Raw genomic sequence first — 144,179 nt, 5'->3', positions numbered from 1 at the left:
TCAGTGATAACAAAACGTGCTTATTTTCATCCAGCGAAGTGAGTTGGCTGAGTTGTGAGCGTAATTTAGCGGCTAATAGAATACCTGGCAGAAATACCAGCGGGCATCTAAGATGGATAGAGCCTATCTCTGTTAGAACGCTGTCCTAAAACAAGTGCATGAAGCTACCAAAATTACCCTTAAAAGATCAAGAACTTTGGCATTCCTCATTACCCAGAAGACCCTGAACGAATAGCCATCCTGAATATAGTATTGTGCTGGCATGCATGAACTACTCTCAGCACCAGGACCGTCTTTACTCATTTCTAGTGAAGTTAAAATACCACACAGCAAACTTCTACTGCATCGTCTTATGAAACTTAATTTCAGAGTTACAGCAGGCCTAAATGTTATCACTCAATATTGATCATACTCTAATATTGCTGTAAAAACGACAGTTTAAACCACAATCTCTTACTAGTGTGTAGTGTTCAACATATTGTGTATTTTCAGTTTCATGGAAATAAGATTTTAGATCGTCATTGTCAACGAATCTTTTCATCGCACAATAATATTAACTACGGCGATTATATCTGCACGCATGGTTTTCTGATGCTGAAACGCTATATGAAAAATACATCTTAAAAATTTTATTTTATTTTTTTTATTCAATTATTCATTTCCATGTCCTAATCAACTAACATTTTGCTAGTAAGTAGCAAAATTTATGTCTTTAGTATTAGCAGACCTAAGGTAATTTAAAAAATATTTTTCCTTCATCAAGGTGGAGACCAGCAAGTGAGGAACCGCAGTCGCAGAGCTAATTGTTGTTGTAGTTGAGCATGTTACACTTTTTCCGGTTGGTCCTGCAGCATGAAACTCTCGTCCTCATCCTGTTCAACTTTTTTCAAATTCCATATGGCAAGCTGTGACCTGGTGCCTTTTTCTCTGAGTGAGGGGTGATTGAGCCCTTAACTTCTGTCTTCCATATCTTCACACGGGCAGCACTTTGTGAACCGTTCAGGGCTACCACTCACCTCAAAAAGCTGTTTTAGAACTGAAGTCTCTCTCTGGCTCGTTGATGGCGAAGAAGTGGATGTCTTGAATCGTTTCCAGCCGTTTCTTCTCAGATTCCGCAGCTGCCATTCTTCATATATGAGGTGAAGAAATTCCAGTTCTTCTCAATCAGAGCTATGTCCAAATATTCGGAATGCGAAGAAGAAAAACTGGTGCTACATATTCACTAGCTGAGAAGCACAGTCCAAGGGCTGAAATTCTGACTGTCATGGGGTGAGCCGCTTCCGCTTCCACCCCAATGTCCTTCCTATTAGACATTATTGCGGGATGATATTTTGCTCTTGGTGTTCAGGCAATGCCACTTGAAAGTCAGAGTCCAGTGGAGGGTGACACCGAGATATGAAGGAGTGTTTCATCTTGCCACTTAATGTTCAGTGACTTCTTGGCGTCCTTATTACGCAGGTGGCAAGCAAAAGCTTGTGTATTGGTTCGATTTGGATACTAATGATTATAACCCCCTCCAGTGGTAGAGTGGCGCCCTTCAAATACCAAGAACTCTTGAGAAATTGCCTGCTTCACTCTCGATATTGCATGATGTCGATACCTTTGGTGTTTTTCATGACAAACGAGTTCTGAATTTTGTACCCTCTGGTAGAACAAAATCGTCGAAACTGCCACTCACTCAGTCTGAAGGATGTTAAATCAAAATATAACTGTACATGGTAACTGAGACCATATTATTATTATTATTATTATTATTATTATTATTATTATTATTATTATTATTATTATTATTATTATTTCAAAGCAATACAAATTGAAATACTAGGTGATATGTTGTTCTTTCATGATTGCAAAGGCAGGATGATGGTGTTAACTCCTAACGTTGTGGAGAAAGAATATCCGCAGCAGGATGAGTCCACCCAATCTCGCAGCTCCTTTGTTGCTTGTGTTGATCGGTGAAGTAGCGTACAAGATAGAATAGCAGAACGTAGCCTACGGCCGTATTTGACAAAGATGGGCAAGCAAATACTGTAGTAGACAGCGCGCTTCCTTGCCGATAAGACAGGCCAGGGTAGTAGAAGCTCGTACTTTACACATACAACCAGAACTCATAGGGTTACCATTTTTGCAAGTATTAGCAACAGATTACCGTTGATAGAAAAACACTAATATGACATCAGGACGGTCGTCTCTCATTACGCAATCTATTCCTGATAAATACAGAGCACAAACGCAGTTTTTCTAATAAAACAATACTTCCGTTCGATGATAAATAATCACATCTTTAATAATGCGTTATACTACCGGTAATGAAGGTCGACGAAATTAGCTTAATTAGATTACCGGTAGAAGTATTGCACGTATTACTAGAATATTTTAATATCGTTAGTGTTACTACGGTACTAAATATTTACAGTTACCAGTCCCTTGGCTGAATGGTCAGCGGCGAGGCCTTCGGTTTAGAGGGCCCCCGGTTCGACTCTCGGCAGGAACGGGGATTTTAATCGCGTCTGATTAATTCTTCTGGCTCGGGGACTGGTTTTCCCTGTTTCTACACCCCCTTCATATTCAGACAACACGCCACACTACCAACCACCTCAGAAAGACGCAATAGTGACTGCATGCCCCCTTATAGGGTTGATATTAGGAAGGGCATCAGGCCGTAAAACAATGCCAAGTCCCCCACATTGCGCAACCGCGACCCCACAGGTGTGAGAAAGTTGGTAGGAGAAGAAGAATGTTACTATATTTAAAGTCAGCAAGACTAGCGGACCTACACATCCTGGTTTGATTGCCGGCAAATCCTGAGATTCTCGTAATAATTATCCGACTAGGTGCCAGAATATCATCCCGCAGGAGTTCTTTTAGGTTCCGGTCAATCTACAAACACGAAGCTGGCGAATTAATTTGAGCACTTTCACCCGTCAATTTGGGCTCAGAAGGTCACCACTTTACCAACTGAGTTACTCAGCAAGGCTCAAAGGATTTTATTCCTCGACAGTGGATTCAAGCCTCGTGGATTGAATTGAGATGGCTAATATGAGAGGCAATGAACGTGATCAATAAGCCAAGAAATACGACTAAGAATGTCATCATGCTGACCACGTGATGCTTCAATGATTCCCCTTTTTGGGACGGGGGTGGATGTTACAGTACAACCACTGTATCCCTGCCAGTCGTATCAAAAGGTAGACCAAAGGCTCTTAACTAGGGAGAGTATGTTGGTGACCGCGGTTCCCTTACCTGAGTCTGGCATTACTTCTTCCTACTTCTGGCAGCCTTTTCTCCTTTGATCAACTCTCTTCTTCTGTTCCGACGTCGACGTATTAATTTACGAGGCTTAGGGAGTCTTTCATTTTCACGCCCCTCGTGGCCCTTCCCTATCTTTTACAGATATCTTCATTCTTCAGATAGTCCTCTTCCATTTTTTCCTCTGATTAGTGCTAATAGAGGATAGTTGACTAATTGTACTTCCTCGTAAAATAGTACCCACCACCACCACCATTAACATGTGACGGCTATCTGGCTACGCAACAGTCGTCATATACCCAGGCTCCTTAGTGGCCTCTGTGTCCCAAAGGCTGTGATTTTCAATATGTTAAACCTCGCTTTGACCATTTAAAATCTTAACGAACTTACACCGGCAATTAAAATAGCAACTACGTTGGGATTCGCTCCTCCGACCTTAAGCATAAGCAGACCGAGTGCCTAACCAACTATTATACGGAGCATATGAAAAACAAGGTATTTATGGTTTCTTAGAATTGTGAAAAGCGTCAATTATCGTTCGATTCTTCTCATTTTTTCTGCTTATAAGTTATGGTTATACATGTTTGTGCGAATACCCGCATCATCTTTTCAGGTTATTGTAAACGTGACTAAATAACAAAATATAGGATAAAAATGGGTTGATAAACTGAGTGTCGTATTGTGAGAATACTGAATATTGCTATTGGTATGCAAGGCTCGATGAATTAAGAAGTGAGGTAGTGAGAGGGAAGCTGAAAGTGACGTGCCTGAAAAGATCAACATATCTGGGCTCAGATAGTATGAGAATGTGAAAAGAAGCGACCAAGAATATGTAGGAAGGAACGGGTAGGAATTTAGGGCGTCTCAGAAAACGGTACGTGGACAGCATGAATATGCGCGTGTTTAAAGTCCAGATAGCACACGTCAGACCCTTACGGAAGAATGAAATCCTCATCAGTGACCCCATCCAGTGGGACGAACGAATAAGAATACATAACGAACGGAATTAATATTCAATCTTCGACTTGATATAACGTCAGCAGCTTGTTGGGTCGTATTAAAGTGCCGCAGCAATGTGAATCATTACAATGCTTCCCACTCATGGAATGGAACTACCATTTCCACAAACGACTGCATTCTACGAGTACTTTACTGATAAGGCTCCCTCCAGTTCCTTTCAATTCCGATATTTTCAGGTCTTTTGCCACATGATCGTCTTGTTTCTTTTTGAAAGCTGTTTATGAGACTGCTGTATAACTAAGGTTCCCTACATCTCTCTCCTACTGGTAATTGTTTACAAAGTCAACAAGGGGAGAGAATATAGGGTGGATGCTCTCTGTCGCCTTTCTTTGTGACATAAGAGGTCGTTCATTCATCGTTCAGTCTGCAAACAATTGGAAATCATTTCGAAGGAAAACAATTCAGATACACGTAGCCTACCTGAATTAATCAATGTAAGTTTTCTTTAAAATACACTCATTGTCATAATAAACAGAACACCTTGATAGACTAGGTAAGGTAAGGGTTATTCTGCCCGAAGGCAGGTCCGAACCTCAGCAGAGGTGTTCCTGAGCCGGAGTTTATGTGCGGTCGGGTGGCCAGTTCCTTTCCGCTCCTCCATTCCCTTAACCCCCACCAACAGCGCGTGGCAACCCATCCAACTCCTGACCACGCCCAGTGTTGCTTAACTTCGGAGATCTCACGGGATCCGGTGCTTCAACACGGCTACGGCCGTTGGCCTTGATAGACTAGAGGTAGGAAGTTAATATTTGCAGGACGTGTTCATTAATATGTTCTGCAAAAACGAATAGCATATCAATCACCTAGGATCAGCATGTGTCCTGTTGCTTAGTACGCACTAGGTGCTCCTTGGGCACTGTTAATTTGTTACGTGCGTGATGGTATCGACACGTAGAAGACGCAAATGGCGTCCTGGGGTATGTCCATCCATGCTGCATTCACCTGGTTCCACAGTTCATCTTTGGTGGTTGGCCTTGGGTCACAGAGCCGCACCAGTCGTTTCACCATATCCCACACATTTTCGATTGGCGACAAGTCCAGTGATCGGGCGGGCCAGGACAACAGTCTGACATCGACAAGTCCAGTGATCAGGCGGGCCAGGACAACAGTCTGACATCGACAAGTCCAGTGATCGGGCGGGCCAGGACAACAGTCTGACATCGACAAGTCCAGTGATCGGGCGGGCCAGGACAACAGTCTGACATCCTGTGACAACAGGAAAACACGTGCTCGTGCAGAAAAATGTGGTCGCGCATTGTTCTGCTGAAATATGGCGTCTGGGGTGTCGTGCAGAAAGGGTATAGCTACGGGTTGCAGGATGTCATTCACTTGGGTCAAACTGGTCACAGTTCCCTGGACATGCACCAACTATGATGTCTGCCTGTTCCCAATAGCACCCCACACCATAAGGCATTGATTTGACGCTGTATATCTTGTGCAGTCAAGATGCCTCTTTCCCTTTCTGCGACGAACCAAAATGCGGCCATCATTTTCAAACAAACAGAACGTGGATTCGTCCGAAAACACTATCTGCTGCCATTCCTGTCCCCAGTGAAGTCGTTCCATACACCACTGCAGTCTAACACGTTTATGCACATTAGTCAAAGGTGGACGGATAAGTGGACGACGCGCCAGCAACCCAGACCATAATAAACGGCGCGGACTGTCACTCCTGATAGTGTACCATGTGTTGCACTGTTCCACTGTTGCGCCAGAGTCGAGGAGGACGCAGATCGGCCCTGCAATGCCATTCGGATGAGGTGCGGATCTTCTCGGGGTGGGGAGGGGGAGGTGGGGTGTCTGGGTGGTGTGACAAGACCCACCTTGTCGTGTTCTATGGCCTTCTATGAACCATTCTGTACACACCCGTTTCACTGCCGACACAGCAATTTCTCAGACGGATGTATCACGTTCTCTCATGCCAATAATGTGACCGCTTTCAAAGTCACTCACTTGTTGGTACGGTTCTCGCATACATCTGCGAGGCATCCTACACGTCTGCTCATGTCACCTTGATCCCTTATCTTCGGTTTATAGCGACAACGAGAGCCGCAGGCACATTTTACCAGTCGGTGGTGGTGCGCCGAGGTATCGATGTGGACCTTGAACCCGAGGGTTGACGTGGTTCAAACACTAATCATTGCTTCAGAACATATTATTGCTTATGTCCTGTGAATATGCACTTCTTATGTATAGTCTTTCAAGTTGTTCTGTTTTTTTATGAACATGGGTGTAATAATATGAGATAATGTGAGCCGAATGCAGCAACGGTACGTAGGCGATGTTTACGGTTAGACAATGTCTATGTATAGATGTCACATTGCAAGGACGTTATTTATCCCTTAGACACTGTCTAAGAAACCAATGTTCAACCGGCCATGTTTAAACACCGCCGAGAACACTGTTTAAACTCAAATTTTAGGATTGAATCACAATGAGAGGTTATGTATCATGAAACGTATGCCACTAGAGAGAGTCCGGTAACTATCAACTTGACTACAATTTCTAGCAACCGATATATTATATATGGGATAATTTTCCTGGAATTATTGGTCACTTCGACTACATCCACATCCGTATAACTTGTGCCGATCGGCATAGGGCTGTCACATACATCACCTGGGAGGGATTCATTTATTAGATTTACTGTCAAGTAAGCACACATAATAGTGACAATAAAAAGTAAGTTGTGTGTGTGGGTTTTTTTTTGCGGATAATCGTCGCGCTAATTCAGGTTAAGTTTTCGGCCACTATGAGATAGGAAAAGTAATAATAATAATGTTGTTTGATTTACGTCCCACTAACTACTTTTACGGTTTTCGGAGACGCCGAGTTGCCGGAATTTAGTCCCCCAGGAGTTCTTTTACGTGCCAGTAAATCTACCGACGCGAGGCTGACGTATTTGAGCACCTTCATATATCACCGGACTGAGCCAGGATCGAACCTCCAAGTTGGGGTCAGAAGGCCAGCGCCTCAACCGCCTGAGCCACTCATCCGGGCAGATAGGAAAAGACAAGGACTGCGAATGAAGAACCGTGGCCATAATAACAGCCCCAGTATTTGCTCGATGTAAAAAGTATAGAAACAATCTTCAGGGCCGCCAATGGTGCGTTTCAGACGTATGAACCATAGAATACAAGCTACGTCTACTGTATATGGCCCGTAAAACGCATTCGGTTGCATAGTAATATATTTTCATCTTCACTTCGCAGAAGCTATTCAGATTACACTCACTGTAAGAACGCTATAATCAAAGCTACACTTCCTCGTACGGTGGCGTGTCACTTTAGTATTGATAATATTATGAGATTTTATTTCCACTGAAAGCGATATTCTTGTGGGCAAGTCTTGCTCATGCTTATCTATATTTGAGTAATGTGTAGGAAGACGACAACTGACTAACTTATGGTGCTCTCGCCGACGAATGCCATTGGCTGCGACAAGCAAAGTATTGCATGGAAGATACTTCTATTTCCATTTCCGAACCAATATTGAAAATTTAAACGACATCTAGCTAAGCACCGGCTGAATATTATTTATGCAATGGAAGATCGTTTAGGTAGACGTTGTTTTGGTAGACCTTATTTAAGGCTTCTGCAATCCACCCTCTTTATTTTATCCATAAAATATGCATAAAAATAACATAATACTGTTATCAGCCAATTTAGAATGAGCTATTTTTTAATGAAATAAGAATCTCAGCCACAGCTTTAACATGAAATCAGAAAATGATTGTTGTAATGATGTTCGCTAATCTATAAAATTTGCATAGGTATTTAGAAGTATCCAGTATCCTTAACTCTGTTCGCTGTTTGTCTTAGACATTCACAAAGTTGAAGATTTTTCTTGATGTTGAGTTTATTTCATTCGTTTTTGCATTATGAAAAATATCCCTGTTGACATGATGATAAGCTTCGGGCCGTGGAAGCATCAATCTAAATATCCCTGTGAATCCTCGCTCCTAGCCACTACATCAGAAGTGTTAGCGAATATGTCTGATGCCCAATCCTTTAGCACTACAAATATTGCTGGGAGTGTACACATCACCTAAGGAAGCTACAGTACATCCATTTAATAGGAATTCTCTAATGTATATATCTACAGCTCGACGCATCGTGATGTTGTCACATACTTAAATTTAAGCTGCGACTTACAGAAGTTGAGACAACAGTGTCAGAATGTTTACTGATGACGAAGGTGTATTCAAATGGCTGGAGACATAAGAACAAGGTAAGTAATCTTCCCTTCTCCAAAATATCCGACTCGTTGGCTGAACGGTCAGCGTACTGGCCTTCGGTTCAGAGGGTCCCGGGTTCGATTCTCGGCCGGGTCGGGGATTTTAACCTTAAGTGGTTAACTGCAATGGCACGGGGCTGGGTGTATGTGTTGTCTTCATCATCACTTGATCCTCATTACGACGCGCAGGTCGCCTACAAGCGTCAAATAGAAAGACCTGCACCTCGCGAGCCGAACCCGTCTTGGGATATCCCGGCACTAAAAGCCATACGATATTTCATTTCATTTCATATTCAAAATCGCCTTCTATGCAGGACAAATCACCTAAAACTTACATCCAGTCCATACACAGATTTAGTGAATTAGAAAGTGTAATATTTTAGAATTACTTTTTTCAAATAGAACAATGCATATTGGCATTAACATAATAAAACTGGCATAAATTAAAATGAAAATATTTCTTCAGCATTCTAGTAAAAATCGTTTAAGAGCTATCATAGTTTGGAATAATTATAAATACCGATAGTTGTCTGCTCCATTCAACTGCTTAGTTACGAGGCTATTTTAATTTACGTATGACTTTCGGTCTGGGAATTTCCATACAGCCAGCTCAGATACATTTTCTAAAACACAGTAAAGTACACTGAAAATGAACGTAAGAAATGATAATATATAAAATGTATACAGGGAGCCTCCGTGGCTCAGACGGCAGCGCGTCGGCCTCTCACCGCTGGATACCGTGGTTCAAATTCCGGTCACTCCATGTGAGATGTGTGCTGGGCAAAGCGGAGGCGGGGCAAGTTTTTCTCCGGGTACTCCGGTTTTCCCTGTCATCTTTCATTCCACCAACACTCTCCATTCTCATTTCATACCATCTATTAGTCATTAATATATCACTTTGGGTGTGGCGACCCCATCGTACTAACACCCTATATACGCTTCATTCATTACATCCCTGACCCGGTCAATGACCGGAAAACAGGTTGTAGGTTTTCATTTTCTTAAAATGTATACAATAAGTTTTAGTTGTGGACGAGGTAATGTGAGAAACGTTCATGGAGTGTGTTATAAACAGAGACCAGTATTCTTCAAACATTTATGTTTAGCGGGGTACACTACCCACTATTTATTATTATTATTATTATTATTATTATTATTATTATTATTATTATTATTATTATTATTCTAGTTGCTTTACGTCGCACCGACACGGATAGGTCTTATGGCGACGATGGGATAGGAAAGGTCTAGGAGTAGGAAGGAAGCGAAGGTGGCCTTAATTAAGGCACAGACCCAGGTGGCCTGGTGTGAAAATGGGAAAGCACGGAAAACCATCTTCAGGGCTGCCGGCAGTTGGATTCGAAGCCACTATCTCCCGGATGCAAGCTCACAACTGCGTGCCCTTGGCCGCACGGCCAACTCGCCCGATACACTACTATTTTGTAGCGAGCAAATTTGAAATTCTGGTTGGTAGCGGTTCGTCTTTAGAAGTGTTTGGAGAAGTAAAATGGTTGCACTGAAAAAAATATATGTTCTGGATTCTCCAACGACTCTCTGTCACATGTGGGGTGACGACAACATGTATACGAAATTGATGAGTGCGGAAGCTACCATGATTGAATATAATCCTGATGATGGTTGTGATGTATCGCCTGTTCGAATTCCATTTAGAGAACCATTGCTTCGATGCTAGATGAGGTTGTATGTGGGAATAATAACGTCCACGATGTTGTTTGTATATGTTCCACTCTTCATTCCACATGTCATATCGTCGCTGCCCGGACAAAACCTACTATGTGAAAAAATTTAGCTTAGAACTTTGGCCGGTAAGGTTCTGTGAATATGGTCAAGGCATTCTCGCTCTTCATAATGTATGTGCTGCGGGTCAGTACATCTCCAAAAATATTATCACGTTGGGGGTTTTGTCCCGGCAACGACGATATGCTTGTCGTTTAGCCCTAGAAATGAAGTCCAGTGGATGCAAGGTACATCTCAATGATTGGCCTGATTTTGCCACTTGTTTGGCGAGGTTGTCCACATATTCGTCATGGGTGATTCAGTTGAGTGATTTTCTTGGTATGCTGATAATATGAACGTGGGTTATTGACACACCATTGGAGTTGATAGATCAGTTTTTGCTGTTTGCTTTACGTCGCACCGACACAGATATGTCTTATGGCGACGATGGGATAGGAAATGCCTAGGAAGTGGAAGGAAGCGGCCGTGGCCTTAATTAAGGCACAGCCCCGGCATTTGCCTGGTGTGAAAATGAGAAACCACGGAAAACCATCTTCAGGGCTGCCGACAGTGGGGCTCGAACCCAGTATCTCACAATTACTGAATACTGGCCGCACTTAAGCGACTGCAGCTATCGAGCTCGGTAAATAGATCAGTTAATACACTCACTGAATAAGGAAGGATCATGAATTCTGATGGTCGAAGATTCCAATATACGTAAAGGCTTCGAAGATAGCTATTGCCTCCGCGGAGAACATAGAATTTTCAGGCGGAAATGAGAACTGACGAGTTTCTTGAGTACTGGGGCAGTAGAACGCACATCCCACGGCGGTTGCGGACGGAGTCTTAGATCCGTCAGTATAAATTTGCTATGCTAGAGACCAATGTATTAATATGCATTCTTGGAGCATTTGAGGAGCTGCGTGTCTCTTGCAGAAAATACGTTTCTATCGGGTATGCAGTAAAGCCGTCCACATATAAGTAAAAGGAAAGATCATGCAGTGTTGGTTGATTACTTGGTAGCAGTGGTTGAAAAAATTCGAAAGAATACTGGAAACTATTGATCAGAGAAAGAATGTTTCTACTGTGGTCGTCCTCGATTTCCAACTAACTGGAGAAGTTGACGAAGATCATTAACTAGAGGCAATTTGGAAGAGGTAATTCGTTTCAGTAAGTATGAGGCTTATACACTGATTGCATAGCAACTTCCTTGCCAGTTATATTGTGATTGTTCAAAAATTAGGATGTGGTGGAAGATTGTATTTACCAGTGGTGAAAATGCCGACATGTTAATTACTGTGTATGGAGAATGTAGGGAGAATGCTGTTCGTTCTCGTTGTCTGTACTCGGAACGATGTCCCAATGGACGTCACCCACCTCCACAATTATTTGTGAAACTCTTCAACCAATTACGTGAAACTGGAAGTGTAACTAACATCTGGAAAACGGAACACAAATAAACGTGGAATGTGTCAGGCAAGTGTACCACGCGTTCACCGTCGTAATTTCCATCCGTATCATGTGTCTCTCCATCAAGAGATGCCTGGAAACGATGTTGAGGATCATTTTATGACAAGATATACCAAATTTATCATGTGTCTTATTTAGTGATGAAGCAATATTCATAAAGCATGGCTAAGTGTACCTCCGAAAGATGCCCTGTTGGTCTATAAGTAATCCGCATTGGCTTCGTCAGCTGGGACGTCAGCCTCCATGAAGTAAGACCTTCCACAGATGTTCCACAGCAGACTAGGAGGAGCATGTGATATCAGTGTGATGGTTGTCCAGCGCATAATGCACGACGTACGACAGCTTGCCTTTACCGACTGTTTCCAAATCATTGGACGAGGAGGACCTGTACCAGATTTGACCACTCTGAATTTTTTTCTCTGGTAAGAGCTAAAAGGCCCTGTTTACAAGGACATACCGACTACACCAGATGATATGAAACGACGTATTACTGCTGTCTGCGCTGACATTCCTGATGAAATGTTAGAACGTGTGAGTCAATCTTTACATGGCTGACTGGAAGCTTGTAGGCCCTATTGAAGCTGGCGGTCGTCATTTCGAACACAAACTTTGAAGGCCAAAGAATGTATTTATTCACTTATTTTTTCTTGTTAGTGATGACACATGGAGAAGACATCTGCTGGTATTTACAATTTTCAAAATACGATAGCTCGTAAACTATGTGTACTAGAATCGTGGAAAAGAAAGCCCAATAACACTCTAATTTACTCTCCTTCTATTTTGCTAATAACAAGATGCATTGTTCCATTTGAAATGGTAACTGTATAAACTTAACACACACACACTAATAATGTTTACATTCTGAGTATCGGCTATAATTATGAGCCCTTGGTCACATTTCATTTCTCTGAAAATAGCACGTCAGTAGCACTTTCCATTTCAGAAATACTTGGTGTGCAGCTTTTAGTTGATTCACCCTGTATTAGGTCATCAGTTTCACTCGGAATCCGAACTTATCTTTAATAATTTCATATGATTTTGAAAGGCAATGAAGCCTAAGAAGTAAGTCACTGAATTAGTTTATTAATAGTAATTATTTATGTTTCAACATTTAAATATTATTGTTCTTGATTATCATTTAAATTAATTTACTTCCTTCTTAATTAATAAGCCCAAGTCAATAGCATATCAATTATTTTATTGCAAGTAGAAATTCCCCTTCTTATCCCATCGACTACCATAAGATATGACTAAGAAGAACAGAAGACATCTTCTGAGATAATGGAAAGTCGGTATGCCTTTGCTCCCGCATCTACAGTATCCAGAGAAGATAGAAATACGAGCAGAGTATGGACTATTATAACAGCAAAGAAATACAAATAACCATCATGGTTTGCTGCATAGTGAAGTTCGCTACATGTTCGCCTCCTGTGTTCAAGATTACCGAATCAAATACTAGTACAGACGAATGACATATTGCACATGTTAAATTAAATAATTTGGTGGAATAGCTAGCGCGTTATACGACCTCTGTATAAGATAATAGTTTGGTTTCCGGCATCTCTCAATATCTACAGAATTTGAAGAGACTTTCACTATTATTATTATTATTATTATTAGCCGCCTCTGTGGTGTAGTGGTTAGCGTGATTAGCTGCCACCCCCGGAGGTCCGGGTTCGATTCCCGGCTCTGCCACGAAATTTGAAAAGTGGTACGAGGGCTGGAACGGGGTCCACTCAGCCTCGGGAGGTCAACTGAGTAGAGGTGGGTTCGAGCACCTGTCCACAAAGTTTGTTCGGACGTTATCACCCTGTTATAAACTTGCACTTATAACGGGAGCCACCCTGTCCGGCATGCTCTCGATGATAGTGGGCAGAACACCCACCGGTTCTTCATCACGATTTCTCGTGCAACCATTCTAAGAAGTGGACAATGGATTTTGGTCCCTCCTCCCAAGATCTCACCCGGTGGTCCAAATGATCCCAAAGGTGTTCTAGTGGATTGAGATCGGGACTCGCGGCGAACATTCTTGCCGGCGTACTATTCCACAGTAGCCTCCAAAACATGGCATACAGTATTTACATCCTGAAGTAACAAGGGTCCACTCAGTGTTAAACGCCACAATGTTTGGAGTATTTCATGATCCACAATTTTACAATATACCACTCGGTTCCTGCTGCCACGGTCAAACACCAGCGGTCCCACGCCAAAATATGAGAAATAGCCCCACACCGTCACTCCACCGCAGCCGAACTTCCTGATTTGCAACATACATAACGGCAGAAGCCACACCCGGGTAGACACCACACCCATACACGTCCAATGGATCAAAATAATGTGGGCCGACTACAGAAACAATGACTAGTTTTAAGCCTTAGACAACGTTTATCTAAACAACGTCTAAATCGAGCACGATCTTCCATTGCATAAACAATATTCGGCCTGTGTTTAACTAGACACCGTTTAAAGTTTCAATATTGGTTTTAAAATGGAGATAAAAGTAACTTTCATGCAACTCTTCGCTTGTCGCAACCAATGAAATTCGTCGGTGCGCGCGCGGAACGCCAGTCAGCTGTTTTGTCTTCTTATACATTACTCAAATTTGGCAAGTATGAGCATGACTTGCCCTCAGATAAGAATATAACTTTCGTTGGAAATTAAATCTCATAATATCATCGACACTAAACCGACACGCCATCGTACGGGGAAGTGTAGCTTTGATTATAGCGTTGTTACGGTGAGTGTAATACACTCGTAAATAGCTTCGACGAATGGAAGATAAAACAATAGTAATGTGTAACCGAATGTGTTGTACGGGCCATATAGATGTAGCTTGCATTCTGGAGATCTTAGGTTGGAGATGCATCATCGGCAGCCCTGCAGATTGTTTTCTGTAGTTTCCCTATTTTTACACCAGGCAAATACTAGGGCTGTTATTATAGCCACGGCTTTTTCACCAGTCCTCTTCTTTAAACAATAATCACCACCATCACCACCATTTTACTTTTCCTATCTCATAGTTGCCGGAAACTTATCTGAATTAGCACGACGATTATACTGTATACACAGGGTGAAGGGAAAATCGCGCACTCGGGTGTCGCAGCGCGACTCCTCACATGCCAGCAATAAAAAAATGTCTCTCACAAAAGTTCGTCCTGCGAGTATATCCGGGAGAAAAAGGTCGTTGAAGAGTGGCAATCTGGCAACACTGTAACCACTTGTAGGGTAACTACCTCTGTCAGCTTATATTAGTTGTGATATACAGTTGGGGCAGTGGATAGAGTTTTGGGTTAACATGCAGGAGGGCGAGGGGTCGAATCTGGGTTGAGGCGTATGTTTTTTATTTCGTAAAAGTAGTCCAGGTGGTATAGTATCTGGCATCCTAATCGTCAACAGCGATTGCAGCGGGTCCTCTAGAAACCATTTGCACTTACATACTACGATCCTAGAAATGGACGAACATTCGTTTTCATTGGTCAGCTTTGAAAGACGTCCTTTCCACGTTCTGGGTGTGAATTTATTCGCACCACTTCATCTACTAGATGCGTTACAACGTGTCCAGCGTTACTAAATTTTGTAAATGTGGGATACATCTGACCTAAGAAACGGCGTCTTACTGTGTTACAGTACGTAATATCCGATGTAAATTAGCAAATAAAATTGCGCCTCAACCCAGGATCGAACCCTCGACCTCCTGCATACTAACCCAAAACGCTATCCACTGCACCAACTGTACAGCACGACTAACTCCTACTCACAGAGGTAGTTACCCTACATGTGGTTACAGTGTTGCCAGATTGCCACTCTTCAACGACCTTTTTCTCCCGGATATACTCGCAGGACGAACTTTTGTGAGAGACTTTTTTTATTGCTGGAATGTGAGGAGTCGCGCTGCGACGCCCGAGTGCGCGAAATTCGCTTCATCCTGTATACAAAAGCACATACAACCTTCCTTTTTAGTTTTTACTATTATGTGTGCTTACTTTCAGTACAGTAAATATAACTGAATGCCTCCCGTTTCATGTATGTGACAGCCTTCTGACGATTGGGACAAGTAATTCTGGCATGTATACAGTCGAAGTGACCTGTAATTCCATGTATAATAAAATATATCAGTTGCCAAGAATTGTATTCAAGTTGACAGTTACCGGACCGTCCCTTTGTTAGTCTCAAGAAACAAGTCTTTTAAAAAGCGAAACATTATTTTAAGCTCTACCTCCCCGTACATTTCAAATGAATTCCTGCGATTTCGCAGCGGGCGACCCACAGAGAGGCCGTCGGACTAACCTTTCTTCCCGGAATTGTCTCAACATGATAATACAAACTACATGTTTCATGGTACATAACCTCTGATTGTGATTCACTCCTCTCATATGACGTTAAACAATGTTCTCAGCAGTGTTTAAACATGACCGGTTGAACATCGGATTTAGACAGTTGCTAAGTGATAAATAACGTCTCTGCAAAGCGGCAGGCATATTTCAGCATTGTTCAACCGTAGACATCGTCTAAACACCGTTTCTGCAACCGGCCCTGTGAATCTACCACGCGAGTTGGCCATGCAGTTAGGGTTACGCAGCTGGTGAGCTTGCATTCGGGAGATAGTGGGTTCGAATCCTGGAGAAGATTTTCCGTGGTTTCCTATTTTCGCACCAGGCAAACGCTGGGGCTGTACCTTAATCAAGACTACGGATGCTTCCTTCCTACATCTAGCCCCTTTTCTATCCCAGCGTCGTCATAAGACCCATTTGCGTCGATGCGACTTAAAGCAAATTGTACAAAATAATGGGAATCTTGACACATCACTTCACACAACCAATTTCTATCGCTCCAATATCCAGTAGCGATGATCCAGCCACCATATGAGTCGCCTAACTTTACTGTCTTCCGTGATATGGGGCTTAGTTGCCGTTGTTCTTCAAGAATATCCGAGTTGGTACGCAATGTTCTATGGGAGACAGATACTCCTGTTAGTGCATGAAAACTCCTGTCGGATAGTAGTCATCGATTGTGACCTTTGACCTGTTTTAAATAATTTTGTGATTTCTGTCGGTCAAACTTTTAGGTCTTGGAACGTGCACCATTGACACGATGCCCCTCCTCCTTCCACTCACGCAGGACGAATTATACTTTTGATGTAGGTTTGTTTAAATACACTGGAATCGCCCTGCTAGGAAGCCCACAGTTATGCCCTGATAGCTCTGAACTTCGTTCCATCTCCTTGTCAACTGGCTCTCGTACGTCTTGAACTATACGTCAGCCACGTAAGTCAACTGACGTACTAAATTAGCAACCACCAAGGGCGCTCAGTTACTTTTTGGTAGATAGTGTTACTTGTGAAGCCTCCGTGGCTCAGGCGATGGGGCGTCGGCCTCTCACCGGCGGGTTCCGTGGTTCAAAACCCGGTCACTCCATGTGAAATTTATGCCGGACAAAGCTGAGGGGGGACAGGTTTTTCTCCGGGTACTCCGGTTTTCCCTGTCATCTTTCATTCCAGCAACACTCTTCAATATCATTTCATTCATCATTACCTCAGAGGAGTGCGACAGGCCTCGGCAGCCGGTACAATTCCCATCCTCGCCACTAGAAGGGCCATTCCTGCCTTGATCAAATGACTGGAAACAGGCTGTGAATTTTCATTTTCATTTTTTCAGTGTTACTTAAGTGATGGCAGGTACTAGAATTTTGTTCCGCAGGAGTTCTTTTACTTGACGATATCTTCAAATACCACCGAAGGGAGTCAAACACGAGCCTGCCAACGTGGACAACCTGGCTCTACCAACTGAGACACTTATTATTATTATTATTATTATTATTATTATTATTATTATTATTATTATTATTATTATTATTATTATTATTAACTAATCGTCCGACTTCTTGGCTGAATGGTCAGCGTTGGGGTTTTCGGTTCATACGGTCCCTGCCTCGATTCCCGGCCGAGATGGGTATTTTAATTTTAACAGCGTCTGAATATTTTTTGCGGCTCGAGGACTGCGTGTTTGTGTTTGTTCCAACACTCTCCTCTTCATATGGAGACAACAAACCACACTACTATCCACCAAAGAAACACACAATTTTAATTACCATACATCCTCCAGGATGTGAGGAAGAGAATTTAGCTATAAAACAGGGCGAAATTATCATGTGCGACACAGTACGCACCAGCGACCCCACAGGTGTGGGAAATGTGATGGCATAAAATAATAAGATTAGCTAATCATACGATGCTCATATATTTAACGTGTATTTTTGAAACCTCTCTAATGAATAAGAAGAAAAAGTTTCTGTAAGTTAAATACAATTAAGGAATTCTAGCTCATACTTAAATGGAAAATACAGGTAAAGGGAAACAGAGCTGTCACATTTAATATGTTCTATTTACCCACTCACAACCTGTATCCAAGCTAATGGAATGCCATTGAGAAACTGTCAGTCGACACTTGAACGTATTTAGGAAAATGTCATCTGTGATAGCCTACAAAAGTAAAATCAGGAATCACATCAAAAGAAAAATCTGGTTACGTTTAATACTCGTAATATCATTAGTATAACTTAATGCATCACTTACCGAAATAAACAAACTAAAGCGCTCAGGGAGACACTTTTCTATAGAGATACCTAGCACACACCAAGATTCCATCGAAAGCTAATACGGTAAGTTACGATATTTTTTCGCTTTTATAAATTCACAGGCCTCGACAGAATCTCTTCATGGCCCACGACGAAGTAATCTGACTCGTAATCATCGGATATTAGTACTGCGTATCATTATTATTACTATTAGTGAAATTCTAAACGTGGAAGATTCATGGCCCTGTATTTGATCACCATGTCAGTTCAAGGTTAAGGCTGTAAGAATCAAGGACTGTCTTAAGGAAGCCATGAAGCCGTCGCCCTTGGTTTGGTTACGGCCGTGACTATAATCACCATTAGAGAACAGTAGCCAGTTCAGTTTTTATACGAAAGCACATTTTCAAATTAATAGGACATTGTATGTGAATATTTTCAAGCTTTTAAAAATATTGTATCTCCTGCAATAATCGAAACTTACCCCGAATAGCGTTATTCCAATAGTTAAGAGAAATTAGATTCCAGATCAATACTGCAATGCAAACATGGCGCACGAATTGCACCATTTAATTTTCTTAGTATCGAATAACTGCTAGGTAGGCAGTTAGTCAGCGGTTTTACTGAAATAATTCGCGTATGAAATAGCTTTAAACATTTCCAGAGGTATTTTACGTTATTTATTTTTTATTTATTGAACATATGGCTTTTAGTGTCGGGAGTGTCCGAGGACATCTTCGGTTCACCTGTGATAGGTCTTTGCATTTGACGCATATGGGAGACTGCGCGTCTCGGTATGAGTTTGAGATGATGATTATGATAATGATGATGTAGGGAGAGGGAGTAAACCTGAGTCGGTACATAGCCTACTCTTATCAAACTGTCAGTCTGATCAAGGCTTAACTTCTCCATTATAAGGATGAACCACCATTAACAGCGCCACTTGCCCTCACTCCATTGAAAACTGCTGAGATGTTTGGAATTGAATCCCGGCTTTTGGCACGCAGTCTGGTGATTAGAAATTGTATACAACTACCTCTCGTACCCTGCAGGCCAACACTGTCTACCAACGGGAGTCGAACCAGCTAATCACGGTGTCATCACCATGAAGACCTTAACGATTATGACCACCAGGTGGGTTCCAAAGGTACTAGGAAAACCATTACTAAGGTAGCAATAAAATATCAAGTCGAATACCTAACAAACGTCCGCATTCGTAGTGTAACGGTTAGCGCTATAGCTACCGTCCTAGGGGCTCGGGTTCAATTCAATACAGCCGCACCACCCAGGAACGGAAACACGAATGTTTTACTAAAAATGTTTCCCCTCTGTAGATTAGTAGTAGAGTATTGGCCCCGCTATTCCAAGATCGTGGAATCAAACACGGCAGTCAGATTTTTGCAGGATAGGAAAAAGACCATGAGAAGATATTTTGTGACCATACGGTGTTCATTAAAAAATAGTACGGTAATTAAAACTCATCCCGTAAAGTAAAGTAAACTCGTGTCCTCATCCCGAGGTGGTGCAGCTCTTTTCAGGCACACCTCCATTGGAGGTGAGCTGCGTGTACCATTTGAACCACATACCAGCCCTCCTGCCAGTCTTAAATTTCTGGCAGTACCGGGAATCGAACCCGGACCCCCGAGGACGGCAGCTAATAATACTAACCGTTACGCTACGGAGGCGGACATCCCGTAATAGTTTTGGTTTCATTGTCATCTGGTACGGAAAAATGGAACCTCTAAACTGACACGCAAGTAGTCCAATGGCGTCAGATCAAAATAGCTGCACAGGTAGCTGAGGTCATGAGATTATTAACATTACTATCAAATAATCAAAATTGATTAAAATACACATCAAAATTTAAACAGCCTACCTCAGGTAGTATTAGAATACATCTACAACCCTCCTGGGCTCTTTCATCATTTTAAAGTGGCTGGTTTGAACAGTTCCGAGTAACCATTCTAGGCAATTCTTAAAAATTTGACTATCATCTCCCAATAGTTCCCTGCTTCGATGTAGAATACGTATATAAATTCTTTTCGAGGTTCCCCCGGTAGAAATACTCCGTAGCCGAAAATGTTTGTTCCAGACTTTCTTAAAAGCTCGTATTGTCAAAAATATAAAAGTTGCCAAAACAAAGTGACATGAAAATAGGAAGCTTCAAAGATTTTACCTTATTAATATTTCCCAAGGTCAGATTGGCGCAATAGTGCACGGTGTGGTAAAATTAATACTACTCTGTCGGTTAACGAGCCTGTCTATTAGTCACAGAGAAAGACTGGAAGACCGAGTTGCACGGTAAGGATGGCGTAGCTGTGAGCTTGCATTCGGGAGAAAATTGATGCCAATTGCACCGTCGAAAACTCTGAAGATTGTTTTCCGTGATTTCCCAATTAAGGACACGGGCGCTACTTTCTCAATCCTCGCCCTTTCTCATCCTTGCATGCATCCCTGATAATCTTCGATGTGTTAACGCGACATTAAACCACAAACATGAAAATGGAAGGATGGAACATGTTCATGACTCTTGGTCATGATTTCTCTTTCTAATTTTAATTTTTTAATCCCCATAGATCAATATAAAAGGTTCCTTCATCAATTACAGGGTGGTGTAGAGGAAGCGTGCTTGTACCTTACCCAGAAGGGACAGATTCGATTCCTGGCAAGGCAGAGGATTATAATTCAGAGCCGATTGCTGGAACATGGTTCACTAAGCCTCGTGAGACCAACTGAGGTGCTGTCTGACATGAAAGGAAGCGAACTACAGTCACTCCCATAAATATTCGGCCACTGATAAAATCCGCGGAAAAGTGATGACAATAACGTAACCATGAGCAGAATGTGAAACCAAATGTGTCCAAGTAATGGAACTACATGTGGTTGCTTATGCAGAAGAGGAATCACGGTGCATTGATGTACAGTATGCTGTAAAAGAAAGAACATTGTGCACATGGGTGAAATGACACGCCTCAAACATATTTGGTCACCCGGAAAGGCCGGAATTGCCGCTTTGTTCGTTGACAGCGACAGGGCACATATTGTTGCAAAACGTTCAGTTCAGGAGTGCGGTGGCGCAAGACACGTCGTGCCGAAGTCATATGCTACAGTGTTGCGGCCTGGTATCAAATGGGTGCAAAAGACAACACAATACCACGTTTGAAGAACGCCAGCTCGTGATATTCCATCATGCTCGAGGTAAATCGCATAGAAAATTATCGGAGATGCTTAAAATAAGCAGAACAACAGTTGGAGATACACTAAGACGATTCAAATATGAAGAGAGAATGATTCAGTTCCCCAAACTGGCAGACCGAGAAGGCGGACAGAACGAGAGGAGCGGTTTGTGCTTCGGAATGTGGAATGAAATCCGAAAATTAGTGCCCCGAAACTGGCAGCAGCTGTTTTAGAGGAGTGTGGAAAGAATGTGAGTACTGAAACCGCGCGAAGAACACTGTGAAGCAATGAGTTCTTTCAGAGAAGAACTAGGAGGAAACCATACATTAGTGCGGTAAATAAAAAGAAGCGGCTAGAGTTCGCATAAACCTGCGTACGCAAATCCAGTGCTTGGTGGGAGGATGTGTTATTTGTTGATGAGTCAAAGTTCAGCTTCTCCGGATCTGATGGAAAGCAATTGGTGTGGCGGAAACGTCACGAGGAACTAAAAACAAGCAATTAGCAAGCAACGGTAAAATATGGTGAAGAAAGTGCAATGGTGTGGGGATATGTTGCATCGAACGTGCTTTGTGCACTGAGTTTCACTGAACATACTTTGATAAAAGAGGGCTATTTGGCTATCCTCAAAACAATTTGCACCGAGCTCGATAGCTGCAGTCGCTTAAGTGCGGCCAGTATCCAGTATTCGGGAGATAGTAGGTTCGAACCCCACTGTCGGCAGCCCTGAAAATGGTGTTCCGTGGTTTCCCATTTTCACACTAGGCAAATGCTGGGGCTGTACCTTAATTAAGGCCACGGCCGCTTCCTTCCCACTCCTAGCCCTTTCCTGTCCCATCGTCGCCATAAGACCTATCTGTGTCGGTGCGACGTAAAGCAACTAGCAAAAAAACAATTTGCGACAATCTGGGAACAACTTGGTATAGAGCGTAATTTCAAGTTCTACCAAGATAACGACCCCAAGCACAAGTAGTAACTTGTCAGGGAGTGGCTGCTGTACAACTGCCCGACCTGAACCCCATCGAGAATGTGTGGAGTCGAATGAAGGCAGCCTTTTTGTCATGCCAAACCAGGTATAATTGACAGAATAGGGCGCATTCTTAAGAAGTACAATATAATTCCAGTTTTCACCGCAGACCGGAAGCTCAAATCCCTGTTTCGACCAGTCAAAGAAAAGCCACATCTTGAAACATCGGGCGTACATGAAATTCCATGTGGTAGTGGTTGTTCATATGTTGTCAGGACAAAAAGGCTTGTTAGCACCAGGGTGAAAGAGCACATCAGGTCGGTAAAGAATGTCACTCTTTCATCCTCCACGGAGAACGCTATAACCCAGTCTGCCATAGCAGAACATTTCTACAGTACAGACCATGAAATCCTCTTTGACCACGCGACGGTCATCGCGCCTGTAAAAGACTTCTATGCTCGTCTTGTGAGGAAAGCCATAGAGATAGAGCTGCGCCCAAATAACATCAACAGGGAAGACGGCTTCAAGTTAACAAATACATGGAGATCTGTACTGCAGAAATACATGCATAACACTACCATGGCACAGCGGAACGCACTCAAACTGTCGACAGAAGGCGGTGAATCAGTAACTTCCCTCCCAACCACCACAGCACAGCGCCACGATCCTTGAGTCCAGTTAGTGGGGCAGGCCGTGGATAGTACGGGCATGACTTCCACGTTCCTTCGGAGAATTTCTTTGCTCACTGAAGGAGGCAAAACTTCACATGCCCTGATAAATGCCAATGTAATTTGGCTGAAAGCTTGGCCTTATTATTATTATTATATATATAGTGGCTTTAATCCAGTACATTTATTTTTTTATGTTAATAAAGGGAAATTATTGACTTTTAGCAGGCTCTTGTCCCATTACGTTTCCCACAACTCCGATAGTTTGCGGCAGAAATCCTCTCAATCTTTGGAAGTAATTACAGTTCTTTTCCCGCATGAAGATCAACAAATCTCCATTCCGATCTCGGCTAACAGACATACATCTCAATGCAGTAATGAAAATAGTGTCTGCCAGACCGAATTATTGCCAGTAAGCGACAGAAGGACTGAGGTAATCAGAGCACATAAATGAGTCGCTTTTAATCAACTTATATTTTTATTTCCAGAGGAAGCGAAACCACGTTGCCCAGGATGTAGACAAGTGCCCACCGGAATGCTATTCAATATTGTTGTACCACACATTTGTTTTGTTAACGAGAACATTCTTAATTTATTAATTGAATGTATCTTCAACATGTCACAATTTGATTATTCGTTTAATATAATGTGTGTAATATTTATGTAACCTACAATCCAGTTTTCTTTGTTTATGTCAATAATGTGTTAATTATTTCATCTAAATTAACAACTTACGGTGCCTTATTAATTATATTGGTGAAGGACAGTTCTCATTTAGAGGTAGCGAAATTATTCGCAATGAAGAGGTGATCAAAAAGTGGTGGATTCATAGCATTGCAAGATACTGTAGCAGTAATGAAAGAGGGATCAAGCCCAGCACAACAAACAGGAATCAAACACGACAGCAGCAATGCAATTTTTGTGAAACGCTTACTGAGCAACCATACAAGAACCTCAAGTATATTACGACGTCTGAAAATTGTATCAAAATCTGTAACCTGCCTCGGTCTATAAATATTTAAAATGAGAGCAAACCTTCGTGGCTGACAAATGCGTGGAAATATCCGTCAAGAAACTGAAATCATTTATCACTGGTGAGAGCGAAATGTATTTTAATTCATGTCGAACAGATTGAAATAGGCAAAAAGAAGACCACTTCTCGGTGAATATTAATAATGTTATACAATTTCGAGTCAGTTATCCAGGAAAGTACAAATATTCAATGACAGAATGAGCAGTAAACTACTTTCCAACATACCGTATGCTGTTCAGTATAGTATCTGTGCAGGTATCACTGATCTGTGAACAAATAATTTCAAGGCAATAAAATAAATCTATTTATGTGTTCGGCGTTCCACGAACATCCAAAAATTGGTGCAAATATTCACAGTGAGTTGGAAGATTATTTGAAATGCCTATATGCATTATTCATCAACGTATTCAGATATTTCCATTTGTAACAGACGAAAATAATATTGTTAAGGCCATCAGCATATACAGACATCTTTCACACATAAGTCCTGTAGCATGTTTAGAGGAAACTTTCCTTTGAAAGAAGACGTTCCTGAATAAATCTGTACCGAGCTCGATAGCTGCAGTCGCTTAAGTGGGGCCAGTATCCAGTATTCGGGAGATAGTAGGTTCGAACCCCACTGTCGGCAGCCCTGAAGATGGTTTTTCGAGGTTTCCCATTTTCACACCAGGCAAATGCTGGGGCTGTACCTTAATTAAGGCCACGGTCGCTTCCTTCCCAGTCCTAGCTCTTTCCTGTCCCATCGTCGTCATAAGACATATCTGTGTCGGTGCGACGTAAAGCCAATAGCAAATTCAAATATCTGTCACCACTGATATGAATTTGAGGCTGTTGCCCAGGTGGCAGACTCCCTATCAGTTGTTAATCTAGTATTTTCTTAAATAATTTCAAAGAATTTTTTTTAAATTTATCTATCTCCCTAATTTTGCTTCCTGTAAACAAATATGTTCCCTACTGGTCCTCTTGAATTCCAACTTTATCTTCATATTATCAACTTTCCTAATTTTAAAACCTCCGTTCAAGCTTATTCGTCTACTAATGTCATTCCAAGCCATCCCTCTGCTGACAGTTCGTCTCCTTACTCCCTTCCCAACATGAAGTTCTCAACATTTTCTTGACACTATACTTTTGCCGGAAATCGCCCGGAATAAATCGCGCTTGTTTCCATTGGATCCATTCCATTTCTCGAATCAAGTAGTCCTGATGAGGGCCTTATATACGGGAAATTTACTCTAATTGTGGTTCTTTCTAATGAATTCTAAACCCTCTTATTTACACCATTACCAAACCAAACCCCATGGCACTACAGCCCTTGAAGGGCCATGGCCTACCAAGCGACCGCTGCTCAGCCCGAAGGCCTGCAGATTACGAGGTGTCGTGGGGTCAGCACGACGAATCCTCTCGGCCGTTATTCTTGGTTTTCTAGACCGGGGCCGCTATCTCACCGTCAGATAGCTCCTCAATTCTAATCACGTAGGCTGAGTGGACCTCGAACCAGCCCTCAGGTCCAGGTAAAAATCCCTGACCTGGCCGGGAATCGAACCCGGGGCCTCCGGGTGAGAGGCAGGCACGCTACCCCTACACCACGGGGCCGGCATTTACACCATTACATCCCCTAAATACCGTCATATAAGCCTACAAAAGACAAGATCTCAAATCTTTTTTTGTTTTGCTAGGGGCTTTACGTCGCACCGACACAGATAGGTCTTATGGCGACGATGGGATAGGAAAGGCCTAGGAGTTGGAAGGAAGCGGCTGTGGCCTTAATTAAGGTACAGCCCCAGCATTTGCCTGGTGTGAAAATGGGAAACCACGGAAAAGCATCTTCAGGGCTGCCGATAGTGGAATTCGAACCTACTATCTCCCGGATGCAAGCTCACAGCCGCGCGCCTCTACGCGCACGGCCAACTCGCCCGGTGATCCCAAATCTTGATTTGGAATCCCATTTATATCACTGCCCCATTGAACATCATTACTTATATATCCTGTGACAATAAAACTCGGTGAATAGTCCTGTACTGTCAACATAGTTGAACAATGCACGACAGTGGCCTTACTGTCCTTCGAAATAGTCCCTTCCCATAACTATGCACTGTCGAGTTCGGTGATACATGTCCTGGAAACTTTGCAAGAAGGCTTCCTTTGGGATGGTGTTTAAAAGCCTCATCACGTTTCGTTGGATGTCAGGAATATAGTCAAATCTCTCTCCTTTCAATGCGAGTTTGATGCGTGACTTTTTGGCTCTGACCTTTTTCCAACGAGGGGATCCCGAAGAACGCCATTCCATGCTTTGCCGTTTCGTTTCAGAATTGTACCTGAGACACTGGGTTTCATCTTCAGTGACAATACAGTTCCAGAAATTTGGTGTCGCATCCTCCATTCCGACAAAATCCTGTGAAGCCCCTAAAAGTGCCTGCTTCTGATCGTCGGTCAAGTGATGTGGCACAAGACGAGAACACGTTTTTCTCTTCCCCAACTTCTGGGTAACGATTTGTCGCACGGATTCACGGTTAATCTGCAGTTCATCCGCTATCATGCGCACAGTTAATCGCCGATCGTTCGTGATTAATGTCCTCACCTTCTCAATGTTTTCGTCACTGACGGCGGTCGCGGTTTTCCGCTACGGGGGTTGTCAGAAACACTTTCCCGGCCTCCTTGAAAACGGGCGAATCACTCGTACACACACTTCAAGGACAGTGCTTGATCTTCATAAACACGTACCAGCATCGCATGCGTTTCTTTCGGTATTTTCCCAAGCTTAAAATAAAACTGTACATTGATCGTTTGGTTGTTCATGTTCCTGTTCACAGTTCAGAACCAATGCACTAAACACGCACTGTGTCAAACAGGTCTTACACAGCACACATACGATGCTCAACTGAACAACGTTGGGAGCAGGTGGTCAAAACCTCCTGCTACACAGATGCAGCGTTGTGTGTCGCCAATGTTGCCCAATCGACCGTTCTGACTTCATTCACCAAACTGTATTGTCACAGGTTGTATTAACACCTACTGTAGGTACGTACAGTGATCGCCAGGACGTACACTCATCCCGTCACCGTAGTAAAAACAACTCAGAGGACATCTCATCTTGGTGAAACTTATAACATGACTGTTAACCCCGTTTACCATCATACTGTTTTCTGCCATCCATGTCTTTGCAGTGCTCACAATCTTGTCAGTTATTCACTGTATTACACTATGCAGTATAATGTCATCCTCAAAAAGCCTTATCTGTGATTCTACTTCTTCACTCATATAATTTATACATGTAAGTAAACAGATGTCCGATAATACTGCCTTTCGGGTACTCTCGTCCGCCCACCACCCCCCACTTCTTAATCATTATAGGTTCAGATAATACTTCACCTTCTGTAATTCTCTCAGTTCTATTTTCTACAAATTTAGCCATCCATTCAGCCACTCTTTGTCTAGTACAATAGCCCTCATTTTTGTCAACAGTCTTCCATGATCTACCACAGGGCCTCTCAAGCCCAAAATCTCACGCGTGCATACTGAGGCGCAGAGAGCCTGTGCACAGTGCATCGGTTCCACTCGGCTCGGCTCGGACCAGCGCGTTGTCTCTATGCGACTCGGCTAAGTTCACCTCAACTTGGTTCGGATTTGGATCTCTATGGAACAAGTGAGGAAGAGGGAGACAGGCAGAGTGAGCGAGACAGGCGTGGGGAAAGAGAGAGACAGCGCTATTGCTCCAACTCGAGGAGTGGGGGTCTGCACTCTGGACAACCAAGCGAAGTCGTCTTCTGCACCTTGCACCGCGCAATGCACTGGTGCATGCACCCTGAGAGGACCTGATCTACCCTATCAAAGGTCTTGGATACGTTAATAGCAATGCGGCCCATTTGACCTCCTGAATCTAAAATATCTGCATACCTTGAGAGAAGAGATCTACGAGTGAGATTACAGTCATCATTGAAACAATATATTCCACTCGGTGGAACAGCTATTTTGACATGCTGCAATCTGTTTACTCCTAGACAGATGGGTCCGTGCTCAAGGCATACGTGATCGAGGCGTACAGTATTTCGTAAGAACACGACGGACCGTGCTTGAGGCGTACAGTGATTTTTCAAGTTCAGATAGGGAACAGATAACAGGAGAAACCAGAAGCAGAGTTTCCCAAGGAGGCAATTACAGAGTATTTAGAGAACGATCCGTCGGCATCAATATTAAATGAAGCTATCCAGTAGTATGAACGTCAGATAAAATACAGTAAAATTAATATCATCCGGAGAGACTGATGAGCTAGATCATCACTTTAAACAACAAACATCATCACCAGTAAGGTAAGAGACGCAAAAAAATCTTACTATTATTCCTAAATAATAATAATAATAATAATAATAATAATAATAATAATAATAATAATAAGTAGAAGAATAGTTTCAGACTCTCTGAGTAGTACAATCTAAACGACCCACTTACCATGTTCGACGTTGTGAATGTGCAGGATATAGACTTCTCGTTTTTAATTATAATTTTCTTTACGTCGCACCTAACAGATAGGTCTACTGGCGACGGTGGGATAGGAAAGGGATAGCAGTGGGAATGAAGTGACCATGGCCTTAATTAGGGTACATCCCCAGCCTTAGCCTGGTGTAAAATGGGAAAACGCGGAAAACCATCTCCAAAGTTGCCGACTGTTGGCTTCGAACCCACTATCTGCCGAACGCAGGCTGACAGCTACGTGACGCAAACCGCCTAGCCACTCGTTAGTCAGGATACACGCTTAAGGTGCAAGTGTTGACATGGCAAAAATATTATTTTCTCAAAACAACTTCTCTTCACACTTTACTCAGTCTTAGAAGTGGCTATTTCTCTTGAAACATTGGCGTGTTTAAAAGTTGCGGAGGAACTCCTTGTCAAATTATTATACAGTTAAAATTATAAGAATCAGATTTTTGTTTTTGATATATCAACGAAAATAGCTCGTCATTTTCACTAAAAGTCTTATATTCATTTAAAAAATCGCAGTATTTACAAAGTGCAGTGGAAAATCATTGCGGTACGGCTACAGTATTTTATAGATACAACCAATCAGCTTATTCAAATTTCTGTGTGTAGGCCAATACTCTCAGATATATCCTGAGGTCACTGGTTTCTTTCAGCTTTTGCAGCACTCTTTTCAGCCTTTCATCATACCTCATGTACCTCCTTTTCTTCTTATTGCCAGGCTCTCGTATCTCGTTACGTTTAATTAAGGTGCTTGTGTGAACTGCTTCATCTTTCAGACATTTAATTAAGAAATAGATATTGGGGATTTCCTCCGAATTATATTGTTTAGCTTCCTGTGCCATCCTTCAGCAACATTATTTGTTCGGTGTTGATGCCCAAAAACATTCCATAATTCCACAGGTACCTTAAATTATCGAGCCACTGAGTAACAAAATAGTCTGAAAATGCGGTAACTTTATCTGACTGCGGAGCGTCTGACGCGATTATCAGCCGGACTTCATCAAAGAAATCCGGTGGTATTAACGCCAATGCTGCGCACATTTTGCTAAACCGTTGAACTTCCATGTTTTCCTTATACTCTAGTGTCAGTCCGATCTCCTGGATCTTCGTCCAAAGGCACTGATTAAAATGAAAATTGCAGCCGTTTAATGCTGCAGTCGGAATGACGTTCTGTAAAGCGTTGATGACGGCGGTTTCAAAATCTATTTTCATTGTCTCGGGTATTCAGCCACCTGACCAATTACTGATACCTGTAGAGAGGCGTTTGTATGTCTCCTCTGACTTGTCCGGAAGCAAAGCGAAAAGTATGGGGTATATATGTATCTCATCTTCGGCTATGCCGATGTCCACATGAATGCTATATTCCATAGTTCGTCTTGGACAGCTATCGAACGTTCCATCCATGAAAAAGTCCTTGCCGTTACTTAGAAAACTGCGAGATTCTTTCATGCCAAATACCATCAGCCTGCGGTCCGTAATAGAAGAATCGTCCTCTTTCAGAAAGCTCCAGCTATCAGGGGAAGTTATAGTTCGTTGGAAAATACTATTTCAGAGCTGTTCCCTGGTTTCTGATCGGCACCTAGTGCGATTTTCCTTTCTTTGAACAGTGCCGTTTTTACTTTATCATAACAAGGAAACTCGGTATCAAATTTCTATCCTATGTTCTGCAGTTCGTAGAAATAAAATATATCATTACACAATTTATTCGCACGTCAGTGCAGCGCAACGTTTATATAATAATACTCACACAACAGAATGGACGTAATTTACAATCTTCTTCCTCTTCGTCCCACACCCGTGGAATCGCGGGTGCGAATTGTTTCGAACATGTGGATTTGGCTCTGTTTTACAACCGAATGCCCTTCTTGACGCCAACCCTATACGGAGGGATGTAATCACTATTGCGTGTTTCTGTGGTGGTCGGTAGTGTAGTTTGTTGCCTGAATATGAAGAGTAAAGTGTTGAGATACACAGAAATACCCAGTCCCCGAGCCAGAAGTATTAATAAAACCCGATTACAATCTCTGACCTGGCAGGGAATCAAACCCGGGACCCTCTGAACCGAAGACCTCAACGCTGACCATTCAGTCAAGGAGTCGGACCATTTATAAATATAATGATTTAAAAAAAATGGTATATGGCTTTTAGTGCCGGGAGTGTCCAAGGACATGTTTGGCTAGCCAGGTGCAGGTCTTTTGATTTGACCCCCGTAGGCGACCTGCCCCTCGTGATGAGGATGAAGACGATATATACACCCAGCCCCTGTGCCAGCGAAATTAACCAATTATGTTTAAAATTCCCGACCCTGCCGGGGATCGAGCCCGGGACCCCTGTGACCAAAGGTCTGCACGCTAACCATTTAGCCATAAAGCCGGACATAATGATGAAGGTATATAAATACAAACCTGGAACTCCTGTCGAAACACCTGATGGAGAGGAACTGATACGTCCTCCCTCGCACGCTTTCTGCATACCCCCATTCTTTTCCTTAGTTCGATATCTGCTACATTCGGAACATAAGTATGTTCCCTGTAGCTTCCTTCGATGACATGATGATCTCTAACGGTTTCCAACGCTCCAGAACAGCGGAACTAGTTCTGTTGTACACAGAGCCACGATCCCTTTTCCTGTGTGTCCTGTTTCGATATCCGTTCACTAATTAAGGTTGTCCCATTCGCGTCTTTATCATTTCTAACCCGCTATCGTTCATTTTATTCTGAACTGATTGCCAAGACAGACGAAGGAAGAATGCCGTTTACAAAAATGTGAACACCTGCGTGGAATGAGACTGAATATCCCCTTTAGACTGAGAGGAGTTGGAATTTCCCAATTAGCTGACTTCGACCCAGAGAAGTTGTTATCAGTTATCCATCACTAAGCCTCGCGCGCGTGGAAATTTCGCTGTACGCCTGGAACACGGAGCCAGACAGATTCCGTGAAAGCTGTTTTAGTGAAGGACAGGGCCCTCTGATAGAATCCTAATACTATTTTTAACGTAAATTTGAAACCGATTACACATACAAACCTTTGGTGACCCTTAACGTGTAGGAGGGTGGGCAGCTGCACATGGTTCAGCAGAAACGGGATCGGTTTGAAATCAGTTTCCAACTGGTCACGAGATATCGTGATTGCAGGGTCCTGAAATAGTTTCAGGTGCACGCTTGCATTCTAGAATTGTTGAAGACATGTCATTGCTGCGTTGTTATAGGTAATATTCTTTCAAGTTGCTTTACGTCGCACCGACACTGATAAGTCTTATGGCGACGATGGGACAGGAGGGGCTTCGAGTGGAAAGGATGCGGCCGAGGCCTTAATTAAGGTACAGCCCTATATTTGTCTAGTGTGAAAATGGGAAACCACGGGGAACCATCTTCAGGGCTGCCAGCAGTGGGGTTTGAACCCACTATCTCCCGAATGCTGGATACTGGCCGCATTTAAACAACTGCAGCTATCGATCTCAATAGGTAATAATCTTGACATTTTGAAGTGAAAATAATGGTCAGGTGTGGAATATAAAATTCGTTGAAGAGGTGGACGAGTGTGAAGTGCTATATAATGATAATCTTCTTGGGTATTCCAGGAAAGACATCACTGAATGAGCATGGCAAGAGGTAGCAGCCGAACTAAAATTACATATATGCAGTGGTAATTATTTAATTTGCTTGGTATTAGTTTTACAACACACACGGTTAATATTGATAATATTGCGTAATAATATTTGTGGTGCAGTGTATTTCCATTGGTAGGGGAGAGATGCACGAGGAAAAAGAAAATAGCTTGGCTAATAATTCCTTTAAGTAGTTGTCGAAGGACCGTCATTATGTTGATAGTACTCCCACTATTTCACTTTCTCCCGTCTCTTGGTAGCTGTGGAGGACGCAAGCAGCTTTTAGAATGTCATTCATTGTTTCATTTTTGGACATAGTATGGACCCATTCAATACCGCGAATTTTTCTCCCGCCATTCCAAAGGCGCATTTAGTAGTTTTCTTCCCCGGCTCGCCCGACTTGTTGGCTGAAAGTCAGCGCATTAGCCTTCGGAGTAGAGGGGATTTCGATTCCCATCTCAGCCAAGCGAAGTGGTTTTCTGTGGCTTCCCAGTTCTCCTTCAGGTCAGTGCCGGAATGGTACCTAACTTAAGGTCACGGCTGCTTCCTTCCCTCTTCCTTTCCTATCCCTTCCGATCTTCTCATCCCCCACAAGGCCCTTCTTCGGCATTGCAGGTGAGGCCGCCTGGGTGAGATACTGGCCTTTCCCTCCAGGTGTATCCCCCGACCCAAAGTTTCACGCTCCAGGACATTGCCTTTGAGGCGGTAGAGGTGGGATCCTCAGCTGAGTCTGAGGGAAAAACCAACCCTGGAGGGTAAACAGAGTGAGAAAAAAAAACACAAGTATATGTGACACCAGAAATCCTTTATATGCCTACAATCGTACGACATGGATTGTCAGACGGATTTTTTTTTACGCCCTTCAAAAATCCGACTACCTCTGCTGTTTGAACCCGCTATATTGGGACCAGAAGGATGATACCCTACCACTGATCCACAGAGAGAGTTCACCTGCTGTATAGTAACATACCGGTAAACACATACAAACATATGTACAAAATGTGTATCTATCATCTACAACTAAATTTGATCTCATTATTAAAATATCTTTGTTTTCTTTCTTTCTTTCTTTCTTTCTTTCTTTCTTTACCATTTGCTTTACGTAGCACCGAAACTGATAGGTCTTACGGCGACGACGGGATAGTAAAGAGATGGGAGTGAGAAGGAAGCGGCCTTGGCCTTATGTTACAGCCCGGTATGAAAAGTGGAAACCACGAAAAACCATCTTCAGGGCTGTCGACAGTAGGGTTCAAACCCACTATCTTCCGAAAGGAAGCTCACGGCTGCCACGACCTTAACCGCACGGCCAGCTCGCTTGGTCTACAAAGTTTAACATCAGTGTATATTTCACTCAGCTTTCGGTACTGGTCAGGAGGATGGTCCGAAGGACCAGACAACCTATATTTATCCAAACAGGAAGTACATCATCAGGTACTTAATGGGATAGAGGGTTGAATACAGCTGATGTCTTGTAGTGATTAGCAAGCGCGAGTAATATCCCCCTTATAACTTAAGCTGCTCTTCCAAGGGGGGCAGATGATTTGCTCTCGTAGATTACAGTGGATTGTCACGCTTGTCCAAGGCAGACCTCGAGATAACGTTGGATGGAAAGATTTAAGCAAGGTTTCTCCTGTGATATGTGCAAGTGTAATAATAAGAAGAAGAAGAAGAAGAAGAGGGGGGTTTCTCCAGAACCCTCACGGTAGATCACGTCCGAGTTTACTCTAGAATTCTCATACCAAAGTCCATGTCAAATTTTAAGCATTTTTACTTGAAACTCCTCCCAGAATTCACGAATTGGAAGTTCACTCTGTTCCCCGCTTTGAAAAGGTTTTATTGTTATACAGGACATGTTTATCATAAACATGTATACAAGAAGATCCAGTACATGCTCTACAGTTGTTAAAAAAATTGCTCCAGTCAAGAAATCAGTGCGAAACTTCATTTCTCCAAGAGTCGAATTCTCACAGCGTGTGGCATAAATAAATCCACCATATCAAGCTTTTGTCAGGAGGCGAAGGAGTTGAACTTCCTGGTAGTCCCACTGAGTTAAAGTGTTCAAGATATGTTGTGTCTAATAAAATGTATGATTATTCACATTGTATGCTCTTGGTTGTGTTTTTCCTATTTGTACTGGAAATGTGGTGACAGAATTTTGTGCCGCAGGAGTTTTTTCTTACGTGCCAGTAAATCTACCTACATGAACCTGACGTATTTGAGCACCTCCAAATACCATCGGACTGAGCCAGGATCGAACCTGGCTAGTTGTGGACAGTAGGCCAGTTTCTCAACATTTAACATTTAACATTTCATGTGCACTCCAAGTGAATACTCCATACAAAGTTACATATTTACACGATAATTCTGCAACATTTCAATTCTAACACTGCATATCGACTAACTATGTGTTCGAACTGTCAAAATTTCAAAATTTGAGAAAGTGACAAGCGTACACGCGCAAAACAGTATCAACAGTTAGATCAACCGTATTCAACAGTTAGATCAACAGTATCAACAGTTAAATCAACAATATTCAACAGTTAGATCAACAGTATTCAACAGTTAAATCAACAGTATTCAACAGCAACAGTATAAACAGTATTCAACAGTTAGATCAACAGTATTCAACAGTTAAATCAACAGTATCAACAGTTAGAACAACAGTATTCAACGGTTAGATCAACAGTATTCAACAGCTAAATCAACAGTATTCAACAGTTAAAACACAACCGGCCTTCATGGTATTTCGGTTATCTTTTCTAAACAAAGTGCGTGTTGTGACACTGTTTGTGACGCAAATAAATACAAATGATGAGTTTTTTTGCTAGGGGCTTTACGTCCCACTGACACAGATAGGTCTTATGGCGACGATGGGACAGGAAAGGCCTAGGAGTTGGAAGGAAGCGGCCGTGGCCTTAATTAAGGTACAGCCCCAGCATTTGCCTGGTGTGAAAATGGGAAACCACGGAAAACCATTTTCAGGGCTGCCGATAGTGGGATTCGAACCTACTATCTCCTGGATGCAAGCTCACAGCCGCGCGCCTCTACGCGCACGGCCAACTCGCCCGGTAATGATGAGTTTAAAAATATCATTAAATGCTTGTGGACTCGTATATGATAAATTGTTATTGTTTCCTTTCTTGGTCCTAGCTGAGTTGCTAATAATAATAATAATATAATAAATTGCGCATGCGCAGTAGTTAACATTTGAACTTAATTCTCGGATATGAATTTCCTGTCTGCTCCTAGCACTCTATGGCATCAAGTATGACGTCCTCACTCTTTTTTTCTTTCCCTTTTTTTTACACGTTGTTTTATGGCGCACCGGCACAGATAGGTCTTATAGCGACGATGGGATAGGGAAGGGCTAGGAGTCTGAAGAAAGCGGTTGTGGCTTTAATTAAGGTTCAGCCCAGCACTTTTCCTGGTGTGAAAATGGGAAACCACCGAAAGCCATCTTCAGGGCTGCCGACAATGGGATTCGAACTCACTCTTTAATCACCCTGTAAACATGGTAGGCATGTGATCTCGTAGTCATATATTGTTCACTGTTCAATTATTTGCAACTCATGTAATTGACAAGTAAGCAGCGTTTTCGTACCCTACCGCGTTCCTCGTAACTTAATATATCTACAACTCTACATTAGTAGCACATATGAGCACCTATAAGAGAACTGGCAATTGGCCGCTTATTTAGCGTAAACTAGACCAAGATTAAGTGTAAAAATAATATCGGAAATGTTCTACTCTCAATATGCGTACAGGTGGCTGCAAGAAATAGAATAACTCATCTTCATGTCGGCTGGAGTGACCTCGTGCAGGTTTGAGGAGAGGGTCAAATAAAGACCTTATCACATGGGAATGATCTAAGCCGAGATGAATGATCTTGAACAGTCACGAAGGATGTGGACTGAATATGTATAATCAAAGTATATGAGAATAGCAAAATCAACTCCTCTTGCCCTTGGTTCTTCAAGGAGAAAGTCGTAAGACTACGTCACACCTGCCTCGCTGATTACACGTGCTTCGTTGTGTAGCGAACAGTGCAGTGTGGTGCGGTCAACAGAGTACAGCAGTGTAGTGTTCAGTGTTGGAAGTCGAGTAGCCTACCTGATGTAGTAATGAGGAAGTACGTTGGCGGCTAATAGCAGTAGCACTAAATCGCTCGCCCAAGCACACTTGCTTTCAGAACTCTCGCGGTAAGTAATAGTTGAGTAGTGCTGAGTGTTATACAAAATTTTGTATGATGCATACAGAAAAATGGACAAATAATGAATATCAGTGATTTAATTGTTAATAATATACACTGTTGTGGTGTTTATCAAAGTGTCAAGTGTTTACTTAAAAACCTTTCATTAGTGGGGAAAGGTCGAAAAACAGAAGGTCTTTGTTGCATTCGGATTTCGTCGAGTTTTCTTTAATCTCGTATTTTATCCATATTTTTCCTATTTTTCCGTCTTGGTAGTGATGAGCCTACATAGGGATGGACTATCGCATTCTATTGGCTATGTACAGCGACACTTTAATGCAGTGATTCCCAGCCGAATCCAAGTTAAGGATTCCGCGAAAACTCATACTTGAAAATGTTTAACGACAGTCATAACTCAACCAGTGCCTTCCTGTAGTGGATGTTGCACATATTTGCTGCTTCACGTGTGTTTACCTTCCAAAATTTGGGCCAGGAATTAAATTGTTGTGTTGCTAAAGAAGAGCTAACTATTGCATTGAACGGTTAGTAGCAACGGAATTTAAAGAACAGTTAAATGAGAGAGAATCTAAAGAAATGCTATGCAGAGATGGTATTAATATAAATTTATTTCTTATTTAATGCTTTCGTATGAATATAAAATTACTGTTTCCAATTAATAACAGTTTTATAAGTTGTTTAGGTTGAAGTGAATGTCTCTCTGTGATGAGTATTAAATAAGGGCTGTTCTAATTTTTCATTAAAATGTACGAACTGCAATTACACTCGACTCTCGTATAATACTGTTTTTCCCTAGTTAAAATATGTGTCAAGCCTACTAACGTAAATCGAGTGCACTTACCTAAGTTAGTGAGTGAGTGAGTGAGTGAGTATGTCGTTGGCATTACTGACTAAGTTTGTATTATTTCTCAGCCCAATTTTTGTTTGTTGTTTTCCTTTTCGACCCATTCCATTAGTTCTGCGTGATATTTTCCGAATCATAATTCTTAAAACTATTGCTATGTTGCTAAATTTCCTCCTTTTTCTTGTAGTAGTAGTAGTAGTAGTAATAGTAGTAGTAGTAGTAGTAGTAGTAGTAGGAGTAGTAGTAGCAGCCAATGCCACTCAGGCTTACGGGATTGACGGTCCGAAAAGAGCCAGGCCTTGAGTAAAATTGAGAAAACCACGGAAAACTATCTCCACTCCTGTCGATAACCAAGTTTTGAACCCACCTTCTTCTGAATGCAATTTCACAGCAACGTGGCCCGTAATGAACAGTCATCTTGCTCGGTATTTTTATTATTATTGATAAATTTAAATATTAGATAAAATATTCGGTCAGAGTATTGAAAGTTAAATTGTTAACGAGGAACCCAAAGAAATACGATGTTTCTTCTATGATTCAGTTAAGACCTGTCTGTATTTTTCACAAATCAACGCAGTACTCCTTAGAGAATACAAAGTCGTGCTTATTATTTCATGAAGTTTTGTTCTGTTCATATTATAGCATTTGTGCAGATCCAAATGAATTTAATTATTTTCTCTAAAGAGCCTCCGTGGCTCAGTCAGCAGTACGCCGGCTTCTCACGGCTGGGTTTTGTGATTCAAATCCCGGTCACTCTATGTGAAATTTGTGCTGGAGAAAGTGGAGGCGTGACAGGTTTTTCTCTGGGTACTCCGGTTTCCCCTGTCATCATTCATTCCAGTAACACTCTCCAGTATCATTTCATCTACCAGTCATTAATCATTGCCCCGGAGGAGTGCGACATGTTTCGGCAGCCGGCACAATTTCTTTCCTTGCCGCTGAATGGGAGCTTAGTTCATTCCATCCCTAAAGCGTTCCAATGACTGGAAACGGGCTGTGGATTTTCTGTGGATATGGATCTAAAGGATATCGTTTTAAGACTTTATTGATTCAGTCATGTGCACAGTGAATTTATATAAAATAGGCACTAATGTTGCCTGCTGCCATTTCTAAATGGATACAGTACTTTTCTATCCATCTCTTGGCACAGGCCAGAGTAAAGTGTAGCTTCCACCGAAGTCCCAGTCACATCCATGGCTGTGACAATATGGAAGCTGCTGGGGTATGGATGGTGCTGAGTAATGACACTCAGAGCACGACTAGTTCATCTGAGTGTTATGAAAGGTGTTGCTCATAGGGTCAGTCGTGCTGCAATAGCACTTTCTGACCCAGTGAGGGAAGCAATGGCAAAATACCTCACTCCTCGTCTTGCCTAGTACGCCTCATTTTGGTGCCGCCATTGGTTTTTGGGGTTTCCTTATAACCACCTAACCTTTGGTGGTGCTATTTGAGGATCCAACTAGCCTCTGGGCTGATGACCTAACAGACAGACAGGTACTAATGTAGTATTTTTTGTTCTTTTTTGTGGAGAACGACCACTTTCACTTTCGTGAGACGCTCGTTAGTGCCGGCTGCCCTCTCTCAACACCCAACCCGGAAGTATTATTAGGAATAAGTTTTTGCATCTGAAAGCATGCTCATATTTCACTAATCAATTAGAAGCCTTGGAGTATTATTTGCGTAATAATGATAGGCATATTTGTTTTTACATCCCACTAACTACGTTTACGGTTTTAGGAGACGTCAGGGTGCCGGAATTTAGTCCCGCAAGAGTTCTTTTACGTGCCAGTAAATCTACCAACACGAGGCTGTCGTATTTGAGCACCTTCAGATACCACCGGACTGAGCCAGGATCGAACCTGCCAAGTTGGGGTCAGAAGGCCAGCGCCTCAACCGTCTGAGCCACTCAGCCTGGCAGTATTATCTTCATGAATTTTTAACGTCACTGTCCATCTTTTATGTGGAATCAGCTCAGTGAGAAATTTAGGTAATGCAATTTGAAATTCTAAACCTGAAAATAGTGTTGAGAGGCTCAACCACTGAGTCAAATTGAGGTTGAAACTCCTGAAAAATGTACAGCTCCCAATTCTCAGAATAACATTAATAATAATAATAATAATAATAATAATAATAATAATAATAATAATAATAATAATAATAATAAAATGTAATATGGCTTCTAGTGGCGGGATATCCTAGGACGGGTTCGGCTCGCCAGGTGCAGGTCTTTCTATTTGACTCCCGTAGGCGACCTGCGCGTCGTGATGAGGATGAAATGATGAAGACAACACATACACCCAGCCCCCGTGCCATTGGAATTAACCAATTAAGGTTAAAATCCCCGACCCGGCCGGGAATCGAACCCGGGACCCTCTGAACCGAAGGCCAGTACGCTGACCGTTCAGCCAACGAGTCAGACAGAATAATAATAAAATTATTATTATTATTTTTATTATTATTATTATTATTATTATTATTATTATTATTATTATTATTATAACATTATTATTATTATTATTATTTCGTGTGGCTATTTCTAGCTGGGTACAGCCCTTGTAAGGTAGACCCTCCGATGAGGGTGGGCGGCATCTGCCATGTATAGGTAACTGCGTGTTGTTGTTGTTGTGGAGGTGGTGGTGGTGGTGGTGGTGGTGGTGGAGGATAGTTTTGTGTGAGTTGTAAGGGCGTTGAGGACAGCACAAACACCCATTTAAGGGTTAAATCTCAGAATCGGCTGAGAATCGAACCCGGGATCCTCTGGGCCAAAGGCCAGCACGCTGACCATTGAGCAAACTACAGAGAACTTCTCAATGATCATAAAAGTTGTGTTCATAGAGGGGAGGATTTGTAATATTGTACTGTAAATTTACCAGTCTCTCGTAATACGTATGCCAAAAATGAGTAACTTACCAGTTTAATTCGTGGACGGCAAAAGCTGCTGACCATAGAGCTGATCACTCTGCCCCACTTAGTTCCGAGGTTACGAATAGTAGGAACCTTCACCTTCTACTCCTTGAAGGGCCTCCATGCCCAGTACTGAGACGGCTTTAGTTTGAGTTCTAGGAATAGAACGACGTATTATAAAGATCTGCGCCTTTTGTTACCGATTCATTTCAAATATCATTGACTATCTGCCCTGCATAATTATCCTGTAAATCCTGTTTCCTTCGACACCACCTACGTTTGTTTACATATTTACATTCAAGATCAATGCGACACTTCACTAGCATCGCCGGGATTGAGACCTTACATGTTCTATTTTGATATCGAATTGGTAGATCAATCGCGTCGATAACAAAACTCGCGACTACATCTTAACACGTGATTGCATCACTCCCAGCCCTCCTTTGCGTACCTATGACCAGCGTACCTGCCTTTGTTGTCTTTATCAGGGGGTAAATAAATACCTGCAACGTTAATAAGTTGTGTTCTACAACGATTTACATTATTATGATACAGCGAAAACCTTCTACTCCTAAGAATAGGAGGATCGGAAATGAAATTGAAGAACGGTTTTTTGCTGTGAGTATCTTATAAATAAAGTTACAGGGGGTCTGCTGTCTGTAATTTCGTTTGTTTTCCCAATTTCTCAGATATTTATCCGTTTTAGGTCAACTCAAGACCGAATCGGTGGTTTTTACTTGTCGTGTCTGTTTGTTTGTTTGTTTGTCTGTTCCACCATCACGGCAAAACGGCTAGATAGATTTCAACCAAACTTAATATTAGGAGTATACTCATCCCGCGGAAGGTTTCTATATGCATTTCATTTTAAAATCTTTGATTAGACGGGGGGTTTATAGGAAAACCAGAAGGGTTTTCCTCCATTTTCTCTTATACTATTGATTTCCTGTAAATTCCGTGGACCGTATGTGAAACGTCTCTTCGTTATAAACAATTTTTGTTATGTTCATAATTTACCTTACTATTCAAATGACGGAGAAATTTACTATTTTCTGCGGGTATCATGGTCTGCGTGTGTGAACGACAGACCGACAACGAACCTACAGGTTACCATGGCAACGTCTCTGACTGCTTGCCAGCAGGAAAGTAGCGTATTGCCATTTTCCTCATCATACCTTTAAATTCATGGTTGTTCCTTGGGTAGAAGGCAATCTGCGGGATATTGGCGGAATATCGTTGGAGTTTATAACCGTCCTCGAATAGTTTAAGTAAGAACACCATTAGTCATCTTATCTGTTGACCTAAGAATGCCTGCGTCTAAATTTCTCCTCTGTTACCTCTTTCTTATATCCATAACTCACACCAGCATTATTTATTGAGGGGCATTTGATTTTCCAATACATTCACTTGGTATTTACATATTTGTCGTTATCCGGCTGTCCTCAGTTTTAATCCATTTTCTATTAATTTCAACTTCCTTTACTGAATTATTTTATTCCTTAATTACACCGTATGTATGCGAGTGCTAATCTCGAAACCTTGACACTCTTTCCTTTGAGGAAATATTCTAAGCTATACAAATGTATAACTTTCGGCCCCGGAAAATATCGAAATATGGATGCAATTTTAACGACGGCGCACACCTTCGTTTCGGGATAATTGGTGGCTAATCTGTCTTATCACAAATCAGAAAGCACAATAGCCTTTCATTTTGGAGAGATCTACAACTTTGGTCTTATGACTTTTTATCGTATTTCTATTCCTTATGCGTTAAATAGAGCTGTATTTCTCGATTTCAAGTTAATTTTGTACTTTCACATGTATATGTTAACATTAATTTGGCACACTTATAGGAAAGATAGAATCATGACATTCGGCACGCACATTGGCATGACCAGTGGCAATGTGATAGCCAAATTTCATGATTCTATCTGTCACATGAGTAACATAAATATAAAGTAGTGCGCGAAAACTGTACAAAATTTCACACCCAATGATTCTAACTCATTCTAACCCATAAATATAGAAGATACGAGAAGATGTCATGGGACCAAACATGTAGAACACTGAAAGAGGCGTCTGATGGTGAGATCCGTTTGCAGATATGTCGCAGAGTTTCAAAGCAGTAACTCTCGAAATAAAGGTCTGCACATCTAGAGTGTGTCTGTACATTGACTATTTTGGCGACATTTCTGTACAGTTATCCGTTTCAGGTGTAATAATGACCATCTGCATATTTTCAGCTTTGGTGTCTGTTTTTCTGTTTGTCAGTTTGTCTATAACTTTGAAACTACTGGATATATTTCCACCAAAATTCATATCTAGAATCCACCTGTCCTTGGGTAGGTTTCAGGGCAAATATTGTTTCTAAATCCATGAAATGACTGGGGGTTTCATACGAACCGAAACCGTGATTTTGCACTCCCACAAATAATACACAACCAAACTTAATAAAAATCTACCTGCCTTAATGGAAATTAATTTTTAAACCTTTTTTCTCATGTGCATCATTAACCGGACTTAAGAACGGGCGCGTGTTGAGCGTATTTTTTACAACTTGAAAACCATTGAAGATATTTGAACCAAACTTTATATTTAGCATCCACCTTTCCAAAGGTAGATTTTAAAGGTCAATAACATTTCCTGTTCCTGGAATGGACTGGCGGTTTATAGGGAACCGAAATGGTGAATTTACTCCTCCACAATATATACAGTACATGACCAACCTGACTGGAAATCGACCAAATTTGTTGGAAATCCATTTCTAAAATTTTTGTGTGCTTTTTCGACAGAAAGATTAATAAGGGAGACATCATTAATGGTCGGTTTTCCAGGGTATGTCCAGCAGACATAGACCAAAAGGTGTTGTACGTAGAGCAGATTCCTTATCTATCTATATAAGTAAAATCCTAACGACTGTGTGCCTTTACATTGACTATTTTGGCGAAATGTTCGCACAGCTACGAGTTTAAGGGGTAATAATAACAACCATCTGCATAATTTTTTGGTTTAGTTTCCTGAAAGTCCTAATTTTAATCCTCGTCGCCCAAAATCCACATTGCGGCATAAACTGCCAGACGAAAAAGAAAACAGAAATTTGGCAAAATTATACGTTTTATCCTGTAACGGACAGATCATTTCCAAGAGCTTTAAATTTTTCACTTTTTTCCACGAAGAATATCGAAATATGGAGGCAATTTTAATGATGGTGCAGATCTTCGCGAAGTCCTATCACATAAGGGAAGGCACAATCTCCGTTAAATTTGGAGTGATCTACAACATTGGTCTTATGACTTTTTGTTGTATCTGTATCCCTTTTACGTTTGATTTTTGTCTATTTCTCGATGTTAAGCAAATTTGGACTTTTCACATGCATAATGCATACTTTCAGTCACTTATAAGAAAGATAGAATCATCAAACCCTACACGAAAATTGGCCCACGCATTAGCCATATGTGAGCCAAATGCTATGTATGTAGCTGTCACATAATTATCTGAAAAGTAATGCAATGTGAGATAATCTTACAAAAATTTTACCCTATTCAACGTTTCTAACTCAATCTGACCCATGAATAGGTCAGATATCATACGACCAGTCATTTAGGCCACTAAATCTGACGTCTTATGGTACAATCCTTTGTCGATATGACGTACCGTTTTGCAGCAATCAATCTGTAAATGAAGGTCTGCAATATCTTAAGCATGCATATACTTTCGTATGTCGATCTATATATATATATATATATATATATTCACTGATGTCGTCTTGTAGCGATCGAGAAAGGGTGTGTCTGCTATTGTAATCAGTACTCCCCACACCGACTTTGACTGGCAGTAGGAATGGGGCCCTTCTCCAACACCTGTGTAACTGGCATTAGTAAGGAAGGCCTACCATTGTAGTGAATAATTCACTTCTCGATTAGACTTGCAGAAGGCAAGGGAGCATGCATTGTTGTTTAAAAGTCCCCTAGCCGATTGTGTTTGGCTGTAGGCAAGGATACCCGCCCTTATAAACAAATGTATCCATCTAAAATGTGACTGGTATTAGGCATAGTAGCCTGCTGTTTTGATGGAAACTCACCAACTTGGTGTGACTGGTAGTAAGCTGGATGGCTGCAGGAAAAGGGGCCTGTCATTATAATTATAACTGCACAACTCATTTTCGACTGGTAGTAGGGAAGTTTTCAAACATTCTAATGAAAACTGTAGTCTGTCTGAAAGTAGGAAAGGGGGCCTGCAATCATAATGAAAACTTCCCAACTCGATTGTGAATGGCAGTAGGCAAGTGAGCCTGCCGATATCATCACAAATCCGTAGCAAGCACTTTACATTGGAAACACCGTATTGGGAACCTCCCTATGCTGTTTCTCGGATAACGCTAAGAGACATGCCATTTTAAAACAATCTTATTTAGGCCTACTGTATGTACAGTATTTACTTCGATATGCGAATACAATGTAGAATGCCGTAGCGAAGCACGGGTAAATTTGCTAGTATAATATAAAGGTATGAAGTTTGTTTGTGTGTTCAAAAATATTCTTGGTTTATTACTAAGTTAGCAAACAGTGGTACTAATCTGAATACCGCACTGAATATGCAGAACTGAAAGGTATTATTAACATAATATTGCAAACATCATATATGGAGGACGAATGTTACAACATGCCTTCAATCAATCAATCAATCAATCAATCCTGATCTGCATTTAGGGCAGTCGCCCAGGTGGCAGATTCCCTATGTGTTGTTTTCCTAGGTTTTTCTTAAATGATTTCAAAGAGATTGGAAATGTATTGAACATCTCCCTTGGTAAGTTATTCCAGTCTCTAACTTCCGTTCCTATAAATGAATATTTGCCCCAATTTGTTATCTTTTTAGTTGTGCGCTGACCGTGGTATTTAAAAGATGTGAAATATACATTTGTACTTATCAGTTAATAAGTCGATAGTTAAATAACCGTATATAAATTAAGTCTATGTATTATTCACAAGTGTTAATTTGTAATTACTTTCGAATCAGTACCCTAATTTAGTTTCAGATTTGAGAATTAGTTGATTTATTTTGAGCAGTCGGATGAGTCTACTTTTGCTGCCTGTGCCAAGCGTGAGTAGAGTGGCCGTGTTGTCCGTTTCGCGGGATGTATTTCCAACAGCACTTAAGGCAGGTTTAGCCACAGTTGAACCAGAACTTTGCGCCAAGAATTTTTGTATCTCCCACCTGTTCGAGTGCGTGTTCGAAGCATCCGAAAGGAGGCACTTGTATTGTTCTTTAATAGCTGGTGTGGGAACTAGACTTGGAAAATACGAAATAATGTCTATAGGTTAGGTAGCATTACGCAATTTACTTGAAGATTAAGTGGCAAAAACTACGCTGAATCGCAAGTATGATAGTACAAAATTTCACTTTCAGCTATCCTCCTTTCACAATTGTGATCATCACGATAATCACAACTCGTTCTAACTTCAATTCTAAAACCTATGTAATATCACATACGAAGCTAATAAGTTAAACCCCAGACAACAGTGGCATTAATATTTTAATAAACGTAATGTCATGGTCTGATATACAAACTATGCTTCCTCAATTCATGTGACCCTGAGGAAAGGTTTACATTTCTTCTCTTAATCTTTTCACATTACAGTACATTATCGGACTTGCTGTTATTGTTTCACTTTAAAAAGTCATATGTGGTTACAAGTAGAGTCTGGCTCCTTCGACGAATAATCAGCGGCCTTAGGCAGATATAACACCGGGTTATTAGGTGTATTTATGGGTTGTAGTAAGGACGTAAAGGAGAGGACATGTAAGTCTCTGGTAAGACCCCAACTAGAGTATGGTTCCAGTGTATGGGATCATCACCAGGACTACTTGATTCAAGAACTGGAAAAAATCCAAAGAAAAGCAGCTCGATTTGTTCTGGGTGATTTCCGACAAAAAGAGCAACGTTACAAAAATGTTGCAAAGTTTCGGCTGGGAAGCCTTGGGAGAAAGGAGACGAGCTGCCGGACTATGTGATATGTTCCCAGCTGTCGGTGGAGAGAGGGCGTGGGAGGACATGAGTAGACGAATAATTTTGAGTCGTGTCTTTAAAAGTAGGAAAGATCACAATATGAAGATAAACTTGGAATTCAGGAGGGCAAATTGGGGAAAATATTCGTTTATAGGAAGGGGAGTTAGGGATTGGAATAACTTACCAAGGGAGACGTTCAATAAATTTCCAATTTCTTTGCAATCATTTAAGAAAAGGCTAGGGAAACAACAGGTAGGGAATCTGCCACCTGGGCGACTGCCCTAAATGCAGATCAGTAGTGATTGATTGATTGATTGATTGATTGATTGATTGATTGATTGATTGATTGATTGATTGATTGGTCAAGGATTTTGACTGACATGGTTAATTTCTCGGGTTCGAGGACTGGGTGTATGTGTTCGTATTAATACACTCCTCCTCATATATTCACAACAAAGTAAATGACAAATCACTACATAAGCACACAATAGCGAATAGATCCCTCCACGTAAGTTTGACGTCAGGAATGTCACCCGTCCGTAAAACTGGGTTAAATCCATATCATGTGCCTACTACAATAAATTGAGATTAAGGGTAGGAAGAAGTGCGAATTTTCACTACATTGAGGGTTCGAATATCGGAGGACATGCAAGATTTTTGTTGAACGAGGGAAAGGCAAAAGATAATTTGTCCGGCATCTTTTGAATTTTTGTTAATGCCAATCCATTAACACTCCATGAAAATCTACAGCCTGTTTTCCAGTCATTTACCGGGTCAGGGATGAAATGAATGAAGCCCCTATCTTGCAGTGAGGATAGGAATTGTGCCGGCTGTCGAGGCCTGTCGCACTCCTCCGGGGCAATGATTGACTGACATTGATATTGGAGAGCGTTGCTGGAATTGAAGATGACAGGGAAAACGGGAGTACTTGGAGAAAAACCTGTCCCACCTCCAATTTGTCCAGCATAAATCTCACATGGGATGACAGAGATTTGAAACCACGGAACCCAGTGGTGTGAGGCCGACGCGCTGCCGCCTGAGCCACGGAGGCTTATTAACACTCCATAATCGGTCATTTGTACATACTTTAAACTAAACCGAGCAGTACGGCGCTACAGCCCTGACAGGTCTTGGCCTACCTAGCGACCACAGCTCAGCTCGAAGGCCAGCATATTAAGAGGAGCGCGACGAATCCTCTCGATCATTATACTTGGCTTTCTAGACCGGGGGCACTACCTTACCATTCGTTAGCTCCTCAATTGTTCTCACATAGACTAAATTTATCTTGAACCAGTGCTTAAATCTAGGTGAAAATTCCCAACCTGCCCGGGAACAGGACCCGGGTCCACTGGGTAAATGGTAGACTCTAGACCGCGGGGTCGACTGTAAATCATTATACGACAATAGTATTAATTCACATGTGTAGGTAAACTGTGAAATATTGAAGAAGACAGCCTCAAAACTACTGGACGATCGAACTTGGAACAGACTCAGGGCGAGCACAACCATATACAGTAGGCGAACTAGGCGGTCACCCAGGGCGAATACCTTGTTTTATAGTACATTCCATGTTTCTTGTATTTATGTGTGTTATATTTTAAAACATACATTTGCACTATTAATTAATTAGTACTAAACGCTGTCTTACGTTTAAACTAGCCTACGTGAGTTAGGTAGTAACTTATAACTTACTACTGTACTAAACACTGTCTTACGTTTAAACTAGCCGACGTGAGTTAGGTAGTAACTTATAACTTACTACTGTACTATAAACACTGTCTTACGTTTAAACTAGCCTACGTGAGTTAGGTAGTAACTTATAACTTACTACTGTACTAAACGCTGTTTTACGTTTAAACTAGCCTACGTGAGTTAGGTAGTAACTTATAACTTACTACTGTACTAAACGCTGTTTTACGTTTAAACTAGCCTACGTGAGTTAGGTAGTAACTTATAACTTACTACTGTACTAAACGCTGTTTTACGTTTAAACTAGCCTACGTGAGTTAGGTAGTAACTTATAACTTCCTACTGCCTACGTGTAAAGCGGCCATAAGATCTGATTATAGCATAGGTTTGTCTTTCATAACCGTACGTCTATACTTAGTATTTCATTAACATTTAACAAGCAATTCACTAGTTAAATGGCAATTTGTCACTCAAGTCACTAGATTCAGTCGTTCTTGCGTCGTCACCTAGATCAGAGATAAGATGATCCTCCATCAACAGCGAGTAAAACTTGTTAATGACGTTATTCGTTGCGTGTTAGATGACATTTTAGAGCAAATTGAGAATTGTGTGTTCGAAATTAGGAGTAGAAACGGATAACCAGAAGGAATTATGTCGGAACAAGTACAATTGCTTTTAAATAATTAGCCGAGGAGGATCGACAGGAATATTTGTTAATAGCCAGGCTGAGCAGCTCATACAGTAGAGCGTAAAAAAATTCCTGCGTGACAGTCCGGTGGTATTTAAAGGTGCTCAAATACGTCAGCGTCGTGTCGGAAGGTTTTCTGGCACGTAAGAAAATCCTGCGGGAGAGTTCGGTGGTATTTGAAGGTGCACAAATAGGTCAGCCTCGTGTCGGTAGGTTTTCTGGCACGTAAGAAAATCCTGCGGGACAGTCCGGCGGTATTTGAAAGTGCTCAAATACGTCAACGTCGTGTCGGAAGGTTTACTGGCACGTAAAGAAACTCCTGCGTGACAAAATTCCGGCACCTCGGCTCCCGTAGCCTTGCGAATGTCAGAAGTAGCATTTAATTAGTTACCTTTGATACAAAAGAGAGTTACTATCATGCGCCGTGTATTTTAGTATTCCAAAGCTACTCGTGATGAACGTATTCAGTAATGTATTTGAGAGTGTTACAGAGGCTTGCAGACTGAACGCTGAAAGGCATAACGGTCTATAATGATGTACTGTATGCATGTATGCATCTTGTGTCCATGTAGCCATTGTTCTCAGCAATTAGAACGAACGATCGAAAGAAAAACGAACTCATAGGGATGATCAACTCCGTAATTTCACGTACAACTTACGAACTCTACTATATTGCGCTTGTTCATACGTGGTAAGTAGCAAGTACAGTGCTTCTCCCACTACTCCGAATGCGCGCGCGGCTTGGTAGGTCTTCTTGAAAGGAAAAATAGAAGGGATTCTATTCCACTTGACTAAGTTGTTACTTAATCGTTTACTTACCATTTACCACTAAAGTCCCAGTTCACACGCTGCAAGTCACTTAAAATTAAGTTTAAAATTTAGCTCCTACTAAATTACTGTCCGCGTGTAAACAGGCCACGAGTGTTTGTAAGTCAGGGCCGAGCGTGTTTCCACTGTTGATTGCGGGAAGTGGTGTGGGCGCTTAAGGTAATCGGTGGTCATCAACGAAGCAGTTTTTGTTAATGTCTAACCACAGCTGGAGTGTTCACTGAATGTGTTCTACATTTTACAGGGAGACTCCACTGAATTCTCGCCTAGGACACCAAGATTCCTTGCACCGCTTCTTGGAAAAGTAAATTGTATAATCCTGATTGTTTAAGGGCTACTAAAGCTGTAAACTTACAAGAGTTAACATTTTTGGTCAAGGTCTTCAGAGAGATGAAGAGCCTTTAATTTGTCGACCTCAGTGTCGTGATCGATAGGTCCTTGACCTTCTCATTCAAGGTTAGTCTTCCCGCCTAAGGGAAAGGTATCTGAATCAGAGACGTATACATTTCGCTTTTCACTTGCCCATGCTTGCCTGGAGAGCAAGCAGTCAAGCTGTCAAAAGTAAACTGGCAGGCTGCTGCACTCCTGTCCAGGTCAAGCTCAGCCCAACTAGGGCAGGCTACAGATAAGCTTGCATGCTCGCTGTCTTCTTCCTATTGCGCTAATCAACGCAGCAGTTTATTTTACTTTTGCTTGTTCATTCTTTTGATATGAGACTCGCGTGAATGCAGGCAGGAATGGTGTTAGGCCTACTTCCTGAATTTATATACGATTCAACACACTCTTGTATTTACGATTCAACACACTCGTGTATTTAAGCAATGAAAAATGAAATGGCGTATGGGTTTTAGTGCCGGGAGTGTCCGAGGACATGTTCGGCTCGCCAGGTGCAGGTCTTTCGATTTGACACCCGTAGGTGACCTGCGCGTCGTGATGAGGATGAAATGATGATCAAGACGACACATACACCCAGCCCCAGTGCCAGTGAAATTAACCGATGATGGTTAAAATTCCCGACCCTGCCGGGAATCGAATCCGGGACCCCTGTGACCAAAGGCCAGCACGCTAACCATTTAGCCATGGAGCCGGACTTAAGCAATGATTATTCAGTATTATGTTAGTCAATGTTATGTTTAAATTTACTTTCTAATACGGATGGTTCATACAAACAATTAACGAATAATAATATTTCACTCCGTCAAAGGAGCCTCCGTGGCTCAGACGGCAGCGCGTCGGCCTCTCTCCGCTGGATACCGCGGTTCAAATCCCGGTCACTCCAAGTGAGATTCGTGCTGGACAAAGCGGAGGCGGGACAAGCTTTTATCCGGGTACTTCGGTTTTCCCCGTTACCTTTCATTCCAGCAACACTCTCCATTCTCATTTCATAGCATCTGTCAGTCATTAACAAAATCACTTTGGGAGTGGCGACCCCATCGTATCAATATCCTATAAACGTATGATTCATCCATTACATCCCTGACCCGCTCAATGACTGGAAAAACAGGTTGTAGATTTTCATTTTCATTTCACTCCGTCAAAAATATTTACCGAAATAAATACTAGGCTCTCTGAACAAAACAATTCAATATTTAAACGAACATAATTTAAACTAAGTTTCTTGCGTTGCTGTAGACTGGTGTTCTTCCATTGTTGTAAAATGTCTCTTCGGAGATCCGGTATGGATGTAGGCCTACTCTTGCAGGTTTTTAGCATCCTTTTCAAAACTTGGCCATAAATGTTCAGTTGGATTTAAATCTGCTGACTGAGGAGGAGTTTTGAGTTGATGGGGAACGTTCCAAATAAGCCAGATTTTTACAAGTTTCGAAGTATACTTAGGACCATTCCCATGCTGTCTAAACGGGTCTCACGAAGCTCGTCAAGCTTAAAGAAGCCAGGATTTGGTCAGCTATGACTATCGTGCTCAGTACGTGCGCACTCTTGCTTTTTTAACTCACAAGCTAAGCTGGTTTGCTCGTTGCAGAGCAGCTGAGGCAAGCAAGCCTGAAACAGAATTTGTACACCTTTGATTTGAACGTAACAACTCCGTGTCACTGGCTCCAGTATTCAGGACAAGACCGCGATCGCCAGCATCTCCTGTAACGTAGCCTATAGCAATTGAAGAGACATCAAACAAATAACATTATCAACGGGTGACAGGCGGACGCGTTGCCCCCTACATCACGGGGCCGGACAACCATATGGTAATAATCTTCCAGTGAAGAAGCAAGCCAAGTGAAGAAGCCCCAAGCGTCAAGGTATTGAAACTTGGCGAGACATTCCACGTCTTTCTTGAGCGATGGCATGCGAATGATTATGGAAAGTTACTGGCCTGAAATCATCAGAGGAAACCAGAGATTGTAGGGGAATCCTCACCTGCTTCATCGTTTTACGTACACTCTGAGAGATTTGAATTCGGAAAGTTACGCAGAAAGGCCAACAGGTAACTTTGAGCCACGATGGAACTGCTGACAAATACATATGACTCTTGAAATAAATCACCGGCTGTAAATTGAGTACCATACTGTATATAAAATCCTGAGAACAAATGTAAGTTTCTCGAAATAGGTTATTTTTTTTCTTATTAATGCAAGAGGCAGGGTTTAATTCGTCTATCGGACCAGTGTGTTAGATAACGTATGGCCACCACCGCAGTCTGGATATTAGCATATTCGTTTTCTGTATAGTTATCCTGATCTCGGCGCTCGATTTGTGAGAATTGGAATGCAGTACAAGAATAGAACTGGATGCACTTATCTTTCCTATGAACAGATGTAAAGAGAAGTGGGTTAAAATCTCATTCTTGGCAGTCCGTAGAAGCCGCACATTAGAGCTTCCCCACTTCAGCCGTAAGTGAATGTCAAGAGGTAACCTAACATGCAGACCACAAACCTTTCCTTTCCTTTCCTATACTAGCCCCAGTGAACTACATCGCACAGAACACAGATTTCACAGATAATGCATACAATTTTCTGCTAATCGTATCTCCCAAACGCAATGCCTCAAAAGATACTTAGGCGTCTTTGGAGAATAAAGGAAGCAGAGACCCCCCGCCTCACACACACACACACTACTAAAAACCTATTCACAATTCATTCGCCACCTCCAATGTGAGCTGCGAAACTTTCAATAAACACCGGAATGTATCAGCAAAATCGCACTTAGGCTAAACATCATTTGATTATTATTTCACCTTCTAGGTGTAGTACGCCCTACTTATTAAGAAACGAGGTTCACTAACAGAATTTCCTCCTTTATACTCTGTTTATCATATGTTTATAAAAATACCTCTGTATACCGAGCGGATTGGTTACGTGTTTTGAGTCACGTAACTGTCAGCTAGCATTCGGACGATAGTGGGTTCGAACCCCACTGTCGGCAGCCCTGAAGATGGTTTTCCGTGGTTTCCCATTTTCACAACAGGCAAATATTGGGTCAGTAGCTACCTTAATTAAAGCTATGATTGCTTCCTTCCCAGTCCTATCCCTGTACTATCCCGTTGTCGTCGTAAGACCTGTCTGTGTTGGTGCAAATTAAAGTAAATAGCAAAAACCCCCGGTGTTCCCAAAACCACCTGTCATAGAAGGCAGCACTTTACACTGATTTGTCGGGTAAGGTCTTTCGATTACGTTGATAGCCTTGCCGTAAAAAGTTTCGGTAATTACAGTTCTTTATTAGGTTGTAAATCAGGGTTTGGTTCTGTGAGTTTTCATATTATGGTGATTATTATTTCTTGTGGCTATTGCTAGTCCGGTGCAACCCTTGTAAGGCAGACCCTCTGGCGAGTGGGGGTGGCATGTGCCGTTCATGGGAAATTGCGCGTAATTGTAGTGAAGGAGAATATTGTGTTGTGTGTGTGAATTGATGTGATGTTTGGGGGCAGGAGAAACCACCAGTCTCCGAGCCAAGGGGAATTAACAATTGAATGTTAAAATATATGATCTGGTCGGGAATCGAACCCGGGGCTCTCTCAACCAAGGCCAAAACGCTGACCATTCATCCAGGGAACGGGACGGTTTTCATATTCCGTTATTTTAATATTCCTTTGTAGCAGTTGCTGTTTTGAATGCAATGTGTCTCTAAACGTCACAAACTACTAAATTAATAATATTTAAAATTTCAGAGATGTCACAAAACAATGAATCAAAAATATTCGATTTTTCAATATGGTTTACGTCGCACAGACCAGGTAGGGCTTATGACGACAATGGGATAGGAAAGGGATAGGAGTTGGAATGAAGCGGACGTGGCCTTAATTAATTTTCCTGGTGTGAAAATTAGGAACCACGGAAAACCATCTTCAAGGCTGCCTACAGTAGGGTTCGGTTCAAACCCACTATCTCCTGAATGAAAGCTCACAGCTACGTGCCCCTAACTACACGGCTCTTGGTAAACAACTCACTTCTAAAATTACATGTGATAATATATTTGTCTATACATATTTATTACATAATTAAATATCATACTCGAGCAATAGATTCCACTTATTTATAGCTATGTAAACTTACGACAGATGTTACGAGCAGATACAAGAATTTCAAAGTTACAGCTGCAGGAATTTCACCGGTACAAGGACAAATTTTAGCACATTTAACAGTGACGAGACAAGGAAATTAAACTTAGCAACGATGACAGAGGGCAATCCAATTTCATGAACGGTGGGATACAGCAATCCAATTTTAACAACGGCTGTACAGAGAAATCCAATACCTCTTTACCTTTAATTGATGTGATTGGTATGTGCTCTAAGCTAAGTCTGTATTCTGCAGATGGAAGGTACTATGATGATCATTGTGCCAAGTATTAATGAAACAATTCCAAACTCTCCAAAGATTACTTTATTTAACATTATGGACATCAGAAAATAAAAATAAAGGTTCATAGTGCGTTAACAATTTCAGAATTAATTTCGAAGCTTGTTGAAAGTTGTCACCAGTAATTGTCTCAATACGGGACTGAAATTCATTAATGAGCTGGAAATTGAATCTGTTGGTATGAAACATTTTTAAGTTTTACAATTTAACCACAATATTTTAGTACAATTAAGAATTTCATTGATTCGTATTTATTCATATTTTGGACCAAATAATCTCTTATGATATCCTATTGCATCATGTATTGTGCGTGGCAAGGACTTAGATCGTGAGGTTGGCAGACCATGGCAGGACCGTCACTCTCGAAATGTGGGGTTAGAGAAGATTATTCCGTAGACCGTACATCGTACAAATCATTCGATCCTTAGAGAGATGGGCATCGAAACGAGACTGTTGACTTTCGATACTTAGTAATTACTCTCGTACTTCGCGCAGACCAGAGGCAATGGAGAAACTCATTAACGAAGGGAAGTTGACGGCCGAAAACCAAAGGGACGCGTGCCGTCACGATAGGCAGAACAGCTCAAGTGTCTGAGCGGAGAGAACCTGCAAGAAGTGAGTGTACACGTACAAGACTAAGACTCCTGGATAGGCGTTTGCAGTCCGACTCATTGGCTGAACGGTCCGTTCGGTTCAGAGGGTCCCGGGTTCGATTCCCGGCCGGGTCGGGGATTTTAATCGCTTCTGATTAATTCTTCTGACTCGGGGACTGAGTGTATTTGTCCGTCCCAACACTCTCCTCATCGCATTCAGACAACATGCCACACTACCAACCACCACACAAACATGCAATAGTGATTACATCCCTCCGTATAGGGTTGATGTCAGGAAAGGCATCTGGCCGTAAAAGGGGCCAAATCCACATGTGCGACGCAGTTCGTACCCGCGACCCCACAAGTGTGGGAAAAGCGGTAGGAAAGGAAGAAGAAGAAGGCTAGGGGTTTGTAGTGTACGGAGATTTAGACCATAAGAGGAAGATATATCGTCATAGAGCCACGAACGGCACATCTCACCGACATCAGAGAAGGGCAAGGAAAACGCCATATCAATTCAAATTAAACAACACAACTAAAAGTTCGAAGTATTTGTCTTTCACTAAGATTTAAATGCCAATCTGATGTACCAAATAATTTTTAACGTCAGGATCACTGCAAATACAAAAGAATCCACTTCCTTTTAAACTGACAACGCAAACAACCTGGAAGGTCTACGTGACTGCTGATATGATCATCATAGACGCAAAACATAGGGAGAAGACATTCGATTTCAAGAATCCCACATGAATTATATGGGATTCGAACGAGAAAGCAGTGACGATGCCACTCGACTTTTACTCTCAGCTTCCTGATAACGTAACGATCAGTGCACCTCTGGCGATAAATTGCAAGAATGTCACTGTGAGTTGCAGTCGAAGGTGGAGGTGGCGATTGGTAATTCAACCGTTTTCGTTCCCAGTATTAAGTCAGGATCAGCACTTGTGGTTATTATTATTATTATTATTATTATTATTATTATTATTATTATTATTATTATTATTATTATTATTATTATTATTATTATTATAGGGACCTAGTATTTAGGTCATCCACACCGGAACAACTAATTCTCAAACAAACGTGTACTCCATCGATCAAACTATTTACAACAAACAAGTACTGGAGTTACATTTACAGTACAATTAAACTATATACTGTATACTGGCAAATATACCCGTGCTTCGTTACGGTATTCTGTATTGTATACGGATTTCTCCGTACATTACTGTAAAGGCATTGAGTAAGATTATATTAAATCGCATGCCTCTTAGCGCTATCCTAGACACAAAACAGGGAGGACGGAATACGTTGTTTCCGATGTAAGGTAGGCATTGGGGAAGTTTTGAGGATAATGGCAGGCTACATTTCCTACTTCAATCACAATCGAGTTCAGGAGTTTCTACTATAATGGCAGGCTCACCTGGCAACTGCCATTCACAATAGATATGGAGAGTTTTCATTATAAAGACAGGCCAATTTTCTCAGTCGGGTTAGAAAGATTTGATTATAATCGAGAAATGCAGCGCTATCTAACGTATAAACAATCGAGACACGACAATAAGTCATACGACCAAAGTTGTTGATCTCTCCAAATAGAATGGCGATTATGCTATCTGTTTTGTAATACGACTTACCGTTTAGCCACCAATTATCCCGAAACGAAGGTCTGCACCGTAATTGAAATTGCATCCATATTTCGATATTTTCCGGGGCCAAAAGTTATACAATTGCATAGCTTGAAATATTTTCTCAAAGAAAAGAGCGTCAAGGTTTCGGGATTAGCACTCGCACCAATACGGAGTAATTATGAAAGAAAATAGTACAGGTAACGAAGTTGCAATTAATAGAAAATAGGATTATAACTGAAGACAGCCTGATAGGGCAAATATGTAAATACAAAGTGGATGTATTGGAAAATCAAATGCCTCTCAATAAATTATGCTGGTATGGATATAAGAAAGCGGTAACAAAGGAGAAATTTAGGCGCAGCGATTCTTAGGTAAACAGCTCAGATGATGATCAATGGTGTTATTACTTAAACTATTCTAGGACGGTCATAACCTCCACCGATAATCCGCCAATATCCCTCAGAATGGCCGATTAACGTCTCTCTTGCTTTCTAACCAAGGAACAACCACGAATTTACAGGAATGATGACGCAAATGGCAATACTTTACTTCCCTGCTGGCAAGCAGTCAGAGACGTTGCCATGGTAACCTGTAGGTTCGTTGTCGGTCTGTCGGTCACTCAATGCAGAGCATGATACCTGCAGAAAATAGTAATTTTCTCCATCATTTGAAGAGTAAGGGAAATTATGAACATAACAAAAGTTGTTTATAAACACGTTTCACATACAGTCACGGAGTTTACAGGAAATCAATAGTATAAGAGAAAATGGAGGATAACCGTTCTGGTTTCCCTATAAATTCCCCGTGTATTCAAAGATTTTTAAATGATATGCATATCAAAATTTTCCCCGGTATGAGTATACTCTAAATATGACGTCAGGTCGAGATCTATCCAGCCGTTTCGCCGTGATGATGGAACAGACAAACAGACACGAAAAATAAAAACCACCGATTCGGCCTTAAGTTGATCTAAAACGGATAAATATCTGAAATACTGGCAAAACAAACGAAATTACAGACAGCGGACCCCCTACAACTTTATTTATATAGGTGAGGTGCCTAGAAGCTAAGTCAGCAATCTCCATTGTTTGCATAACTTACCTTATGGCAGTAAGGGATTCTGCTTTATGTTTTCCAGCAGTTTTTACAAGCCTCTAATTGACAATGTCAATCCATCCTATTTGCCTAACGAGGCAGACAATAATGACTGTGCATGTGAACTACTGGAAGAGTCTCCAGAACTGTGTGTGTAGAAGATAACTTACGTTTTAATATGTAGTTCCAACAAAACGGACCCAAAAAGCTGGGAGTGTTGATTTTATGAAACACTGCGTCAGAGTATACATTATTGCACATATATTGTAATAATCTGTTGTAATCCATATCTTAATTTCAAGCCTTCAAATAAATTCAGAGTTCTGCTAGAAACCCAACTTTCTTCCCCATCTGAGGTCCAAAGTCAACAAAATCCACATATGAGAAGCAAAAACAGCAATTTCCTAATTAAAAACTTTATTATCTTGTCTCACAATTGCTTTACAATTAAAATATTATGTACAATTGCATTCCACGTAACGAAATAGTTATTGGTCGAATTTTCATTCCATGAACACCTTTAAACGTGGTTTGCTTCTACTGTAAAATTTCCCAGAGTGGAGATTGCTGACTTTGCTTCTAGGCACTTCAATTATATAGGCCTATATGTTCCTTATTTAAATCGCCAGACAATTTTTGAGACAGTCTAAAGTCTACTTATGTTTAGGAAATGAATAATAATAATAATAATAATAATAATAATATACAGTTATGAATACATAAGCTTGTACGGTACTGCTGAATAGGCAACCTGGCTTCAATTATCGGTCGCCCATCGACTGATAAAACTGATAAGGCACTCGTGATGTAAACACAATTAACTCACGAGATGCTGAGGCAAGCTATTTAAATTATGCGCTAGCTAATGAGGTCGACTTTTTTAAAAGCGAATGAAACATCGTGACTGTGGAATTTTAGTAACATGGGAAGTTCCTGAATAGAAAGAAGCAGGAGTCTCTATATAGTGAGGTAAATTATTTGAATTTTACAAGCCGGGCTGGGTGGCTCAGACAGTTAAGCCGTTGGCTTTCTGAGCCCCAGTTGACAAGTTTGAACCTGGCTCAGTTCGGTGGTACATAAAAGTGCTCAAACACGTCAGCCCCGTGTCGGTACTTTTACTGGCACGTACAGTAAAGTGACTCCCACAGGAGAAAATTCCGGCACCTTGGCGTCTCAGAAAACTGTGAAAGTATTCGTGGAGCGTGCAACAAATATTATTATTATTGTTATTATTATTATTATTATTAAATAAATAATAATAAATTAATAATAATAATAATAGTAATTTACAAGGGGTTAAATGTAAAAAAAATCGTCATCTTATTAAGTACGCAGACTAACCTGAAAGTAACACAATCGCCTGTGTTAACCGTGAATGAACGGACTCAGGTTCTTCCAACTTGTGTACTAGCTACTATGTAGTCTCGGGACGAAGTAAAGAAAATCCTGAACGACAAGGCAATGGAACAACTCCATGTCGACAATAGGAAAATAGGGACGTTATCATATAAATATTGAAGGAGAATGAGCTATCATGCGATTTCTGTGAGCAGAACAACGAAGTTTGAAAAGAATCCCAAATATGCCTGGTGTTTAACGTCTGTTCAATTATTTCCGTTCTCAGGGGAGGCCGTAGTGTTCATATTTTACTTTGGATAAGGTTTCTTTAACGTAAAAGGAACTTGCAGTTTTACAGGACTCTTGATATCGTAATCATAACTGCAGGACCTTTTAGTTTAACGTGGAATTCGAACCACAGAGTTGTGTCCTTCCACTTCAAAAATCTCACATGCGCACCATCTTTTGCATGATCGGGACAATAGGTTTACAGCTAACACCCCTCAGGTTACACAGCATCGTACGGTAAAGTGCGGTAAGTCTTTTATTGTCACTGCCTCTCAATTATACGACCTTGAACTATATCAAATACAGCAATGTAGTGTCAAAACTCAGATGTTTAGTCTTATTCGTAATTCATTCTCTGAATAAAAATGTATATTAGGTTTATCTTAAATCTTCTCTTCATTCTTAGTATAGTCTGTTTATAAAATGGTAAAAGTTATATTGTAACCCCCTAATGGTTAGTTTTAATCATTTTTTAATCCTCAGTAGGAAAATGTATCTTTCGCTCTTTTATGCATTCGCTTTATTATATTTTGTATATTAATTGATACATTTCATTTCCAGTGGCAGTTGGTTACAACCAAAGGGACCTCTGGTCCTACTTGTAATTAACCTTAAATGAATATATTTCTATTATAGTGGAGAAGAGAGCCTCCGTGGCTCAGACGGCAGCGCGTCGGCCTCTCACCGCTGGATACCGTGGTTCAAATCCCGGTCACTCCATGTGAGATTTGTGCTGGACAAAGCGGAGGCGGGACAGGTTTTTCTCCGGGTATTCCGGTTTTCCCCGTCATCTTTCATTCCAGCAACACTCTCCATTCTCATTTCATTGCATCTATCAGTCATTAATAAATCACTTTGGGAGTGGCGACCCCATCGTACTAATAGCCTATATCTGCTTCATTCATTACATCCCTGACCCGGTCAATGACTGGAAAACAGGTTGTAGGTTTTCTTATAGTGGAAAAGAAGGGCATACAGTAGAAGAGGTAGCTGTGACCAGTATTAAGGTACAGATCTCAGACATGGACCGTTAACTGAGAAGAATTAGGAAAGCCGTCAAATATTCCATAAAAATATATTAAGAAATATCTCTAGGCCAAAGCTCGATAACACAAGCCGGAGAATGTTATACAATAATAAACTAGAAGACCCAGGATTATATAGCAATTTGACGAAGTAAATTTCAGAAAGCTCCAATTTTACTTTAGATTTATATGTTCATGTGCCCCATATGAGTGGAATGAAAAGAAGTAATGGGACAATACTACAATTAAATTGTTGAAAGCGCATAGAGCGTGATTACCACTTGCTTGCAGTTAAAAAGCATATTACGTCTTTCGAGGACTTCACGGCAACTTTTTAATTTAATCTAGTTGGGATGAGTAGCTCAGACGGAATAGCGCTGGCAACCTGAACCCAAATGAACTGCTTCGAACCTGGTTCAGTCCGCTGGTAATTTAAGATGCTCAAATACTTCATCCTCGTTTCGGTAGATATCTATATAAATAAAATTGTTTCTGTTTGTCTGTTTGTCTGTCTGTTTGTCTGTTCCACCATCACGTCGAAACGGCTGGATAGATCTCAACCAAACTTCATATTTAGAGTATACTGACCCCGGGGAAGGTTTCGATATGCATATCATTTTAAAATCTTTGAAAAGACGGGGGTTTTATAGGAAAAACGGTTTTCCTCCATTTTCTCTTATCTATATAAATAAAATTGTTTCTGTTTGTCTGTTTGTCTGTCTGTTTGTCTGTTCCACCATCACGTCGAAACGGCTGGATAGATCTCAACCAAACTTCATATTTAGAGTATACTGACCCCGGGGAAGGTTTCGATATGCATATCATTTTAAAATCTTTGAAAAGACGGGGGTTTTATAGGAAAAACGGTTTTCCTCCATTTTCTCTTATACTATTATAGGCAAAATATCGAATTTGTCGTATAAGGACGAGACAAAGCTCAATTTAATCCTCTTGACGCAAAGAACAAAACTCGGTAAGCCCTATGGGCCCGAAAACCATGTTTTAAGGCCCTAAAACCAACCGTTACGGAGATATTGGCACCACACTACCCCTGCTCTAGGAATCGGATAAAGAAATGAACTGCCGTAACCATGGCAACGTCAGCTCCAGGATTCTAGAGCAGTGAGATTATGCATGTACGTTTGGGCATAGCTGTCAACCAAAATAGGTACAAATAAGACTTAATATCTGGGAAAAAATATACTGTTGTGTAAGGCACTCATAGGACTCCTTTGGGCGGGGATGGAAAGGGGGTGAAGAACGAGTGTAAAAATCTTACTATATATAGAAATGGAAGTGTGTGTGTAAATGACACATCTCCAACTAAACCACTGGAGCAATTTCAACCAAACTTGGTACACGAATCACTTACTATCGGGAGACGATCACTGTGGGGGGTAAGCCTTCCCTAGCGCCCTTAAGGGAGAGGGTCAGGGGGGTGGTAGTTACAATAATAATCGAGAATAGTGTCGAATTCATAGTTTTCGGGGTCGCTGAGTTGAAAAGTGATACTCTAGAATTTTTTTAAAATCCAGCCCCCTTTTAGGTTGGGAGCAAAGGGTGGGGGGGTGGGGTGAGATATAGAAATAATTAAAAACAGTTTCGAATCCATAGATTTCAGGGTCTCTGAGATGAATAGTATTACTCCGGATTTTTTGCAAATCCAAGTGGGGAGCGAAGGGGGTGAGATATAAAATTAATCGAAAAACTACATATAAAAATATTATCTTCTTCTTCTTACTATATATAAAAATTGATGTATGTGTGTGCGTGGGTGTGTGGGTGTGGGTGTGTATATGACACATCTCCTCCTAAACCACTGGAGCAATTTCACCAAACGTGGTACACTTATCAATTAGTATCAGGAGACAAACCGCGTGAGGGTAAGACACCCCTAGCACCCTTTTGGCAGGGGGCGAGGGGAGTGGTATAAAAATAATCTTATAAATAAAGTTGTTCGTTTCTGTTTGTCTGTCTGTCTGTTTGTTTGTTTGTTTGTTTGTTTGTTTGTTTGTTTGTTTGTTTGTTTGTTTGTTTGTTTGGCTTAAGTGTGGCCAATATCCAGTATTCGGGAGATAGTAGGTTCGAACCCCACTGTCGGCAGCTCTGAAAATGGTTTTCCGTGGTTTCCCATTTTCACACCAGGCAAATGCTGGGGCTGTACCTTAATTAAGGCCACGGCCGATTCCTTCCAACTCCTATCCCTTCCCTGTCCCATCGTCGCCATAAGACCTATCTGTGTCGGTGCGACGTAAAGCAACTAGTAAAATAAAAAGAATAAAAATGTTTGTTTGTTCCACCATCACGTCGAAAGGGCTGGATAGATCTCAACCAAACTTCATATTTAGAGTATACTCACCCCGGGGAAGGTTTCGATATGCATATCATTTTAAAATCTTTGAAAAGACGGGGGTCTATAGGAAAACCACAACGGTCTTCCTCCATTTTCTCTTATACTATTGATTTTCTGCAAACTCTGTGGACCGTATGTGAAAGGTCTCTTCATTACAAACAACTTTCGTTGTGTTCATAATTTACCTTACTCTTCAAATGACGGAGAAATTTACTATTTTCTGCCGATACCATGCTCGGCATTGAGGGACCGACAGAGCGATAACGAATATATGGGTTACCATGGCAACGTCTCTGACTGCTTGCCAGCAGGGAAGTAACGTATTGTCATTTTCCTCATCATTCCTTTAAATTCGTGGTTGTTCCTTGGGTAGAAAGCAAGAGAGTCGTCAATCGGCCATTCTGCGGGATATTGGCGGAATATCATTGGAGGTTATAACCGTCCTCGAATAGCATAAGTAATAACACAAATATTCATCTTCTTATCTGATTACCTAAGAATCCCTGCGCCTAAATTTCTCTCCGATTACCGCTTTCTTATATCCATAACTCACTCCGGCATAATTTATTGAGGAGCATTTGATTTTCCAATACATTCACTTGGTATTTATATATTTGTCGTCATCCGGATGTCCTCTGTTATAATCTATTTTCTATTAATTTCAACTTACTAAACTGTATTACTTTCTTCCTTAATTACCACGTATGTATGCGACTGCTAATCCCGAATGCTGTACACTCTTTCCTTTGAGGAAATATTCTAAGCTATGCAAATGTATAACTTCTGGCCCAGGAAAATTCCGAAATATGGATGCAATTTTAACGGCGGTGCAGACCTTCGTTTCGGGGTAATTGGTGGCTAATCAGTAAGTCGTATCAAAAGTCACAAAGCAAATTGCGTTTCATTTTGGAGAGATCTACAACTTTTGTCCTGTGACTTTTCGTCGTATTTCTATCCCTAATACATTAAACACAAGTTGATTTTGTACTTTTACACGTATATGTTATCATTTGGCACACTTATAGGAAAGGTAGAATCATGACATTCGGCACGCACATTGACATGACCATTGGCAATGTTATAGCCAAATTTTATGATTCTAGCTGTCACATGAGAATCAAAAATATAAAGTAGCATTCAAAAACTGTACAAGATTTCACCCCATTCAATGACTCTAACTCAATCTAACCCATAAATAAAGGAGATACGAGAAGATGTCATAGGACCAACCATGTAGAGCACTGAAAGGGGCGTCTGATGGTGAAGTCCGTTTGTAGATACGTCGTACAGTTGCAAAGCAGTAACTATCGAAATAAAGGTCTACACTTCTAGAGTATGTCTGTACATTGACAATTTTGGCGAAATTTCCGTACAGTTATCCGTTTCAGGTGTAATAATGACCATCTGCATATATTCTGTTTTGGTGTCTGTCTGTTTGTTTGTTTGTCTGTTTGTCTAAAACTTGGAAACTACTGGATATATTTCCACCAAACTTGATATTTAGAATCCATCTGTCCTTTGGTAGGTTTTAGGGCAAGTATTGTTTCTGAATCCCTGAATTGACTGGGGGATTATACGAAACCGAAACCGTCATTTTGCAACCAAACTTAATGTAAATTTAGCTGCCGTAATGGAAATTCATTTCTAGGCCTTTTTCCTCATGTGCATCATTTCAATACGAGGATTAATAAGGGAGATATCATTAACGGACCGTTTTCCGGTACAAGTCCCACCGGACTTAACTCAAGAGCGGGTGCGTGTAAAGCGTATGTTTTACAACTTGAAAACTACTGAAGATATTTGAGTCAAACTTTATATTAACATCCACCTGTCCAACGGTAGGTGTTAATCGTCAATAACATTTCATGTTCCCGGAATGGACTGGCGGTTTATAGGGAACCGAAATGGTGATTTTACTCTTCCAGAATATATACAGTACAAGACCAACCTGACTGGAAATCGACCAAACATGATGGAATTCCATCTCTAAAACTTTTTTTCATGTGAATTTTTTCGACAGGAGGATTAATAAGGGAGATATCATAAACGGTCCGTTTTTCCGGTTAAGTCCAGCGGATATAGCCCAAAAGGTGTTGTACGTGGAGCAGGTTCCTTATTTATGTATGTAAATAAAATCGTAACTACTGTGTGCCTGTACATAGACTATTTTGTCGAAATTTTCGTACAGCTACACGCTTAAGGGGTAATAATGATCATCTGCATATTTTTTGGTTTAGTATCTTGAAAGTTCTACTTTTTACACTTCTCACTGAAAACCCAGATTGCGGCATAATCTGCCAGTCGAGAAAGAAAACTGAAATTTGGCAAAATTTTACGACTTAGCCTGTAACGGGCGGAAAACTTCCAAGAGCTTTAAATTTTTCCCTTTCTATCCCGAAGAATATCGAAATATGGAGGCAATTTTAATGATGGTGCAGACCTTCGGGAAGTATCATCACATAGCGGATGGCACAATCCCCGTTCAATTTGGAGTGATCTACAACCTTGGTCGTACGACTTTTTGTCGTATTTATATCCATTTTACGTTTGACTTTTCTCTATTTCTCGATCTTAAGTAAAGTAGTACTTTTCACATACATAATTCATACCTTCCATCACTTAGAGGAAAGATAGAATCATCATACTCTACACGAAAATTGGACCACCCAGTAGCCATATGTGAGCCAAATGCTATGTATGTAGCTGTCACTTAATTATCCGAAAAGCAATGCAATGTGAGATAATCTTACACAAATTTTACCCAAGTTTCTAACTCAATCTGACCCATGAATAGATGAGATATCATATGACCAGCAATTTAGGCCGCTAAATCCGGCGTCTTATGGTACAATCTTTTCTCGATATGATGTACCGTTTAGAAGCAGTTAATCTGTAAATGAAGGTCTGCAATATTGTAAACAAGCACATACTTTCGTATGTCGAACTATATATATTCACTGATGTCGATTTTGTAGCGATCGAGAAAGGGTGTGTCTGCTATTGTAATCAGTACTCCGCACACCGACTATGACTGGCAGTAGGAATGGAGTCCTTCTCCAATTCCTGTGTAACTGGCATTAATGAGGCAGGCCTACCATTGTAATGAATAATTCACTTCTCGATTTGACTTTCAGAAGGCAAGGGAGCATGCAGCATACAGTCTTTGGCTGTAGGCAAGCGTTCCCGCAGTTATAAACAGATGTACCCATCTAAAATGTGACTGGCATTAGGCATACTGGCCTGCTATTTTGATGGAAACTCATCAACTTGGTGTGACTGGCAGGAAGCTGGCTGGCAGTTGGAAAAGGGGCCTGTCATTATAATGATAACTGCACAACTCAATTTCGAGTGATAGTAGGGTAATTGCCTGCCATTATAATAAAAACTGTAATCTGTCTGGAGGTAGGAAAGGGGGGCTGCCATTTTAACGAAAACTCCCCAAATCGATTCTGTCCGCATAGTAGGCAATGGGGCCTGCAATTATAATGTAAACTTCCCAACCTGATTGTGAATGCCAGTAGGCAAGTGAGCCTGCCGTTATATCACAAATCCGTAACAAACACTTTACATTGGAAACGTACGGGGACCTCCCCATGCTCTTTCTCGGATAACGCTAAGAGACATGCAATTTTAAAACTATCTTATTTACTGCATGTACACTATTTACTTCGATATTCGAATACAATGTAGAATACCGTAGCGAAGCACGGGTACATTCGCTAGTACTATTATAGGCAAAATATCGAATTTGTCGTATAAGGACGAGACAAAGCTCAATTTAATCCTCTTGACGCAAAGAACAAAACTCGGTAAGCCCTACGGGCCCGAAAACCATGTTTTAAGGCCCTAAAACCAACCGTTACGGAGATATTGGCACCACACTACCCCTGCTCTAGGAATCGGATAAAGAAATGAACTGCCGTAACCATGGCAACGTCAGCTCCAGGATTCTAGAGCAGTGAGATTATGCATGTACGTTTGGGCATAGCTGTCAACCAAAATAGGTACAAATAAGACTTAATATCTGGGAAAAAAATATACTGTTGTGTAAGGCACTCATAGGACTCCTTTGGGCGGGGATGGAAAGGGGGTGAAGAACGAGTGTAAAAATCTTACTATATATAGAAATGGAAGTGTGTGTGTAAATGACACATCTCCAACTAAACCACTGGAGCAATTTCAACCAAACTTGGTACACGAATCACTTACTATCGGGAGACGATCACTGTGGGGGGTAAGCCATCCCTAGCGCCCTTAAGGGAGAGGGTCAGGGGGGTGGTAGTTACAATAATAATCGAGAATAGTGTCGAATTCATAGTTTTCGGGGTCGCTGAGTTGAAAAGTGATACTCTAGAATTTTTTTAAAATCCAGCCCCCTTTTAGGTTGGGAGCAAAGGGTGGGGGGGTGGGGTGAGATATAGAAATAATTAAAAACAGTTTCGAATCCATAGATTTCAGGGTCTCTGAGATGAATAGTATTACTCCGGATTTTTTGCAAATCCAAGTGGGGAGCGAAGGGGGTGAGATATAAAATTAATCGAAAAACTACATATAAAAATATTATCTTCTTCTTCTTACTATATATAAAAATTGATGTATGTGTGTGCGTGGGTGTGTGGGTGTGGGTGTGTATATGACACATCTCCTCCTAAACCACTGGAGCAATTTCACCAAACGTGGTACACTTATCAATTAGTATCAGGAGACAAACCGCGTGAGGGTAAGACACCCCTAGCACCCTTTTGGCAGGGGGCGAGGGGAGTGGTATAAAAATAATCTTATAAATAAAGTTGTTCGTTTCTGTTTGTCTGTTTGTCTGTTTGTCTGTTTGTCTGTTCCACCATCACGTCGAAACGGCTGGATAGATCTCAACCAAACTTCATATTTAGAGTATACTCATCCCGGGGAAGGTTTAGATATGCATATCATTTTAAAATCTTTGAATACACGGGGGGTTTATAAGAAAACCAGAATGGTTTTTCCACCATCACGTCGAAACGGCTGGATAGATCTCAACCAAACTTCATACTTAGAGTATACTCCTCCCGGGGAAGGATTAGATATGCATATCATTTTAAAATATTTGAATACACGGGGGGTTTATAGGAAAACCAGAATGGTTTTCCACCATCACGTCGAAACGGCTGGATAGATCTCAACCAAACTTCATACTTAGAGTATACTCCTCCCGGGGAAGGATTAGATATGCATATCATTTTAAAATCTTTGAATACACGGGGGGGGGGGGTTATAGGAAAACCAGAATGGTTTTTCCACCATCACGTCGAAACGGCTGGATAGATCTCAACCAAATTTCATATTTAGAGTATACTCATCCCGGGGAAGGTTTCGATATGCATATCATTTTAAAATCATTGAATACACGGGGGTTTATAGGAAAATCAGAACGGTTTTTCCACCATCACGTCGAAACGACTGGATAGATCTCAACCAAACTCCATATTTAGAGTATACTCATCCCGGGGAAGGTTTAGATATGCATATCATTTTAAAATCTTTGAATACACGGGGGGTTTATAAGAAAACCAGAATGGTTTTTCCACCATCACGTCGAAACGGCTGGATGGATCTCAACAAAATTTTATTTAGAGTATACTCATCCCGGGGAAGGTTTCGATATGCATATCATTTTAAAATCTTTGATTACACGGAGGTTTATAAGAAAACCAGTATGGTTTTTCTACCATCACGTCGAAACAGCTGGATAGATCTCAACCAAACTTAATATTTAGAGCATACTCCTCCCGGGGAAGATTTCGATATGCATATCATTTTAAAATCCTTGAATACACGGGGGTTTATAGGAAAACCAGAATGGTTTTTTCCACCATCACGTCGAAACGGCTGGATGGATCTCAACCAAATTTCATATTTAGAGTATACTCATCCCGGGGAAGGTTTCGATATGCATATTATTTAAAAAAATTTGAATACACGGGGTGTTTATAGGAAAACCAGAATGGTTTTTCCACCATCACGTCGAAACGGCTGGATATATCTCAACCAATCTTCATATTTAGAGTATACTCCTCCCGGGGAAGGTTTCGATATGCATATCATTTTAAAATCTTTGAATACACGGGGGGTTTATAGGAAAACCAGAATGGTTTTTCCACCATCACGTCGAAACGGCTGGATAGATCTCAACCAAATTTCATATTTTGAGTATACTCATCCCGGGGAAGGTTTCGATATGCATATCATTTTAAAACCTTTGAGAACACGGGGGGTTTATAAGAAAACCAGAATGGTTTTTCCACCATCACGTCGAAACGGCTGGATAGATCTAAACCAAATTCCATATTTAGAGTATACTCATCCCGGGGAAGGTTTCGATATGCATATCATTTTATAATCTTTGAATACACGGGGGTTTATAGGAAAACCAGAATAGTTTATCCACCATCACGTCGAAACGGCTGGATAGATCTCAACCAAATTTCATATTTAGAGTATACTCCTCCCGGGGAAGGTTTCGATATGCATATTATTTTAAAATCTTTGAATACACGGGGCGTTTATAGGAAAACCAGAATGGTTTTTCCACCATCACGTCGAAACGGCTGGATATATCTCAACCAAACTTCATATTTAGAGTATACTCATCCCGGGGAAGGTTTCGATATGCATATCATTTTAAAATCCTTGAATACACGGGGGGTTTATAGGAAAACCAGAATGGTTTTTCCACCATCACGTCGAAACGGCTGGATGGATCTCAACCAAATTTCATATTTAGAGTATACTCATCCCGGGGAAGGTTTCGATATGCATATCATTTTAAAATCTTTAATACACGGGGGGGTTTATAGGAAAACCAGAATGGTTTTTCCACTATCACGTCGAAACGGCTGGATAGATCTCAACCAAACTTCACATTTAGAGCATACTCCTCCCGGGGAAGGTTTCGATATGCATATCATTTTAAAATCTTTGAATAGACGGGGTGTTTATTGGAAAACCAGAATGGTTTTCCTCCATTTTCTCTTATACTATTGATTTTCTGTAAACTTCGTTTACCGTACGTGAAACGTCTCTTCATTATAAACAACTTTCGTTATGTTTATAATTTACCTTACTCTTTACATGACGGAGAAATTTACAATTTTCTGCTGGTACCATGCTCTGCATTGAGTGACCGACAGACCGACAACGAACCTACAGGTTACCATGGCAACGTCTCTGACTGCATGCCAGCAGGGAAGTAACGTATTGCCATTTTCCTCATTATGCTTTTAAATTCTTGGTTGTTCCTTGGGTAGAATGCAAGAAAGGCGTCAATCGGCCTATCTGCGGGATATTGGCGGAATATCGTTGGATGTTATAACCGCCTTCGAATAGATTAAATAATAACACCATTAGTCATCTTCTTATTATTTGTTTACCTAGGAATCAATGGACCTAAATTGCTCCTCTGTTACCGTTTTATTATATCCATAACTCACACTAGCATAATTTATGGAGGGGCATTTGTTTTTCCAATACATTAACTTGGCATTTACATATTTGTCGTTTTCCGGCTGTCCTCAGTTATAATCCATTTTCTATTACTTTCAACTATCTTAACTGTATTATTTTCTTCCTTAATTACGCCGTATGTACGCGAGTGCTACAAACTACTGGATGTATTTCCACCAATACTCATATTTAGAATACACCTGTCCTTGATAGATTTTAGGGCAAATATTGTTTCTAAATCCCTGAACTGACTGGGGGTTTATACGAAACCGAAACAGTGATTTTGCACTTCCACAAAATATACACAACCAACGTTAATTTAAATCTACCTGCCTTGGTAGAAATTAATTTCTAAACCTTTTTTCTCATGTGCATCATTTCGATACGAGGATTAATAAGGGAGATATCATTAACGGACCGTTTTTTTGTACAAGTCCCATCGGACTTAACTCACGAGCGGGTGCGTGTAAAGCGTATTCCTTACAACTTGAAAACTACTGAAGACATTCGAACCAAAATTCATATTTAGCATCCACCTGTCCAAAGGTAGGTTTTAAACGTAAATAACATTTCATATTCCGGAATGGACTGGCGGTTTATAGGGAACCGAAATGGTGATTTTACTCTTGCACAATATATAGAGAACAAGACCAACCTGACTGGAAATCGACCAAACGTGATGGAATTCCACCTCTAAACCTTTTTTTCATGTGCATTTTTTCGTCAGGAGGATTAATAAGGGAGATATCATGAATGGTCAGTTTTGCAGGTTAAGTCCAGCGGCCATAACCAAAAAGGTGTTTTACATGGAGCAGATTCCTTATCTATATAAATCAAATCGTAACGACTGTGTGCCTCTACACTGACTATTTTGGCGAAATTTTCGTACAGCTTTCCGTTTAAGGGGTAATAATGACCATCTGCATAATTTTTGGTTTAGTTTCTGAAAGTCCTAATTTTTACCCGCCTCGCCGAAAATCCAGATTGCGGCATAATCTGCCAGAAGAAAAAGAAGATAATTGAAATTTGACAAAATTATACGTTTTAGCCTGTAACGAACGGAAAACATCCAAGATCATTAAATTCTTCACTTTTTATCCCCGAAGAATATCGAAATATGCAGGCAATTTTAATAATGGTGCAGACCTTCTGAAATTCCTATCGCATAACAGATTGCACAATCTCCGTTCAATTTGGAATGATCTACAACCTTGGTCTTATTACTCTTTGCCGTATCTGTATCAATTTTACGTTTGATTTTTCTCTATTAATGGATGTTAAGTCAATTTGGAATTTTCACATGCATAATTTACACCTTCGATTACTTATATGAAATACAGAATCATCAAACTCTTCACGAAAATTGGCCCACCCAGTAGCCATATATGAGCCAAGTGCTATGTATATAGCTGTCACATTATTATCCGAAAAGTAATGTAATGTGAGATAATCTTACAAGAACGTTACCCTGTTCCACGTTTCTAACTCAATCTGACCCAAGAATAGATTACATATCATAGGACCAGCCATTTAGGCCACTAAATCCGGCGTGTCTTATGGTATAATCCTTTGTCGATATGACGTACGTTTAGTAGCAGTTAATCTGTAAATGAAGGTCTTCAGTATTGTAAACACGCATATAGTTTCGTATGTCGATCTATATATATTCACTGATGTCGATTTGTAGCGATCGAGAAAGGGTGGGTCTGCTATTGTAATCAGTACTCCCCACACCGACTTTGACTGGCAGTATGAAAGGGTTCCTTCTCCAACTCCTGTGTAACTGTCATTAGTAAGGAAGGTCTACAACTGTAATGAATAGTTCACTTCTCGATTTGACTTGCAGAAGGCAAGTGAGCATGCAGTTTTGTTTAAAACTCCCCTACCCGATTGTGTTTGGCAGTAGGCAAGGGTGCCCGCCATTATAAAGAAATGTACTCATCTAAAATGTGACTGGCATTAGGCATAGTGGCCTGCTATTTTGATGGAAACTCACCAACTTGGTGTGACTGGCAGTACGCTGGCTGGCAGTAGGAAAAGGGGCCTGTCATTATAATGATAACTGCACAACTCAATTTCGAGTGATAGTAGGGTAATTGCCTGCCATTATAATAAAAACTGTAATCTGTCTGGAGGTAGGAAAGGGGGCTGCCATTTTAACGAAAACTCCCCAAATCGATTCTGTCCGCATAGTAGGCAATGGGGCCTGCAATTATAATGTAAACTTCCCAACCTGATTGTGAATGCCAGTAGGCAAGTGAGCCTGCCGTTATATCACAAATCCGTAACAAACACTTTACATTGGAAACGTACGGGGACCTCCCCATGCTCTTTCTCGGATAACGCTAAGAGACATGCAATTTTAAAACTATCTTATTTACTGCATGTACACTATTTACTTCGATATTCGAATACAATGTAGAATACCGTAGCGAAGCACGGGTACATTCGCTAGTATATATATATATATATATATATATATATATATATATATTTTGCTAGGGGCTTTACGTCGCACAGACGCAGATAGGTTTTATGGCGACGATGGGATAGGAAAGGCCTAGGAGTTGGAAGGAAGCGGCCGTGGCCTTAATTAAGGTACAGCCCCAGCATTTTCCTGGTGTGAAAATGGGAAACTGTTGTAACCCAGGTTGAGATTTACAAAACACAACTTTATTATAAGCTTCAAAATGCAAATACACTATTTACACAAATAAAACTGAAATTTAACTTGAAGCAAAATGAATTAGGAATCTTGAGAAAGAATCTATCTTTTGTACACTATAAACAAGTTTGCAGTATTTACATCCACTACTATCTCGAAAAGATAGTCTTTTTGATATGAAAAGTTGATAGTCGAGAACTATCAGAAGCACTGACATAACTGTCTTTGAAAGTCCTTCCTTGCTGAGTTCATAAAAGCAAGTTCCATGTTGGAAGAATTCTTACTTAGCGAAACCAAAGGGAGCTTGCATTAATTAGGGAATATACGGCATGTAATAGTATGACTGGATATGGGCAGCGGAATAAGAGGAGCGGTGGCCAGAGGTGAGACCTCGTACTGCCAGAAATTCAGTCCACCTGGCCGAAGCACATTTTCAAGAGGAGTAGCCTCCGTGCTCGACGTAAGGTGTATTCTGGAGCTGGGCACCGGGGTAAGTGGGCCACTGGACAGGCTGGGAGTTCCTCTTTATAGTACACACACGACGGTCCAGGCACGCGCACTGAGGGCTGCGCGTCGAGGCTAGAATAATGACACACTGGCGCGCGTGTAGCTGGCTGGCGGAGCGAGAAGGGAGCGCCGGACATACAACAGAAACCACGGAAAACCATCTTCAGGGCTGCCGATAGTGGGATTCGAACCTACTATCTCCCGGATGCAAGCTCACAGCCGCGCGCATCTACGCGCACGGCAAACTCACCCGGTCGTTTCGGTAGATTTACTGGCAAACAAAAATTCCTGCGAGACAAAATTCCGGCACTCTGCATCTCCGAAAACCATGAAAGTAGTTAGTGGGACGTAAAACTATTATTATTATTATTATTATTATTATTATTATTATTATTATTATTATTATTATTATTATTGAAATGTTATCAACGTAGTCTTCATGTTTCCTGACGTCTACAAATATTCTACAGTATTTGAGCAGTGGGAAATCTGTGGAGTCGGTACAGCTCTTTCCGGAGAAAGTGACATATTGTCTGTAACGGCAGTAGGTAGTTTCAGGCGAGTGAATGTCGACAGGCTATAATACACATCTCTCACTGATGATGAAGAGAAAACTAGGAAGTAGGTCACGCTCATGTTTTATAACTAAACACACACCTGTTTGACCTCAGTTTCTCTGTGACCAACCACACACTGAACAGTTTTTTTCATTACAGTTCTCATTCTTTCGGCCTCACAATGATTCGCTGAGGTAATCAGAAACTTCCGTTCGCCTCCTTGGCTGAATGGTCAGCCTTTGGATCGGAGATTTTAACTTTAAATGGTTATTTCTCTTGCTCGGTTCCTGAGTATTTGTACTGTCTCCAACATTCCTGCAACTCACACACAACAGCATCCAACACTACAGAAATACGTAGTTCCCATACGGAGCAGATGCCACCCACCCTCGTTGGAGGGTCTGCCTTATAAGAGCTGCACCAGGATAGGAATAGCCACACGAAATAGTTACCATCCCCAGAAACTTCCAATAAATAATTAATATTTTTTGTATTACAGATATACCTTTCAGTAAGTACTTGTAATTAAACTAAGAATAATGTAAGGCGAATATTACCACAATTACTCCCCTTGGTATCATTAAAGTAATACAAATGTTGTTTAGGGAGATTATTTCACGGTCCACGCATGCACTTTACGTCTCACAAGGATGCTGTCCCGCTTCTGTCAACCATTCAGTCACCACTGATCTATATTTAGGACTGTCGCCTAGGTGAGAAATTCCCGATCAATTGTTTGCCTAGTCTTATCTTTTCTTAAATGATTTCCAAGAAATTTTTCAAGTATCTCCCTTGGTAAATTATTCCAATTCTTAATTTATCTTCCTATACTTTAATATGTTTCCATACTTGTCCTCTTGAACTCGAAGTTTATCTTTATATTATCTTTCCTAATGTGAAGATTCGTTTACTAATGTCATTCCTCGCCATCTCTTCACTAACTTCTTCAGAACTGAATCATGATAGGAAAAAGCTTAGAATTGATGAAAGGGTTCACCCATTCACCATGAGGTGGCACTAAAATCTAAATCCAACATTAGATGAACCTATTCCCACCCCCACCCCCATGGCGCAACAGCTCCGAAGGGCCATGGAATACCAAGCGACCGCTGCTCAGCCCGAAGGCCTGCAGATTATGAGGTGTCATGTGGTCAGCACGACGAATTCTCTTGGCCGTTATTCTTGACTTTCTAGGCCGGGGCCGCTATATCACCGTCAGATAGCTCCTCAATTATAATCACGTAGGCTGAGTAGACCTCGAACCAGCCCTCAGATACAGGTAAAAATCCTTGACCTGGCTGGGAATCGAACCCGAGCCTCCAGGCAAGAGGCAGGCACGCTAGCCCTACACCGTGGGGCCAGCACAAACGGATATATTATCGCATTAAATTAAAAGAGAAACTCTGCGATATTAACAATTTTTGTTGTCTGTGGTGTTTCTAAGAAGCAAGAACAGTGTATTTGGTAACTGAAGTTGCGATTTGGGTCTTGTTAAAAATATTCTGATGGTATTAGGCAAGGAAAATTCCGAATCAGCCTGTCTGACATCTGAAGGGCAAACTCTGTGTTAATTATTAGCATATTGAAGATCTTGTGGCACATACTGCATCCACTCGACAAAATTAACTCAGCCTTGAGAACCTAAGAGTACCTCTTCGCTGCTAGAAAGTAATAAATCAAAACATTCACGTTGGTACACAGGTCGTTTAGGCAGCATCCCTTAGTAAGTCTTGTAATCCAGTATGCGAGGCTATTTGTTGTTGTTGTTGTTGATGATTATTATTATTATTATTATTATTATTATTATTATTATTATTATTATTATTATTATTATTATTATTATTATTATTGACATAAATATGTCTAATGGCTCGGGGTCAAATTTAGTTTCGAAATTAGCGATACAAATCGTGTAACGCGATGTTACCTAGCAACCGTACAGGTTGTGATGTGAAGTACTGATTGAGGTCTCATCTTATCATACTCAAAGAGAAATGATTATTACATTCGTGGACCCTGCGTCTATTTCCCCCCTTTCGATATACTGCGTCCTATATTTGTAGAGTCCAGTTTCCATACAGATGTCTCTGGAATACGATTCGTTGGTTGCAAATAACCTAATCGTTACCAATTTGAGTTGCATTTATTGAAATAAATATTTATGGTCATTTGATTTTTTTAAATGAATATTTGACATTTTTTATTGTTATTGGGAATAGTAACAAGCCTTCAGTTGTAAGTGGATTTATTTCACTCTCCTTGTAAAGCATTGCTTGACCAAGACGTTTGCCTACATTCAGTTAATCTGAGTGCATAAGTAGCCTACGGATACCATTTTCAATTTCCGAGTGATAACGGAATCGTTCATAGATTTTAAAATATGTCCTATATGTAGGATAAAAAGTAATATCAAGGGACGATTTTGAGCAAAACTGTAATCACTAGGAAGTTAATTAATCACCTTTTTGACAGGTATTCAAAATGTTGTAGTCATGCGAATAGTATACTACGTTAATAAAAATAATTATCATAATTTTTAAAAAAATTATGGGTATGGTTGAGGTACAGGGCATGCACATGACAGATATAAATACGTAACAGGATTATTTTCACATCATCAACAAAATCTTACCTGAAATATCCTTTGGTCGAATATCTGCACAGTTGGCCTAATGTATTCTTGCCCCTGAAACAAACAATACATTGTTACCCTATGTCAATAATATTCTAACATACGATGTAAACATACAGTTCAGTTCGTTATCGATTGCGATTGTGACCAATCCCTACAACAGTTTAATTACGGTTGTCACTACAATATTAACTTAAAAACACTGTCCTTTAATAAGATTGTTCATTGTCACTGCTTATATCTCCACGTAACTTTATCCTTGCCTAATTGTAACACGAACATAACTAAATTTACGATATATACATGCACAAACATTAATGTAAATTTCCATATCTTCTATGGAAGTGCGAGAAGCTAAGGTCAGAAATGGTTCTCATGGAATGATGCGAGTTCGATTCTCTGCTAGGTGATTACTACTAGAGTAGCTTATGATACTGTGGTTCCCTCAGCCTACATCAGACAAGATTGGTACCGTGGGCAGAAATGGGTATCAGTTTAATTCCTGGGAGCAATATTGGCTGATCATAAAGGTAACCACTCGAACCTACTAAAAGCCTATTTACAGGAGGATCCTCAAGGTGTAAATTATATCTCAATAGGGATGCTTTCAAGTAGATTTCGATATATTACCACTCATTTTACTTGTATCATTATGACTGCTGTCCGACTCGACAGGTAAGTGGTTTTCTATTTTCACACCAAGTAAATTAAGGCCACGGCCGTTTTCTTCCCACTCCTAGCCTTTTCCTATCCCATCGTCGCCATAAGACCTGTCTGTGTCGGTGCGACGTAAAGAAGTAAAAAAAAATCCTATTTCATGAATGCAATAAGACCAGTCTGTTTTGATGTAGTGTAAAAAAAACAGCAAAATGGAAAGACCTGCCTATTTCGGTGCGATGTAAACCAAATAGCAAAAACGTCTTACACCATTCCTTGTAAATTGGCTTTACGTCCCATTAACTACTTTTACGGTTTTCGGAGAAACCAAGGTGCCAGAATTTAATCCCGCAGGACTTCTTTTACGTGCCAGTAAATATATCAACACGAGGCTGACGTTTGTCAGCACCTTCAAATACCACCATCGAACCTGCCAAGTTGGATTCAGAAGCCCAGCGCATCAACCGTCTGAGCCACTCAGCCCGGCAACTATAAGAGGAGTATCTCAATTCATTCCTAGGTGTATCTTCATCAAATATATCGTTAAATAATTACTTGACTACTCTACTTGTCTAATAGTTATCGCATTATACTGGAAGGTCCCAGATATGATGCCTGACTGTGACAGGATTTCGTTTTAGAATGGTCTTGAAGGTCGGTGCTCAATCTCGTAAGGGCAATAGAGAAACTGTCTAATGCAATGGCAACGGAACAGGGAACTACAACTTTATCCTTTCAACATCTGTTACATGATACAGTACATCTTATTTTTATCCAATAAAAAGTTATCGGACAATTCCCATACAGCCATGCATCTAAGATTGGTGGTGATTGTTGTTTTAAGAGGAAGTACGACTAGGCAACCATCCTCAATGCATGTGAGATTCCGAACATAACTATAGCTCCTGGAGACTATCATCATCAATGTTAACTACACCAAATATTACAAGAACAGAATAATTGCAAATACTATTCTACCTTTAACACTGAACAATACTTACACTCTCTTCAGACATCGTAAAAATAATTTCAGTCTCATGCTACGCGTATCGTTGACCGGATGTTTTGACATGTTATATACAAAATGCAAATCTCAGATTAATCACTTCTTCAAAAAGATCATTTGTTTCGTGATGCACAATTCACAAAGTTTAGGTACCAATGTACAGATGGTGAAACATGAATAAAGATATTCATCGAATTTTTCAAATGACAGTTACAGCAGCTGTTGCAAGTGGTGGAGATTCCATGCTTTCTTTGAGAAATAACGTCATCTTCCACGATATTCCAGTCCCCTTTTGGCCGAGTAGTATTGCGCTTACCGAGCTCAATAGCTGCAGTCGCTTAAGTGCGGCCAGTATCCAGTATTCGGGAGATAGTAGTTCGAACCCCACTGTCGGCAGCCCTGAAAATGGTTTTCCGTGGTTTCCCATTTTCACATCAGGCAAATGCTGGGACTGTACCTTAATTAAGGCCACGGCCGCTTCCTTCCCACTCCTAGCACTTTCCTGTCCCATCGTCGCCATAAGACCTATCTGTGTCGGTGCGACGTAAAGCAACTAGCACAAAAAAATGTATTGCGCTTAGATTAATGGACAGACAGTGTCATTTTAACAACAAACGGTTAATTCTAATGGTTTCTGGACAGGACATTTTCTCCACAACTTATAGAGAACACATTGAACGTCTGTTCACTTCAGTTACACGCAGTACCTCGCACGGAAGAGGACACCCGTCATCCACGTAGAGTCCGCGTACAAAGAGCTGCATCCAGGCTACAATAGGGACACGAAATTATGGTTATGATATCACAGAGAGAGAAATTACACGCTATTAGGTTGTGTAATCTGGATACCCATTCTGTCATTTTAGGACGATCAATCCATTCATATGCCGTAAGATCTGTCTGAGTCGGTGCAACATAAAACACAACAAAAAATTCCATTCATGAAAATGTTGATTCAATTAGTTCCATATCCCTACAGCCCTAAAGCCTTATTGATATCAACCTAAATCTTGCAATGTTGCCTATTCTTGGGTTCTGTGACGATCTGTTAGAAGCAACCGGTGCGGGGATAAAGGCAAAATCCACCACTTCCTGGTTCCAGGCTTACCTTACAACCCTAACACCCACCCTCTCGGCTGGTTGGCTTGCATCTTTATTTCAGATGCATACCGTAAAAACTGACTGATATAATACAGTAATAATATTACTGCTTATGTTTTGGAATATACACTGACTGACAGAGCAAATGCAACACCAAGAAGGAGTGGTCAGAACTTTATGCCAATTGCAGGGTAGACTGACGTCACTGAGCTATGCTTATGATGTGAAATGCGCCGCTATGCTGCGCACGTAGCGAACGATAAATGGGACACGGCGTTGGTGAATGGCCCACTTCGTACCGTGATTTCTCAGCCGACAGTCATTGTAGAACGTGTTGTCGTGTGCCACAGGACACGTGTATAGCTAAGAATGCCAGGCCGCCGTCAACGGAGGCATTTCCAGCAGACAGACGACTTTACGAGGGGTATGGTGATCGGGCTGAGAAGGGCAGGTTGGTCGCTTCGTCAAATCGCAGCCGATACCCATAGGGATGTGTCCACGGTGCAGCGCCTGTGGCGAAGATGGTTGGCGCAGGGACATGTGGCACGTGCGAGGGGTCCAGGCGCAGCCCGAGTGACGTCAGCACGCGAGGATCGGCGCATCCGCCGCCAAGCGGTGGCAGCCCCGCACGCCACGTCAACCGCCATTCTTCAGCATGTGCAAGACACCCTGGCTGTTCCAATATCGACCAGAACAATTTCCCGTCGATTGGTTGAAGGAGGTCTGCACTCCCGGCGTCCGCTCAGAAGACTACCATTGACTCCACAGCATAGACGTGCACGCCTGGCATGGTGCCGGGCTAGAGCGACTTGGATGAGGGAATGGCGGAACGTCGTGTTCTCCGATGAGTCACGCTTCTGTTCTGTCAGTGATAGTCACCGCAGACGAGTGTGGCGTCGGCGTGGAGAAAGGTCAAATCCGGCAGTAACTGTGGAGCGCCCTACCGCTAGACAACGCGGCATCATGGTTTGGGGCGCTATTGCGTATGATTTCACGTCACCTCTAGTGCGTATTCAAGGCACGTTAAATGCCCACCGCTACGTGCAGCATGTGCTGCGGCCGGTGGCACTCCCGTACCTTCAGGGGCTGCCCAATGCTCTGTTTCAGCAGGATAATGCCCGCCCACACACTGCACGAGGTGTACAGATGCTTCCGTGGCCAGCGTACTCTCCGGATCTCTCACCAATCGAACACGTGTGGGATCTCATTGGACGCCGTTTGCAAACTCTGCCCCAGCCTCGTACGGACGACCAACTGTGGCAAAAGGTTGACAGAGAATGGAGAACCATCCCTCAGGACACCATCCGCACTCTTATTGACTCTGTACCTCGACGTGTTTCTGCGTGCATCGCCGCTCGCGGTGGTCCTACATCCTACTGAGTCGATGCCGTGCGCATTGTGTAACCTGCATATCGATTTGAAATAAACATCAATTATTCGTCCGTGCCGTCTCTGTTTTTTCCCCAACTTTCATCCCTTTCGAACCACTCCTTCTTGGTGTTGCATTTGCTCTGTCAGTCAGTGTATAACATTAAAGCGAAAAAAGTTCTTATAGGCTCAGAAAGTCAAAAATAGGTCGTAACGTCAAAATAGGTGTGTATAGACACAATAAAATTCCATGTACTGCTAAGGTAGGTTAATAACACGGATAACTGTCACAGATAGACTTCATAGGGTCTTACGTGAAACAATAGTAAAATCCTACCAAAAACCTAAAGATCCGATGTCTAGATTTCAGTAAGCGATAACTCTTCCATTCTCAAAATCATCGTAGTTTTACCTGGAGGAAATTTGTAAACTGTCACAAAGTCGTACAAAAAACCAAAATAATACATATGCTTTCCCTGCAAGCTAACTCTGCTTTCGAATAAAAGAAAAACAAATTTCACTTTTTCCTTGTAGATAGTAAAACTTTCCTTGACGTCTAGCAAAATTTCAATGTTCTGTTCTAAAATATTTACGAGAAATGTATACGTTCTACAACACATCAGTAAGCTTCTTGCCTTTTGCTCTAAATGTTTACTTTACGCGACGGTGTTCCTGGAAGGCCTGAAATATTGATCCGAATTTGGGTATAGAATGTACTTCTTCATATTCATCTTCTGGCCGTATCAAGTTATCAAGTGTACTTTACGTTGACAATCAATATGGTGAATGTGTCCAGCCTACCACGAAGGTGTATCGAACAAAAATGGCCATACCAGAACGCGTGGAATGACCACCCTCTTTTAGTTTCTCTCATTTGTAAAAAGTCCGCCTCGGTAGCATAAATGTTAGCTGCCGTCCTCGGGAGCCCGGGTTTGATTCCCAGTACTGTTACAGATTCGAGAATGGCAGGAAGGCTGGTACATTCTGCTCACCTCCACTGAGGGCGTAGGCCTGCCTGAAAAGAGCTGCCACACCACGGAACAAGGACACGAGTTTACTTTTGTCAGGCTAAATGGTTAGCGTGCTGGTGTTTGATACAAGGGGTCTCAGATTCCATCCCCCTGTGGGTGGAGGGAGGTAGAATAACACCTACGGTAAGAGGCGACTAAAAGAGCCAAGGGGCTCTTAACTTCGCAGAGTGGATTGGCCAACCACAAGGCCCTAAGCTGAGTCCTGACATTGCTTCCACTCACTAGGGCCAGGCTCCTCACTTTCATCCATGCTATCCGACCTCCCTTGGTTAACTCTTGTTCTTTTCCGACCCCGACGGCATTAGAGCATTCGAGGCGTAAGGTGTCTTTCATTTTCACGCCCTTTATGGCCCTTGTCTATCTTTGGCCGATTCCTTCATTTTTCGATGTGTCGGATCTCTTCCCTTGTTTTTCTCCATGGTTAGTGTTATATGGAGGACGTTTGCCTAGCTGTACTTAATCTTAAAACAACAATCACCACCATCAAGAGTCCCGGATTACAATTCCGGCGAAGTCGAGGATATTAAACTTCTTTGGTTGATTCGTAATTAATGTCTAATGCTGTGCCATCTTCTATGTAGGGCTCCATCCTCACAGACGTGGTCGGCTGTAGGACGCCAACTCGAGGCACCAGACCTCTCTAGAGACCTCACGCAATTTAAAAAGCGAGTTTGTTTATAAGTGTATTCTTTACCAGAGGATCACGTCTACCTGGCCGAGGCGGTGTATGCGCGCTCGATTCACCTGGATCGAGCCAGTTGGCCGTGCGATTAGAGTCGCGTAACTGTGAGCTTGCATTCGCGAGATGGTGGGTTCGAATCCCACTGTCGGCAGCCCTGCAGATGGTTTTCTGTGGTGGAGACTATCTCAAATAAATTTATCCCTGTGATTGGTAGGCCTATCCTCAGTAGACTAACATATAAATTCTCTCGTGGGTTGTTGAGGGTTATTTACTATGCTCTTATTGAAAGCCACATCTCTTATATGATACATGTCCGCTTAAGTGCGGCCAGTATCCAGTATTCGGGAGATGGTGGGTTCGAACCCCACTGTCGGCAGCCCTGAAGATGGTTTTCCGTGTTTTCCCATTTTCACACCAGGGAAATGCTGGGGCTTTCCCTTAATTAAGGCCACGGCCGCTTCCTTCGCACTCCTAGCCCTTTCCTGTCCCATCGTCGCTATAAGACCGATCTGTGTCGATGCGACGTCTTGCTTGCTATGATACATGTCTGGGCATGCTGTAATAAGGAATTATTTGGAAAGGTAGAAGTCCTCAAGAAGACAGCACTAAGAATAATTTTCGAACTGCCGATTCGGACACCGACTAAAGATTTGTATAAGCATAGTAATACAACATGTGACAAAGTTCGTTGAATAGTCCTGTACTATCAACATAGATGAACAATGCGCGACAGTGACCTTACTGTCCTTCGAAATAGTCCCCTCTCATAACCATGCACTGCTGAGATCGGCGATACATGTCCTGAACACTTTGCAAGAAGGCTTCCTTTGGGATGGTGTTCAAAAGCCTCGTCACGTTTCGTTGGATGTCAGGAATATTGTCAAATCTCTTTCCTTTCATAGCGAGTTTGAGTCGTGGGAATAGGAAGAAGTCTGAAGGATTGAGATCCGGCGAGTGTGGGGAATGTTCAAGTTGCACAACCCCTTTTTAGCCATGAACTGTTTGACGATGTTGGCTGTGTGTGGGCGAGCGTTGTCATGGACGAAAAACCATGAATCTTGTTGTGCGTACTGGGGTCGTACCCTGCGTAGACGTTTCATTAAACGGGTCAAAATTTCAATGTACCGTGCAGCATTCAACGTCGTTCCCTCAGGTAGAAATTCTTTGTGGATAATGCCTTGACTGTCGGAATAGGTGATGAGCATCGCTTTGATGCGTGACTTTCCAGCTCTGGCCGTTTTCTGACGAGGGGATCCCGGAGAACGCCATTCCATGCTTTGCCATTTCGTTTCAGGGTCGTACCTGTGACACCAGGTTTCATCTTCACTGACAGTTCAGAACCAACACACTAAAAACGCACTGTGTCAAACAGGTCTTACACGGCACACACACGATGCTCAACTGAACAACGTTGGGAGCAGGTGGTCAAAACCTGCTACTACGCAGGTGAAGCGTTGCGTGTCCCCAGTGTTACCGGATCGACCGGTATGACTTCATTCACCGAACTTTATTGTCACAGATTTTATATTTTCACTTCCAAACCTCCGCTTAAAGACTTCTATAATTATCACCTATAAAATTCAAAATAAAATAGTCCACTCAAACACATCAAGTATTACCAATTCACACATTGATAATTATGAAACAAGAATTATTTATAACATTCACTTAAGTCAGATTCATAGTATTAGTTATGGTCAAAATTCTCTATGGCATTTTTCAGTAACTATGTACAACTCACTTCCAAAAAGTATAAAAATTTCACCATCTTTATCTATTTTCAAGAGTAAATACATACATACACACATAAATACATATATACATATATCATCATTATAGACTGTTATGCCTTTCAGCGTTCAGTCTGCAAGCCTCTGTGAAATTATTGAACGTCGCCACAATCCTCGATTTGCAACTAGTGTTGTGGCCTCATTTAGTTCTATACCTCTTATCTTTAAATCGCTAGAAACCGAGTCTAACCATCGTCTTGGTCTACCTCTACTTCTCTTACCCTCCATAGCAGAGTCCATTATTCTTCTAGGTAACCTATCCTCCTCCATTCGCCTTACATGACCCCACCACCGAAGCCGGTTTATGCGTACAGCTTCATCCATCGAGTTCATTCCTAAATTAGCCTTTACCTCCTCATTCCCAGTAACCTCCTGCCATTGTTCCCACCTGTTTGTACCAGCAATCATTCTTGCTACTTTCATGTCTGTTACTTCTAATTTATAAATAAGATATCCTGAGTCCACCCAGCTTTCGCTCCTGTAAAGCAAAGTTGGTCTGAAAACAGACCGATGTAAAGATAATTTCGTAATGTAACTAAATACATCAGGTAGTATGGTAATTATATTCATGAAGCTTTGTCCTATACTATGTATTATATAATGTTACATTATGTATTTACTCACTTTTGTAAATGCATTTTGAATGTAGCCGTCATTGTAATTAATCTGTATTGCACCAAGAAGAGCCTTGCCTCAGGTGCCCGCACTGAAATGGAAAAAAATGCTGGGGCTCTATCTTAATTAAGGCCATGACCGCTACCTTCCTAATTCTAGCCCTTTTCCATCCTTGCGTCCCCGGAAACTTTGGATGACCGAGCTCGATAGCTGCAGTCGCTTAAGTGCGGCCAGTATCCAGTAATCGGGAGATAGTGGGTTCGAGCCCCACTGTCGGCAGCCCTGGAGATGGTTTTCCGTCGTTTCCCATTTTCACACCAGGCAAATGCTGGGGCTGTACCTTAATTAAGGCCACGGTCGCTTCCTTCCCATTCCTAGGCCTTTCCTATCCCATCGTCGCCAAAAGACATATGTGTCGGTGCGACGTAAAGCAAAATAGCAACAACAACAAAAAAACTTTGGATGTGTTAGTGCGACGTTAAGCCACTGGCAAAAAGGTTCACCCGGATGAACGTGGGTTTAATAGCCCGTCATGCAGTCGAAACATACGAAAGAGATTTCCACTTCTGGAGGTGCACATGACCCTGACGTCCACTCGGCCTACATCAAAAATGAATACAAGGGTCAAAGGCGGCCGGGCATAGAGCTAACAACTCTACCCCACCAGTATCGAGTTTCTTAAGTAAAATTCTATTTGTTCGGGGCGTCGACCTAGAAAGATCTTTTGCCCCTACTTGCACCATACGTGAGGAACCTGAGTGTATTTTGTAAATGGCGGAAGTGTATAGTAAGGACGACACAAACACCCAGTCCCCAGGCCCGGGATATTAATCATTTACAATTAAAAACCACTGACCCGGCCGGGAATCGAACCCGGGGCCGCCGGGTGACAGGTGGATGCGTTGCCCCTTACACCGCGGAGCCGGACAGTGCCAAGGTTAAAGATAGTGGAAGTCGTTACCTTCATGACCTGTACGCAGATAGTATTCCATTTTGTAACGCGCATATGAGGTATCCACGTGTTTCGTGTATCTGCGAAGCTCTCAAGGTCTTTTTTTATAAAGATAAAACGACCATTATTCCCGAAAACACTTGACTGTAGTTATTCGTAGAACGAAAACGTTCGCTCCAATATGTGTCCACTATAATACACTCAGAACAGTAGGGAATATATTTTTGTTGTCGTTTCTTACTGTATGAGACAAGGTTATTGTTATCATCTATCTTCAGAATTTGCCGGGCACAGTTGCTCAGACGGATGAGGCGCTGGGCTTCTGAACCCAACTTGGCAAAGTTCGATCCTAGCTCAATCCGATGGTATTCGAAGGTACTCAAGTACCTCAGCCTCATGTCGGTAGATTTACACTGGCACGTAAAAGAACTCCTGCGGGACTAAATTCCGGCACGTCGGCGTATCCGAAACCGCAGAAGTATTTCATGGAATGTAAATCCACTATTATTATTATTATTATTATTATTATTATTATTATTATTATTATTATTATTATTATTATTATTATTATTATTATTATTATTGATTATCTTGAGCATTTTATGTTTGCACTAATTCTGTGATTCCGCTACAATTGAAGTAAACTTAGACGTAAACTCTCGTGTCCACATGTTCTTCAATGTGGTACAGCTTTCGTCAGGCACACTCCCAATACAAGTGACCTGCAGGTACCTCTGTGCCTCTTTCCTCACCTCATAACAGCCCTCCTGCCATTCCTAAATTTTTGGCTGTGACGGGAATCCAGTGCGGTCATTCGCGGACGGGAGTTACGTTACGGAGTTGGACGTAATTGAAGTATTACTGGGCGACTTTAAATTTATTATCGTGGCGTTTGATTGTACTTAACATGGAATGATGTAGATCAGCTTACAACTTGGGACTGCCTAGGTTAGAAGGTAAATACAGACTCGATTTCACGGTCAGGAAGTGGAGAAATATAAGAACGGTATTTACACTTCTGGAGGCGAATTTAACCGTGATATTCACTCGCTTTACATCAGAAATTATAATCAGGTTAATTCCTTAAAGCAAAGGTGGGCAAGCGTAAGGCTATCAACTCTATTCCATTTAGTGCCGAGGTTACGGATAGTGGAAGATATTAATTCCCGTTCTCCAAAGCCCTTCAGGGCTTGGCTTTACTAACCTATACCTATCGTTGTAGCCACAGTTTTGACCCCGTCCTTTTACACTTCGGATAATGCGTGCCTTAGAGTGAATTAATTTCCATCTACCGTACGTAGCAAACATTCACGTCTCTATCACATGAACGGAAAATTATTTTCATAATATGAAACATGAAAACTTGTTTCAGGGATATTCATGTACCAGGAAAAGAAAAGAAGTTGCACATTTACGTACGTACGAATTCACTTAATGTAGAACCATCCTCCACCAGCTTACATCATAAAATACTACGTTAATTCTGGTGGATGACAACGGCCACTTGTGCTCCTATGAGTGAATTGTTGGCACAGTGGAGATGGTAGGTCCCGGAGTATCCACCCTATTCACCGGACTTGAGTCCTCATAACTTCAATTTGATCCCCAACTAAGGTAATCTCTGTGTAAGAAACCTTTCAATACACGAGACACCCTATTTCAAATGCTAGGGTGCTCCGTCGCGCACATCAACAGTAGTGGCACTGCTATAAGTGTCCTGCACCTCCCACACATCTGCCAAGGGGTGCAACATGTTGAAGGGGGGATACTTTGGAAGCCTGTATAGGTATCGTGGCCCTAAATTACATCAAATGGTTCTGTATGTATGCATATGTTGCCACTGCTTGTTTTCCAGATTTCATAAATTCCACGATGACGAAATGAAATCCACACTTCGATAATCCCAATGTTCATTCTAACAATGATCGACGTTCGTTAGAGTAGTAGAACCAGAGACACATTAATAGCTCCTGAGAGTTATGTACGAATTCTTTCAAAACAGAATATGATTTTGCGATTTAATAAAAGCAATGCATGATGTTCTGCAGGATCATTTAAAGTGTTGAACTGCACACGCTTCTCGCAAAGCGTATTCATAGGTGAGACGTGTAAGGATATTGTCGGTTGTTAAATGTTTGTTCTTAAAGCTATCCTGTTCAGAAGGTTTCACGAGTAAATGCCTATGCTACAGTGGGTGGGAAGCAACACTTTCTGGAAGAATGTTAACCTTTAATGAGAAGAGTCATTAGTTGTACAACATGAAGCCAGTCTAAAACTCTCAAAACCACAAACACTGTCCTTTAAAAAGGTGTGTTTGGTGGATTCCTTGGGGTTTGCGCACAGTAAATTGTTGCCAGCTAGTGAGGTATGAATGAATCTGTGCACTTACAGACTTTTAAAAATGTCCAACGAAAACTGTCCATTCGAATAGCGCTAGGTCACCAGGTGTTCTGGAACGCGTACCATAACTCGTAAATTCGTAATTTCCCAGATGACCGTTAAAGTGTTGAAGAAAATGTATTTGCATTTCTATTTAGAAAACTGAAATTAAAATAGGCCTACATATTTTGGGCTATATTTTGTGACAGAAGTAACAATTATCCCATTACTTAGGTTTCAGCAGAAAACATACGTTCATAGTCAGCAAACACCTATGAATTAATATCCGCTATTTCGAAGTAGTTGAATACTAAACAAATCAGAATATGCTTGAGTTCGAACTGAATATATGAGTTACATCTAAACCAAATTTGAGCTCAACTGGTTCTGTTTTGGCGTACTGATCAAGAAAGGAACTGAACCTTTTTCATTTTAAGCTATTATGCAAATATTTGCAAATAATTTCGCAAAACTGATTAGTTTCAGGTCAAATTTTGAATTAAAATATAGTCACGTGGAAGTTGCCTCTGAGAACATTTGGCCTACATGTCATGAAATTCCACCTGGTGGTTTAGACGTGATGTCGCTTCGGAATACAGGTGCAAAGACATTTCATTTTTATATACCTAGGTATAAAGTTATGATTTTGATAAAAAATCTGCAATGGCCCGGATAATTTTCACTGAGCTGACATTACTAACATTGTCTGTAAAATGTCCAACCCCCACATTTTTTCACTGTTTCGTAATACATTTTAGCTACACGTAGAATCTGGCAGCTGCTTTACTCGTAGCATACGTGAACCGATCACTATTTGAATCTCATTGTCTTGCCTAGTGGGCAGTGTAATATGTCCATTTTCTTTTTGTAACTACCAATACAGAAAAAGCGAAACCGAGCCCCGTGGCACAACAGTCCCGAAGGGCCATGGCCTACAAAGCGACCGCTGATCAACCAGAAGGCCTGCAGATTACGAGGTGTCATGTGGTCAGCAATGCGAATCCTGTCAGCCATTATCCTTTGATTTCTAGACCGGGGCCGCCTTTTCACAGTCAGATAGCTCCTCAGTTGTAATCACGTAGGCTGAGTAGACCTAGACCTAACCTTCAGATTCAGGTAAAAAATTCCTGACCTTGCCGGGAACCGACCCCGGGACCCACGAAATACGAAGGTACGCTACACCTACATCATGGGGTCGGCTACCAATCCAGAACTTTCCTCATATCAATGTTGACATTTTTATATTAATAAGAATAATTTTGTGTGGCTATTTCTAGCCGAGTGCAACCCTTGTAAGGCAGACCCTCCGATGAGGGTGGACGGCATCTGCCATGTCTAGGGAACTGCGTGTTATTGTGGTGGAGGATAGTGTTATGTGTGGTGTGTGAGTTGCAGGGATGTTGGGACAGCACGAACACCCAGCCCCCGGGCCATTGACATTAACCAATGAAGGTTAAATTACCCGACCCGGCTAGGAATCGAACCCGGGACCCTGTGAACCGAAGGCCAGTACGCTGACCATTCAGCCAACGAGTCGGACATTCTTCTGTTTGTACATCTAGATACTATCATGCTATTTTCAGTCTCTGTTATGAAGAATTGTTAACCATACAATCAATTCGCTAATCATAGAATGAATGATCCGTACAGTTACTGTATATCGAAGGACTATTTCAGTGAGGTGGAATGCATATTAATGCACTAAATTACTTCATAGATATCCATCACAGATTCCCCATGTAGACTTGGAACACGGAGCAGATTATCACTCTGCTGATCACTGGTTCAAAAGCTAAGCAATTAATTATCCGAGCAGCAGTCAGTGGCAGGTTTCATTAGGACGCACAAGGATTTCTGATTATCGGCTACAAAAACTCACTGAATATTTACCACAGGGAACATCCGCTGAACAGGGTGGTTACAGGACAATCGCATTATACTTGGGTCGTGATTTGAACCAGAAACTCAATCACTATCAATCAACCAGCTACGTGGCCTTCTGTTAATGGACTGTGATCGACTATAGTTGTAACTCGACTTGTCACGCACGCCATGGCCTCATTTTGGAGCTAAGCAATCGTTCCCAGGCGCGAACTGACTAAGATGATGACAAACGACCTAATCCCGGTGTTTTGCACCAAGAGAAGTGGAAAAGTATGTAGATTACTTCAGCGCACTGATTTCTTCTTCTGATAGTCCGTTATCGCCCGGCACTTTGGCTGAAATGTCAACATTGTGGCCTTCGGTTCAAGGTGTCACGGATTTGATTTCCAGCCGGGTCAGAGATTTTAGCCGCGTCTTGTTGATTCATCTGACTTGGCGAATAAGTATTAGTGTTTGTCTCAATACACATCTCTTCATATACATACTACACACTAGACTACCACCCCACACAGAATAATGCAATAGGGAATATAACCGTCCATATAAGGTTGGTACAAGGAGAACCATCGGGCCGTGGAACAGGTCTAAGTTAAAAGGTGCAACAAAATTCACTCCCGTGACCCCACCAGCACGTGGGGAATTCGGCGCAAGAAAATCACGATGAAGAAGGAGATAATGGTTTCACGTCGCACATAGTCACAAGTTTTCCATGACTTTGGGATAGGAAAGCCGTAGGATTGGTTAGATAAGTACAGCCTCAGTATTTGAGTGGAGTGAAAATTCAACACATCGCAAAACCACTTCCAGGGCCTCCACGGTGCGGTTCGATCCCAGTACCTCCCTAAAGAAAGCTTACAGCTCCACAACCTCCATTACAAAGACTGCTGACTCAGCCACAAAAAATAGAATATATATGGCATTTAGAATGACTTGGAAATATTAGAAAGTAATAATACAATATATTACTCTTCCTTATTATTATTATTATTATTATTATTATTATTATTATTATTATTATTATTATTATTATTATTATTATCGTGTTTTGGGGTGTGGAGCAGAAAGAGGTGAAAGAAGGTGCTGGGTGGAATGAGTGTATCTACTATATCAAAGATTAAAATTGAAGGTTATATTTCTTTTCAAATTTCAAACTTAACAAGCTTCTTCACTAGGCGAATAAAAGAAAGATCAGGTACAATAACAATCTTGATACAAGAATTGGAAAACCCAAGAATAGCGACTTTAACCGATTTGGGCTTCAAGCCCCGAATTTCCAACTTTACCATATCGCCAATTAGCGTTTACATAGACCAGGAGAAATCTCCCAAAACAAGAGCGCCTTGCTCCAAATGTTACAAATACGGCCTTCCAAAGGCCCCCTCAGTATTACAGAAATATCAGAAAAGAGCTTACATGCTCTCCAACATTAACCAAGGAGACTGCGCTCGCAATGTCTTACAAAAATCTTACGAATTTCTGGCCTCTCTAGGCCCAACTTGCAATATTACAACTTAGTACACAGGGGTAACTAGTACCCAAACTACTGGGCCTTCCTGGAAAAGAAAAACAGGTTAAATTACTGGCCCGAACACAAAATGAATGAAGGAGTACACTTGAGCTCCTAGAAAATTACATCCTAATTGGACTCTCGGCCCGATGATGCAGAGGCTAATCTCAAGCTAATGAGGTGACTAGAATGAAGATTAATTAAACTCTTTACAGAAAAGAGAAACAGTTACAAAATCGTGGTCACCTCAAACTAAGTTGAAGGGGAACTCGAGAGGGTAACGCACTCTCTTTCCCCGATTTACAGTTTAAGACTTTATGAAATTTTACATTAGCCGAATGAAAATTTACATTTTAGAAAACAGGAGGTTACATAGTTAGAAATTCGAACCTGTCCCTCCTTTGAGCCTGCGGAGGTAGCTACAGAGAGAGATGACTGGTGGCCATTACATTGGCTGTTGAACTGCCTGGCGTAGAATGAAGCGCTCCGCCTCCTGTCTTAACACACACTCTCTCAGAAATACGGCGATCAAAAGACAAGGTAGCCTGAAAAGGCCGCAGCTGATATTCCCGAGGGGATGGTTCGAGAGGCTTCTGAAATAAATCCGGACACACCCTCTCATTTTATTGGGTAAACCAAAAACCTATAAGAAGCCAGTGATTGGCTGAAAAATATTTACAGAAAATTAGTGATTGGCCAGATTCAAAAACTGGCGGAATGAGAAAGAAGTGTTGGAAACCTTGAAATAACAAAATAAATGAAAGTTAATTTAGTGGAGAAAACTTAATTATTTAAAGAAGTTTTGTGTCATTATTTCTTTTACCTTGCACCAGTTACCTCAGTTTTTTGTACCGACATCTATGGAAAAAATTTCCAACTTCGAGACGTAAACCACAACAAAACCAATAAATACAGACAGTTTAGGCAACTTCACAATAACACAATTACTCCATAATTCAATGGTGACAACTTCTGGTCAGTGTCACAACTTTGTGCCGTAGCTGTTTCAAGATTTGTATGAGAGATAGCGTTCTTTAAGGCTCTTCTTTTAAATTTGCGGGGTTGAGGTGTACCTCCCGGTACTATTATTATTATTATTATTGTTATTATTATTATTATTATTATTATTATTATTATTATTATTGCTAGACATTTAATACCACACTAACTGAGATAAATTTTTTCGTAGACGATGGGATAGGAAAGGACTAGGAAACCAGTGATCGCGTCTTAATTAACGCACAGATCTTGCATTTGCATGGCGCGAAAATGGTACCAGATGGTACCAGAAGACCAAGACTTCTCTGAAAGGAGACTCTCCCTCATTTAAGCGCTCATAAATGCTAAATGACTTCTCTGATGTTCAATCCTGCAACCTTGAGCAGAGAAGGCGAGTGTATAACCGATTGCACTACCCGATCATCTCAAGTTGAAGTTCATATTCAGAAGTATGATGCAATTTTACCAAGCCTGGAACTGAATCAACAAGTTTGTAAACTAGATCTTCTATTATAACTGTATTTTTCCATTGTGCTTCTCAGATGTGTAAGTACACACCACACCCATTGTGAGTGAGTTTGTAAACTTATGTTACATGCCAGCACTGGAAGCGTATCAATTTGGAAATCTGAGGTCTGAGTCCCGGTGCCTAAAATTTAATCTGGAATGCTCACATTCTACAGCAATTCAAAACTGTAATGCTTTGTCATTATGAGGAAAGGTTGAATGATGTAAATCCCAATATGAGGTTTAGAACATGGTCTCACGTGCAATCACCGAGCGAAATGGCTGCGCATTATGAGCTGTGTAACCGTGAGCTTATATTCTGGAAGTGGTGGGTTTGAATCCCACCCTCGGCAGCCCTGAAGATTTTTTCGCTTGTTCCCTATATTCACACCAGGCTAATGTTGATCTTGTATCTTAGATAAGGCTGCGGTTACTTCGTTCCCATCCCTAGCCATTTCCTATATATATATTTGCTTGTTGCTTTACGTCGCACCGACACAGATAGGTCTTATGGCAACGATGGGACAGGAAAGGGCTAGGAGTGGGAAGGAAGCGGCCGTGGTCTTAATTAAGGTACAGCCCCAGCATTTGCCTGGTGTGAAAATGGGAAACCACGGAAAACCATCTTCAGGGCTGCCGACAGTGGGGTTCGAACCAACTATCTCCCGAATACTGGATACTGGCCGCACTTAAGCGACTGCAGCTATCGAGCTCAGTATTTCCTATATCACTGTCGTCGTAAACCTAATTCGAATCCTGGACAATTCAGTTAGGATGTTTGAAATGATTCAGATTACACTTAAAACTGAAGGGTTCCATGGTTATAATCAAACTATCAATGGTCGCGTAGAAAACTACAAGCTGTTTTTTTCTATTGCATACAATCTACACATTTCTCCGATTAAACCTGTTCATTAAAAACTGCCACAATTTGGAATGAAGTGTGCATGACCTACATAACGCAAATGGCGTAAGGATGAATGGGTGGTATAATATAACTGACTCTGTGGAGGGAGAAATATACCAATTATTATCAAAATCGAGCTTATGATGAATGTGTCTAAAACGCTTAAATGTACCAATTATCTTTATTTGGTTAAAAATTGATTGAAATAGAGAATAAATTCCAATTAGAATGATATTCACATTAAATCAGGCTCTGGCATCCTGGTGAGATTTTTGGGAAAACTCAGACCATCCCGTTCAGTTCGCAGCCATTTTACTATCCAATCCTAACCTAATTAATTGCAGGTACCTGAACGGACACCGTATCACCACAAATGTAATGATATAGTTCCAACCAGGAACGACAATATCCGACGATATGTCTCAAGCAGAAACATCATTATCGGATTCTATATGAGAAGACCGATAATAAGTTTCATTCGGAAGATAGTGTGTTCGAACCCCACTGTCGGCAGCCCTGAAGATGGTTTTTCGTGGTTTCCCATTTTCACACCATGCAAATTCTTGGGCTGTACCTTAATTAAGGACATGGTCGCTTCCTTCCCACTCCTAGGCCTTTTCTATCCCCATAAGACCTCTTCTGTGCCGGTGGGACGTAAAACAAATTGTAAAAAAAAAAAAGACCAATAAGATGTTTAAATAGGTCTAAATTTCATTTTTCTGTTTTTGCTTTCAGATTTCTGAACTCTCCAACACAACATATCGACAACCTCTTTATACGGAATGATGCATTGTTTCATGAAGAACTAGTGTAAAGGAACCATTCTGGAAAAATGGCTTCAAGTAATCCAGCGTACGTATATAACGAAGAAACTCACGACGAGGACACAAAAAATATTCCTTCTGATAACTCAACTGAAAGAAATTCACTGTCGACTAAAAGTGAGAACAATGACTACACATTAGGTAGTTTCCATATTAAAAACAATGTTCCATCCAAAAAAGAAAAATCTCAAGAAACAAATCTGAATTCCCTGACTGGGCGTGTATTAGGTAACAATTTAAAACTTAGTGTTAATAACATCGAAAAAGATTTGACGGATTACTCCATAAACCAATCAGTAATCAATGGATCAATTAATAGTAATAGTTATAGCGATGAGAAAGCCAAGAAGAGGGACTCGGAAGATCCACTTTACCCACCAGGCGAGGAAAGAAGAATGATCCGAAATGTTGTGATGGTTGGGGTCGTCTTCATGATGCACTTCACGGCGACGCTGGGGGTCACACACCTGCAGAGTTCCGTGAATGCTGCCGAAGGGCTGGGAACTAGCGCACTGGCTGCGCAATACGCAGGGCTTGTGTTCTCTAGCCTCGTCGTCACTGTCTACCTCATCAAGTAAGTAAAACACTATGATCATATAATAAAAATCTTCCGGGCTGTTATGCCGTGGTCCACTCCTCTCGCTTCTCCCAGACGTTTCGACTACTGCTGCGGTAGTCATCTTCTGTGGCGTCGTGTGGATACGCTCTCCTGTATCCCGCTGGCGACTGGCGACGCGCCAGCGGGATACAGGAGAGCGTATCCACACGACGCCACAGAAGATGACTACCGCAGCAGTAGTCGAAACGTCAAAAAGCAGTCGCCAGCGGGATACAGGAGAGCGTATGCACACGACGCCACAGAAGATGACTACCGCAGCAGTAGTCGAAACGTCTGGGAGAAGCGAGAGGAGTGGACCACGGCATAACAGCCCGGAAGATTTTTATTATATTGACACCGGCCGTGAAAGCCTTCATATTTTAATGACTATGATCATAGATTATACTTTACGTTTAGGTGGTGGTGGTAGTTATTTTTTTAGCAGAAATGCATTGCGTACGTTGACTGCCCTAGTCGAGGTGGTTTAAGCAACTAATCGTAAGATAGCAAAGCCAAATTTTAAATCTACCGTCTTTGAATCGCGGTCTCATGAAGAGAAGCGAATTTTTAAAGTCAAGCCATTTCTGTATATCGTTATAATAATTATCAACATTAAACTGTTCTATGCCACCAGCCTCTTAAAATGGCCCAGTTAGGTGAACTAAGAAATCTATATTCATACCCCTCACTTTATAACAACTGGAACGTTGTCAGACGGTTGTTTCTCATCGTAGCTCACTAATACCTACAGAACGGACGAAATTTCAAGTTTCCCCCAAGAAGATAAGATAAGACTGAAAAAAGTGGTTCTTACTAGAAACACGTCAACGATTTATCTCTAAACATTTGCCGAGCTATTTCACTCTACACAATAGCTGGTTATCTGGCACATGCATTCAAGAACCATATCACCTCGGTAAACTACGGATTTCTTATAATATTGTTGACCTTCATATGAAGAACTTCACCACTGTAACCCAGAATGAAGTCTTTGTATGAAAAAAGCAAGCAATAAAAGGTATTTTGCAAAAAATAAAAAAAGGAATACTTGCTGGATGAGGTTTAATTGCAGCAATTATATAACAGATGCAACTGTTGCAAGCTGTTTACAAAGTTATTATATTGTTTGAGTACAGCTGAGGAGCCCTTACACAACAACACAGTAGAGACACCAATCTGCAACGGGTCCTCAATATTTCTGAAGCATCTTTACGGTAATATCTCTCTGTCATATTTAACATTTCTTAGCTGATTTTGTTGAAAAATGATATATTTATGTGTAAAAAAGTTCCGAGGATCGAATTTCAACGCTGACTTTGTTCCTTTGTTGGTGATCCGAAAATACTAAATGTCCAGGTCAGGTCAGTTATTTCCAAAATTTAGCAGCCGCAGTGATTTTGTCGCTATCTTCAGACAGATCTAAAATAGTGCTGGGATCAACTGGTCTGCTGTAGACAAAGAGATGTTCCGGATTCTGGATGACACCACGTTCGTGCGGTGCGTTGGATCCCACAGGTAGCAGTGCCCACTTCCGAAGATTAGTTTTACATTTCGGAACCTCAACTCGCAGGCGGTTCAGTGAACTCCATATTGGGTAAGGGAGGTCTTTCTCTAGGCAAACCCGACTTTGAAATCCGACTGCACGTCTGTAGTTTTAGCCTTCAATTTAGTGACTGGTCTCTGGGAGGCCGAGGAGGGCTTGTGTGCAGTGTTGCGAACCCGTAAATCTTTTCACTAAATTTTAGTTGAAAATCCGCTAAATTTCGAACTGAAGCAAAATAGCATTTACTAGCTGTTTTAATAAAAGAGATTAACTCAACACCCACCAGTTTCAAAACAGGAGTTCATCATCTTCTCCTCCCCGCACTATATGCTCTGAAGCGGATGTGCTGGATTGAAGTCCTGTGGTTGAATAGGAACCCGCATGGTACTATTTTTTTTCGTAATACATGCTGGCAGTTCACAGCAGCAAAGCGCATACGAAAATTTTCAAATATATTTCAAAAGTTATTTTTACTTTCATTACTGTTTTCATTGTATTTGGTAAGTAGGTAAGGGTTATTCTGCCCTAAGGCTGGTCCGAACCTCCGCACCGGTGTTCCTGAGCCGGAGTTTACGTGTGGTAGGGTGGCCAGTTCCTTTCCGCTCCTCCATTCCCTTACCCCTCACCAACAGCGCGTGGCAACCCATCCAACTCTTGACCACGCCCAATGTTGCTTAACTTCGGAGATCTCACGGGATCCGGTGTTTCAATACGGCTACGGTCGTTGGCTATTTGGTAAGTGCAGAAGGAAATAATGTCAAACAATTTCTCACTGCCAATGTTTGGGATCATTGGGAAGCTCAACCAACTAGTCTTTTAAAGTTTAATTATTTAACCACTCTGCACGAAATATCTGACTACTTTTTAACATTTTCCTTCGATATATTAACGGACCAAAAAGAACCGAATGTCAAAAAGCATGCTAACAAGCACGACACTACCCGGGCCATCAAGAGTACAGTAAATATTGTAACGAATTCTGACTGAGGCTGTGGGCCAGAGCTGATTTAGAAAACGAGTGGTAGTATGCAGAATAAGTTCAATACAATGGGAATAAGTAGAGTACACTATTATACCGTAGTACGTTTTCTATTATTTTTACTGCAGGTGATGAAAGGTGATATTGTTATCACTGAAAATCGCCAAAAGATGTTCGAAAATCCGTCAAGAAGTCCGCTGTCCGCTAAATAGAAAATTTATCCGCCAAATTTGGCGAAAAATCCACTGAGCTGGTAACACTGTGTGTGACATTCTAAGGGAAGTTCTCCTCGACCTGAGGCGACGGTATTGCGGGTGGTGGTCGCACAACGAGCCGTGAGGTTCTTTCTTTCTTTCTTTCTTTCATTCTTTCTTTCTTTCATTCCTTTCTTTTAGCTTCGGTGGTCACTTGTCTTCCTAACTTAAAGAAGTGGAGCAATCCCAACAGCTGTAATCCTCATACATGATTTCAGTCTTCACGAATTTAGTTTATAATTTTTTTCTGAGGTGGTGGAAAGTGGGATCTTCATTAATATACAGGATACTCGTGACGAATCCTTGCCCGACATAAAACAAATTAATATAGAAAATATGCACATTTCCTACCTAAGCTCAGGCCGAAAGAGATGAAGTGGATCCGCGTTAAACATGGTAGGACTTTTTGCAAGTGTAGCCAACTAACTGTTGATACTCTTTAGTAATATTTTGTGGTGTTCAATTTACTTTTACAGCGAATACGGATTGGTGAAAATTACAAAAGTAAAATTATATTCTTAAGTTCTGTTTACAGGGAGAAATCACAGCACACAGCAGCTCATTGTCAGCAAGTTTCTGTAATAAAGAATTATATAATTCAAACCAGTTTGAAACTATTTGCAGAGTCGAGAATCGAACCCGGGTTTGCCGGATTCTGGATGACGCCACGTCGTATAATACACTGCGTTGGATCCCACAGATATAGCAGTCCCAACTTCTGAAGACTGGTTCTACATCTCGGGACCGAAACTCTTAGTCGGTTTAGTGAACTCCATACTGGGTAAGGGAGATCTTTCTCAGGGGAAACTCGACTTCGATGTCCAGCTGCACGTCTGTAGTCTCGACATTCCATTTAGTGAAATGCCTAGTTTCTTAGGGCATTACGAAAAGCTATCATTTATACCCTAACAGCGGAGAATTACATAGGCCTATCGTATCTTGTCCATGTGAAAGTATTTCATAATAGGACGAGCTACTGTTAACCTCCCGCATTAGTCTTGCAGGATCTCATCAATAGTATACTAGCAACTTTCCCGGAAGCAACTACGTCCCTAGATCTTACCAACCTTCATATAACTCAAGTAGATAAGGGAAAAAATGTTTGAAGGTAGGTAAATAAGTAATTATATCGTATGAACCTCAGTAAATGTAAACAATGTATGGCCTTGGAAAATCTGCAGGCTTTTGTGAATGCTGTACGCCTATTGTCTCCGCTAAGATACTGGTAATTGATGTGTTATTAGAGATTAGATGCATACTCGCTGCGATAACCGAAAGAATGCTTAAGGCTTAACTTGATTTAATAAATCTGATAAAATCCTAGAAAGTATCCTCTCAAACGAGAGACAGTAATAATGATAAAAGTAATCCGTAACTTTTGTCTGTTCACAACGTAATGGTAATCTGTGAGGTCAAGTTAAAGGAATATTATCAAGAAAGTCTACCTTGAATATATGATCGTATGTTGTAGATGTTAGCAACGGCTGATCGCACGACAACTCGTTATCTGCAGGTCTTCGGGCTGAGCAGCGGTTGCTTGGTAGGCCATGGACCTTCGGGACTGTTGCGCCATGTTGTTTGGTTTGGTTTGGTTTGGTTTGGTTTGGTTTGGTTGTAGATATTGTAGACACATTTATTTCAGGGAACAGGACTGGTCAGGCTGAGTGGTTCAGACGGCAGAGCGCTAGTCTTCTAGGTTTCAATCAGGGCTCAGTCTGGCGATATTTGAAGGTGCTTAAATACGTCAGACTCTTGTCGGTAAGTTAACTGTCACGTAAATGATGTCCCGCAGCATAAAATTCCGTCAACTCGGCATCTCCGGAAACAGCAAGAAAAGTCCTTAAACGAACATCATTTTCTTTGGATAGTAATTCAATGTCTCATTCATGATGGTAGTGGGCTTTAACCCACCGGCTTACCTAACCGTCGAATCGACGGGGTAATGCAGCGTCTTACTTTATCGATGGTAAAGGAAAGGTAGCACGTTAAACACTCCACGGATGGCATTACAATCATTCTTTATATCTAAAGGAAGTTTCTTCTGCTGTATTTGAGTCATGTTCAGGGGATTAGCCGCATAAATTGAAAATAGCATTGAGGTGTCATGAGTTTTCAATGAGTAAACATGAGCACTTGCGAGGCTATTCCCGATGGAGAAGTCGTGGATATTTTACTGAATAGTGATTGTGAAGAAGATTATAATATATCGGAAAGTTCTACCTGTGAATCTTGTGATGTGGATAAGTTATCTGCGCTTAGTGAAGTTAGTGATAGTAATACGAGTCAATAAGCAGATGTAAATATTACAAACGTAAATGTTCCGACGCACCGTAAGAATTACTAGGTGAGTTTATAGTGCATAGTTCATATTTTCTACTGTAATGTAGCACATTCCATTGAAATGATTATTTTTGAGTATTTCTATGAAAGTTTGACAACGTCTGTGCCAGTAGTTGCAGTGATATTATCATTTAAGCGCAGTCTTGCATGGACCTTATAAACACCAGCATTTAAATGGTAATTTAAAGATTCGGAACTGATGTCTATAAGGTAAGCGGATGGGTTAAAACGGAAGTTCTCATTACCCAACAGAAATCCTTACAGCTCTGTTGCCAATGCACCTATTATTAAATAGAAGTCAGTCTCTTTTTCTTTTCAACTCAGACAATTCGGACGTGCTTTGTTCGCTGTTTGGAAATCTTGTAATACATGCTTCATTAATTAATATTTGTGAACTGTATTGCTTTTCACTTAGCTTCATGTAATAATGTGGAGGCCGTGGGAATAAAACCTGGAAATTAACGCACCAGAAGATCCTGAATTAAATCTGCCACTACACGCAAGCGCTCCTCAACCGAGCATCAGTAGCAGTGATACTCGACCGAATAGTACTGGTTCCGCGCCCACGAGTGTTACTCAACCAAGTAGTAGTAGTAGTAGGAGTAGTAGTAGTAGTAGTAGTAGTAGTAGTAGTAGTAGTAGTAGTAGTAGTAGTAGTCGTTCTGCGAGAAAAGAAACGAGACTAAAACTTAAGTAAGCAAAGTCAACCGCTGATATGTAATGCGCACGAATACGTTACGAAGAACAACGTAGGCAGGGGTTACTATTATTATTATGTCCGACTCGTTGGCTGAACAGTCAGCGTACTGCCCTTCGGTTCAGAGGGTCCCGGGTTCGATTCTCGGCAGGGTCGGGGATTTTAACCTTCATTGGATAATTCCACTGGCGCGGGGGCTTGGTGTTTGTGCTGTCCCCAACATCCCTGCAATTCACACACCACACACAGCACTATCCTGCACCACAATAATACGCAGTTAACTATACATGACAGATGCCGCCCACCCTCACCGGAGGGTCTGCCTTACAAGGGCTGCACTCGGCTAGAAATAGCCACACGAAATTAAAATTATTCTTCTTCTTCTTATTATTATTATTATTATTATTAGTCGGGACCATAATTAGTGACTTTACTTTTCCTTTCTCTACTGAGAGCGAGACACTGATATTAGCTGCATAAAATAATATTTTTATAGGTTTACTTTGATATGAATTGAAGTATAGTATTTTGGGAGACCTGCTATTTGTATTTAAAATAGTTCATGACGATAATTTACGGCTATTTGACAGTTCCTTGTCGAGTTTGTCAATTTCTTCCTTTCTTTCTTTCTTTCTTTCTTTCTTTAACGTCTACGACCACTGCACGGTTTATGCACACGCAAAAAAAAACAAACTATTCTGCGATATTCGTCTATGCTGTGGTTCATGTTCGGGTTTTTATATTTATATTATCTTACGAATAAATTAAACGCAAAATATGACAACCTTGCTCTTGACAGCGCTCACTTGTCTTTTAAACGACACGCGCCCCTTGTGTCCAGAGGAAAGAAACCGACTGACAACCCCCATTATCACCAGTACGGGTGAAGTTTGGGATCAGAAGCTACCGCATGGGTACACGTTCAATGTCAGGAGCGTATGTATGTATGTATGTATGTATGTATGTATGTATGTATGTATGTATGTATGTATGTATGTATGTATGTATGTTCGAGCTTAACTCTCAACCAAACCTGGTACTCATATGACTTCCTACCTGGAGAAAAATACTGTGGAGATAAAGACACTCCTAGCACACCCACGGGTCAGGGCTGGGAAGGATTTAAATGAAAAAAAAATTGAAAAAGACCAATATTGATGTCGAATCCATATTTTTCTCGGTCGCTTAAATGAATTGTGACGATCTGGATTCTAAGTTCAAAAGGGATGAAAAATAAAATGTCCAAAATGACCAACATAAGTCTTGAATCCCTCCTCGGGTTCGCTAGACTAAGTTCCAATGACAATTGGAATCCTGTACACTGACTTTGCAAATGTCATGGGATAGTCACCTAATAGCGTGTGGGGGCCTCCCCTGGCCCTGCGAACTGAGTGAGACGCCGTGGAAGTGAGTCGACAAGTCTCTGGTAGTCCTCTGGGCGCAACTGACACCAAATCGTTTGCAGAGCGGCCGCCAATGCTGGTCTGGTCGTGGGTGCGGAATCCATGGCATGGAGCCTGCGTTCCAGGACATCCCAGATATGCTCGATAGGGTTCATATCGGGGCACCTGGATGGCCATGGCAGTCGTTGGACCTACGCTGCATGTTCCTAGAACCAATCCCGGGCGACGTGGGAGCGATGTAGCGGCGCGTTATCATCTTGAAACATCGCAGAATCGTCTGAGCGCTGGAAGGCCTAAAATGGGTGGAGATGGTCTCCGAGCAGCTCAACATACCGCGTACTATTCAAAGTCTTTTACAGAACATCTAGGGGGCCCATTCCATACCAGGAAAATGCACCGTAGACCTTAACACAGACACCAGCGCCCTGGACCACACCCTCGAGGCAGGCGGGATCCATCGCTTCATGTAGTCTGCTCCATACACGGTGCCTCCCATCGGCCTGGTGCAGTTGAAATCGTGATTCGTCCGACCTTATCACGTTACGCCATTATTCCAGTGTCCGTCCCTGGTGACTAGCGACAAATGCGCGTCGTTGTGCCCGATGACGTTGGGTTAACTGTGGCACCCGTGTGCGGCGCCGGCTCCCATATCCCATAGAACCCATGTTCCTACGGATTGTCCACTGGGAGACGTGTCTAGCACGGCCTGTGTTGAATTGAGCCGTGACAATCCGTTTCAGATGTCGCCGGTCACTGTCATCGAGGGTGGCTGGACGGCCGGTCGTTCGTCTGTTGTGGACGGTGACACCCGCATTCAACTATTCACGATACACCCTGGACACGGTTGATCGTGTGAAGCGGAATTCCTGCACAACTTCCGAAATCGCAGTTCCCATCCGTCGGGCACCGACCACCATACCCCGTTCGAACGGTGTCAGCTCACGACGACGTTCCATGTTACACCTGTCACATGCACAGCCACTGCTCACAAGGTCTCCTATACAACTGCCGCTGGCACAGGGGGCGTGTGGTGCGCAGACAACACACCTGCGCATCAGTGCTCCGCTATCCCATGACATTTGCTCAGTCAGTGTACAAAATATCTATAGCGCGACGCGTAAATGCATGCAGTCATCACGTACTTACATTATTTGTCTGAAAGGAACATCTGCTTCCCAGAAAATATGGGCTGCAACAAGGACAATCTTCGATGCGAAACAAAAAACCAAACAAAATAATCTGAAAATAAAACTTTAAATTAAACACACAACAATAAGTGTAAAACTAAAAAATAGTTTGCACAATATCAATAAATGTCACAATAATGAAATCTACAAATATTCACTTGACGTATAATTAACAGATAATATGAAAATCCACAGCCTGTTTCCAGTCATTTGACCGGGTTTGCAGTATTTAATATTATTTATCAAGGTGACTTGGAATTAGTAATATAATATGTAGCCGGCAATGGAATGAATGAAGCCCCCATCTAGCGGCGAGTATAGGAATTGTGCCGGGTGCCGAAGCCTGTCGCACTCCTCTGGAGCAATGATTAATGAATGACACATGAGATGAAATGATATTGGAGAGTGTTGCTGGAATGAAATATGACAGGGAAAACCAAAATACCTGGAGAATAACCTGCCCCGCCTCCGCTTTGTCCAGCACAAATATCACATGGAGTGACCGGGATCTGAACCATGGAACCCAGAGGTGAGAGGCCGGCGCGCTGCCGCCTGAGCCACGGAGGCTCAATTAACAGATAATATAAATTCTAAAAGTAAACATTCAAAAAAGTATCCGCGCAGCGCATTTCCCCACACCTTTGGGGTCGTGGGTGCAAACTGTGTTGCACATGTGGATTTTGCCGTGTTTTACGACCAGATGTCCTTCCTGACGACCACACAATTTCGAGGGATGTAATCACTATTGCCTGTTTCTGTGGTGGTTGGTAGTGTAGTGTGCTGTCTGAGTATGAGTGTGGGAATGTTGGAAGAGATAAAAGCATTCAGTCCCTGAGCCAGAAGAATTAATCGGAAGCGACTAAAATCTCCGAAGCGGTCTGGAATCAAACTCAGGACCCTCAAAACCGACGGGCAGTACGCTGACCATTCAGCCAACGATTCGGGCATGGAACAATTTCATATCAAGACGTCAGTTATCTGACCTATTTATAATGAATGATGCAGAGCAGCACTGTTCCTCTAGTATTCATTATTTTACTTTTAGCCTAAGAATAACGCATTATTTAATTGTATTACAATTAAATAATTTTATCGAGAAAAGACATTGAAAATTATACCCAATGATATTTTTAATCATAATCTTTTTCATCATCATCCGTCATTTTGATCCTAGTCAGCGGGTAAATTTTAAATTTTAATCTATCATTTAGTTTCATCTTAAACCATCAGGAGCTGATGACGTAAATATTAGGTCCCTATAAACAATAATCGTTGTTATCTCCATACACCTATACTACGGGCTTCAGAATCTTTCAGTAGGTAGAATGGGGAGATGATTTTCGGCAACAAACTCATCTATATGGTAATGTTTGCGCTGGGTGGGGCACGACTAGAGGATACGCAACATGAAATGAGGAATAACCGAAGTACTTCAACAACCTACAACACTCACTGGCTCATTGATAACTAAAACTATTTAGCACATGTTCCTTCCTAAAGCACTTTTTTTTCCAATGTGTTTTTTTAATTTGCCGAAGATACAAAAAACGTGTTCGATTCATGCTGAAGGACAAAGGTTTGATTCCCCACTAGGCAGTCGACAACGTAGAGACAAAATTTACACTTCTGTCGATGCACATGTCCCTGAAGTTCATTCACTCTGCACCAAGAATGAATACCAGGCGATTCGTGGCAGCAAAGGTGGCCGGATAATCACACTATCCCACTTAGTTGCCAGGTTACAGATAGTAGAAGCTTTAATCTTTCACTTCGTCAAGGGCCTTCTTGGCCTGTACGGATATGGCTTGAGATTTTTTTATTGATCGGTATTCGAGGAATCTAAGGATGTCCAGTTGAACGGAAGGAGCATCTAATTCTGTATTTAATAACGTATTTCATTTTAGGTTTTTATTCTCTAAATTTTTATATAAATTTATGCTGAACATGCTGAAGAATTGTCACTCTGGCTTTTACAAAGCAAGCATGGCTGCATATCAATTTCCGCCTGCACTTTCTGCAACCACGCGAAACTTTCATACGACCTTAGCCCATGATGAGTATTTTTTTTTTTTTTTTTTTTTTTTTGCTAGTTAGTTGTTTTACGTCGCACCGACACAGATAGGTCTTACTGCGACGATGGGACAGGAAAGGGCTAGGAGTGGGAAGGAAGCGGCCGTGGCCTTAATTAAGGTACAGCCCCAGCATTTGCCTGGTGTGAAAATGGGAAACCACGGAAAACCATTTTCAGGGCTGCCGACAGTGGGGTTCGAACCTACTATCTCCCGAATACTTGATACTGGCCGCACTTAAGCGACTGCAGCTATCGAGCTCGGTCCATGATGAGTAGCCATAGTACTTGATAAAATACACGCGGGGAACTTTCCCTACAGAATATAAAGGAAAATAATTGTCGGTATATTCCAGGAAGATATTAGAAACAAGAAGAGAAAATACTGCTCAACTGTATACCAATAGCTTTGTTTGACATTTTTGGATGACACAATATTTTCTTTGTCTGGATGCATGGCTAAATGCTTAACATCCTGGCCTTTAGTCACAGCAATCCCGGTAGGATTCGCGGCAGGGTCGGCAATTTTAACCTTAATTTGTTAATTTCGCTGGCACGGGGGCTGGATGTTATGTGTCGTCTTCATCAAGATTTCATCCTCATCACGACGCTCAAGTTCCTACGGACATCAAATCAAAATACCTGCAACTGGTGAGCCGAACTTGTCCTCGTACACTCCCGGCACTAAAAGCCACGCGTCATTTTATTTCATTTCATTTTAATGTTTGGTTTACTAGTACCGCACAATGCCTGTAAGTTTACATGTTATTGTGTACTCTAATCATTGTTTTAATAACCTATGTTTGTTGACAGCAAACTTGGCTGCAAATGGAGCATAGTGGTCGCTATTATTGCTCACATGCCGTACATGGCAGGTCAGCTGTATCCTCGAGTCTATACTTTGGTACCAACTGCTCTCATAATGGGTATGGGTACTGCGCTGCTCTGGAGTGCTAAGTGTACCTACTTGTGTGTCATCTCCGAGGCCAACTCGCAGCTCACCGGTGCTGCTCTCAAGACTGTGAGGGACAAAGCTATCGGCGTCTTCTTCATGATATTCCTACTCTCCATGGTGTGGGGAAATTTAGTGTCGTCACTTGGTAAGTAAAGAATCATGATTGATTAACACATACTGCACTATTCAAGACACCCTTGAATAACATAAACTGAATCACCGCGATATACAAATGTGGTCATACTGAATGGTTTACTGCACTGGGAGAGTTCACTTCTTATTTAAAATGAATTAACTTTTTTGATCAGAATAGTAACCGGTTCTTCATTCACACCTGATGGTACTTTCTTTTTCGTTTTGCGAGCTTTGGTGACTGATCAGTGAAGTATAATTCCTGTCACCAATTCAGTGGCAGATGCTTTCCACACCAACGAAACATAACTTTCTATCGTTTTCCCGTGAGCAACATTTCCTATTAGCAGGTAGTACAGTTCATGCGAACTAGAGGTGTGGTATTTGCGATATCAACAACCTTGCCTCCTCATCTTACTCTTCTTAAATTTGAATAACCTCTCTCTTAGTATTTTCTGCATTATTCCGTGATCAAGAATCGGATTATACACATTTGGACACTTAATTTCTATAAACTTACATTCGTTGATAAGTATAAGAGAAGTTATGGTTTTTATTCCTTTACTTTGTATGTAAGGTTTCTTTAAAGTACCTGATGCACACTGCACAGTTTTAAAAAACATTTTATTCGGAATGGTTGGCTATACGGTTCAGGTCGCGTAGCTGTGTAATCATGGGTTCGAACCACACTGCCAGCAGCCCTCAAGGTGGTTTTCTGTGATTTCCCATTTTCACACCAGGCAGTAGTTTAATTAACGCCACGATCTCCTTCTTCACAGTCCTAATCCTGATCTATTCCATGGTCAACAGAAGACCTGCCCGTGTTGGTGCGACGAAACACCAATAAGAAGAAAATACTCACGATGAGCAGGATTAGTGTAGCAGAGAGACACAAGGTTGTTGATATCCCTGTAAACACCACACAACAGGTAATCCACATACGCAATATTACCCGCTAATAGAAAATCCTGTTCACAGCAAAATGATGGAATTTTTACCTTTCGGCGGTTCAAAAAGAATCTACCTGTGGATAAGACGATGATCTATAGGAGATAGGAATTTTCATTTCACTCATTGTCATCGTCAGAATCCACAAGGTCAATGGGACACGAACCAGAATCCTCTCGTAAAAGTATAGGTTCAGTATACAACTGGGTTCGATTCCAATCAAGTCTGGCGTAATTTGAAGGTGCTTGAATACGACAGCCACGTGTTGGTAGAGTTACTGCCAAGCTTATCAACTCCCGTGGGCAAAGTTTCCGGCCCCTCGGAGTCTCCGTAATCAGTAAAAGATAGTTAGAGGGACGGAAAAACAGTAACATTATTGCAAGTGCCTGCATTGTACAGAAAACTCAACAACGTGTATATCAGAAAATATAATTCCACGCATACTGTATTCACAGGTCTAAGATTCCGATGTCTCCAGTGCTTAAAATAAAACAATATAAAAATACATATTTAACTCCTTGACTTAATGGTCAGTGTAATGGCTTTCACTTCAGAGGTCTCTGGGTTCGATTTAGGACCAAGGCGAGAATTTTATCCGTGTCTGGATTATTCCCCTGGTTCGGGAGTTAGGTATTTGTATTTGTATTGGTACACATCTTCATTTACGTACATCACACTACCGACCGCAAGAGATACCATTTTTTTGCTAGTTGCTTTACGTCGCACCGACACAGATAGGTCTTATGGCGACGATGGGACAGGGAAGGGCTAGGAGTGGGAAGGAAGCGGCTGTGGCCTTAATTAAGGTACAGCCCCAGCATTTCCCTGGTGTGAAAATGGGAAACCACGGAGAACCATTTTCAGGGTTGCCGACAGTGGGGTTCGAACCCACTCTCTCCCGAATACTGGATACTGGCCGCACTTAAGCGACTGCAGCTATCGAGCTCGGTGCCAGAGAAGCAAAGAATAATGGAAGGGAACCGACCGCATAAGTGGGTTTAATTCACATCAGTGCCGACCCCAAGTAATTTGGAAAAAAAATTAATACCGTTATGTATTTATATAAACACTTTCTTTGAATCTCCATAGAACACCAACCCCCCAAACGTTGAAAAAATATATAAATGTGTCATTCTACAAATTTCTTTTTTCTAATTGAGAAGTCCACAAAACACATTACATTAAAAAAAATCCTAACAACATTTTAATATTCATAAACTTTGTACATTCTTTTTTCTCTGAGAATATTTTTAATATCTTTTCCAGTGCTGTCGAGTGGTGACGATATTAACCACAATAACATGTCACTAGAAGGGATCTGCGGAGTTGATTTCTGTCCGGGAAGCAACGAAGCATCCAAGAATCCGAATTTGGAGCGTCCCTCACAACAGAAGATCACGATCATGATCTCAGTGTTCCTAGCCTGTATGGCACTCGGCTGCTTCATCGCAGCTGTGGGAGTTGACTCGCTTAAGAGGTAAGTGAAAACAATAGTGTAATAATAATAATAATAATAATAATAATAATAATAATAATAAGTGGTATTGGTTCAGAAAAGTGCCATATAAACCTGCATTTGCGATTTCATAGCGTACATAATTAAAACCTAACATCAACTGATACATGTCGGAAGTGTCAAAGAAAAACTGAAACCTTTGATATTATGCGTATTAACAGCATGCCCGATATTTGTACAGAATTACTACGTACGGAAATATTTTAGCGTAGTTAAAATAATCCATCAAGAACTGCCAAAGCAATTTGAACTAGCACAAGATGCAAAGCTATGTCACAGCCTGCAACCACAAGCTAACGTTGAAAAAACTGTGTACAGTATGTTAGACTTCTTCTGTCATCATTAACAGGACAATAGATGCTAAATAATTTGATTTTAGTGTCATAGGTAAATAACATAGAAATAAATTGATCATAGACATTTTCATTAACATGAAAATAAGATCCAGACAGTTCATTCAACAACTAGCTACACCTGGCAGCAGAAACCAAGCGCATTTAAAAACTGAAAGCATTTATTGTTATTGCAGTCGTACCGGAACAGCTACAGACAGCTCTACAGCAACTGAATCTACCGTGTATCATCTATGAGAAACTACAGTACGTAGTTTTATTGGACAGCCACCATATAGCCAAAAAATCTAAATACCGATTGAGCAGCAAATATTTTCTCAAAGAGAATAAATAAATAAATAAATAAATAAATAAATAAATAAATAAATAAATAAATAAATGCTGAAGTCATATATTTAGTGATGATGGTAATTTTACGGAATTAATCAAAGCCCACTGTTGCATTTCGTGGAACAACTGAGAAGTGAACGCTGTTTATTTTGATCCTCAAGTAAATCTAATTCAGGCACCTATTCCAACAATAGATATAATCTCTTCTCAGGATTTACTCCATCTAAATGGAATCTCTAACCCCTGAGTAAAACAACGATAGCTCCGTATTTTAACTTTTCTTTTTCCTTTTTCTTTTGGAACGATTCTTTCGTTTTTTGGAAGAAAAATATCTTCAGCTGACCCTGGTTATTTCTTGCTTCACTGGAGCCACACGGGCTCATTTCGGTCTTTCTCTTGTCTTAATTAACGTACTGCCCCGGCATATACTGGCGTGAAAATGAGAAACTACGGAGAACTAAATTTTAGGCTGCCGAAGAATGTGTTGGAACCTACAATCTCCCGACTGCGATCGTCCAGTTAGAAATCTGTATCATATTACCAACTCGCTCAGTCAGTTTGTTTTAGGTGATTTCTTAAGGACAGATACGCTTCCAGGCTGGTTCAATTCCAGGCTACCGAGCTCGATAGCTGCAGTCGCTTAAGTGCGGCCAGTATCCAGTATTCGGGAGATAGTAGGTTCGAATCGCACTGTCGGCAGCCCTGAAAATGGTTTTCCGTGGTTTCCCATTATCACACCAGGCAAATGCTGGGGCTGTACCTTAATTAAGGCCACGGCCACTTCCTTCCCACTCCTAACCCTTTCCTGTCCCATCGCCATAAGACATATCTGTGTCGGTGCGACGTAAAGCAAAAAAAAAAAAAAAAAAAAAGAAAGAAAAACAAACACATTCCAGGCTATATCGTCAAATCTTAGTTCTGCGCCTATCATCCGATACCACGTTCTTGTATACACACTACAGCACTTAATAGCTAATATCCTCAATGGGAAGTTGATATGGTTGTATAAAATATTAATTAAAATGATAATAAAATAAATGTATTACTAGTGGAGAACAATATTTTTCTTTTTACTCCACCAGGTACAAGGAGGGGGAGCGCACCAGCACAGCTACGGGCCTCTCCACGTTTCGTCTGCTAACAGCCACTCTGGAACTACATCGCCACAAGGAGATGCTGCTAATGATACCTATATCCGTCTGGCTAGGAGTGGACTACGCCTTTGTTGAAGCCGAGTATACGGCGGTGAGTAGTCTGATTTTTTTTTTTTTTTTTTTTGCTAGGGGCTTTACGTCGCACCGACACAGATAGGTCTTACGGCGACGATGGGATAGGAAAGGCCTAGGAGTCGGAAGGAAGCGGCCGTGGCCTTAATTAAGGTACAGCCCCAGCATTTGCCTGGTGTGAAAATGGGAAACCACGGAAAACCATCTTCAGGGCTGCCGATAGTGGGATTCGAACCTACTATCTCCCGGATGCAAGCTCACAGCCGCGCGCCTCTACGCGCACGGCCAACTCGCCCGGTAGTAGTCCGAAATTAACGACCCATACCTTCCATTGACTTTTACCGTGTGCTCATCAGTCCTATACAGTCCCTATGTGAATACTTCCTGGTGATATTACTTCTAATAGCGATCTGTGAATGATGGAACTCCGATAGGTACCTCAAGGAAAAAAAACTTATTCGGAATGAACGATTAGAATTCCGATGAAAATTTACACCTCACATCCCCAACTTTTAAAATCTGGTGAGGCTGCAAGTGCTAACTGGTCAGACATGCGTATCTGACTGGTTGTTCTTCGTGATACCAAGTCTATGAGGAAAGACGCATTTTCTACCGAGTGGTCCTGTGGTGTGATGTGGTGGGTAGGCCTATATCAAGAAATGTGTGTTGGGGCATACACTAACACCCAGTCCCTGAGTCAGTGGAATTAATCACATGCGGTAACACCCAACCTGGCCTAGAATTGAATATGGGACCCTCTGAATTAAGGTCTCGTCGCTGACCATTCATCAAAAGAACCGACGAAGAAAATCTAAATAATATATTTATTTAATGTCTCTTCAATTACTACTGATTCTAATAGACGCTGCTATATCGAGGTTTGCCTTAAGAATTAGTTTAACTTGCTGGAAGCCAATAGCACTGAGTTACCACATTTGATATCACAGACCTCGACTGGGATCCAAACCGCCACACTGGAAACAGAAGGATATAGAGTGCTATGAGGTCAGTGAAAATCCACTCTCGGTGAGAACTTTACTGTGGTTCTGCATTTTACCCCTACAATTCAATCTGCTAATGCCCTTACAGCACAAAATCTTTGGCTGCATAGTTAGGCGAGTAAGTTCTTCATGCTTTGACAGAATCCAAAATTTAGCATACTGTCATCAATATGTCAACGAATGTTTTACTAGGGGTGTCGGTTCATATGAGAATAACTGGTCATACATTCGCTATGGGACATAATAATAATAATAATAATAATAATAATAATAATAATAATAATAATAATAATAATAATAATAATGTAGTTCATTTCACGGCTTTCAGAGTCAAGGAGAAATATGTTAAAGGGTTAACTATGGAGGGAGGCCATGATCTACAGGGAGATACTTATAGTTTAAAATTTCACGCGGAGTTCCGAGGCATAGGAGTGCAGAGAAGCTGTGACAGTGAGCTCAATGGTCGTATGCCGAGCGGACATAGTCGTCTTAAAGAAGCGGCTTGATTACGCCTGTAGAAACTAAACGAAACTGAACTCACCACTTATACACATGCTCAAAATAAATAAATGAATAAATAAATAAATAAATAAATAAATAAATAAATAAATAAATAAATAAATAAATAAATAAATAAATAAATAAATAAATAAATAAATAAATAAATAAATCTGAATTCACCAGTATTTACATAAGATGTTGAAATCAAGCTCCCTGAGCTGTGATGCAAGCTTTTAATGAGATGTCGAAACACACATTGCAGTTCATGGACCTGTTTTTCTGCAGCTTTCCTGTAAACTTTTCCTTTGAGATTTATCCATAGAAAATAGTCGAAGGTGCTTAAGTCAGGCGAAGGAGGGGGCTATAAGCCTTGTATGTATGTATGTATGTATGTATGTATGTATGTATGTTCAGTCTTCAGCTCTAAGGCTGGTTGGAACCTAAACAGCTCCGACATCAGCTGTCATAGATGGCCTAGACATCACTGAAGAGGCGTGCTAGGGAAAGGAGGAGTGAGGTAGTTTCCCGTTGCTTTCCTCACCGAGCCAGAAGTTGCTATTACATATCAGTCTGCCAAGCCCACTGAAATGCATGCACCAACCGATCCTATGAGCAACATTTTCTCACCATTCATAGCAGGGACTGGCTGCAGAAGGAATGCCATTGCTAGCAATGCTCATATTTAGTTTCTTTCATATTGTCAAAGCCAAGTATAAGACAGAGACAGATAAATGAAAGTAACAAAATTACTCTAGCCCATACCAGAAGACTTAGTGCACTATAAACACTAGGACCTGCCAGCAAAGGCAACTATAAGCCTTTACTGATGATTTTATCATCATCGAACACTTCCTGCAACCGTCGCAAAGAGCTATGCGCCGTATGAGCCGTCACACCATCCTGCTAGAAATAGACGTATATTTTCTTCTTCTTCTTCTTCTTCTTCTTCTTCTTCTTCTTCAGTCAGTTCAGCTAAATGTGGTTCGAGAATGTTGTGAATATAACGGTCGGAAGTGATTGGTTTGGGTACTAATCCCAAGCTAACGGATTCGAACTCGACTGAGGTCGGTGGCTTTTAAGGTGGTTTAAAGGTGACATTCCCATGTCGTTGTCTTTCGGCACGTTAAAGAACTACTGCGGGACGAAATTCCGACACCAGCCCGGCGTCTGTTAAGAACGGACAGACGTTAAACAAATTGGATTATTAATAACTTTTGACTCTAATGTTCCCGCATTACGGTTCCTTATCTGAGATTGAACCATTTGCCGTCCTCTATCATCCGGGGACAGCAAAAATCTACCTCTGCTCTGATTGTAAAGAAGTTGCTTAAAGTTTGCCACCTGACCATAATGAGGGTTGGTTGGTAAGGAATTCTTTGAACCGTCTGAAGTAAGGTGTTGGCAGGTCCAAAGAGAACATGCACGCCGAGGCTACGTTCAAGATGATAACATCAAATGTGGTTGCGAAGAAGAGCAGACTGTCAGGCATACGCTTCAGCATCGACTGTATCAAACTTCAAAGAATGGGCTAAAAGAATGCGCTAGATGTGGCCAGGTTCTCGTCTAAAATTTTATAATATTTTTCATAATTGTTGTAATTGTGTCAACACGTACGTTTCAGTTTCTAGAATAGGTCCTCTGAGAGAGTGAAATAATTCCTCAAAGGTAAAGGAGGACAATTACTTTTAGAGATCAAGGGAAACTATTAACCCATATACATTAGCTGTTAAGGATATTCTAGACATTGTGTGTGGTTATATATAACAAAATAGCATTTCGCAACATCTGCATCGTGTAATGACGACGTAACTGCCATTTTAATTCCATCTGTGAAGCAGTGAAAGTCTCTATCTCGAAGATCTCAGGTTCAAAGCTCGACAGAGATAGTCCGATATTTAAAGGGTAGAAGCAAGTAATGATTGCAAATAAATCCCGCCTTGATTCTAGTCTTTTTCCATTATAATTGGGGTCCGCTCACCTTGAATTCTAATTCCAGAGCTTAGGATTCTGGGCCATCTGCGTGATAAGGTTTGCTCTTGAGTATGTTTTTGTTTAGTGAGGACTCCCACGAAGTTCAGAGTCTACAACGCTTCATGGATTTTGAGCGGATAAGTAGGACTCTCCGTGTCATGTTCTTCAGGTGAATAAACCAGCGTAAGCGAGATTTGATCACCTTCACAGAAACAGATTTCACTTTAAATATCTAACATATTCATACATTTGATTCCATGTTATGACGTAATTGCTGTACAGTAATTATTTTCCGTACTGGAAGAGGAGTTGAATTCTAAAATTACGAAGTACATATATCGTTGCAACTCCATCTGTAAAGCAGTGAAAGAGTCTCTCCGTCGAAGATACCAAGTTTAAACCTTGGCAGAGGTTGTTCGATATTTGAAGGCTAGAAAGAAGTAATGATAAAAAATAAATCACAACACTTTTTTCCAGTATATTTTGAATTACTTTCTTTATACTAATTATGTTTTTACAATTTACATTCAATGAAGTGAAACATAATACAGGATATTTTCAGAGTGATAGAGTTCGTAAACGATTCAAGACCGTTATAGTAATTGGTGGATTCTAAATGAAATAAAAGGTGAAGAATATCATGCTTTGTTACAATTGTAATATTTGTGAATGTTTATAACGAACTGTGACGTCACTGTTTGTTGAGACCGTACTATACTTACATAGAGATAACTATATTAAGCAATGTTAAAGTTTCAAAAAGTCGTAAATATGTTACAGCACGAAATTTCTGTAACAGACTCTGGGAAGTGACCGTATAACAACAGTCGAATGACACATCTCATAATTATCAACCTTGGCTCTCATATTCAACATGATATATGATGTTAAATCTTATTACACTTAACCACATTTCGCGGGAGATCAGAAGATACAGAAGTAATTCGAAATCAAGCAACGGTAAACCTCGGTGATTACATGAACTGTGGCACTTATCCTCCTGGACCTCCAAGGACGGGGGCTAATTGCATTGTTATATTAAGCAGGTGGAAATAAGAAGAAAAAGGAAGAGGTTACGTGTCTCAGATGGTAGAGCACTAGCCTTCTGAGCCCATGTTGACGGGTTCAACCCAGCTCAGTCGAGTAGTATCTGAAGGTGCTGACATTAGTCATCCTCCTGTTGGTAGATTTGTCGGCACGTGAAAAACCCCTGCGGGACAATATTTCGGCACTTGAGCTTCTCAGGAACTATACAAGTAATTATAAGGATGTTACACCAATAATAATACATTTTAACAGTCTTTCAGTTACTTCAGAATAATAGTTAAAATTGTTATTTGTTCAGGGCGTCGACCTATAGAGATATTTTGCCCCTAGAGTATAATAATAATAATAATAATAAATAATAATATTTTTCTTTACGTCCCGCTAACTACTTTTACAAATGCTCCCAAATGCATCATTGTAAGTGCTTCTGATACGAATAATAATAAACTACTTTTACGGTTTTCGGAGGCGCCGAGGTGCCGAAATTTAGCCCAACAGGAGTTCTTTAACGTGCCAGTGAATCTACTGACACGAAGCTGACGTACTTGAGCACCCTCAAATATCACCGCACTGAGCCAGGATCGAACCTGGCAAGTTGGAGTCAGAAGGTCAGCGCCTCAACCGCCTGAGCCACTCAGCCCAGCATTACTACAGAATCTAACGGATATTCAGGTATTAAAAGTTCCTCCTATAGGAGTTAAATCAAATGACACGGAGCATTCTACATTTAACACATGAAAATACCACCGACCTCTGCTCCCTATCAAGCAAACAGAAGAACAACGACTAGCGACTTAAGTTGGCTCACAGATGGAACCTCTTTGGTAACCTGGAATTAAGTTTATAGGATCACAATGGAATATGAAAAACGATACGCTTCTAATATATGCATACACTGATTGTGGATATTGTGGTTGCAATGGTCTAGCGCTCAGCTATTCAGGCAGATCGCTTCGAAACCGCCGGTAACTCTCTGTAGTGCATCATTTCAAGTCACCAGCCATGTAAAGAGGATAGCGTGAGAGAAGAGTGGCATCTTTCGTGCAAATCAGAATACAAACTAACCTGTAGCAGCATGCTATGACCTTAACCTCCAAACGTAGCTTCGCGCCGGTATCATCACCTCTTACCTTTATTAGAAAGATTCACGGAAGGAAATAAGCATATCTGGGGAATGCGTTATACCATTACAGGCGACGGAAGATACGTTTCCATCCGCACATGCAATACAGATATTTCTGTTAACACCCAACTTAGAGTTACCTACAATCTGAGAGCAGGAAGTGGAGTATCGTATATTGCAATTTGCTTTACGTCGCACCGACACGGATAGGTCTTATGGCGACGATGGGATAGGAAAGGACTAGGAATGGGAAGTAAGCGTCCGTGGCCTTGATTGAGGTACAGCCCAAACATTTGCCTGGTATGAAAGTGGGAAACCACGGAAAACCATCTTCATGGCTTCCGACAGTGGGTTTCGAACCCGAATTCAAGCTTAAAGCTGCACGACACTAACCGCACGGCCACGTGCTCGATAAGTGGAGTATTATTAGCGGATTAATTCGTATGGAACGATGTATTATCATTATGTCCCAGCGTGACAATAGCAACATACTATAGGTCTTTAGGACGCTGAAGTTTATAGCAGCAGGCTCATCGAATTAATGGTGATGTTACCATGTCGAACATCATTAGTTATTCCAGATCCAGGCAATAGTTGAATGTCTTGTGACATGCCACATTACTGGAGTTTCCAAATGTATTTTGCCACCAAATCTGGGTATTGATGTAGTATTAATAATGTAGTATAGTTATTAAAACATCCGGATTCTTGGCTGAATGGTCAGCGTCGAGTTCAGAGTGTCCTGAGTTCAATCCCTGGATGGATCGGGGATTTTAATCGCGTCTGGTTAATTCCTCTGATTCGGATGTTGGGTGTTTGTTTCTGCCTCACAACTGTCACTAAAACAAACTACACTACCAACCACCACAGAAACACGTAATAGAGAATACATCTCTCAACATAGGGTTGACATCTGGAAGATCATCCTGCCGTGAAACAGGACCAGAGTCACATATACGATACAGACAGTGCCCACGACTTTACCAAGGTGTGAAAAAAAGAATAAGAATACCACTTGTTATTCTAAAGAGTTACTTTATTTTAGTAGTTGCTTTACGTCGCACCGATACAGATAGGTCTCGTGGCGACAATGGGACAGGAAAGGCCAGGGAATGGGAAGGAAGCGGCCGTGGCCTTAATTAAGGTACTGCCCCAGCATTTGGCTGGTGTGAAAATGGGAAACCACGGAAAACCATCTTCAGGGCTGCCGACAGTGGGGTTCGAACCCACTATCTCCCGGATGCGAGCTCACAGTTTCGCGCTCCTAAAGGGTTACTGAAAGTACACCTGTGTGTATGAGACTTGCGAGAGGTAAAATCTAGCAGTGTTTTTCTCATAGTGTTAGTGCTGGTGGCATGAGCCTCCACCGAGATAATGATGTTCGTTCAATTGTCCTACCAGTTTCATTCTGTTAATGCAGCACTACTCCTACTTATACCACATTAATTCAACATTGGAACTCACCTGAGAAATCCTCCTAGTATACTTAAGAATTAGTTTCCTGCCTGCCTCGACTTATGCTACTGTTATCCATTATAACGATTTTTAACGCGTGAACTAGGATGTTTGCTGTTACAGTATTACTGTATTTATCGCGAAATTGTGTATATTCTGGCAACATTTACTTGTAGTAAGTACAAAGTACCAGCATATGTTAGTACGAATCAACTCTTCTTGCTTCCCCATTACCGTGTAATTATCATAAACAGTAATTTCTACAATATATTACACACTTCTAAAACGCCGACAGATTAGTAAAGAGCAGCGCTTTGTAACCGGTAGTGATCATTTGTTGCTGTTTTCATAAGATATTATCTAGACCTCGCAACAGCTATTGTAGCAGAATAACGGAAAGTTCCAACATTTCGGAGAATTAAAGTGTCGGCAAAATTAAGAAGTAAAACGTGAAGAACTCGATAGATATATAAATCTTGACACCGATGTGTCTCATGTAATCCCAAGCCAATGTATCGAAGCGACAGCATGAAACTAGTTAAGGTATTGAATTTTGTAAACGCATAGCACATCTAAACATTTGAGAATGAAAAGATATCCCAGTGGTTCTGGTTTCGTTAAACGATTCATGAAACACAGATTCGCTTCGAGTTCCAGAGCAGGACTGACACAGCTTCGTGATCATGATGATGACGATAATAATAATAATAATAATAATAATAATAATAATGTGTGTGTGTGTGGGAGGCGGGGTGACCTTGGGGGAAGAGGGTGTGGATAATTATGCTGTCTATAACACAAGTGTATAAATGATGCAGCTAATTTTGTATCTTGGTTTCTTCCTTTACAATCGCTCGACTGCGGATGTCCCTTCCTACACCCTCTTTCCCCTATTCCCTTACAAAAAAAAAAAAAAAAAAAGGGAATTTCAATCACTGGAATGTTGAAGATGAATTCATGTTACTTTCAGTCGTTTGTAGCGTGTGCTTGGGGTATCCGGAACATCGGTTACGTGATCATCTGCTACGGACTGGCCAACTCTGGACTGGCTCTCATAACTGGCTGGTTGGTAGCCCGCGCGGGACGGCGGCCTGTCCTGTGCATCGCAGCCTCACTTCATGTTATCATCATGGCGTCCCTGTATGCCTGGCAGCCTAACCCTGACCAGAGTGTGCTGTTCTTCGTAGTGGCGGCACTGTTAGGTGCTGCAGACGGACATTGGTGTGTGCAACTCAACTGTAAGTAGAATTCTGGTAACTGTTTGAAAACATAACTATTCGTCACATAAATTCTGCGACCGGGAGAAAGCATTGGTATATTTCATTAATTCCCTTAGCAAGGAACTGTACAATATATTATTTTGGGGATGTTAGGTCGTGTAATAATTATTACTGTATACTGACGCGTTTCAAACCTGCGAAGAGGATCGCCTTCAGAGCAAAAAAAGGATTAATGAAAACTGTAAATGTAAATTGTGTGTTAGAATGCGAGAGGGAGCCTATTCACAAATTGTTAAAAATGAGTTATTGGCATTTTCTTTTTGCTACTTGCTTTACGTCGCACCGACACAGATAGGTCTTATGGCGACGATGGGACAGGGAAGGGCTAGGAGTGGGAAGGAAGCGGCCGTGGCCTTAATTAAGGTACAACCCCAGCATTTGCCTGGTGTGAAAATGGGAAACCACAGAAAAACATCTTCAGGGCTGCCTACAGTGAGGTTCGAAACCACTATCTCCCGAATACTGGATACTGGCCGCACTTAAGCGACTGCAGCTATCGAGCTCGATTATTGGCATATTTGGATATTACTATTATATATTTGTTAACCTATAATATATGAAGAATTATTATCCACTTTTACTCTCCCACTGTACAAAAGAAGTATTTTGGAATATTTCTGAATAACAAACTTGCAGTGCGAGAGGTAGCTAAACCACGCAGTAACATTACGTCAGCTAATAGTAGTCAATAGCACACGCGCTTGCTGTTGACATCATTGATGACGGTGACAGTTGGCTGCTTAGAGTCGGTGGAACTTAAACCACGGACACTATTACTAAAGTTTAAATGTAACTTGAAATTCATGTTGAAGTAAATCTGAACATAATCTCATTTTAAAACGAGTAATTGACTGTTGTAAAAGTAACAGATTTTTAAATTCCATTTTTTAGATTTGGCGATTTGGAGCTGATATTTTTCAGATAAACTAGCAGTTTCCCGCTGGCTCCGCCCGCAATGTACAAAGTATGGTGTTGTTCGTTACTATCCTCACGGATGTATTTGCAAAGTTTCGAGTTAATGAAATAAAGCAAGTGATCTGCTGTGGTAATAGAATGTATCATTATGTCAACAAAACACTTGAAAATACATTACACAAAGAAATTGAATTAAACATTCCTTGGAACAAAACCACTCGCCGAACTGTTAAAAAGTCCTTTAAAGATTTTCGTCATGGAGATAAATGTATTCATAACTTTTCGCAGAATCTTCCAATTTAAGTAGTTATTATCTCAAAACAAAGCGCTTGATCCACTGAGTGTTTTTAGACCAAAACGAACTACATACCTCAGTTAGAACGAAAGATATGATTGCTTCAATTAGAAAAAAAAATGTTGAAGAAATGAGACGTCGAATTGAATGTGCACTCATAACTTTCCTTAGAATCAACCAATTTGAATAGTTAAGAGCTGAAATGAAAGAGCTTGATCCACTGAGTGTTCTTAGGCCAAAACGAACTCCATATCTCAATTAGAACAAAAAATAAGATTGCCTCAAAGAGACAAAAATTGAAAAAAAAAATTGGGGAAGGCGGAAGTTAAGTGATTTATAGTACCTGATGACAAATCTGTGCATGAATACCTTTCAGTTAAAAAAATAATGAAGGAAATCGACCGGATAGAATGGCCGGACTGACTGACTTAAGTTTTCATAAATTTTGTAATATATAAATAATGGATATCAGTGGACTATTTTACTATATTATATTGTGTATAAATAATTGCTTATGAACCAAAAATGTGACTGTTAATGTTAGAAAAATAGTTCATTTCAGGGCCTCCAGAATCGAGGAGTATAGTCACTATGGAGTGACAATTGCCATTTAACGTTTTAATTCATCTTTCTTATCGCTCTGAATACGATCCTGGTTGCAGGTTTGAAACGCATTAGTGTATAATAATTATCATTATCATCCCCAAAATAATCTATATATTTAAAACAGTAGGCTGATTTTTGTTACAGCGAGTTTGAGAGAATGGTTCAACCGACTGACATCGTAAAATATTCTTTCGAAAGCTCTTGGCCTGTAAATGTGCAGAGTGTCTTTAAAAACATACTAACTGTAGTACCCAGCGTTGCCCGGGTAGTTCTTGAATGTTTACTTTTAAGATTTGCATTACCAGTTAGTTATGTAAGAAGTGAATGTTTGCAGAATTCCTTTTTGACTTGCAGATTGATATGTTACGATCTATTATGCAGTTTTAGAATTATGTAGATGTGTTTGATTTCAAGATTTAGATGATTTAATTTTCGAGTAAAACTTTGTCCTTATGGAAGCTCGAATCGACTGGGAAGTATTTGATCCTGTCAAAAATTAATAAAGGGACTGTTGTTCTGTAGTAGGTCTCCTGTATTATTGATTATTTTTGCCTTTGCTGACTGACTCGTTCTACTTCTTCTGAAGGAGCTAGTTTTGAATATCATGGCTATGATGATGATGATGATGAAGTGAACTTGTGTGCCTATTCATTGCGAAGAAAGCTAATTAATACGGTTCAGACTGGCGTACTGTTGAATATATGATGCTCCGTTATCTGCAGGCCATCTATCTTGGAGGCATTAGTTTCTGCAGATTGAGGCCATCAGTGGATGCAAGTGTCAAGCGTTTGGTTTCAATATACGTTTCACGGTACTTCGGCCAACGGCGTATCCATACTGAAGCACGGTTCCCTTAATATCGTACTCGTTAAGAAACATTGGGCGTGGAAACCACTTAAGTGAGTAAACCATATACTGTAGACCCACTTCTTAACACACAGACTATTTAGAAAATTGTACTCTTATTTTATGTGATTTTGTAATTTCTGAAGTATAATATATTTGGAAATACAGTGTCACTGGTAACAATGAAGATACGTTGTACAAACTTAACAATGGCATACAAGCTGTAACAAAATCTCCGTTTTAAAATCTGGAGTACATTCTTGGTATATTTAAAGGTCCTTTATTGAACTCACATGTGAAATAAACACAAAAAGCACTTCAGCACGAAAAAGTCGGCGATTAAAACACCAAGACATCAATATTGAATAACAAAGTTTTGTATATTTCTATCTGGATTCCTTTCAAATTCTTCGTTGCTCTCCATTTTTATCGATCTCACGAATTACAATTCGAAAGCAATAAATAATAAAGAGCCACCAGAACGGGTAGGCTGAGTCACAGACATCCACTGGTGGATTAGCGAGGCAATCTAATGAGAAAAATAAGGAACTAAAAGAAAGACAGACATCTGGCGGAAATATTAAAGTACAACGAGTATATCCGGGCTTTTAAAATATGTATCTAACAGACAGCGATATTCCGAGTATATTCCAGATTTTATGTTAAAAGGCTAGAGGAGGAGCGGAATGAAACTGACATCCCTACTTCAAATAAACCCCGGTTCAAGGTGCCTCATCATTGACCCCTAGCTCAACCAACGGTGATGTTTACTTCGCTAATGTCTAGGAATGAAAATATATATATATATGTAATTATGCAGCTAATATCACAAAGTACTATGCTAATACCTTTGGGTATCATGAATACCATTAATTTGAGAATTAGAATGCATTTTTAGACAAAAATTAAGTAATAAGTATACATGCTTATTCAGCTAAGGTGTCCACCTCAAATAACAAAGGTGCAGAGATTCAGCTGCCACAGCACCTTAACAATCTCCAAAGAGTCTGTCAGTTTCCCTATCTTGGTTCAATAATCGAGTATAAAAGTAGCTGCGAAAAAAAACCTCGCATCATTATAGGACGTACAGCTATGGCAAAATTAAAGATGATCTGGCAAGATAGAGGAATATCTAAGAATACGAAGAAAATATTAGTCCATTCGCTTGTGTTGTCGATCTTCCTGTATGAATACGAAACTTGGACCATAAAAGCTAAATGAAATGAAATGGCGTATGGCTTTTAGTGCCGGAAGTGTCCAAGGACAAGTTCGGCTCGCCAGATGCAGGTCCTTTGATTTGACACCCGTAGGTGACCTGCGCGTCGTGATGAGGATGAAATGATGATGAAGACGACACATACACCCGGCCCCCGGACCAGCGGAATTAACCAATTATGGTTAAAATTCCCGACCCTGCCGGGAATCGAACCCGGGACCCCTGTGGCCAAAGGCCAGCACGCTAACCAGTTAGCCATGGAGCCGGACATAAAATCTAAAGTCAGGAACCGAATCAACGCCTTTAAAATGTAGTGTTTGAGAAGGATGTTGCGAATACCGCGGACAGCCAGGCGAACAAATGATTCCATCATCCTGGAAATTGGAATACAAGAAAGTTTGTGCCAAGTTGTGTACCAGAGAATCCTGCAATTCTTTGGTCACATTATGACAAGAGAGGATGACAACCTGGAAAAATTAATTGTCCAAGGAAAAGTTTCTGACACGAGGACGGGTCGCAAAAACATGGGTTGATAAAGTAAGAGCGATCGAGGACTTACCATGGAGAGTTACTGTCCGGAAAACGCAAGTACGTACAGAATGGTATCAGCTTATAAAAGAAAAAACACAGACCTTGGGTCACGATACTCAGTCATGACTGGAACGACTGGAGAGAGAGAGCATTTTCAGTAATGGTACCAGGGGGCTCATAATCGGACTTAGAGTACTTTCTTAATAATTAATTTAATGTTATTGGTTTTACGTCCCACTGGCTACTTCGGTTTTCGGAGACGCAGATGTGCCGGAATTTAGTCCCGCAGCAGTTCTTTTACGTGCCAGTAAATGTACCGACACGAAGCTGACGTATTTGAGCAGCTTCAAGTACCACCGGACTGAGCCAAGATCGAACCTGCCAAGTTGGGGTCAGAAGGCCAGCTCCTCAACCGTCCGAGCCACTCAGGCCGGCAGAGTACTTTTCTCGTGGCGTCAGTATCATCTAAGATAATGGTACTAACTTTGTTTTTAAATGGAACTACACCGTTTCCTACACATAGCCTTAACCGTATAAACATTACAAATTCATCACCGCGATTATTTTGAAAATCGGAGAAGTACTTCTCGAGAAAATGCAATGTATTAAACCGTGCTTCATTTGCCAGCTGGCGACTGCCCTGTTCGATTCGAACAACAATGTACAAATTTAATATTTCATCTCCTCCTTTTTTAAATTACATAATTAATCCTTCCACTTGAATTTCCTTTCTAATAATATTACTCTCCATCCTTTTATCCTATGCAACCTGCAAGCATTGTTCTGCTGTTATTCTGTAGTATATTTGAAACAGAATCGCTTTCCAATAGATGAACATATAGCTTTTCTTTAAATAACAATAAACGGCTGCATTCATTAATTCTTGAATACAAAATTATAAAGAAAATAAGTAATTTTGTACTCTTTACCTTTGTTCTCTCTGGGTATGAAAAAGTTACTGAATTTAAAATCCATTCTGGCCTTCAAGTGTGATGGCTTTAAAAGGAAATGCATTTGCAGATTTATATTTGACAGGCGTCATAAACTTCGTATAGCCGGTATGTGTAATTCCACCGCTTACAGCTTGGAAGGGGCAAATGTCACTCACAACTATATGGAGTCACGTATGACAGAAGCGAACTCTCCATGGAAAATATGGATGATGAGATCAATGAATTTATGACGAGTCGTTTCAGGAGCAGAATTAATATATTTTCCGTAGCATATCTGTCTGTTAGGTCATCAGCCCCCAGGCTGGTTGGATCCTCAAATAGCACCACCAAAGGTTATGCGGTTATAAGGAAACCCCAAAAACCAATGGAAGCACCAAAATGAGGCGTACTAGGCAAGATGAGGAGTGAGGTAGTTTGCCATTGCTTTCCTCACTGGGTCAGAAAGTACTATTGCAACACCTTTCGTAACACTCAGATGCACTAGCCATGCTCTGAATGTCATTACTCAGCACTACTCATACCCCAGCAACTTTCATATTGTCACAGCCATGGATGTTGACTGGGACTTAGGTGGAAGCTACACTTTACTCTGGCCTGTTCCAAGGGATGGATGCAAAAGTACTGTATCCATCAAGAAATGACAGCAGGCAGTTCCGTAGCATACGCAAGTTAAATTAAAATGTGTGTCATCGTCGCCATAAGACCTATCTGTGTCGGAGCGACGTAAAGCCCCTAGCAAAAAAAAAAAAAAAATGTGTGTCACGCAGAGTAACTAGAGATGAAGGTTTGAAATACACTTGTTGACACCCCCTCCCTCCCTCCCTCCCGAGCGAGTCTAATCTAAATATTTGTGCATTCACTCCATGCAAGTGCTTATGAGTAACACCTTAATCTAAGCTCACTGGCGTCAGACTCCTGCGCTGTATGGTCAGTATACCGGTCATTGACGCAGAGGGTCACGGCTTCGATTCACGGCAGCAATGGGTGTTTTACTGAGTGTGATCAATTCCTCTGTTTCAGATACTGGGTATTTTTGCTTATATTAATACACTTCTCATCATTTACATACAAAACAGCTCACTACCAACCAACACAAACACGCAATGCTGAACTCATCCCTCCACATAGGATTTGCGTCTCCGAAAACCGTAAAAGTAATTAATGGGACACAGTCTTCTTCATACGCACACAACACACCACTCTACCGACCATAAAAGGAACAAGCAACAGAAAATACATCTCTCTAAATAGATGTTGCCATCGGGAATGGTATCCGGCAGTAAAACAGGCCCAAGCCTACATATACGACACAGTTCACACCCGTGACACTACAACGGTATGACAAGAAGATACAATAACTACACGATTCGTTTTCTGAAATGATTTTAAGTCTATTATCAATAACGTGCCCTAAAATCTCTAAGATAATACTTTTAAAACATTCTCCTTCTTAATCGTAACCTTACTCATACATTTTTCTAATATTTGCGCTACTAACTATTATTTTTAAATTAAACGTTCTTGTGTGAAAAACACCAGCCTAGAGCATGCTGTTCATGTACAGTATACAAAATACACCACCGTAAAATATTTCATGCAAATATCAACAGTACTTGATGATGAGAAACAAGGATACAATTAATTTTGCGGAATATTGGCAACAAACATATTGTGATAGAGTGGAATGTAAACACGTAATGTACATCGATATTTGAAGGAGCGCAGGTAATTACATTTTATCCAATTAATGAGGGAATTAATATATATAAAGACAAATAAATAGGAAAGAGCAATTATTTGATCCACAAAGGTGTATCTTCTTCCTTAGTTCCTTGGCCTGTCTGACGTTCCAAAGGTATTTTAGTGTCATGTGATCAGGATGATGACATTCCAGCCGCACTGCTCGTCTTTCTTGACTCCATTACATCAGACAAACTCATGAGACTGGGTGAACTTCATTCCAGGCCTCAGTCTAGAATATCAAAAGGAGCCGGGAATCGAACCCGGAATTACGGGTAAACAGAAGACACGCTTTCCTTACACCACGGAGAAGGTCAATAATAAAATCTACAACAATAAACAACTTTATCAACTTGTGAAAATGAAAACCTACAACCTGTTATCCAGTCATTGACCGGGTCAGGGATGTAATGAATGAAGCAGATATAGGCTATTAGTACGATGGGGTCGCCACTCCCAAAGTGATTTATTAATGAATGATATATGCTATGAAATGATAATGGAGAGTGTTGCTGGAATGAAAGATGACAGGGAAAACCGGAGTACCCGTAGAAAAACCTGTCCGACCTCCGCTTTGTCCAGCACAAATCTCACATGGAGTGGCCGGGATTTGAACCACGGTGTCCAGCGGTGAAAGGCCGACGCGCTGCCGTCTGAGCCACGGAGTTAATCAACTTGCATATAGCTATACAGCTAGCTAACCGAGTAAGTTGGTCGTGCGGTCAGGGGCGCGAAGCTGTGAGCTTGCATTCGGGAGACGGTGAGTTCGAATCCCACGTCAGCAGCCCTGAAGACGGTTTTCCGTGATTTCCGATTTCCACACCAGGCAAATGCTTGGCTGTACATTAATTAGGCCACGGACGCTTCCTTCCAACTCCTAGCCGTTTCCTGTCCCGTCGTCGCCATAAAACCTATCTATGTCGGTGCGACGTAAAGTAAAAGGAGGAAAAGCTAGCTACTGAAGAGATTTGATGATGCTTGATGATGGTTGTTGTTACAAGAAGCCTAAAATATAAGGTCATCGGCCCCTTACGGGATTTGATGACTTCACAAGTTAAACAGGAAAAAAATTGATTAAACAAAGTTACAATATTCTCTGCGTGATGATGGTGATAAGAATTGAAACAACAAGACTTTGGCAGTCCTTTCTAACATCCATTGAAGTAGGAAGAGTTCCCAGCTCTTGCAGAACCATGGTAGGGGCTGAGGGTTGGAAATGGAAGACACTCTGGGATTGTATGTCTGTTATGATTGAAAAGAGCAGGAATTGAACAACAGAGGTCAGATATGGAAGACAGCAAGGAGAGTGTATTTCAAATAGAATAATTGCCAGACTTTGGTAGTGTCCAATGACTTTCATACGATGCGACCTTGTGGGAGAGTTGTCCCCTAATATCAATTCATAATAATTTGGACCTTGTATCTATTATTAATCTACTCTGAAAGATCCAGCGGCGTGTGGGAAGTATTAAACATACCCCATAGTAATTAACCGGAGACCAGAATATAAAGTAATAATAATAATAATAATAATAATAATAATAATAATAATAATAATAGCGAGTAAATATATAACAAATCAAACACATTGGTATTTGATCTGGTTATGTCATTGTCAAGCTGTGACCTCCTTAGAGAAGAAAACTTTTAGCACGAAAATAAACTAATTTTATTTTTCTACTTGAACTCCTGGGGCCGCAACCTGGTAATATGTCAGTTTTCGGTTTTCATCACAGTAACAGAGTTCCGCCTGTTGCTCTGTTGCTAGTCCGTTCTGTAGTCAAATGCATTATTGAAGACAACTGAATTTTATGCCAAAAAACCTATAAAGATTTTTCAGTGCGCTATTCTGACGAATTTACTTAACAACAAGTGCAGTAAGGTATGATAAAATGAAAGTGATAAAAATAGAGAAAATTAGCATCAAGGTGTTGATCACCTAGATGTCAGACACCTTAAAAACAACAATCATACTCATATCAATTATATTAGCTGGACTGAGGGGCTCAGTGACTAGAGCGCTGGCGTTCTGAACACAAGTTAGCGGGTTCCAACCCGGCTCAGTCCAGTGTTATTTGAATCTGCTGGAATACGCCAGCGTCATGTCGAAAAATTTACCGGTACCTAATAGAACTCCTGCGGGACATAATTCTGGCGTCTTCGCGTCTCTAAAAAGTATAAAAACTTGTTTGTTAAAGATGCTCTACGTCGCACCGACACATCATTTGACTGGCGCGAAAATGGTAACGACAGCAACCCAACATCAAGGCTGCCGACAGTGGTGTACGAGTCCAGCACCTCCCAAATGTAAACTCATCGGTACGTTCCCCTAACCACACGTCCAACTCGCTCGGTACTATTATTAACAACTATTATCAGAGGAAAAAAGAGTGAAGGGATACAATTCTTCAAAAAATGAAGGGGTCGGCAAAAGAAAGGGAAATACTATGGCAATCGTGAAATTGAAAATAATTCTAGACCTTGAAAAATATATTTATTTATTTTATTTTTTGCTATTTTTTGCTTTACGTCGCACCGACACAGATAGGTCTTATGGCGACGATGGGGAGAGGAAAGGCCTAGGAAGTGGAAGGAAGCGGCCGTGGCCTTAATTAAGATACAGCCCCGGCATTTGCCTGGTGTGAAAATGAGAAACTACGGAAAACCATCTTTAGGGCTGCCGACAGTGGGGCTCGAACCCACTATCTCCCGATTACTGGACACTGACCGCACTTAAGCGACTGCAGCTATCGAGCTCGGTTTGAAGAAAAAACATATATATATACCGTTGAGCATGTGAGTGTGAGCAGGAGTTGAATAAGCGAGGTCGGATTGGAAAGGTGGATATGGTGAGCTTAACACATGTAAATGGTAGCAATATTTGAATCAGTTACAGGTCAAAGGATATTCGGTGCAGTAAGAGATCAGGATGGGTGGAGAATGAGGACAAATGTAGAGCTGCAAGGACTGTTTAGCCAGCCAGATATTGTTAAGCAGGGAAGAATTAGGTGGGCCGGTCATGTTCAGAGAATGGCAGAAACCTGCACCGTTAAAAAGGTGTTTATAAGAAAACTTGATGAAAGGAGGAGGAGAGGAAGACCCAGGAAAAGATGGATTGATGATGTTGAGGATGACCTTAGAATGTTACGAGTTAAACGTTGGAGAAGAAAAGCTGAGGACCGAGATGAATGGAGGCAGGTGATAAAGGAGGCCAAGGACCTACAAGGACTGTAGCGCCGACCAGTAAGTAAGTAAGTAAGTAAGTACAGGTCAAAAGGTCGTAACTCCACGCTCCTAAATTGTGAGAGACTGGAAGATCTGACCATTGAGCGACCCGTGACACGCTATCTTTCTCTGTTGTCTAAGATACTTAACTGTAGAACCGATGTTACAGTGCGCACAAATCTAGTTCTGCTCCTATATCTCAGAAGATAGCTCGAACGTCACGGCAATTTTCTTGTAAGCAAAGATCCCCTAGTTAAATTTAGCTCGTGTTGTACTGTTTATATTTGTACTTAACATTTTTATGACATTTACTCAATATATGTTATCCAGACTAATAACTGAAAACCACAACTTGACGTTATCATCATAAATATCAGTATTTAATTTTATTCCCCTTCAGATAAATGATAAGTTGTTGGCTTGTTTAATTTTTACCCTAACTTAGCGTCCAATGAAGATGCTTTTTTCTTATAATGTTCTTTATGTAGTAAGACCCAGCATCTTAGGTTTAATAAGAGGTAACCACGCCTGACATGACATACAAAGGACTTTTATATCGAATATTCTCGACAAATTATTAGAATGAAAGGTACACCTAACCTAACCTAACCTAACCTAAACCCATGGCACTACATCCCTGAAAGGCCTTGGCCTACCAAGTGACCGCTGCTCAGCCCGAAGGCCTGCAGATTACGAGGTGTCGTGTGGTCAGTACGACGAATCCTCTCTGCCGTTATTCTTGGTTTTCTAGACCAGGGCCGCTACCTCACCGTCAGATAGCTCCTCAATTCTAATCACGTAGGCTGAGGGGACCTCGAACCAGCCCCCAGATCCAGGTAAAAATCCCTGACCTGGCCTAGAATGGATCCCGGGGCCTCCGGGTAAGAGGCAGATACGTTACCCCTACACCACAGGCCCGGACTGAAAGGAACACTACACCAGTAGTCTGTAATACGTCTTTTTTAATTTGTAGATATCTTGGTAAATACATTTTTTTCAGTTGAGACTCCCTTTAATATCATCGTCATCATCATTATCATTATACGAAACACTAGTCGTCCATATAACAGGAAATAATTACTTGTATTTAATTTGTATGTTCCAGCACTCTACGCTATCTTGTTCCCGGGGAAGGAGGAGGCAGCTTACAGTAACTTCCGCCTGTGGCAGTCCGTTGGATTCATCATCGCCTTTTCCTACAGTCACTACCTGTGCACATCTGCCAAGCTCTACGTCGTAATAGGGCTATTGGTCTTTGGTGTAGCAGGATACTTAGCCATCGAATTCAGTCGATCCCGCAAGACGGATCCTCTGTGAAAATTGTAGCATCCAATTGAGTTAACTACTTCAAACTCACGTTCTTTATAATAAGGAACCATACATATAAATAAGGGAAATTATCTCATGGGTCTCATATTGTCGTTTGACGAGAGAGGAATACTGAAATTTGCTACAACTCCAAGATGTGTCCACTACAAAGGTATGGTCCAAGAACCTTGCAAGATACTCTTTCTGTGAAAGAATTCGTGAAACCTAGAATTAAAGTACAGTAATAAAGAACTGTAATATAAATTTGAATAGAATATGGAGGGGGGAGTGATAATCTAGTTCTGTTACAAAAACTATGTATATATAATCTATTGAAGTAGTGATTATATTGATTATAATTTACTCCCAAATGCTAACGGAGGAAGCAACATGTAGAGTGATTGAACGTTAGATACGCTACAAGGACATACAGATTGTGGAACGATGGAATCGTAAGCGAGAAAGAGGTAGATTCATTTTTCGAATGACCTTACAATTTGTTTTTTCGACTCACATGGGTTTGTTTCAGAAACTGGAAACTCTCTGTTCCGGAAGAGTAAGATTTGTGCAACATGGTGAAAAGAAATGAATCTATTTAACCGACCAGTATTAATACAAATGAAATCCTTAAATATGTGCCACGTTTATTTCAGACCACCATAATAATAACCGTTCGTGATTGACCAATAATAAAAGGAATAGAGTTCTTCTTGTTTCTCAACTCTAGTGGCATCGTGAGTACTGTGTCACACCTGTGGACTTGGGCCATTTTCATGGTCGGATCTTCTTCCTGATACCACACCCCATATGGAAGGATGTATTTAATTATTTCATGTTTTATATGGTGATTATATGTGAAGTGTCTTATGTGTAAATATACAGGTGTGTATTAACAGAAACACGAAAGCTCAGCCTAGCCAGAAATTGGACATGAACCGAAGGCCGCTACGCTTGTAATTCATTCAAACAATCGAGTAAAACACTTTTCAATTTATTGGAGTCTTCTAATAGGTTATAATATTCCATTAATCTTCAACTATGTACCACAGCTATATGGACTACAATACTGATACCACCATTGTGGACAGTAATAAATGTATCAGAAAGCGATAACATGTAACTTTTTTAAAATAAAAATATATAAATAAAATTACTCAAAAACTTAATAATAAAATTAATAAGCATAATTAACCGAAATGTCCGTAGTATGGGCGCCAGAGTTCACCAGAATGGATCCCTCGAATTTAGATAAGAGCATGATAAACTTTATATCCCAGGGCGTGTACATAATGCTGCGTACTGGCACATCTGCTACAGGCCTTACCTAACCTCCTGAAAACGACTAATTAGGTAGGAACTGCACCTAGGTTCATCAATAACACTGATTCTAAAATAGCTAACTATATTCTTAACAAATTCCGTGCATGAGCACCTCATCAACATACAACATTATACATATAATACACACATAAAATATTGCTGGAAGACTCCATATTTACAACAACAACAACAACAACAATAATAATGAAAATCGTGGGAAAACGAAAGCGAGAACTAAGCTACCATTTGTAGATAGTCCGATGAACAATGTACATGTATGAAGATAAATACCCTTCACTGTCTCTATATCAATTCGACTTACCGATTCCATTATCGGCAGTTATCACATCACACAGATACTGTACCTTGTACTACTGTGTTCACATATTTTAACACTTGTTGTAAAGATATATACACACGTCTGTCGATCCTCAACATAAATTTATGGAAAGTCTGAGATAGCTTTCACCAACATATAATGCTAGGCCGCCACAAGTGCTACAGTACTTAATGCTCAAGCACTCTCCACAATCAGTCACTTTCCACGAACATAACAAGACTACGCTCCACGAACGTTTGAAGTCCAGTCCATTGCAGCCGTGTCAATCCAGTACCGTGTATCAGCACCACTTCCTTCCCGTACAGTGCGTCAGTTGTAGTTGTAGTTATCTTCCTTCTCGTTCCTTTACAATCACCTCTACAATCACCCCTGTTGCCGCCTTATGATCAACCTTTATAGACATCAACATCCCCCTCCTCTCAGATGATACGTCTGGATTGGTGCTTGCCAGCCAATCATGAGTGATCTCAAGTCAAGACCAAGCCCTGAACTTCTCCTTGCTTCCAAGAGATAAACAAACACTCGGGAGTTTTACATGAATCATCAAATTTCCCTGGTACAACAACAAGCTCATCTCATCAGGCTGGGATATATACATGACTAATGGAATTTCCTGACACAAGTACATCACAACAAACACTGGGGTAGCCATATGACTCATTCAAATTACCAGAGTTATTAAAGCAATGTTTTCCCACTCGTGCAAAACAAATTACTCATACCTACATATGTGGATATCTTCCAGCTTACCAATATAAATGGCAAAATATACAAATGAATTACTGATAATAATAATAATAATAATAAATCGAATACTGACAATAATATCTATAACTTCTACATATAATTCGGGGGTGTGATATATGTACTATCACAAACATAACCTTTTGATTGTTATTAATAAATACACTAATATAAAGACTGAGAAGAGGTTCAGATAGAAACTGAAACTGAAAAAAACTTGACACAGTACCTGCCCAGCCCTTCAGGGCAGAGAACCTATAATGGAAATAGCAACCTGTTGTTGCGGATAATTAAATGGTGTGAGAAGCATTTCCGTGTTACTACGAAATCGACTGTGCTCTAGAGGGCAATACCATCCGCTTAGACATCACTGTGTTCGTCACATTAGTATTAAGTGACGTGCTTAATTGGTAAATAAGTCAGTTGATTTCACAATGTCCACAAAATCATCAACGTGTCATAATAATAATAATAATAATAACTTTTTCACACAAGTTTAATACAAAAGATAAAGAACATTTGGCAATCTGGAAAATTAGAGTGATTTTTCACTAATGTTATCAACTACATTCATAAGAGTTATAAGGCAGTAAATTATTGAAATCTTCAAGATTTATTAAAAGAACAAAGAACTTATAAGCATATTACTCTTTACAAGCTACAAAAGGTAAGCCAATATATATTCAGTTGGAGATTGTTGGTGATTATACCAAGATAAGAATTTCTTGAAAGTTCTCGGATTGTAACTGATATAAAAATTATATTGATGGAGAAGACAAGATAATTATATATCAAATAATAAATTAACCTCTCCCTGGTTTACTATGGGAGCTTAATAGCTATTTCTTAGCTTAAATCAGGTGGAACTTCCTTTACGGATATAATAATCCAGAAACATGTATTTACGTTTTATGAAAGGTTTGTAACTTAACGATTACAGGCATATTTGTATTATTTTCTGTTGTAAATTGTTACTGTTACATAACTGGTACATAAAAGGTTCCAGAATTCATTGGAAATATCGGAGAAATATATTTTAATTAGTGGAAGATTACGTTCAGTATGCTTGAAGTTTTGTATGCGATATATTAAAAAAAATAAAAGTAAATTTTGATCCTTTGCATCTTCATTTCTGCCACCATTTCCTGACCGGCTTCAGAGAGCAGTTTGTTGGGTTTTCGTAACGGGGTTCTAAACTTAGCGTGACCGGCTCCATGGCTAAATGGTTAGCGTGCTGGCCTCTGGTTCAAGGGGCCCAGCGTTCGATTCCGGGCCGGGTCGGTGATTTTAACCTTAATTGGTTATTTCCGCTGGTCCGGGAACTGGTGTGTGTGTGTGTCGTCCTTAAAAAACGGAAAATTCAAGAAAAAACGAAGAGTTAATTAAAAAATAAGAAAAACATATCAGTAAAAAGTATTTATAAAAGGAAAAAGCGCAGCGGAGTGGTTTTTTAAGAATGTATAAGGAGTTTCATGTACTAGCAAAATTACAGCCGCTCAATAAAAAAATGAGTGCATAGTATTGAGTATGTTCTTCGCAGGCACTCTCTTCTCAGAAACAAGTGAATGTTTGTTGTGCACATTCACAGGGTTTGCATCTACATGGGATCAAATTTTAAATGCGAGCAACATAACATACTATGCGACTGTAGAGTATATTTAAAAAAACATTCAATACCTTTGCAACTATTCAAACATTCCTTAAATTTGGTACATATGTACGTTAGTACTGGGTGTAGAGTGGAAAAATAAATATTCTATGATTCTATGTGATGCAAGAACATATTAACAGCTTTTCGAATGTTTGTTCCAATATTTTCCACAAAATAGTAAAGAAAATAAGGCAATAATGTCACTCCTCTTCAAACCCTTCTACAGGATGAACCACCATCAGACTGCTAGGCCTACTTGTATAGGCCTATATTTTTCAAAAATGAGAGCTATATCCTTTGGAAGTGTTGCACGTTTTGGTGGTCTTTCTCCTGTAACTAATTATGACCACTTTGGTGCATCATCGAGAATACCTACATCTGAAGAATTATGATCATTTTTAAGTAAATCAGCCAATAAGTACAGCTGGAACTACAAACGACATACGAGGAACGTAGCAGTAAAGATCCTGTTGTGCTCATCTGCCACGCCCACTATTCTGGAGTATACAACTAAAATTAAAGGCAAGTATATAAAAATCATAGCGGGAACTGGTATATGAAAATTGATACAAAGGAAATTTTGGTCGGCCAGATGTCCTTAAAAGAGTATTTGTTAGTGTATAAAACTCCTAAATGCTAAAGAATGGTATTACTACCATTGCTCATCCCCCAGTCACTTTCATATCATCAAAGCACAGGGTGAAACTGACTTAGGTCAATGAAAGTAACAAATTGGTTTTTGCCTTACCAGGAGGTATACTTTACTGCAAACATTTTTCTCACCAGAAATTATTATTATTATTATTTTTAAATAATTCTTAAACTACAATCGATGTTAGAAGACGATGGAAGTTTGTCCTGAAGGAGGCCTCCTCCTTTCATGCTAGTTGATATACAGACTATTTCGAGATTGAATCCACTGACTCTGAGCAGGGAAGATGAACATTTAACCGAATGATCTGCTAAGCCTTTCCGATCAGTTTTGAAAATGTTCCAAGTTTAGCATATATTATCCTCAAGCAAGCAAATAAACAATCAGTTGTAGGTGTGTCTATATATTTAAACACAAGACAGCAGGAGTCACAAATTTGCATGTAATTCAAACCATGGAGACATGTTTCCTTCCTGAAAAGGCATACTATTTTACTAATATATGAAATCCAATATACAGAATATGTAGGAATTAACTGCATTAGAGAGTTTTCAGGATTTCAATGTACTTCATGACTGTTTGTACATAGAACAAAATTCTTTTGTGGTTGTGATACTCGTATCATTTGTTTGACGTCCCTTCAACTACTATACGTTTTAGGAAATGCAAAGGTCTAAGAATTTATTTTCCCACAGGAGTAAATGTGTCTGGAGCCAAATACACGGAACTCTTAGATTAAACTCCCTAAAACGACCAATTTAAATCACCTCAATGGCCACCGACCTTAGCCAGAATTAAATCCGCGATATTGATAGCGTGAAGATGATGACAAATCGACTATGATACAGAGGTTTGTAAAATTTTATGGACTATATTTCATTACTGTATCGAATGAGGTGACTAACATTGTTAAATCTTCAGCCTGGAGGACGGTTACATTATCAACTACGGTACCATCACAGCTGTAAATATAACTCAGACCTTTTACTTTAGCCTGTACGAAGAGAAAAATGCAAAAATACAGTATCCATCAAGAACCAGCAGGCGGTTAACTAACATTATCACTTTGAATACCTCGTATAAATGTGTATTTAACTGCAGTTCAGTTAACAGAGTAGGTAGAACGGAGTGCATAATATTTAGCGTATTCCAGGTTAATGTTAATATTTGGAACGTGCGTTATCATTACAGAGTTACGGTATATTTAAAAATGGAACAATGTTCACATTCCCAGGGTACATAAACATAGATTTATGACGTACTTATGAAACAGAAGTAGTTTACGAGATATTGTATTGATAGCGGAATTGCACTATTTAAACACACACACAAGTGAATACATACAGGTTGTCGCACATTAAGAGGCGTGATAACTGTGTGATATCACACGTGACTTCTCACCTAGACAGACAAGGTTTGAATTCCAGTTAATACATGTGAGATAATGAGATACAAGGTATGTCTAAAATGTATGGTAAATGGACCGATATCGCAGTGCGATATGCGTTCATGCGCATGTTAATATAGACAACTCGAGAATCGCTGCGTAGTTTAAGCAGGTTAGTCTGCTGCGGCCAGTGTGAACACTCGACTCACAGTGCAATGGAGCAACGTTGGCACAAGTGTAGAGAACAGAAACCGTAAGCAGAAAATATGTTTTGGACTGGTTCAAACGTTTTGCGGATAGATAGGAAACACCCGATGATGCGCTACGTCTTGAACATCCACCGTACTACCCAGATCTGATGCCTGCATACTTCATTTTGTTTCCCAGCCTCAAGGGAATCCTGAAAGCCACACATAGTGCTAACATACCGGACATCCAAAGTCGTGCGGCTAAGTGCTTCGCTGGATTGAACAATGAAGACCTACAGCCTGTTTTCCAGTCAGTGAGCGGGTCAGGGATGGAATGAATGAAGCCCCCATCTAGCAGCGATGATAGGAATTTTGCCGGCTGCCAAAGCCTGTCACACTCCACACAAATGAAATGAAATGATATTGGAGTGTGTTGCTGGAATATTAGATTACAGGGAAAACAGGAGTAACCGGAGAAAACCCTGTCCGCTTTTTCCAGCACAAATCTCACAGGGAGTGACCGGGATTTGAACGAAGGAGCCCAGCGGTGAGAGGCCCACGCGCTGCCACCTGAGCCACGGAGGCTTCTTCGATGGATTCAAAAAGACAATTTCGCTGCCAGTTTCCAGCAGCTGTATATACGTTGCCAAAAATGTATTGCGGCCAATGGAGAGTGCTTTGAAAGCTATTAAAGTTATTCTGTTTTATTTGTGTTGTGTTATCATTCATCGAACTCTTTAGAAGCAACCTGCATCAAATATCAAGCTACAGGCCTGTTGCTCTCATAACATAAATCTTTCTCGTGATGTGGTGATATCAACATACACATAACGCTACATGATTGCAGCGTTGATTGATTGGTTTGCTTATGTACTCATACATCTTATAGGCCAGCGAATTTGCTACACATTTTCGGCCACACAACTTCGAACTTGCAATCCGGAGATGGTGAGTTCGAATACTACCGTCGGCAGTCTTGAATACATCTATCCGTGGTTTCTTATTTTCACACTACACAAATCCTGAAGATTTATTATAATTAATAAAGGCCGCCATCGCTTCCTTCCTTCCTTCCCTCCTGTTTTATTCTTGCATTTTCCCCATTCTTGCGTCACCAGAACCCTTTCATACGCTAATGCGATGTTAAAACCAATAATAATAATAATAATAATAATAATAATAATAATAATAATAATAATAATAATAATAATAATAATACATTTTGAGAACCCATTTATACAATCAATAGCATCGTGTGCGTACGTTTTTCTTCTTAATTCCTTTTTGTACTGTGTGTCTAAGACGTTTTATATTCCCTGTTCATATGATATGATATATTATTATATATTGTCGAGTTAGACTCGTTGGCTGAATGGTCAGCGCACTGGCCTTCGGTTCAGAGGGTCTCAGGTTCGATACCCGGCCGGGACGGGGATTTTAATCGCTTCTTATTAATTCTTCTGGCTCGGGGACTGAGTGTCTGTGTATGTCCCAACACTCTCCCCTTCATATTCACACAACACACTACACTACCAACCACCACAGAAACACACAATAGTTATTACATCCCTCCATATAGGATTGGCTACAGGAAGGGCATCCAGCCGTAAAACAGGAACAAATTCACACGTGGGACCCAGTTCGCACCCGCGAAATCACAGGTGTGGGAAAAGAATAATAATAATAATAATAATAATAATATTATTATTATTATTATTATTATTATTATTATTATTATTATTATTATTATTATTATGTTTTTTCGAATAATGAAGGAAAAAATAAATAAATCAAGACTAAACGGTGCCATATTTTTACTTTCGATTAAACCAATGTTTATCCACTTGTCATTGAAGTGATTTTATGATGCAATGTATATATTGTTAAGTGATGTCTACAACCCCACACAAACATACAAAGTAAGCACTAGAACGCTCCACATTCATCTAGAATTTGAAATGCGTAGGGCAGTGTAATTTAGAACTCCGCTCTCCTATTGAAGGTTAGAAACATCCCGAGACACTTCTTAAAAGTGGTTTACTATGAACGTGAAGTTAAATCAATAAATTTTCGGTGATTTATAATTCCTCCTGCACTGATGATGTTCTCCTCTTGAGTGCCACAGAACACGAACCGCACATTTGGAGTGAGATCAAATCTCCTTCGTGTACTTTCAAAGGCTATCGTGAATGTCATCTGGGCACAGTAAAGTAGGAGTGAAGGTGCTTTTGTGCGGAGGCTCCGAGCAGATCGATGGCTGTTCTTAAAACGATCCACGGAAGAGCTCGCTGCCGGGGTGTGGAAGGGAAGGGGACCCACCGTACTATTGCACAGGAGAGAAGCAATTGTAAAGTCTGTCGTGACTTTGTGACGTCTAAGAAGGGAAACATATAACTCTATTGTAACGGATAAGGGTGAATAAGGTCTATCACATGAAATATATATTAAATTTGAACCCTCACGTTGCATTTTTTTTTTTTTTTTTGCTATTGGCTTTACGTCGCACCGACACAGATAGGTCTTATGGCGACGATGGGATGGGAAAGGCCTAGGAGCTGGAAGGAAGCGGCCGTGGCCTTAATTCAGGTACAGCCCCAGCATTTGCCTGGTGTGAAAATGGGAAACCACGGAAAACCATCTTCAGGGCTGCCGATAGTGGGATTCGAACCTACTATCTCGCGGATGCAAGCTCACAGCCGCGCGCCTCTACGCGCACGGCCAACTCGCCCGGTACGTTGCATTCGGCCTCCTGAATAGCAGTTGTGCAGATCTAAACATCATTCCAGTTGAATTGACTTAGCTGATACGGGAGGAGTGTAGAGTAGGTTACTGCTGTCGTTTCACAGCATTAACGTGCTTATTTAGCGTTTTTTCAAATTGCTATAAATTTTGAAAGACTTCTGAATATCGGAAATTTGTTCCATGGCAGCTTGCTGTGAGATGGAGTACATAAATTAATCGCGTTGTATTCATGAACACCATCCATGACAAAAATAGCTAGTCCATAGTGTACAGTGCAAACGTCGTATGTACATTATTGACATTTTTGTGTTAAGGTACATACACATTCATACTTTCTTGCTTAACCTGTTACTTAAGCAGGCTTTGCCAACTTTCCTACTACTTCCTCATACTGGACTATATTTCAAATTTCCTTGTCGTAATACGCCCATACCATTCAAATTGAATATTTCCTGTTGACGATTTTGACATAGAAAGTTTGCATTCCGTACCATCGAGATATGCATAATCGTGACTTTTCATTGTACTGTTAAAATCAACAAATCGCTCTCCTGTACAGCTTTCCAGTGCCTTTGCTGGCGGGACCTAGTGTTTACAGTGCACTATGTCTTCTGGTATGGACTAGAGCAATTCTGTTACTTCCATTGATCTGTCTCAGCTTTATCCTTGGCTTTGACAAAATGAAAGTGACTGAGGTATGAGTGATTATGTAATGCCATTCCTTCTGTAGCCAGTCTCTGCTATGAATGGTGTTAAAATATTGCTCATAGGATCAGTTGGTGCATGCATTTCAGTGGGCTTGGCAGACTGATATGTGATAGCAACTTCTGGCTCGGTGAGGAAAGCAACGGGAAACTACCTCACTCCTCATTTCCCTAGTACAGCTCTTCAGTGATGCCTAGGCCATCTATGACAGCTGATGGCGGAACTGTTGAGGATCCAACCAGCCTTCGGGCTGAGGACTAAACATACAGCTTTCCAGCTCTTTATTGTTTATAACTTCAAGATTTACGAACTTCTCCCTAAACACAAAACTGTTTCCTGAATTAATTCCTAAGCTTGTAGTAAGTACGTGCACTAACTGAGTACTCTAATTGCATTTCAGTCTTCTTCTTCTTCTTCTTCTTTTTTTTCGTCGTCGTCTACCGCTTTTCACACACCTGAGGGGTCGAGTTTAGGTGCATTTCAATCTATGACAAGCTCCAATATTTCGTTATTATTATTGTACCCTTAGAGCCTTCACATTCGTCACATGTCATTACTTTTGTTCAAACCCACCATTTCCCGAATGCAAGCTTACAGCAACGTGAACTCACCAAGAAGACGAAGGACTACTTAAAATGTTCTCGAAGGATTATCTCAACGAAATATCGAGAGATCTTGTTTCGTAAACTCTTGCAGCCTGAACTGTTTTGTCTTTGGTATCTCACAGTGCTCTGAAGCGTCTTAGCGTGTTGAGTTCTCAACAATCCACCATACTTCAAGCGAGCTCTGTTAAGGCAGACTGTTACACCAGCATAGGTATTCAACTGCTTACTTTTATCGCAGCTCGACGACGAGGGCAGTAAACATTGGATTAGTCATTACAGACATAAAGGACTTTATATGAATAACCAGTCAATGTTCCACTCTAAGGAAATCTGGACAAAAGTGGTTTGATTATTGGTTTTACATCGCACCGATACAGACAGGTTTTAAGGCGAAGATGAGAGAAGGCAGGACTAGGATGAGGAAGAACGGGACCAACCTTAATTAAGGTGTGACAATTGGAAACTACGGAAAAATGTATGTACGGCTGTCGACAGTGGGATTCGAACCAACCATCTTCGGAATGCAAGCTCAAAGCTACATGACCCAAACCGGGAAGCCAATTCCCTCGGTAGGAAGGAAGTAAATATAACATAAATGAATAACAAAACAAAAGTAATGGAATGTTACTAATATGTAGGCTCTAAAGGTACAATTAAAACAAAGAGTGAGATATTCATTAATGTAAGAAAATGTAATCGCCGTGGGAATACAAACACTAGAGAAGAAAAGAAACATAAACCTATACTGCTAATAATAAGAATTGGCGTCTGACAGGTAAGGTTGGAGGGAGGAGCACTGCACGTGCCATTTCACGATGTTGCCACATTCCAGCATTCCTTTCTACATGCTCTTACCCCTCACTTCCGGCTCACTTGTTCACTCCTTCATTCTGGCCGCTGTGATCTGTTGTAGACTACCTGGCCAGGCGGTGTCGTCCCATTTGCGATCACTCTTATACAAACAATCAGGTTCTTATCAGTGACAGTGACAGGTTTGGCAACTCCCAGCAAGACGAGCTGCCCTGAAGTGTTATCTCCATGGCAACCCCAGTCGCCCCACCCTCGTTTCCATGGCAACCACACAGCCACTCCCTTTATCCCGCCTCGGCAGGCAGTAAACGGACCTCCCTCTAAGAAATGTCAGACGCCAACTCTTATTATTAGCAGTATAGTAGTAACCTCTACCAGGCTGAGTGGTTTAGTGAGTCCAAGTTGGTGGGTTCGATTCCGGCTCAAACCTGTGCGATAAGGAGTTAAATTTACGTCGGCATCATGTCAGTGCATTTACTGGAATTTTTAAAAAAAAATCCTAGGTTAAAACATCTCATTACTTCGATAAAACGTAAAAGTAGTTACTGAGATTAAACAAAAGTATTAACATTAATAGTAGCAACATCTGGAGCAAAAAGAGCCTTCGAGAAAAAAGCAGCATCACTTGAACAACTAGAAACGTATTATTTCTTCTTGTTCTTCTTCTGGTGCCGTCTCTTCACAGAAAGATGAAGACCATTATGGAATACAAGGCCGTACTCAGAATTTTTTCGGAAAAAAATAGTAACAGGATTTTTTTACATGTAAATATATTTTATGGAAATAGAAATTTAAATAGTTTTAAGGCAACAAAGTGGGTGAATTAAAAAGGTAAATTCATAGCGGTCTGGTGGGCAGAGCACGCTTTAACACGTGCGCGCAGTGCGACATAAAGATTTCTGTCATTAATAAAAATGGAAATAACAATATGCTTCACTGTAAGTAATAAAATATGTATATGTTTGATTCATTTTTAAATCATCTTCTATTTCTACACGTTTATCGAAATTTAATTTTATTTTGCATAATGTATTAAGAACATTAACAAAACATTAAATATATTTCACCAAAAGTAATGTTTTCAGTAAATTTTCTGACTGTAATCATAGAGAAATATTTAAAGATGACACAGATTTTATATGTTAATTTCTATTGTTTATTTTGCAAATTATTTTTTGTAAAATTTTAATTTATGGTGAGCTATTTCAAAATCCGTATATCCTGTTTAAATTTTCCAAGTTCATTTTTATTTAGGAGGTGGTTTGAACCCCTAACCTCTCCGCTGGGTACGGCCTTGATGGAGTAAGTTACCGTATCGTTGAAGTGCACCCTCTACCGGAGGCTCCGCTTACAGCATGATGATTTCCACCTACGTCCACGTTTCCTTTCGATACTCTCTTCTATGTTCTGTACTTATCATTTCGGAAGATGGGAGGCTGCTTTCTTACGTTTTGCGAGAGTTACGGCTCCACGTGATCTCCAGGCCTGATGGAGTACTTATTCGTTGGTGACGACATGCTCCACCCATGAGGTCTCGTGATACATCCACATTTCAAAGGTCTTCAGCAGCATTGGTAGCATATAACACTACCGGCACACCAAGAAGTTTCGCTAGCGTAACCCCTGTCGATGGGAGCAATAGAATAACATCCAGGGTATTCCCTTTCTAGGGTTGCCATAAGGTTCAGGATAAAATTCAGGACACCAACATCGACAAGTTCCAAACATAGGCGCTTACTCCACGGGAGCACTTGCCCGACGCAATCGTGTTTTTGCTCCCGTAAAAAGTATTTGATATATTCACCCTTGCCCCTTTGTTCAAGACCAAACGTTGGCGCCTATGTTTCCAACGAGTGTATTTGGGTAATTCCATGTGAACTGTCCCATCTATTATCAAAAGGCACACTTGTTATAATCGTCGCCATAAGACCTATATGTG

General features: G+C 40.9%; 1 protein-coding gene across 2 annotated transcripts; it reads left to right on the top strand.

Moving 5' to 3' along the window:
• The first annotated feature begins 36,266 nt into the window (after positions 1 to 36,266).
• Positions 36,267 to 132,090, top strand: LOC136867269 (UNC93-like protein). Of its 2 annotated transcripts, none has more exons than XM_067144415.2 (7): positions 36,267 to 36,406; positions 94,466 to 95,128; positions 106,437 to 106,723; positions 108,925 to 109,135; positions 110,940 to 111,102; positions 119,152 to 119,419; positions 130,894 to 132,090. In XM_067144415.2, the coding sequence occupies exons 2-7, from the start codon at positions 94,563 to 94,565 to the stop codon at positions 131,103 to 131,105; spliced, it is 1,707 nt and encodes a 568-aa protein (XP_067000516.2). In that variant the 5' UTR covers positions 36,267 to 36,406; positions 94,466 to 94,562; the 3' UTR covers positions 131,106 to 132,090. The 2 variants fall into 2 exon arrangements, with proteins under 2 accessions (XP_067000516.2, XP_068083165.1); XM_068227064.1 differs by lacking the exon at positions 36,267 to 36,406 and adding an exon at positions 36,421 to 36,938.
• The last annotated feature ends 12,089 nt before the right edge of the window (positions 132,091 to 144,179 follow it).

Source organism: Anabrus simplex, chromosome 3 (assembly GCF_040414725.1).
Source record: "Anabrus simplex isolate iqAnaSimp1 chromosome 3, ASM4041472v1, whole genome shotgun sequence".
NCBI lineage: Eukaryota > Metazoa > Arthropoda > Insecta > Orthoptera > Tettigoniidae > Anabrus > Anabrus simplex.
Note: the sequence above shows the minus strand (reverse complement) of the source record. Positions and strands in the feature narration are given on the sequence as shown.

Coding starts and splice junctions, on each gene's coding strand:
- LOC136867269 (XM_067144415.2), top strand. CDS start 94,563: ATGGCTTCAAGTAATCCAGCGTACGTATATAACGAAGAAACTCACGAC. Junction 95,129..106,436: donor GTCACTGTCTACCTCATCAA/GTAAGTAAAACA, acceptor GTTTGTTGACAG/CAAACTTGGCTGCAAATGGA. Junction 109,136..110,939: donor GGAGTTGACTCGCTTAAGAG/GTAAGTGAAAAC, acceptor TTACTCCACCAG/GTACAAGGAGGGGGAGCGCA.